This window comes from Zosterops lateralis, assembly GCF_965231275.1.
Source record: "Zosterops lateralis genome assembly, chromosome: 12".
Lineage (NCBI taxonomy): Eukaryota > Metazoa > Chordata > Aves > Passeriformes > Zosteropidae > Zosterops > Zosterops lateralis.
In genome coordinates this window covers 20856955-21001133 of record NC_139772.1, presented here as the reverse complement: position 1 = coordinate 21001133, position 144179 = coordinate 20856955, and the positions used below count along the sequence as shown (strand labels likewise).

The window sequence follows — 144179 nt, the reverse complement described above, 5'->3', positions numbered from 1 at the left end:
TTCTAACATCTTTCTTTTCTTATGCAGATATGTAGTTTTTAAATGGTGTATTTTTGGTATTTTGTTTTAAAATTGCTAGTCCACTGTAAAAGAAAAACTACTGCTAGTAGATTCAGGAGGGACCTTTTGAGAGAAATCCTTTAAAAAGAGAACACATGCCCAGTTTAAAATGAGTCTGAGTGTCTTAACTACACTGTAGTATCTCCTTTTCTATAGCAAGTTTAAGGTTTAACTCTGTCTGGCTCAAGCAAAATAATAATTCATTATGGAGTAATTTATCAGGATTTTGTTTCTTTTTTCTGTCAATAGCTGATGGAAAGATAGGCATATTATTGTTCCCTTAAATAGAAAACTGTGATGATTAAAAAAAAAAATAATCGGAGGTTTGGGTTGGGATTGGATTTAGGAGAGGTAAAAAAAATATTATTTGGATTAATCTCTGATATTCACCCATGAAAAATGCTTTGTATAAGGTTCTCTTAAGCACTCTAAATATCAGCATAATTAATATTTATTTCCTGCTGCTTACCAAAAAAGCATTTAAAAATCCTGAAGAAGGTGAAGCCTTAGTAAGTGTTAACATCTCTCTCTTGAAATCATTATGCTGATTTACACTTAAGGCCTAAACCACAGAAATCATATATTTTTGTAAAGAAAACAGTTTATACTTTAATTATCAAATCCATCTGCAATTCCACAGTGACAGATTTTTCTGGGAATGAAACAGCATCAGGCTGGAAGAACACTGGTGCCATGAGGAAGTAATACCTACTTCATAAATGTTTCCCAGCCCTAAGCATGAGATACAAAATTGAAAAGAGAAGTTAATATTTTGGTAGGAAAAATCCCAAACTGAAGGAAAAACATCTGCTCCATTTAGAAACTAATGGAAAATTTCAGTGCAATAAAAAGAAATAGTGCAATTAAAAGACAGGGAATTGCTGAGGAAATATAGTTGGTCGAAAATGTTTATCAACCTTGAACATCTATGAGGATTCTGTAGGCACTCCTCTTCAATCACCAGAAAAACATGTAATACTCCAGTACATGCAGTGATTTTTAAAGCAGATCTCACTAAATTTAACATTAAATGATAGAAACCATCACAACCTTGGTGTTACAGGACTTTTTCTCCTGGATTTTTCAGTAAATAGAAGAGGCAGATTCTATATTGATGTGGGAAAGTGCACGTTGTTCTTGTTCAAGAAAATATCCTCATGTTCTCTGAACCTAAAAAAAAAGTAATAATAATTTGTCTTCATATCCATAATATTTGTCTTCATATCCAACAACCACAAAACTATGACATTTTCTGAGTACATGGGCCAAAATCACAGGGTGCTCTTCCAAACTTTGCAGAATTCAGGAAGTTTTGTGTGCATGCACAGTCTGGTTTTCATTATAGGGGGATATAGGTTGGAAGAGAACTTGTCCCGTTTTTGATTGTATTACCCTGCATTCAGCTATAACTCCCCAGACTTCATGGAACAGAGGCTGCAGAGCTGGAAGACAAACAAGAGCTGAGGAGAACCCAGTCAGAAATGGATCTGAGCATTAACCCCACGTTTTCTGTAGTTGGATTGGAAGGCAGAGCTTGTGGCAGAGAGTTAAGGCTGCATTTAACCCCCCTGTCTTGTTTAACACTGAAAGTGCCCAGGACTGTGGTGATTCACTGGTCTGAGCCCAGCATTGCTCTGAGCTCCACCACAGGACTGCTCTGGACAGAAGAACCTAGTCCCTGAATTAGGATGCAGAGGGAATACCAAAACTCTCAGCTAAAATCTTGCATAGCTTGATGTTCTCAGTAAACATGTGGCCCTAAATGCAGATCATCTTAATTCTCATGGTTTAAGACTTGACTTCATTCAAGTCACTCATCAGTGACAAACCTGATGTTTGTGGACTTAAAACCTAACCCTGGCTGCCTCAAAGCAGGACTTGAAAATCAGCTGCAGAGCATATTGGACTCCCCTTAATCTAGGTTCTATAGGAAATAATAATCACACAGAACCCCAAAGTTTTCTAACAGACATAATTCAAAGCTGTCATGGTTTGAAAGCAAAACGAGTGAGAGGCTCTAAGTCAGAAATACAATTTAATAAGAAGAAAGGGTAAAAAGGTAAAAATAAAATAAAATAAATGCAATAACACAAAGGACCACTGACAGAGTCAGAATACAACCTAAGCAGGATGGTGGAAGCAGTCCAGATGAAGTGGTCTTCCTGAAGCAGTGATCCTGTAGAAAGGTCTGGTAGCTTTGGTCCTCTGCGAATCCAGTAGATAAGGGCTGCTTGTACTGTCCCAAATCCCAGCTTATATCCAGGTGAGAATGCTTGTCTCCTCCCCCTGGGCGGAGCATCTCACAATGTGATGATGAGTTGTGAAGTGGGTCCTTGATGGCCCATTAAACAGAGATAACTCCTGGAGGGAGTTATCTGTGAGTCATGGGCAAGGCATTGATGGGGCATTAGCAGAAGACAGCCCAAAGGCAGGGGCTTGGGAACACTAAAACACTGCCCCACTTGGTTTTCAACAGTTCATGAGGATGGTGATAGAATAAATACTTTGTGTACATCCTACACTGCAACCCCTGGACAAAGGCACATACCTGAATTTAAGAATTCTGTAGTAAATGGCAAAATATTTTGAGAGTGATAATATTGTGTGAGAATATTTGAACCTGATGGGAAATTTTAGCTGGATTTTTTTTCCTAAAGTAATGTGACATCAGATACCCTATTCAACCTTTGAATTTTACTAGGTAAGCATATTCCTTACCATTTCTGGTTCAAGAATTTGCCTAGTTAGCCATCTATTCTTTTATTTGTAAGACTTAGATTCCACTATTGATGTGTGATCAAACACAAATCAGAAAGTGCTAAGAACTGTAGACTTCAGCATGACTTGATGGGCAGGAGCATTGCCAATATATGCAATTTGAATGAATATTTAATAGAACTTATTTGCAGAGCTAGAAGAGAAGGATGTAGGAGCCCTGTCCTTGTCACCCGCTGATGTGTGATCCTGTGCATTTCCCTTTGCAGCTCAGAATTCCTAATACCAGCCAAAGTCCTGCATTCCCTCTTCTCTCCACTTTCCCCTTGTTCTGCCAGCTCTGGAAATCAGTTCCATTGCTGATCTCAAGCAGACACAAAGAGGGGGGTTTGAGTCCTGATGTTGGGCTCCCAGGGAGCTGGGTGACAATTGTCTAGTCCCAGGCTTGGACCTATAAAATGTGTTGCCTCAAACTGGGGTTCGAGGAAGTGCGACCTGGTAAAGCAGGAGACCACGGCGAACTTACAAACTGGCCGGACAGACCACACGTGACACCAATATGATGAACGGCGGAACGCGATTTATTTCCCGCGGGCACCCGCTTATATAACCGCGGTGCGCCCACGTGACTCTCTGAAATATGATGGACAGTAGGGTTGCGGGGTAACAGCATGGAGAGGAGGGGGACCCTATTCTCCTCGTACATCGCGTGATCTTCCGAGCGATTTATGCTAACTACAAAAATGTGATGCTTGAATTCCATTTTTAAATGCCCTACTGACTGACTAACCATGGAACCTGACTGTGTTCACATGAAGATAAATCTGGGGCTGCTCTCCTCGTTGCTGTTACGTTTATCACATTGTCTATCTGCCTATACTAAAACCAGATCTCCCTGGTGCAGTGTTGATGTTAAAAAAAGAGCTCACCAAAACCAGGAAAACTCAGATAATGCTCTATTTTCTTGCATGGTTAAGGTGATCCTATTATTTACCCTTCCTGAAAAGATGGGGATCTCGCAAGGAGCTGCTGGTGGTGCCAGATGGGCAAATTATTCTGTAGATTAGAGGTGCTGGAAGCCTTCTTCCAAAACAGTGTCTGGACTGCTGGAAAAGGGGAGCTCCACTGACTGGGAATCACAGCAGGCCTTGCAGGGACATGGTGATGGAGAACTCAGAACTGCAAAATGATTTTTTGGTTATGCAGAAAGCCTGTTCAGATTTCTTTTATGGGAAGATCAAAGGCTGTGGAGGAAAATGCAATTTGAACATAAATAGAAGGGAGTGTGCTGCTTTCAAAGCAATCATGATCTGGACTGGGGCGGGGGGGGGGCTTAATTTATAATTAATGATTAATGGCTCTGCTGTACATTGTGTTTTCAGAGGTCCCAGGTGCCACCAGACCTCAGTTCAGACACTGCTTTTTTTGGTTTCCTGAGTTCACTTTTTGAAGTTTAATCTCAGATCAAGAAAGGGGTGGGCATAAAATTAATGATACCTATGGAAACAATCAATTCATATGCTCAGTATTTTGGGTCTAAATTCATAATTCTAGGTGAAATTAGCCTTTCTGAAGAGCTGCCAGGAGCACTTATGTAGGGCACAGACTTTATGCTGGCCTGCACAGAAGAAAATTCTTATTTTCAATAGTGTTTTCTTGTTTGATTTATGTAGATCATGCAGCCAAATGCTTTATATTTTTTAGCTGACATGAAAAGACTTTCTCAATACAATGTGGTTTAGAAAAATCATTCAGTCAGGAAAAAAGGTTGTGATGACCCATTAAGGAGACATTCCTTAAACCCCAGCAGTTTAATTTTAAAATGTCTTGTTTCTTCAGTCTGTTAATCCTAAACAAGCCCGGGACACTTTTGAACTATGCAAGTAATCCTGAGAATGCTCACCCATGCAAATTGTTGCTTAGAATGAGAATAAAAGATTATGCTGTCAGGTTTCATATCTGGGATATGAAGGACTTCACATTTTAGATTATAGAAAAGTCACTAATCTTCTGAGGGAATGAAACACACTTTAACCTTGCCCAAGTACTTCTTTGCTGTCATTAAGGTAAACAAAATGAATATTAATAGGAGAATTTGGCCTGTTTAGGATGGAAGGCAGTATCTGTACCAAAAGGCAGTTCACAACACTGAAATTGTCCTACTTAGCTAAAAATCTTAAAATGCATTAACATCCTAAATGCCATAAGGAGCTCATGAGAGTTTTTAAAGGTATGAGGCTAAAACTTCTTCCAGCATGTTTGTCACTTGCAGAGTAGAGGATGCCTGCTGATGGAAGGGAGCAGGATTGATTTGCTAATAGATGTTTGTCCATTTACATCTATTCATCTTCCAGCCACAAGGTAGCAGACATGGTGGGAACTTCTGTTTGTTATGGGAAGAGGAGGAGACCATGAGTTCATAGCCCTGAATAATATGGCCATAGTAAATGATTCATTATTGTGATGTATATATAGTACCTGCCTTGGGTTACCTTCAGCAACATGAAACATGACAGGTTGTTTATTTATTTCTAATGATTAAATAGACAAAATGCCTGAGACAGCTTCTGTCTTCTATTTTTCCTTTTTTGGGATTTTTTTCTACCATTGTTTTCAACTTCCTGTATGTGCTCTTTATTTAAAATAATGAAAGAATGGGGAAAGAATGAAGAAAGAAGGAAACAAAAGCTTCTGACATGCCTTGACATTGCTTCTCTCATATAGATTTAAAATATGTATTTCAAAATTTCCCAACGCCCTTAAGGCATAAATAATTAATTCTCAGTATTACCATCAATCAGGTTAGAGGATCTATGACAGATACTGGTGGTAAAAGTTTCTTGTGCTGTTTGCTGCAGACCCCCTAAAGCACTCCAGTTTCTTGGAGAGCTTCTGAGGAGCTGCTGGCAGAGGGGGGGATGCTGATTAACGGTTCCCTGGGACCCTCTGACACCTCTGCCTGGATCAGAGAGATAAGAGACAGCCCAAGAGCAGCGCTTTGTACAAGACAGGCAAAGGTCAGCAGAGTGCAGGAATTCTTGTAAGGAGCAGGAGATAGGCAGCAACTCCCTCTGGGGTGGGATAATGGGCTGTTGAAGGGGAGCTAGAGAGTGAAGGAGCATTTTGTAGTACTCAGGCAAAAACAAGAGACAAGACAGATGAGGTGAGAGGGGTAGAAAAAAAAGTGTGTCAAGGTTTGGGGTTTTTTTAAAGTATGGTTTAATTTATCACCCGTAACAGAGGGCTCGTATCAGGAGGGTTTTGTTTATTTATTCCTTTTTTCTCCCAAAATGCACCATACTTTAGACAGCAGGTGAGGGAGGGGATTCTCCCCCTTTACTCTGCTATCCTGAGACCCCACCTGGGCTGGGGTGTGGTGCCACCTGTGAACAACTCTGGTACCCCAACATAAGATGGACATGGAACTATTGGAGCAAATCCAGGTGAGGCCTCAGAGATGCTGAGGGGACTGGAGCACCTCCCCTGTGGAGCCAGGCTGAGAGAGCTGGGGCTGCTCAGCCTGGAGAGGAGAAGGTTGTGTGGAGACCCCAGAGCTCCTTCCAGGAGAGGCTGAGAGGCTGCAGGGAAACCAGAGAGGGACAATTCCTCATTGACAGGACACGGGGCATGGTTCCCAGTGTCAGAGGGCAGGGATAGATGGGATATGAGGCAAGAAGTTTTCCCTGGCAGGGTAGGCAGACTCTGGCACAGGGTGCCCAGAGAAGCTGTGGCTGCCTCTGGATCCCTAGAAGTGTCCAAGGCCAGTTGGACATTGGGGCTTGGAGCAGCGTGGGGCAGTGGAAGGTGTCCCTGCCCATGGCAGGAGGTGGAATGAGATCAGCTTTAAGTCCCTTCCAACCCAAGTCGTTCTATGATTTTATAATTTGCCATCCCAAACGAAGTTCACTTCTCTATCCCAGCAGTGTCACCAATACATCCAGTACATCTAACAGTCCAGTATTTAGTTAAGATAGTCTTCACACTACAGAGGCACAGGAAAATTCAGACAGATTGTTTAGAGTAGCAAATGTGAGCTATTTGTGATAATTGGACTACTACTGTAACATCTAAACATGAAAACATCAAGTGTAACCAGACAGTTTCTGTGACCCAGGGACATTTCCATGTAATGCAGAATAGAGTGCAGGAATTTGCATTTCTCACTCATCCATTTATCCCAGTGCCATGCCATGTGAAGAGTACAGAAACACATGCTCCACAAAACTGAAAAATTACATTTTATGTTAACTTAATCTTCTCTTCCGACTGTCATTTGAATACCTGGTACAGAGCAAGTAGAGTTTTTTTTCAGTCAGTTTCCTACTTGAAGACATTGAAATACTTTTCTGGAGTAAAATGCCATCCTACAGATTGCCTTCCTGACCAGGCAGGAAACTTTGTTATTTACAGATCTAATTATCTGTAAATGTCCTGTATAGAAATAAAGGTGGCTTTAAACTTGGCAAATGTTATTTGCAAGGCAAGGCATGAGGCAGCCTTGGGAGAATTCTGTAAACAGGGGTTGGTTCACAGAACCTGGGAGTCATTGGAGGGGAAAAAATAAATTTGCTTTAATGAGCTTTGACTTATTATTCAAAGTAGGAAATTTTGACACATTTGGGAGTACTTTGCATTAGTGTGAATGAGCCAGGAGCACAAATCTTTGGAATGGGAATTATTTCATAATGATCATAGGCTGACATCACTGACTGGGTTTAACTGCATCCTTTTCAGTGGGAAAGTTAAGGGGAAGAGATCCTTCAGGGCATTACAGTATAAAGTTGTGCTTGGCCTGGAGTCTGGAGAAGGGAAATACCTACAACATGTCCTAGATGTGGGTGGGCAACACCTAAAAACCCAGCGGTGCTCTCTTCCATGGGAACCTCTATTAACTGGTGGCCATGGAGGGAGAACTGCAGGAAAATGGCAAAAATGTCAGAGATAGCATGCTTGGCATGGAGAAATGGTCACAAGTGAATATCACCTACAGGAATGCAAGGAAAAATTGTTTCTTTGGGTCAGGAAGAAAGATGTAGAAAGTTGCTCAAGGAGCTTTTACTCGGAGACTCATTTGGGGTGGCATTTTGAGGCTACAAGGACATACCATCCACTTTCTACAAGTGTGTTATTCCTGAGAGATCCCACACCACCCACTTATGCAGTCATTTCCTAAATGATAGCAGGAAGACAAACTTGGGAAGCAACAAAGCTTCATATGGAGTTGGTCTTTCTGGTGAGGATTAGTTATCATCTCTAATTGGAGACTAGAGGCAAACAGCAAAAAATAATATTGTATTTTTTCACTATAAGAAAATAATTTTTAACATTTTGGTGTCACATTATGTCCAGAGGGTACAATAATCTTATTTGCTGCTGGGCATAACTAGGAACTATAATTTGTGCCATGCTCACTTTCTTGTTACAATGCTTCTGAGAGGCAGCATTCTAATCTGAAAACACAGGATTTTGAAAAAGGCATTAAAGAAGTATATTTTTAAAGCAAATGGGCATTTTGGTGCCTATAGGTATTTTTTTAAATCCCACTAAATGCCCTACAACAGTGAATTAGATTAAGAATGAAGGTTTGTAATTCCTCAAGAAAGAGAAGGCACTTTTTTCTCCCCCAGGTCTGTGAGATCTGGACATGCCTTTCTCATGGACTTGGGCCTTTCAGTTCAGGGTTATTAGACCTGAAGAGCAACTCTGTGAGGAGACTTTTACTAGTTTAAAAATCTTAAAAGTATCATTTCACTAGGGAAGAGGTTTGGAAAAAAAGGGATAAGCTAATTATTTATAACTAGGTCAGACTGGGTAGGCTGATTGCCATAATTAACACAGACTAATGACTGGCTGGGGGGATTTTACTTGGATTTTACTCGGTTATACCAGGTGAAAACGGATCAAATGAATCTTGGTTCTGCTGTGCTGGTGTGAGAGCATTCCCAGCCCAGGCAGACTGGGAGCAGGGAGTGTGGGGGCCAGGGAAATAAATGTGGGTAACTCTGCTGGAGGCCCAATCTGGGTGCTCCTGGAGGGTTATATGGGCTGGAGAAACACTCTGAGTGAGAAGCAAGAGGCTGGGTGAAGGTTTAGGGAGCTGTGCATCGAAGCAAACAGCAACACTTGATTGGAAAGAGATCTCTAGAAGCTAGAGGAGTGTTTCCGCTGTTCAGGGAACTGGGAGCACGTTTCAGACTGGGCTAACCCGGGATGCACAGACTGTGCATGTAAATATTGCACACAGAGGATGGGTCAGGAACATTCCCTGTCCCACAGCCTCTTGCAGGGGAGGCTCAGAGAGCTCCAGGGGACGCACAGTGAGCCATGCTGGAGGCTGTGCCCAGCTGTGTGTGACATCCTCCAGCACAGCCTTCCCTGCTGCAGGCGCACTCTCTTCCCCTGGCCTGGCTGCTTTAATCCTCTCCATAACACAGAAAATGAGCCTGAACAACAGCCAAGTGCCTTTCAGAAATAATTGTTGTTATAAATGCAAAGGCAAATTTCAGGTTAATAAATGACAATTTATTAATAACAGAATATCGAGCACCTGAAAAAGAGAAAAACCACAATAATAGGAAATTGTCAGCGCGCGCTGGGTGGATAGAGGTCCGCACCGATGTACCAGACGCCCTAGTCCACGCCAGTGCAGCTCTCAGTCCACCGTTTTATAGGAATTTTCTGCCCTTAGGCAGCCCAGGTGTCCAAGGTGGGTTGAATAGTCCGGATTTCTTTTCGATGGCCCTCCCAGACCTCATCAAGTCTAGTTGTCTCATTCCGGGAAGGCTCCTTTCTTATGTCAATTCCAAGAGTCTGTCTTATGTTGATTTCATTCCGCTTGTGGCACCAGAAGGTTGAGGAAGGAATTTCTCCTTGCCTTGGCGAGGAAGTGATTCTTATCAGGGTTGGCCAGTGTCTTTTGTCTAAGTTGATGACCTTCGTCCTGTCTTTGCAACTGAGATTAGCAGGCTGAGAGAGAACGGTTACCCTTCTATTGGATTTTACAATTTTACTTTAGCTTTGTTTCATTATACATCGAATTATTATTTTATACACGAATTTTTACCCTATTTTTATCACAGTCCCCCACTTAATAATTCATCAAATTAAAAATTCGCTTTTCTCCCTTTATTGACCTCAATTTTAGTTTAAAAAGTCACATTCTTCCCAGTCCTTCTGGGAGGATTCATCACCTTGTTGGAGCTTCCGCTCCTCTTCGAATTCCTTTAGGGCCTCTGCAGCCCTTCTTTTACCTTTTTCTTCCTCAAGTTTCATTATTTTGGACACAGTTTTCCCTTGTGCTGCCTCTGGATCCATGGGAAGGGATGCTATTTGCATCCCTTGGACGACTGAATGTATCAGTCGAATGAAACAAGGGATCAGACACGGGAGGAAGACAATGCCTGCAATGGAGCACGTTATAAAGAATATTACCTTCTTCCACCATTCCCCCTGTCCGAACAGCTGGTCCCACCATGAAGCCTGAAGAATTGAATTCCACTTCTGGACTGGCACATGTGCCACCTTTTTGATTTCCTGTGCTAACCCTTTGATAGTCTCCCCATAGTCATCGATTTCGATGCAGCATTCTGATTCATTGAATCTGCCGCAGACCCCTCCTTCCTCTGCTAGCAGGTAGTCCAGGGCAAGCCGATTTTGATACACAAAAGCCCTCATTTGTGAATGCTGCTTTGCCAGGAGTTCCAAGGCCTCTGAGGTGTGGTTAGAAACCACTTCTACCACTGCTTGCAGCCGAATCAACCTATTCAGGAGATAAATAGGTGTTCGATATCCCCAACTGCCATCGTTAGCCCAGGTGGCTGGCCCATAATACTCAATGATTCTTTCAGCGGGCCACTCCTCCTCCCCCCATTTCTGGTTGCCTCCGGCTATGGGTAGCACCCGTCTTATCTCCCTTCTCTGTCGGTTTAATGTTTCGAACAGAGGAGCTCCTAACAAACTGCTTTCGGCTCTGGGCAAGGTGAAAAAGAAGGGTCTTATCATTCCTAGGGTACAGGACCCCTTCCATTTCCGGGGAAGTTCGCTATAGGCCTTCTTTCCACAAATCCAATATATCCCATCTGGAGCTTTCCAGCCTATATTGGTTCTACCCGGCTCGTCCCAGTACTCTCTCAGTCCCGCTAGTGCCTGAAATGGATTAGCCCCGGGACTTTTGTGCCAACAAAGTCCCATAGTCTCAAACCACTCACAATCTTTTTCTCGAATTTGGCTCCAATATCCGGAGGGTGGTTCAGGTTGCCAGACCCGTGTTTTGTCATTCACCGTTAGGGTATTTATGCAAGGAGTATAACCCACCAGGTCGGTGAACTCCTTCCCCTCCCAGCTGATGCAGATAGTTCCTACTATCCTTTTTTCCAAAATCCATCCCTCCGGTCTCTTTACTATTTTTGACAATTTAGAGCTTTCCCATTTTAGAAGTTGTTCCGGGGCTAATCCTTCTCCTTTCCAGGGCCACCTTTCGGCTGACTTTAATCCCCCACAAATCCAGCAATCCGTCAGCCCCAATTCAGTGGCTATCTCCTGCATTAGTTCTACAAAGAGGTTTTGGTTAGGGGCCGGAAATCCCCCATCCCCGTATTGCCTTTCCAATTGCTCGTACTGTTCACTGAGCGATTTCAACCTTTCCTGCTCAATTCTCCTTTTTCTGGCCTCAGCTTCCTTTTTCCTGAGTTCCAATGTTACCTGTTTCATTTTACTTTCAGGGTCCATCCCTTCCTCGTCCCTTGAAAAACAAAAAACTTGGTCAAACTGCAAACACAGACGCTTATCTCCCGGAGGTAATAACTTGAAAATGATGGGTTCTGAGTCCAAGAAACCCGTTTCCTCATGTTTGAGATTCCTCCCTTCCCAATACAATTTTCCACCCATATTACATATTTTTAGTTTCGCTTTGTCGTAGCACAGGGGGTTCACCTTATAGTAGGCAAGGAAGGTAGATTGCCTTTTTCCTCCCATCCATACAGTTTTGTTACATTGTTGACATGTTGGTACCAGATAAGGAGTTTCGAGTTCCCGCCTTCGTCTAACGAGTGAGTGAGCAGGATCCCTGAACAGCCCGCCCTTAGGACTTGCCCCTGAGCGTTGGCACCGGACCCTTCCTTCTAATTCACAAAGGTGAAATCGAGTGCCATTAGCCCAACAATCACCCAACTGCCTTTTTAGAGGACAATCCATTATCGGCCCGGTTTCTGGTGCTGTTAAGCACCATTCACACTTCGCGGGAGGATTCTCCCCCAGGAGCGCCCCTGGAAGGGCCCCCTTGGCCCAGCACACGGCTAGGCTCAGGACCGTCAGGATTCCCCACCGAAAAACCCCTCTGCCTTGCCCATCGCCCGTATGGGAACATACGGCAGGGTAAACCATCTTCTCGACAGCAAGGGTTTGCTTCAGGGGCCCGTGTGGTCCTGATGGCAAACCTTCTCTTATAGGTTGCCCACCGGGATAATTTGATTGTATCTCCTCGGCAAGGTACCTTGATGGTCCTCCGGCACTCAATTGCTAAGGGTTCTGCTTTAGCGTCCAATTTTCCCTTTATTCCCTTTTTGAAAATCTGATACCACTCAGGAGAATCTAATTCAAAAAGTCCGGCCCGAGTGGCAAGTACTAAGAGGCAGTCTGTGTTAACCTGCTCCTCGATTAGACAGTTAGTGCACAGACCTTTAGGTCGACTCCCTCTCCAACAATGGGTGACCCAAACCTGTTTACAGTACACGCATTCAAAGTGAATGACAGGAAAGCACTCACAACCTGGGGTATTACAACTTATCTGGTCGGTCCTCTAGGTTGACGCCTGAGTTTGATTTTGAGCTCTCCAGGAGGGGTGGTGACCTTCCAGTCCGAGGCTTTTGAGTCCTCGATCTTTTTCACCCTTGATGAATGAGTCCAACCCTTCTCAGCGGTTCGAACTGCGGTGTCAGTCGTGAGTAGTACCAGGAACGGTCCTTCCCACTGCGGGGCGAGAGGAATCACTTTCCAAGTCCTGATTAACACTTTATCTCCGGGCTGAATCTGATGAATCGCAAATCCGAGAGGGGCACTTTGGGGGATGAGTCCACGCCTTCTGAGCTCCTGTAAATTTTTGTTCACAGTGATGAGATAAGGTTGTAACTGCACATCCTCGACTCGGGGATGTCCCACAGGCATTCCGTGTTTGTATGGCATCCCATACAACATTTCAAAGGGGGACAGTCCCGTATCAGAATGAGGCATGGTTCTTATGTTCAACAAAGCAAGGGGAAGGCATTTTACCCAACACATCTTAGTTTCCAGCATGAGTTTTGCCAACTGAGTTTTTAAGGTCTGATTCATTCTTTCTACTTGCCCTGAACTTTGAGGGTGCCAGGGGGTGTGATATTGCCATCTGATTCCCAAGGCCTCGGTTAATTGTTTTATGATTTTCGAGGTAAAATGAGCCCCTTGATCTGAATCTATGCAATCCACGATTCCATACCTGGGGACTATTTCCTCTAATAATACTTTGGAAACCGTTTGAGCCGTGGCTTTTGCCCTTGGGTACGCCTCTACCCAATGTGTCAATTTGTCCACAATAACCAATAAGTACCTATACCTCCCGACCTTTGGTAATTCAGTGAAATCCACCTGGATCCTTTCAAATGGCCGGTATGAAAGAGGACGACCTCCCCAAGCCGCTTGTCTGGATCTGGATCGATTCACTTTCTGGCAAGTCACGCACCCCTGTACCTCTTGTTTTGCCAACTCAAAGATCCCCTTGCACCCAAAGAATTTCAGAAACTGGTCAGCCAATGCCCGTGTTCCCCAGTGGGTCTGTTCGTGCAGGCGTCTCAGGATCCCTCTGGCCACACCTTTCGGGACCAATTCCCTTCCATCCGGTAATTTCCATTTTCCCATCTCCAATGCCCCTCCCATCTCCTTAAATCCTTCAATGTCCCTTTCAGAGGGACATATTTGGATTCCGGAGTTTTCCTCCCCAATCACCTCAGGGATTCTTACTGTGAGTAATGCTGCCCTTTTTGCCTCTTGGTCAGCCAGGTTATTCCCACGCGTCTGAAATTGCAATCCGATCTGATGCCCTTTCACATGCACCACCGCAATCTCTTTTGGTTTCCTGATTGCCTCCAAGATTTGTCGAATCATTTCGCCGTGGACCAAACCTTTCCCTTTTGTGTTTATCAAGCCCCTTTCTTCCCAAATTTTCCCAAAAGTGTGAACCACCCCAAACGCATACCGAGAATCAGTGAATATGGTCCCCTTCTTTCCCTTTAACCCTTTGAGAGCTCTCAGCAGAGCATAAAGCTCACAAGCCTGGGCCGACCATTCGGGTCTTAGGGGACCCGATTCCACCACTCTTCCTGTTCTGCCATCCACCACTGCCTATCCTGATTTTCTTTTCCCCTCGACTACTCTTGCCGACCCATCCACAAACCATTTCTCTCCCCCCTCCAATTCCTGATCCTCCAAATCTGATCTTACTTTTGTCTGAAGTTCCACGATCTCAGCACAATCATGCAACAGTTCCTCAGAAAGGTCTCCAAACATGAACTGTGCAGGGTTTTGTGCCGAGGTGGTTTTCAACTCCAATCCTGGGGAGCTGATTAGGATGGCTTCATATTTCAGAAGCCTGGAATCGGTCAGCCACTTTTCCGCTTTTTGTTGCAGAATGTTTCTCACATTGTGAGGGGTGTAAACTACCAGAGAGGCTCCGAAGGTAATCTTTCTCGCCTCTTCCACCAGGAGTGCCACTGCAACTATAGCCTGCAAACACGTAGGCCAACCTCGACTCACAGGATCCAGGATTTTTGATAAAAATCCTATGGGTTTCTTTTTGTTGGCCCATTCCTGAGTCAGGACTCCCTGTGCAGTTTGCCCACTAACATCTACAAACAACTGGAATTCTTTATTCACATCTGGAAGGGTCAGTACTGGGGCTGTCATGAGAACCTCTTTTAATTTTTGAAAATCTAATTCATCCTGTTCGGTCCACTTCACCCTGTCGGTGTTTAATCTTTCATACAGAAATTTTACCTTTTCACTGAAACCCTCAATCCACTGCCTGCAGTATCCCAGGAGCCCTAATAATTGGCGTATTTGCCTTTTAGTTTTTGGCGCGGGCAATGCTATAATTCCCGCGACTCTCTCAGGGTCCAATTTCTTTTTCCCTTGGGACAGCCAATGCCCCAGGTACTTCACTTCGGGCTCCGTGAACTGCAGTTTGGATTTTGAAACTTTCAGACCCTTAGCTCCAATAAAGTTTAACAATTCCACTGTACATTCCCTCACCCGCTCCTTTGAAGATCCTGCTATTAGCAGATCATCCACATACTGCAACAATTTCGTCCCTGCCTTTGGGGTAAACTGAGTCAAGAGGTGCTCCAGGGCCTGCCCGAATAGATTAGGGGATTCTACAAATCCTTGCGGAAGCACCGTCCATCTCAACTGCTGTTTTCTGTTGGTATCGGGGTCCTCCCACTGAAAAGCAAAGTAATCCCTGCTTTTCTCATCCAAAGGGCAAGTCCAAAATGCATCCTTCAGGTCAATCACACTATACCACACATCCTCAGGCGTGAGCCGATTCAACAAAGTATACGGATTGGCCACTACCGGAAACCTGGTCCTGGTTCGGGCATTCACTGCCCTCAAATCCTGAACTAACTGATAGCTTCCATCTGCCTTCTTTACAGCCAGTATAGGGGTGTTATGGGGGGACATGCATGGCTCTATTGTTCCTCCCTTCAAGAGGTCATCGATAACCTGCTTCAATCCCTTTCTCCCTTCCAGGGGAATGGGATACTGTTTGACCCGTATAGGGTCCTCGGGGTTCTCGATTATAATATGAATAGGGTCTATTTCTAGCTTCCCCACCTCCCCTTTAGAGTGCCATACCTCTGGATTGATGTCTGCCTCATCCTTCTCAGTGAGTTTAAACATTTTCACCACAAGATCGGAACTTCTTACAACTATGCTAATTCCAAGAGCGATGATCATATCTCTCCCTAGCAAGTTGTAATCAGCTTCCTCTACCAACAACAAATTCCCTAGGCAGACTTTGTTTTCTGATTCAATCTCCACGCTTTCTATCACAGGTACTCTAAAGGGATCCCCTTTTGCACCCACCACCACAACTTTCTCCTTACCGACCGTGCACCCTATTGGTAGATTTTGTAAAGTGCTCCTTTCTGCCCCGGTATCCACCAGAAAAATGGTTTCTTGACGCTGGGGACCTACTTTTAGTTTTACCAGGGGCTCGTTAGATGTCCTGGTCCCCAAGGTGAAGAGCCCCTGACACCCCTAATCTTCCTGAAATACTTTTTCATCTTTCATTCTCTTTTTGTAGTCCCTCCGAAGGTGTCCTACCCTTTTGCAATAGTAGCACTTGGGCAGTTCCCTTCTTGTGTCTGGGGCTGCTTTTCGGGGGCCTTGAGACTTTCGGGGTAAGGTTTTATATTTCCCCGAAGCCTGTTCCTGTCTCTGGACCTCCTTCACCGCAGCTACCAAGACCTTAGCTTGTACTTTCTGTTTTTCATCCTCCCTCCTCATGTATATTTTCTGGGCTTCCCGCAACAATTCCTGCAAGCTTTTGTCCTGCCAACCCTCTATCTTTTCCAATTTTCTCCGAATGTCCTCCCATGACTTTGCCACAAACTGAGTTTTGAGCAGAACTTCCCCCACAGGGGAATTAGGGTCCGTCCCAGAATATATCTGTAGACTTCGCCTTAATCGCTCAATCCATTCAGTGGGGGACTCTTCTTTCCCTTGACATTCATTGAAAACCTTGCTAATGTTCTGACCCCTTGGGACAGCTTCCCGGATGCCCTGAATTATGATGTTCCTTAGATCTACCATGCTCCTTCTCCCGTCCTCTGTTTGTGCATTCCAGTTTGGGCTAGAGCTGGGCCACTTTTGATCCCCAGGTGTCCCCTGTGGGTTCCTCCGGTCCCAGTCTCTGATACCCGCCTGTTTTATCATCTCTCTTTCCTCACTGTTGAATAAAGACCTCAGGATTGCCATCAGGTCCTCATATGTATAAATGCTGCTCCCTAGGAACTCATCCAACCTGTCCGCCACACCAAAAGGATCATCCAACAATCGCCCCATTTCCTTTTTGAACGCCCTCACGTCTCCCGTGTTGAGAGGCACATTCACAAACCCAATGACCCCTGGGGCAGTTGGTACTTCCCTTAATGGAAGTAAACTATGTCCCACATTCTCATTCTCTCCCCATTCATCACTCATCCTCCTTGCTTTCAATCGGGTTCTGCTAGCAGGGGGAGAACTGGTAGCAGTGGGTTGTCTCCCTCTCCCGGACTGCGGGGGCGGGACTGCCGCCTGTGCAGCAGAGGGGGGTCTCTCCTCCGTTTGGAGCAACCCTGGTGGCGGTGGAAAAGGTGACCGAGAGTGCCCCCAAGCTGGCGCAGACGGGATCTCAGAGGGGGCTCCCGCAGCCATGGCATCTATCGGCGGGGGCGCCGCCGACGGACCCAGGCCAGACGGGAGAGGCAGGAGCGGGGGTGGCAGTGAGGGAGCTGCCAGTGGGGACAATGGAGGGGAGGCATGACTCCCCACCTGAGATGCCTGTGCCCCCAAAAGCTGGTTTGGAGGATCGGAGGGGGCTGTGGGCACCACTTGCTCTGGAGAGGGTGGGGAATTCAGCCCAATGTAGGGAGGTGGGAGGTGATCTAGGGGCTCCCAGGGCTCGGTCCCGGTTCCGGGCCGCCCTTTCTGTTTTATCGGGAACAAACCAGCTCGGGTGTTTAGCCAAAGCCGGGCATATTCCCTCTCCTCGGGGTCCGAGGGGCTCTTGTTTTTCACATAGCGATTTAACTTACTACATGTCCAGCTTTCAAATGATCCCATTACTGGCCACGTGAGGTGTTCCCCCAATTTCTCTCCACCCCACACATCCATGCAATAATAAATCATTCTTTCCTTAGATTTCTCTTTCCTCTGTGGACAATCTCCCCAATGCTCCAACATCCACCCCAAGGGACTATTTCGAGGGATTTTCATGGTTCCCTTTCCCTTACCAGTGGGGGGTCTTTCTGGGGTTTTTTTCTGGGGTTTACTCTTTCTCTGTCCCATGTTTCGCGAATTTCCTTACCAAATCTTCGAAATTCCCTGCAAGTCGACTTTTCTGCCTGTGCGTTGTGTCTTTGGTTGTTTCTCAGGGGATGGGGCTTTTTCGATCACTCCCCCTCCAGCGAGCTGTGCCGAGGGTTCCTGATCGGTTTTCAATCCTTTCGGATTTTCTTTGGACCCTTACCTTGGTCCGCTGGCAAAAAGGGTTTACCAATTCCCGAGCTCAACAGGACGTACCCTTCCCCTTTTTGCCCACTCCGTGATCGGTCCCCGAGACTTCCCTCGTCCCGGTTTTGACGAGCAATGCAAGAGAGTTTCACACGAAATCGCTTCCTTCGCGGCCGACCGCTCCCCTCGCGGGAAAAGACGGAACTGCGACCTTGAAGTCCACACTCGCTTCGTGATCAGATCACGTCTCACACACTCGCCCGATCACCCGCTCAACCAGCAGTACTTACAGCTCCTTTTCCTGCGTGGATGTCTTCGTGCACTTAGACGTTTTACGAGCAATTGCAAGTCGACTTTTCCAAAGGCCCTTTGCCTTCCCGAGCTCTCTTTGCCCCCGGATCCGTTCTTTCCCCTGTCCTATTTTTGTGGTTTTCTTGCTCCTAAATTTGGTTCGGAGGTTCGGGTGGAGCCGCGGGGTCTCCTCACTCACCAGGCCGCCGAAATCAGCGGGGGTACCCTCCTGGATCGCAGGTCCCTGCAGCTTCCTCCGAATCCGAGTCACGGCACCAAATCTGTTATAAATGCAAAGGCAAATTTCAGGTTAATAAATGACAATTTATTAATAACAGAATATCGAGCACCTGAAAAAGAGAAAAACCACAATAATAGGAAATTGTCAGCGCGCGCTGGGTGGATAGAGGTCCGCACCGATGTACCAGACGCCCTAGTCCATGCCAGTGCAGCTCTCAGTCCACCGTTTTATAGGAATTTTCTGCCCTTAGGCAGTCCAGGTGTCCAAGGTGGGTTGAATAGTCCGGATTTCTTTTCGATGGCCCTCCCAGACCTCATCAAGTCTAGTTGTCTCATTCCGGGAAGGCTCCTTTCTTATGTCAATTCCAAGAGTCTGTCTTATGTTGATTTCATTCCGCTTGTGGCACCAGAAGGTTGAGGAAGGAATTTCTCCTTGCCTTGGCGAGGAAGTGATTCTTATCAGGGTTGGCCAGTGTCTTTTGTCTAAGTTGATGACCTTCGTCCTGTCTTTGCAACTGAGATTAGCAGGCTGAGAGAGAACGGTTACCCTTCTATTGGATTTTACAATTTTACTTTAGTTTTGTTTCATTATACATCGAATTATTATTTTATACACGAATTTTTACCCTATTTTTATCACAATTGTTAATACAGCAAAGAGAATAGAAAACAAGCAGAGACTGAGCAGCTTCGAGACTGCTTCAGGAGAGCATCATACACACCTTGAAAGACAGAGAGTGTGAGCAAAAATCCTGATATGGCCCCGTGTAGCTTTTCCAAATCTGACTCAGAACTCCAGGCTGAATCCAGCCCTTCATGAGCAGTGTCACATCACTGTTGGAACTGACGCCAAGTTTAAAAGCTTTTAATGTAACTTTAGTCAGTTTTGCTCACCTTTGCGCTGTGGGAAGGGAAATGAAGTTTCTTTTCAGGGGACTATTCCACCAGGTGAGGTCTGATGAGCTGAACATCTCGAGCAACACAGAAGATACACAAAAGATAACGACCATCAATGACCATCCACTCCAAACATGACCTCTGGCACGGTCAGAAGAGAGAGAGAAGAATGGTCTGGGAAACAGAGAGAAGAAAGAGGACCTAATTTGTATTGCCGGATCTGTATTCAATAGGGAACCAAATACTAAGAACTGTGCAACTTGGGATCAATGAACATTGAACCATGAATTTCTATGTGTTTTGACTGTATAAAATATGTGGAAAATCTGGTAAAAATCATGTATCATGGAATGATTTTCTCTGCACAACCCAGGCTATGCGTGGATGAACTTATTTCTGTTGCACGCCCTGGCTGGAACAACATCCTGGCCAGAATAAAGTAATGCCTAACGCTAAAAAATATTTTGGTTTTCTAACTCTAAATATGTTGTTGGAGAGTTTTTGTTTTTCCTGCAGTTTTGGGGACACCATCAGTCCTCATTGTAGCACAGGAAAACATTCGCTCAGGTGCTTTGCTCATGAAATAGAAGTTGCCTGAGGAGATAAGACATAAAAATGACTGGTATGATTAATTTCATACATAGTAGGTGACAAGGCAGCTATTTCATGAGACCTTGTAGCTCAATAAAAAGATTCTTTTCCATGTCTACTGACGTCAGGCCCAAATGTTTTAAGATCTCCAGGTCTTTCATAGGTTTTGGTGAGATGATGAGGGAAAATGAATAGTCACAACTCCATTGCTCTGATCTGAGTAATGTTGGTGCCTCTCTGGTACCCCTTTAGAAATGTGGTTGGGTATGGGGGTCTCCACTCACAGTTAAAGTGACTGTTTGAGGAAAAAAAATGCTTAGAGGATCTGCAAGACCCACAGCTGTCAAATGCACAATGAAAACACAGATTACTGGGGCTGTGTGACAAATACAGACTCTTGACATTGATGGGCATTTTCCAATCACATATTGCTTTCGTTGAAATATTCATGCCCCCCCAAAAAGCCAAACACAATGCTTTACAAAAATCAAAACATTTAGTTTTGACAGATTTTAATCATATCTCCCTGCTCCTATTTGCATAAGATTTCATTTGGAAGTTTATTTCAAATTCAGGTAAACTTTCCCTTTGAACTGTATAAAAGTGTTGAAATACTGAAATCCAAAATGAAGTGTTCAGTGCAGATCAAAGTAAAGGCTTCAAATACATACTTGTCCACTCCCCAAACTTTAAAAAAATTGTTCTTACAAACCTAACTTTTCTTTCTGATTAAAGAAAAGCAAGGCAAAAACTTAATCTGGAGGCGGCATGGGCAACCTCCCGATCAAACTCAGCCAGAAGCTCCCAGTGCCACAGCATCGTATGAACATCTCTCACTAGAATTACTGTTAAAAATGACCTTGGAAATGCAAATTTTGGTTAATTCAGCTCAGTTAGGTGCTCGGAGGGCAGTTTTCCCTCTTGCTTCTCTGATGGTCGCTCCCCTCGGGCTGCCGTCAGCGCCTCATTTGTCAAAACCCCAATTATCCAGCGTGTTAAACGTTCCCATTCCTGCAAGACTGTGGGGTGCAGAGCTTTAATGGCATGACCCGGGACCCCAGGAACAATAACGCTGCAGTGTGTTACAGCCACAGGGTGCTTTAAAGAGGAGCATTGTACTCTGCACCCCCCAGGTAATGTCAGCCAGGAATTCTCCCTTGGAGCAGCCATCGGGGTAACTGGGACCGCAATGAATGAGTGCCATTGGAACCGGTGCTGAAAGAAAAGCGCTTGTAACCAAGGCTGTTCATTACGTATGTATATATGAAAAACAGCACCTCCACATTTTAAAATAATGATGACTTTTAGGCACTGTGTAATTACAGCACCGGTGGGAAGCCATATGTCAGCGAGCTTTCAAATGGAAAAGTTGTGCCTGCAAAATGAAGCCATATATTCCCATTAATTGAAGCAGTTGATTTCAAGTTACACAATATTAGTTTTAATGGTGGGACTCATAGAAAGCCCATGAATTTGGTTTTTTTTTGTTGTTGTTGTTGTTGCTATTGCTCTGTGGTGTTAAGGTGACACAATTTAAACTGAGCTGGGTGACATTGGTGCCAGCAGGGTTGTGAATATAAGTGACTTTCAGGGTGCTTGTCTGTGAGGTGACATCAGAATAACCTTGGAGGAATGTTCTGTCAGCATTGCACAGCCAGAGCAGAAAGGATTAGCAAGAGAAATTTTGATGAGGGTGTTTACTACTAATGACTGCCTTCAAAATTGCCTTTTATCTACAGCTTTTCAAAGCATTTTCCATTCATTAAGCCTTATAAAACCTTTGTAAAACTGGTAAAAGAAAGAGGAATGCAGATATCTGTGTGCCAAAGCACACAGTAATACATGACAGAAAAGGGCAGCAGTACCCACTGAACATTATTTAAAATAGGAATTGCACAATGTTACAGTGATGCTATCACTCTGTTAATTAGTTTGACCAGAACAGGGGAACAGTCCTGCTCTTATGAAAAATGGTGTGGAATAATCAGTAAATAGTCCTCAGGGCTTCTGTTCTGTGTAGTAGCAGTGAGGCAGATGTATGTTATGCAGTGATATATATATATAAAAAAATTAAGAATATGAATGGCACCTGTTCTTTTATTGTAATGAAATCTGCCTCCCAAACTGCCATCCCCAAGAGATAAAAGCAGTGAGTCAGACCTACTAACTGCTGAGCTGAAAATTTTAAAAGAGAATTTAAAAATATTAAATGTAGGGCCTTTTTTAAAAGAGCCTTTAGAGTAAGTTTTCCTTTTCTCTGTGGCCTCGAAAGAAAGAAAGAACAAGAGAAAGCTGAAAACATATCCACAAAGATGTTCAGTCTGGTGGTGTTCAAGAGAGGCCAGAACCAGTGATGTAGGTGATTCAGAACGTGAGGGCTGGGAAGAGAGATTGGTATTTGGAGACTGTTATGGCAGTCATGAAAAACAAAGATTTAGATATAGGGATTTTGGTCCTTCCTTCCTTCCTTCCTTCCTTCCTTCCTTCCTTCCTTCCTTCCTTCCTTCCTTCCTTCCTTCCTTCCTTCCTTCCTTCCTTCCTTCCTTCCTTCCTTCCTTCCTTCCTTCCTTCCTTCCTTCCTTCCTTCCTTCCTTCCTTCCTTCCTTCCTTCCTTCCTTCCTTCCTTCCTTCCTTCCTTCCTTCCTTCCTTCCTTCCTTCCTTCCTTCCTCCCTCCCTCCCTCCCTCCCTCCCTCCCTCCCTCCCTTCCCTCCCTCTCTCTCTTTCTCTCCACATAAATTCAAACTTTTTCAATAACAGGTTAATTCTCACCATTGCTGCTTAAATTCCTCCTTCCTTGGAGTACCCCGAAAATTCAGCAGTTGCTATAGGAGCAATGTTTAAGGGCTCTCAATACCATTACTCTATCCTATAAAAACACAAGCAGTTTAATAGCTGAAGGCTGCCAAAAGATGCAATAATCTGTGGGAAACAGTTACAGTTCTGTGCACATGTGTCAGAGTGAGTCAATGTACATTAAATAAATTAAAAAAAGCAAAATTTTTACTTGGAAATGACTTGTGGAAGGAATCTCACAGAATCTCAGAATATTTTTAAAGGGAAAGACATAACAGATAATGCACAGGATGACTTGCAGATTCAGCCATGCCTGCTCTGAGGGCTGCAGGAATTCTGTGCGTCACTGAGTGGCAGTTCCTCCCTGCAGGGCTCAGAAGATGTGGTAAGAATGAAGGGTCATCGTCACAGTGAGTAAAATGTTGCATCGAGCTTGGTTGACTTCCAGAAAATTCTCTTATTTAGTTCTTTTGCTTATTGCTTTACCATTTCTGCTTATTAAACCAGCCAGAGTGAAGCTCAATTTACAAATAAATAAGTAAATAAATAAATAGATAAATATTCAATGATACAGAAGAAGGCTGGATAAGAGCTGGCACACTGAGAGCTGAGGAGAAGGGTGCAAGAAGGCTCTTTGCAGCCCTCCCCCATAGCTTTTCTAATGGTTGGTAGAGGGAACCTTTGGAAATTTGCTTTTTGATTTTTGGACAGTGTGAAAATCCCCACAAAACTTGTGTAAAGCCCTGACTGTGTCAATAATGGCTGTAATAAGATTGCTATTAAAAAAAAAAAATCAGTGAAGGGTTTTTAAGGTAAGTCAGTCTGTAAGCTTAGGAAGAAGTCAGGTTTTTTTTGGTGGTGTTTTTTTTTTTTTTTTTTTTTTTTTTTTGGTATGTTTCTCAGGGCTGTAAAGCTGCAGAATTGTTGATTAAGGTATCACTTGGTGGGTGAGAAGTACCCTCATTCCCGAGTGCAGTTCAGTTTGGTCATCCTGATTAAAATATTCTTGTCCTGTAGTGTTAAACTACTATTTAGTAGCCTGGCCTTTGGCCATTGGAATTTACTGTAGGATTTTTTTTCACCCAGTTTATTTCACATCATTTTAGATTATTTAGGCAAAAAACAAACAACCATGCAAATACAAAATTGCTTCATTTCACAAGAAGATGGAAACTTTCAGAAAGGTCCACAGAGCACAGATCCTTTTCCAAGGAGAATCTCAGGAAATGCTTTGGATAAAAAGGACACCAGATTCAGGATCTTTTGAAGCCTTCACTAGGCACCAAAGACATTTGAAGACTTTTAAATGGTTCTTTTATAAGTCATTGGCACCAAGCTCAGTTAAAGCACTCAGCTAATTTTTAATGAGATATATAAAAAAGCATAGAATAAGAATGTGGATTTCTTTTCTGAGGCTTGTTGGCTAGAGTAGTGCTGGTAAAAAGGCAGTTCCATTTCAGTGCTTAATGTGCCTTAATATTGCATGACTACAAACCATTAGGTTCTTCATCTCATAGGTGATTAATTTCCAGGGAACATATGTTAAGAGAATAACATATATCCCCAGACTTGCTCCCCAAAATGTTCTCACCAAGAAATATCAGTGTTTTGTATTTACTGACACAAAAATGAAAAAAGACGTGAGATAAAAAATCAGAAGAATAAATTTTTTAGCAAAACTAGTTTAGTTCATTAGAGAGAAAACAAATATTTTTCAAATTTCTGGGAACTTCTGAGAAATAATATGGTGGCGATCGGGAAAAAATATTGAGCTAACTTAATGTGAGCATGAATTGCATCATCACTTTCCCTGACCTGAAACTGGGTAATATAAGTTCATAAAATTACTATAAGTTCTTGGGAGAATACCCTATTTAATCTCCTTTCAAATAAGCAGAAAAGTCATTATGTTGCCTCTTTTCTGCTTTAAACAGAGAGCTGAGTGCTCAGGCTCCTCTGTGGGGGCTGATGCTGAGCCTGGGAAGGACAGGGGCAGGATGGGAAAATTGTCTGCCCAGACTCTTGAGAGAATTTGGCTGCCAAGTGCTAACAGGTCTTTACTGACCATCTGTAAACTGAGTTTTATTCCCCTCCTCCCCACCCAGGCTTAGGTGTCTTCTACAGTGAGATAGGTTTTCTTAGAGCAGGATCAGTGATGAATGGACATGGTTATACAGGATCCTGCCAGCCCCCACAGCCCAGCCCCTGAGCAATGCTGACATTCCACAACAAAACTATTGCTAGGATTCTCTTCATATTAGCTCTACCTTTTCACTGAAACTTTTCACCTGCTTTATTCCTCCAGAACTTGATGGTTTTTTAACTAAACCAGGAAAAAATTAGTCTAAATAGTTTATATTTGACAATTTATGAATGCCTCTGTGTGTATCTAAGGCAGATCTTCAGTGTGAGGTTCCAGCACTGTCTCCAGTTATTGTTTTAGGACAAGCCAACAGTGTTTTCAAGTTATTGTCAGTGCAATTGTTTGAAAAATTATGTACAGCTAAATTCGTCTTTAAAACTTTCTATTTATTGTGTAAACTTTCAACATATGGGCCTAAATATTAGTATTGAAGTCAACTATTTCACCTATCTCATTAGAGAATTATATTTAAGAGCCATAAGAATGCAAGGGTTATATAAAATTGTATCCACTATTTATGTATTATTGTCTCCAACACATATGTCCTTTCCATATGGGATGTTCTCACTGTACAGAACATGGTCACTTCCAAGTATAACTCAACAGAAGCACTCAACCTTTGATTTTAAAACTGTGATCATCCCCACTTCAACCGCCCACGTTGGGAGGAGATTACAGATTGTGGGGGGAGGGGGGGAAATGGCTGCCAATCTGAATGAGAAGGAATGTTGTCAGATGGCAGGAAAGTATTTGTACGAGTTGTATTAACAGAAGCACTGACCTTTACACACTCCAAAACAAGCCAGATGGGCCTTGGAACACAGTACCTGTTTGTCAAGAAAAACTCCTGAATCATCTCAGGCAGTGTTCAAATACAGCCAGGAGATGCCTGAACACAATGATCTCCTCTAAAATACAGCCCTGAAGCAGTAAAGTCGCACTAGGTTTTGAGGTAACTGCTATTCAAACCTTCAAATTCTAGGCAATATTTTGTTGCATAAATTTTGGTCTCTGGATTGGGATGGAAAACAGGTGGTCTGCAGTTTAGCTTTGCAGTAAGAATCCAAATTTAATTCTCTGGCTTGTTCTTAAGAGAGTTAATGAAAATTGAATAATATGCACTGGCAGCCCCTAAAACCCTCTCTGGTTTTTCTGTTGCTGATGTTGGAGACAAGAATGTGACAGCACACACCAAGATCACGCAGCAACAGCTGAGGTTTTATTGTTGGGCGCTCCCTTTTTTAGGGGTTTCAAATTTCCCATGCTTACATAGTGATTGGTTAAGGGTCTTTACTCCACCCAGCTCAGTGGCCAATGATAGGGGCACATTCATGGTTCAAAGGGCTTGGTTGGGGTCCCCTGTTTGAGTTGAATCCAACTTATCATTAATGTACCCAAGGATTTGTTTACTTCTGTTCCCTAAGGAGCCAGGCTGGTTGAGTTGGTGTCTGTTACGACCAAATTATCTGTGCAGCTTCAGACCAGCTGAAGCTGTCACAACTTTCTTTCTCTTTTCCTTGGCAGGGCAAGGCTATTCTGTATTAAATTTGTGTATGGCCACTTTTCTCCTTAGAATAACTCCAGTGATTCATCTGACCATATTTCTGGTGGATATGGGCCCTAAACTTCAGGAACTTTGCCTTCACATACAATCCACATGCTTCTTGCAGCTCCTGCAAGTGAACCAGAGGAACCTGCAGAAGTGAGCAATGATTTAGTATTTACCCTGTATATTCATTAAACTGGTGACGGTGATATTCTGCTCCTCCATGACAACACTGATCTTTAACTGAAACAAATTAAACTTTTTTAAGGGAGAGAATACACTGAATTGTGGATGTTTGTGGCAGGGATATTAATAGAGTGCTCAGGGTGGCAAACAGAACAGATTTTAAATGGAATCTAAAAGAGATCAAGAAAGAAAACACCAACTTTCAGGGAAAAAAAAAAAAAAGAAAAAAAAAAGAAAAAAAGAAAAAAAAAACCACAAAAAAACCCAAAAAAACCCAAAAAAAAAAAAAAAAAAAAAAAAAAAAAAAAAAAAACACCAAAAAAAACAAACACAGACAAATTGTGTATGTAACCTTTGCTGTGAGTAGCATGAGTAGACCAAAAAATGTACATTGGGTTCTGCTTGGAGAACCTGGAGGAAAGGAAGAGCTCATGTGTCAGAACTCAAACTCAGAAGGTTGCAAGGTTTGTGTTGTTTTCTTAGCTGTAAGTGATGATGGGATTCAGCCTGACAGACTAATTTTGAACTTTCTGAGACAGGTGGAAACTCTTTGCCAGATAAATAATTCTGAATTTGGCCCATTAGGAACAAGAGCCTTCTTCCAGCTGGATGCTGCTTCCCTGTCATTCCACTGTGACCACGGAAGCTTATCTGAAAGAAGGACTGCAAGGATTTATCCTGCGTTCTGTTGTCTGACCTGCCTGACTCCCTGCTCAAACAACAGCAATGTGCTGAGCCCATAGGGAGCTCCAGAGCACAAGAGGTTGGGAAGGAACCCAGCAGAGAGGGGATGAGAGTTTTCAGGGGTCTGTCACTCTTCATAAAGATCAATGGGCTCATGAAGGGAACGGGATTTTAAGAGCTGCAAGGTAACATTTGAAGTCAGCAGGGATCTAGATTCTTTCAAATGTTGCACCCTCAACAGACCTGCAGGGCCTGTCAATGGAGCTGGTCCCACTTACCAGGGTGTAGAGGGACTCTTTCCTGTGGGACAGAAACCAACCTGCTCCCCACAGCTGTGTGTCCCCTGGGCTGTGCTCTGGAGCTGGGTCTCCATCATGGCCATGCAATCAAAGTGGTGGCTGAGTTGAGCATAGAGGCCTGAGACCTTCTCACTCCCTCACACACATTCAATCTCACTTGCCTTGTTGGCTTTGATTTCTCGCTCCATAGGACATTGAGCCAATCAGACCAAAAGCACTTTGCCTGAATCTTTTCTCTCCCACTCTTCTCTGAAAGAGTTTTCAAGACAAAGAGTAAAGGTCAGTGAGACCAGAATGGTTTAAGGTGAGCTCCTCCTCCTTCCCCCTGCTATCTGGCATTTCCAGGCAGGCTCCCTTCCTTAGAGATGCTTCTATCTCCCTGTTTCCTGACTCCCCACACTAAAATATGTTTTTTTCTGGCTGAAAGGTGGTGGTTTTGGTGGTGTGGTCACAGCACATCATTCTCTGAGCAGATGCAGCTCTGCATTGGCTCACGTCCACTGCTGCCAGGGGAGCCCATATATCCTGTCCACTGGGCAGTGAGCCCTGAATCTCTCATCCATCAGTGGCTATTCCAGTTTGTGCCTCCCAGGAATGTTTCATCAATTTTGCCCCCCCGAGTGTGCAGCCAGCACAAAGTGAGAGCAGAGGACGATGACACCTGCAGGGTGTCAGGGAGGTCACAGGAAAGGACCCAGCCCAGGCTGGTGGAGACAGGAGATTCCAGCAACCTCCACAGCACCAAAAAAAAGAGCAGCCGACTTCTCCTGGGCCTGGCTCACCTCTGAAACATGTGGTGGGAAGGAGCCATGTCTGCAGTGAATCACTGGCACGTGGCTTCCTACACTGCATGAAAAGGGTTGGTTTAGGCTCTGAGTTTTATAGGTGCACTAGGAGTCTAATGCTCTTTTATTAGCACAACTCCATGCTGACCTCTATGCTAAAAAAAAAGAAGGGACTTTCATTTCATCTCATAATCCACCAAGGGCAAATAAACAGTCAGAAATTCCACTCTTTATTTTTCCACAACTCTCATTAAAACTGTGGTCTCTGTTATTACTATGCAGATGTTTTGCTCTCATTTTTATTACCGTCAAGTACAGATGCCCTTTTTATTTTGAGGCAGAGTTAATAGCAAAGCTTTTTTTGCTGAAGTTTCTGATAATCTGCTGTGGCTGAGAGCACTTTGCCAGCAATAGTCTCCTTGGAATATTCAGGGTTATGCACGGCTTTTAATTCTTTAAAGAGTTTTGCGGTAAATAGCTTGTGTACACTGTGATCTCACTTGAAAGGCAGCCATCAGACTTCTGAACGTGCCTGTCCACTTCTTCCAGCACCCAGTCACTGGTTCAGCGTCAGGAACCAGAAGCTGCATAAAGTTACATCATTCATTTAATTTAGGGGATTTTACAGTGAGCCATTGGGTACAGCACAAACCATGCCCTGTGTCCATGCTTTTGGTGCTGTGGTGGCTCTGTGCTCTGTAGGATGACTCTGGGCTCTGCAGGATGGCTCTATGCTCTGTAGGATACCTCTGTGTGCTGCAGGATGGCTCTGTGTCCTGTAAGAGAGTGCTGGCCTTGCTGCTCTCACTTGGAGGTGGCATAGGAAAGGGGAGGAGAGGGTAGCAAGGAAGAAAAAGAGCTGCAGTTCTGAGCTGTGTGCTGGAAGTGTGCAGGGCCAGGCTGGGCAGGGGCTATGAGCAACCTGGTGTGGTGAAATGTGTCCCTGGCCACAGCATGGGGTGGGAACTGCACGATCCTCAAGGCCGCCTCCAATTATTCTGTGATACTTTGATACAGTGGCTAGACAGTGGAGGCTGACCTTGCTGGAGATTTACAGTGTCTCTCAATAAAACAAATTTCTGCTGATTTTTTCTTTCTTTTTCAAAATATTGTAAAGCAGCTTCTATGTCTTTTGTTTGTTTGTTTGTTTGTTTGTTTGTTTGTTTGTTTTTACCCTTACTACAGTTGTGTATTTTTACTTTAGTGAGTGAAACAGTCACTTCTCTTTGGGTGGCCATGACAAAAAATCTACCTTTCTAACTGTTCTTAGTGAGGGACTTAGGTGTTATTGGAGGAATTTTCCTCATGAGAGGAATGGTTTGTGACACCTGGCACTCCAGAGTAGTCTGCCATGCAGTGGCAGCCTGGGTGAGCACACAGAGTGTCCATATTGCTTCATTTAATGATGTTTAAACACAGTGTGTCACAGCAGCCTCCAGGAGTGTGGGAGCACTTGGATTCCAGCAGTGCTACCTTATTACCCTGACTGTTCTGAGTACTACCATTTACTCGCAATAGTAAACACCATCCTAGAGTGTGTACACAGGATCCAGGCTTTACAAAATGATACCATTATGAGAACTGAACAATGCTGAGAGACTATGCTTGGGGAAAATGATTTACTGGAGCATTGTGTAAAGCCACAGAAATGGGCAGTTCTTGGTAGTCAGGAGCCTTTCTGAGGCTTTTTACCCAGATAAAGTTCTGATAAAAATTAAATGTCTGAGATTAACTTTGATTCTTTAGTGAACAAAACTGCAGAACTTGGGGCAGTGAGCCATTCTGTACTTGAGCTCCTCTAAGACTCTTAGCAAGGGTGATGGATGGCTGGATGAAGACTGCTTTTGAAGTGTAGGTTTCTGCTAAATCAATGGACAAGATTTATCAAATTTCCAGTCATTTTCCAGAGCTTCTGCCAGCCCCCACAAACAGGTACTCTTTCATTCATTCTGTGCTAGAGCCACATAACAGGAGAGAAAATTGCATTCTCTGAGGTTTTATACTTTAAGGCATCACACTTTCCATTTTAGAAAGCAAAGAATGTAACAACAGTTTTGTTTCTATGTCTGTCCCTAGAACGTACAGCAGGTCCAGAATCAATATGAGAAAATGTTCCTGAAAGGCCCAGCAGGCCTCAAAGGATAATGTGGATTGGCCATTAACAGTAAGTCATTATGGAACTTATTAAGTGAAGCCTTGGGACTGTCATAGACCCTAAAGGTTGACATAAATTTTTCATACACATTGAATTCTGCTAAATGTGCTTGCATTTGATTAATGACAACTTTCTCCAGTGTGCTAATAATAAGAAGGAAAATGTGCGCTGGGGCTGCAGCAGGGAGAATAGGCTCCTGGAAGGAAGGGCAGTGTTGGCAGCAGAACAATGGGGCTTTCTAGAGATGCACTGCCAAGCAGGAGGGAGCTTATTACTCCCTGAAAAACTGCTCCTTACCACCCAGACACAAGGCACTGAGCACAGCATGAAAGCCAGTTTTGTAATTGTGGAAGTAAAAATATCATAGCTCCAAAACACTGGTGGAAAAAGCCACTTTCCAGCCCCCTAAAGCACTCATATATCCCAAAGGGCAACCAAAAACCCACCCTCAGCCCCTTAAGTCCTCCACATATCACAGAGAACAATACAGAAGAGCTTCATATTCAGCAAGAGAGAGGAGTGGTGTATCTGCAAGTCCTGCTGGAGACAGAGCTGCAGGAAATTTGCCTTGGCAGCCAATGCAGTGAGTCATGGGCTCATGGAATGATTTAGGTTGGAAAAGAAGACAACAACAACAAAACAAAGCCTTCACTTGCAGCTAGGTCTGGACAACAGCATATTGATTTATTCAGTTAAAATAAACATGTTTTTCCCTTGTTTGGAGGTAGACCAAAAAGGGAAAGCAATCAGCAACCTCAGTTCCAAAGCAGTCACAAGGTCCAAGATTCTTTCACTAACCCCCAAAAATGCAAGGCATGCCCTAAAATTCAATCAAAATTGAATTATTAAAAAAACTACTGGGTAGGTTTTTTTGTTTTTTTCCACTTCATAGTTTAAAGTTGCTAGAGGTCAAACTTTTAAGCTTTTATTTTGTTTTATTTTAAAAGAGTACCCCTTTAAACAAGAGTCTGCCAAACAGCCATAGCAAAGACGACTCAACAGAAAATCGTCTCTTAGCTTAGAGAGCTAAGCAATCAGGTATTGGTCCTGATTTTACAAACAAAAAAGGAAGAAGAAATACAGAAAACAAGAGATGTGGCTATTCAATCTCCTGGCAGTGTGGAGTAGAAGACAATGATTGATTCCCCATCACCACTAGCTATAAATTTGCCACTCCAGAGCAGTTTTCCCCCAGCCATGGAATGGCTTGTGGAACCCACAAGCCTGGTTGGTGTTTCAGCTGTTCCTGTTCTTGATGCAGTTCTGAACTGCTGCAAATGGACTAAACAAGTACAGAAAACAAAAAGGGGCAAAAAGTATCAGGTTTTGAGTTTGGCAGTTAGAAAACTCACAAGGACTTTGAAAATCTCAGGTTCGATTCACTGCTCTGGATAATATTTATTTATAAAACACAAACTGGCTTCACTGGAAAGTCTGAAATACTCTTGAGAAAGACCTTTGCCTGACCTGGAAGGAGTTCTGAGAGTTACCCCCAGTCCAAGCAAATCTCTCCCTGTTTGTGTTGGGTGTTTTCTTTCCACGAGGAAGCATGAAGTGTTCCATATACCCCCTGCCATACACCCCAGCCATGGATCAGGAGCTGTCCCTGACATGTACATCCCCCTGGCAGAAGAAACAGGTCTGGGGCATCAGCAGAGACCCCTGTGTGTGGAAACACATGGAGTGCTCTGCGGGACAGGGCAGGACACCCACTGTGAACACAGGATTTTCAACTCATTAAGGGAAGGATTAACAGAGATCTAGAGCTGATGAACAGGCAAGGCCGAAGATTTCAAGCAGAAATACAATAAAAAAAGTTTTTCAAATGACTATGAATCCATGAATTGGAATGGGCTAAAATTGTTTTATGACTTGGTTAATTGTAGCCAGTCCAGCTCAGTCAGGTTTGAAAGAGCCTTTCTTATCAAACACAGAGATCAGTGATAATAAATAATGCACTTGCACACTGGGAATGGAACTGGGTCAAGATGGTTGATCCCCAATCTCAACCTGAAAGAGTGAAAACCATAGTACAGCTCCAGAGACCTGCAGCTCACTCCCTGAAAAGCTCACTCAGTCCCTTTCACAAGCCATTCTTTTTGCTTTTCTCTCTCATCCCTTTTCCTTTTCCTTTTCCTTTTCCTTTTCCTTTTCCTTTTCCTTTTCCTTTTCCTTTTCCTTTTCCTTTTCCTTTTCCTTTTCCTTTTTTTCTCCCTTGATATGGAATGTGATTCTGATGCCAGTTAATCAATTTTGGTTACAGTAACTCAGTACTTAGATCAAAGGCCAAAGGGAAAACTTGCACAAGTCCTACCTGGAGTTTTGCTTACTCACTCTTTCATTAAAAAAGTAATTCTGACAGGGAAGCTAGATGGGGAAGACATACAAGAATTCCTTGCTTTTGGGTCCCTAAGATTGTCCCTTCATGAGCCTTATTTAAATTCCTACTATTTTCTTTTTCTATGAGCTTACCAGCAGCAACATGGTAAACTTCAGCATTTTATTTTGCCAGTCAGTCAACAGCATGGAGCCAACAGAACCTGCAACCTCTTTAAAAAGCTTTTTTTCGTCTGAGTTGTAGCAGTCTCTGGGGCAGGATCTAGCCCAAGATCACAGAAATGCTGGTGGTGAGCTTGCAAATTTGTACCTCTTGACATGGTATCAAAGACTGCTTGACATCATGACAGGAACATGGCAGAGGTGATCTGAGAATTCCCGAACCAACCCTCCCCTTCCCTATCAGTGCAAGTTGGAAGAGCTCTCTTAGCAACCAGCCCTGCACTTGCTTCCCTAATTGCTTCTTGCCAGGAGGAGGAATGGTGTTCTGAGGCACTGCAGAGACATGGGAGGAGCGGTACCTCAGCCTCCTGCTCTCCTGGTGACACCCAGCTAGACCTGGAGCTGAGAAGCTCTGCCAGCTGGAGCTCAGTGATTCATGATGCCAGAATTCACTCAGCTCACAAAAAAATCCCTCTGGTAAGGTCAGGTTGTCTGTTACTGATAGGAGTTTGGAAGGGCGTTGTTGTAGCCCCTCAAATGATCATCATGAGGGACTTACAATAAGGAAAACTGGCCAAAGCATCCTCTGCACTTGCCACCATCCCCTGCCTTACCTGGCTCAGCCATGGTGATCCTCCTTGTGATTAGGGTTTTCTCCAGACCCATTGAGGTTGGAATTAACCTTTTAGTTTCCTTCCGTGGATATGAGGCTCTGTCCTTGGGGAAGGCAGAGCAACTGCGCTAAAGTAAGTGGAGTGGGTGAATCCCTTCCCAGGTGGCTCAAATCTTCTGGGATGCTGCAACAACCTATGGCCCACAGCCTTCTCAGATGTGCCAGGACCAACCTGGAGCTGCTGTGTTGGGCTGGGTTTTACCAAGCTCAGATTAAGGACCTGAGGCTTCCGCAAGTGCTGTGGGGAAGTTCAACGCAAAGCAATGTCCTGTTGTGGTCCCAAAACGCGCTGCTTGTCCAAGGTGCTGCCAACAGTCTGGAGTGAGGATAACTCCAGCATTTCAGGGCTGGTCTTGGCTGAGATTAGCAAGCCTAACTTAGAAAAGCACTACCATAATTGCATGTTCACTGGGAAGAGGAAAAATAATCAAATGAAAAAGGACAAAACCAGCAGGGAAAGAAAATTTATTTCCAAGCATCTATGAGAGTGCTACAAACAATAGAGACTAAAACTCAAACCATTTGAAACTATTAAAAAATGACAATGTCCTTCTTAAGAATTAAACATAAAAATGTAGAAAATGCAATTATTAATTCTAAAACTTGCTCAAAAGAGAAATAAATTCAGATAGCATCAATGAGGATGGAGTCCTACAAATTACCTTTTTTTTAACTTTATTTCAATTTGTTAATCTGTAAAGTGATACTAATTTATTTTCTTTTTTTTTAAATGTTTATTTAAATTTATAATGGAGAAATGTGCAAATCTAGCAAAATATTCTTTGGATTATAAACAGAGAAAAATCAACAACCAAAGAAATTTGAACCAAGTTAATAATAAACTGTAAAATTAAATAGAATGGATACATCTATAATAAAGTGAAATATTACAATAAACACTGTAGAGCAAATCTGCTGATTTAGCAAGGTCTGCCTTATAAAACATGGGGGTAGAATGGGGCAAGTGACTACCTTATGGATATAGAGCTGAAACATCAGTTATCATTTTAAGGAGTTAAATTTTAACCTAACTACATATATGGGGGGTCTTCAGAAAAGCAACACACCAACAAATCAGATCTTCTCTCAGATCAAGCAGTTTAGTACCTGACTGGAAATGAAGGAGAGGGTCTGTAAAATGAATGTAGGAAAATGCAGATAATTTCTATTTATTGCCTCTTCCCATATTGCAACTGCTGATCTCTGACCCTAAACAGCCAACTATATTAAATTCAGCAGAGGTACAGCTGTACATAGATTCAGAAAATGTTGATGTGCAGAATATATCTCAATCCCTTGCTCCTTCTGAACCAATATTTAAAAAAAAAAAAGAAAAAAGAAAAAAAAAGTTATAGATCCCTTTTTGGATTAAAAACATGCATTACAAAGAACAACTCTGAAAGCACTCTGTATTTCTGTTGTCACCAATTAAAAAATCTCCCTATCCGCAGATGATGCTATTCTACTGGAAACTTAAAAAAAATAAATAAATAAAAAGGGAATTAAGTGCTGGAATCTTAATTACTACTCAGGTAAGGTAATTGTCAGGTAGAACAGTCCTTAGGGAAGTCACAGCTAAACTGGGTCAGATTTCAGTCTCTAGAACCCGCAGAAGCTCAGCACAGATATGGAAACTCACAAGACTGGAGTAAAGTGTAAGTACAGAGTACTTCCGTCCACTCACAAAGTCACTCCTGAAACCTCGGGAATCTTTAAGATATAAGATAAATGCATATTACATGGGAAATATTAAAAAGTATTACACTTAATTTAATCCAGGAAACACAGTAGGACTATATGATGATCCTTACTGTGTTCTGGGAGCAGCCACAAGCTGTAGATAGAGAGGGTACAAAATGTTCACCAGAAATTACATTTGTCTTAATCTAAAAAACATTTGTAAAATGTACTTGATTTTTAAATAATCACTTAACAAGGCAACAAACCAACTACAAACACATAATAAATAAGGCTATTAAAAGGTCACAATTGTAGTAAATTAGTCAGAACTATAAATGGGACATTAGAAACACTATGTTTTTCCTTATATGCTTAATAACCAGAACAAGAATTAAAAAAAGAATCAGTTTATTTCAAAGTCTGCTTCTTATATTGAAGCACATATTAAAGCAACAGTACAATGTTCATAAAATATAAGTGTGATGCTGTAACATTTCTTACATGTCAGAATACTGATATTTGTATGTATACTAAAATAAGAATTTTAAAATTGTACAAATAGATACATTAAAAATGACATAGAAATAGGGCGCCTCCCACCTCAACAAGACAGAGTTTTTATATCTGGCACGTATTAGTTCAAGATGAAAGAATAAGCAAAAAGATTTACAAGAATCAGCAGTAACAAGTTTGATGCTCAAGAGACAGAATAATTGTACATTGTACTGTACATACATCATATGGGTTTAAGCTGGCTGAATATTATATATTTCAAGTTTAAAAATGCACTACCATATAGAGTGTCCATAGTTTAAGGCGAAATTACAGCTCAGAACTGTTATCTTTTCTAATTTGTGGAAGCTTCTTTGACATAAAAGATTTAGATGTTCATAATACATAAAAGATTTCCCTTATTTGTAGGTTCGCTTTTAGCATTTTCCTTCATTTAAATATTTTGCATTTCTTAAGTGGGTTTTTTCCTTTAGTGAAGCTGGCAGCCAACTTCCAGATTTGACTTTTGTAGGAAAAGGTACTTCACAGTATTTACCACTTTCATGTCCTTTTTTATCAAAGGAATCCTTTCTGACAAATGTTTAAATGAGATTTTTAAAAAAATACCTGCTTACATTTCCTCTGGATTCTTCAGAACTTCAGACACAGTTCTTAAGGCCAAATCTTAAACTTTATTGTTAAGAATCATCATCGAAAGTGTCTTTGGAGCCATACAAGTCTGCAAGTTTCTTAAATCGAGGTCCCCAGTTTTGTAGATAGTCATAGTCCAAGTCAGAATCTGTTGTTGCTGACTCCAAGGAGCTGAGGGACCCAGCCACAGAGCCCCTGCCCTCGTAGCCATAGATCTGGATGGAGTCATAGGGAGGGGCAGTGGGGTCGTTGTCAGCCTCCTGTATCCTGGTGTTGATGAAATCATCTACGTCCACGCTGTTGGGCGCGGGCCGCAGCCCTGGCCTGGGCAGGTACTGGTACTCGGGCTTGATGTCCTTGCGGGGGATGAAGCCGTTGATGCCATCGGGGTTCTGCAGTGTGGCGATGTCAAACGCCTCCGTGTCCTCCTCGCCCCCGCCCTCGTCATCGTATGTGATGATGTTTTCCCTCACGTCTTCCTCCTCAAACACGATCAGGGGTTCTTTCTTCTGCCTCTTCAGGGTTACAAACAGCACCACAATGACTGGGGAAAACAAAACATGGGTTAGACTGCACTGTTGAACAGCAGCTCCTTTGTAAGTAATTATTGCACTCCCGAGCCCTCAGCTTTTCTGCTGGATTGTTGCAAACTTTTGCATTTTTAGTGCTCCTTACTAGGTAAAAGCAGTTATGTTTGTACAAAGAACTGAACACACTGATCTGAGGCTTTCCATCTGGGCTGCATGCCATTGCTCTTACTAATTGCTCATTACTGCAACACTAATTCAAGGGAAGTGTTTGTAGGGCCCCCAGTGCTGCAGAACACTGTTACACTGCCTTTGAGCTGCCCAAGCACATGAATATCTGCAACAAAACAAAGATGAATCTTTATCCTCTCCTGTATGCCCAAAGCTTAACTCTGATTCCAAGTGCCATTTCCAATAAAATAGAATTTTTTTAAGCAACACCTCCAAAGATGTTTTTGTTTTTGCATTCTCACTTAAAATTTCTATAAAATAAAGTATATGAGCGAAGAAACACTATAAAATACTACAGGGAAATTAGAAAATATATATTTTTTTAAATTATCAGGAAACACTTTGCAGCACTTTCTTAAAAGCAGGTCTTCTAAGCCACTCATCTGTCTTCAATACCAGATGGGTTTGAGGGAAATAGCTGGCAGGGGCCATTAATCCTGGCTGACCTCAATAAGGAACTTGTCATCCAGGGAAGATCACAAAACTTAGAACTGTATGTCATGACCATTAAGCAGTGTCCCTGGTTAACTGGCATTAGGCCACAGGAGGACATTGTCCAACTCATCTACACAAATTCACTGGTGTTTGCTATTGAAGATATCACAGAATCCCAGAATGGTTTAGGATGGAAGAGACCATAAAGCTGACCTCATTCCACCCCTACCATGGCAGGGACACCTTGTGCTGTCCTAGGATGCTCCAAGCCCCAGTGTCCAACCTGGCCTTGGACACTGCCAGGGATCCAGGAGCAGCCACAGCTTCTCTGGGCACCCTGTGCCAGGGCCTGCCCACCCTGCCAGGGAACAATTCCTTCCCAGTATCCCATCCATCTCTGCCCTCTGGCACTGGGAGCCATTCCCTGTGTCCTGTCCCTCCAGCCCTTGGCAATTATCTCTCTCCATCTTTCCTGCAGCTCCTTCAGGCCCTGCAAGGCCACACTGAGATCACTCCAAACCTTCTCACAGCCAGGCAGATCAGTACTCCCTATAAAAATAAAAGCTAAAAAATTAAGATTAATTTCTTCATCTTGGAGCTGAGGGACTGGATTGCTTTTTTAAACATAAGTCTAGACAAGCAGCAAGGAAAGAACATTTTTTACCTAAGAGGATGACAATGCAGGCTAGGATGGCGATGAGAGCGCCGGTGCTGAGCCCCGCATTGAGGACGTAGGCCTCGGCGTTGCAGGAGAGCAGGGAGCCGCCGCTGTCGCAGCCACACACGCGGATGGTCAGAGTGTTGGTGCTGCTCAGCGGGGGCACGCCACCGTCACTGATCACGATGGGAAGGAGGTACAGATCCTGTTTCTGGCGACTGAACCCTTCCCGTCTGACCAGCACGCTCGCTGTGTTATCTGTGTGAAGAAGAGAGACAATCATTGTTAACTCTTCCACAGAGTCGTCCTTTTAGCCACTATTGAAAAGGGAATTATCTTGCTGTAATGGCTCTCAATTTTCAGGGTCTTTAGCATTATTTCTACAATAAACCATTAGAAAGTCTTTCTAATGACCCAAGAGCAATTACAGGATTTTATTTAATTCATACAGCACCACACTCAGTTTTAATTCTTTAATTAATGCAAGCAACACAGATAATCTTTGTCTGATAGCACTTTTAGTACCTGTAGCTTTCTGAGAAAGTCGCAATATTTTTAAAACTACCCAAATGGCTGGAGCTTCTTATTGCTGTCTTATCTGCTTTTTAGTGTCTCTCCAGAATTAAAGCTTTCAATGGAGGGGTAAAACCCGTATCTCCCTTGTGTGTTCTTGAAGTCACATCTAAAAGCATGGTAGACAGTGATCTATCCCCAAAAGGGCTCTGATAATGAGAGCCTCACCAAAACAAAAGCCAATATTTGCTGTGTGTGAGCAAATTTGAGCCTCGTTGTTTCAGTAAGAAATCCTGAAGGTAACTGGTTAATCAGAACATGGTTTTCACCCAAACTTCCAAAGCCAGAATTAAGAGAGCTTGATTACACATGTGCAATAGGTCTGGGCACATTTTGAATTACATGGATGTAAGGAAGAGCTAAGTCACAGAATCAAAAATAGCCTGCGTTGGAAGGGACCACAGGGATCCATGAGTCCAATTCCTGGCAGTATTTCTGTAACTCTATTCCCATTGTCCTCATAACAGGTGACCTGCCATGATGCAGAGGACAGAAAATGAGCTGCTATCTCAGCACGGGACATTTTGGATGGTTCTGCACACTTCCTCTGGCTAAAACATTGGAAAGGGGATGGTGTGAGATGCCACTGTTCCCTCACTGGGCTGAGGCAGCCTGTGCTACCCCCTCCCAGGGGAACACCAGCAGAGGTCCCTTGTTGTCTCTCCTCTCTCTCTCTCTCAGCTCAGCCTGAACCTAAGTTTACAACAGTTGTAAACATCTCAAAGTAAATAAAGTGAAGCAATCATATCTGCGGTTTTCAGACCTTCAAAAGCCAGTTTATATTGAAGATTTATTCCTCACAATCTTTCCTGGCTTGACATGTTCTTTATTTTTCACTATATAACAGAAAAGAGGAAAAAAAGAGCAGTTCTTTTATCTACTCAGGGAGGGCTGTTCACCTGTGAAGGTACCCACTTTACTGCTGCCTCAGGCTTCTGCAGATTAATTGTTTTCCTGTTGAAGAGTCAGCATAAATCCCAGAATTTAATAATGCAAACCATAAAATCTCTCCTAATGATCTAATCACTGTGATTTCCATGGAAGTCTGTGAATAAAATATACCCAAAGAGAAGTGTTCTTGCCTTGCATTAACCACCCTTGCAGGTAGTGCCCCTGATGTAGGACAAGATATGAAACTGACCCCATATTTGGTGAATCTATGGGATAAGAAGGATGTTTACACTGCTTGACTCTCCCAGGAACTTCACCAGAAAGTGACTATTTTAGGTAAGAGCTGTTTGTTACACACCAAATGAGTCCAACCTCCATATCTACCTCTGTCTTACCAACTCACACCACAACCTGGGCATGACACAACTGTTGCTTTTTGGTGTTGAGTCACAAAAACAACAACTGGGTAGAAACAACTTAACTTCTCCTTTGAACAATGTCACATTTGCTACGGACAGAGACTCTGATAAAGATCTGATTGTTTTATTACTTGTGGCTCTTGGAGGTGCTCTTTGTCTCTCTCAGAGTTCTTCTAATCTCCTGAATGTTTACATGTACCATCTAAACTTTGAGGAACAATTTTTTACAGGACCTTAGTGATATCAATGTCTATGTGACAGGAGCCTTATTTTAGGACTTTAAATTAATGGCCTTGTAACAATTTGGTACAAATAGGAATACGACATCTAATATCTATTAACCTATCAGCTAACTTGAACTAATACATTGATCCAAAATTAAACTATTCCACGGAGTCCCCTAAAACACACTTAGTAATTAATTTCCTCAATGAAAGGACCAAGATCTGTTCCATTAAATGAAATATCACAACAGGGCAGATTATTCTTGTGGAAAAAAAAAAAAAAAAAAAAAAGAACATTAACAGGGGGCTGAGCTACAACTGCCTTGTGGCTGAAAATGCACTATATAAGGAATGACAAATGCCATACATTAGTATATTTACTCTTTGGCCATGCATTTTTTTTATCATAGATTTTATTTTTCTTGCCTTTTGTCAGCTGAAATGGTATTTCTATTTAGAAATAAGAAAAGGATGGCAAATTGTTCAATTGTTATACAGACTGGCCTGGTCCACTGCAGTCACTTGCACTACACAAAGCTGATTTTGATCCAATGGCTGATTTATCTGTTTCAATGCGAAGTGATTTTTAGTTTAACATAAATTTTTTAAATGAAAAATCCAATCAATATGCCTGGCTAAATTTTAAAATACATCAAGCCTAAAAGGTCATTTTTTAATCTTTTCCTTTTACTGTTTATGTTCACTTCTCACATTTAGAAGGAACATAATATCCATAAGAGGAAAAAAAACCCTCTTACCTAGATAAAAGATAACATATAATCCTAGCTAATATTCTCATCCTTGCTTTTTTATTATTTTCAAGACCCAGGAGTAGAACTGTAATCCTGGTAAAATGGCATTTTTTAAGCCAACCAAAGTTAAATGTCAATACCAGCTTAAAACTATTACTTAACACATATGGGAACTACTTGACTGTCAGTCCTAATGAACACAATGGGGGTTAACACAAGAAAGAAAAGAACAGTAATCTCAAGGCCATTCCCAAAATTTCACATTTTCCCATCTATTATTGCCTTGACTATCCAGTATCCAAAGGTGTTGCAAATGAAGATTCCCTGTATTGTCCATGAAATCTTCACAATTAGAAGCTAAAATTGCATTATTTCTTGGTGATCCTTATACTGATCTCCCTGACCTTTGATTTTTGTCTTTTTCTCTGGTGATTTTATTGGTGATTTCCAATATTTTCTGTGTGAATAAGCAAATGTAGCTTAGTTTTGGGGGGCTTGTGAACACATAGATTGTATAAGGACAATTCTAGATTACACTTCAGAGTGAACTTTAACACCTATATCAGGTATGAGTGCTAATTCAGCCAGAAGACGGAACAATTTCAGGGGTCCAGCTATCTAAAATCCCCACCTTACCAGGAGTGGCAATTGCTGTGGATAATCCATGGTAAAATCCTGTGACTTGATAGCTTGTGTGTTTCAAAATTTTCGTGTTGAAAAAGTGTGAAGCACATGTTTGAGTTTAAAAAGCAGACTTTAGTCACTGATTTTTGGGGGTTCACAACTTTAATTTCAGGTTCTGGAAAGCTCTATTTGGTGAATTTGGGACTGCAGCCCTTCCAGCAATGCCAGGCTGAAGGAGCCCAATGATACAGTTTAACGGGGATCAGAGTTTTATAAGCCATGTGTAAATGTATCAATCTCTGAGGGTCCAGCCCTTGCAGATTGGTTTAAAATAATTTCAGCAAGATTGCTCTTCAGAGGTGTTTTGTAAAGTAAAAGGTTTAGAAAATGAAAAATAACAAAATAACAAATGTTACAGAAAACAAAAGAAAAGCCATGCAGACGAGTCTGAGAAATCTCTGACACCCTGCTAGAAACACTTCAAAAAGCCTCTTACTTCCTTTGGGCTCCTTCCTAAATACTGAATCTTTTAGGAGGCACAATCTGGCTTGCTGCCAGTAAGGAGAGATACACGATTTGAAGAACAGGGAAAAGGCTCAATAGATGTTTTTCTCTTGGCACTGAGCCAAGCACTGTCAAAAGGGTATCGAAGTTTCTGGGTTCTTTTCCTTAAAAGAAATGCAAGGGGTGACTCAAACTTTTCCCTATATGGAAAACACTTGCTGGGTGTGGGAAATGCATTTCTACAGCCCAAGAAAAGGGCATCTCAGCACAGGACCCAACAGGGTTAAAAGTAAGAAATACATTTACTCAAAATTTGTCTCTCTGCTGTGAAGTGCCACAAGCCTCTGCTGGTCTTTGAAGACCTGACTTCAGTGGGAGCAGAATTAAGAAGAGTCCGGGCAGACAGTGCTGTTTGTTTATGAGCTATAATATAAGGAAACAGTGCAAAAGTAATTCTGTGTTTTATCCCAGCGTGGGCTAAGCCATTATCTGATGTTTTCTATGGGAGATGGGCTCAGCTGAAGACTTGATAACACAGTGGGCTATTAGTAGGATGTAGAACGTGATTATGCTTTTTTGGATTACTGTAATATGTGATTACTTTCAGGAGCTGATAAAAAGAAACTCTATTAAATGATAATTATGGGACTGTATTCACTTTAAAGTTCTGTAATAGGCCAAAACACTGGAGTTTTCATTAACTGTTTTCCACAGTTAATAAAGCCATTTTTCTCGGAAAGTAGCAATTCCCTCTGAAAGCTATGGCATTGCTTATAGAATACTCAGACTAAAAACTCAAACAACTTTCAATGACCACAAACATTATTTGACTTGCGAATGGTATCACACTTTCTCTAAGATTTTTTAATATGGGAATACACAGAATTTTAACTTTTTTACTTTACTCTAGTATAACTTAAAAAACCCTACAAGAAATGTGTTAATTAACAACACCATTGCACTGAGGATTGAAGAAAATAAGGGAAAGAAAGGATGGAAATGAATGAATTTCCTCAGACTATTCATTTCTCAAGAAGAAAATTATATGGGAAGATTCAATCCCTTAATTCTGTCTTCTTGAAATAATCTTTTGCAGTATTCTCAGGTAGAAACATTACATTCAATTGACATCGTAATTTAACTACAACACATTTTTATCCGGGTTAATTTTGTCAGTAAAGTATTTGCTGCATATGGAAATGAAGGATGAGTGGGATTGGCTAGAGTCAGTAACCATAATATGACTCAGAGTATCTCCACTCTGATCTACACTTCTTCTGATAGATTATAAAATCCAATCTATTTTCAGTTTGATGTGGTGACCATAAAATGTATTTTATAGTGAAATTTGGCCTCTGCGTCTCAAGCAAAGAATACATGCTTATTTACTCCTCTCTAAAAATACACCCATGAATTTTTCAAAACTTGTGTTTTACTACTTTAAAGAGAATAAATATATGCCCTGCACTGGCTCCTTTATGAATTACTTATGTATGTACAAGTGTCAAGCACTAGGCAACAGCATTACTTTGATCAGTCAGGAATAACAGAGATTCTGTTTGGGAACTCTGATGATAATTACCCTCACTTCAGATGTGGAGAGAGATATAAAGTGTGCCTCAACAGAACACTTTTTACTGAAATCATGTATCTGGATTGTGTTGCCTTTTGTACTTCTGGTACTCTTGGATTCATTATTTAAACCAGTTCAACAGGGTTTTACTTTTCAGAAAACAGTCAAGTTTCCTTCAAACATTAAAGCTTTCTAATCAAAACCAATTCCTTAGAAGCTAAAGCAGTTTTTGCCCTGTGAAGGGAAATAAAAAATGAAGATTGAATCAGAATATAATGAAATAAATTGAGTAAATATGTATAATGGCCAAACCTGTCTTTTTTTTTTTCCCAGTTTACTCACCTCCTCTGGCTCTCTCAGCCTCTGGCAAGCTCAGGTCACTGGTATTATTATGTTGTGATCAATTGAATTTTGACACTCATCCAGGCCTGAGGTTTTTTGCTTACAAATTTCTTACATCTCGCCATCAATCTGAATGCAAAGCTCTACTTTATTTCATGAATACCAAACTGGCAAATGGATCAGGATATCCAGACCCTGAGACAGCCAACACAGGTATGTTTCACAGCATAGATCCCCGTTGCATTTCCTGCACCAAGCAGTGATTTGATTCCATTGGGAATCTAACCCACCTCTCTTGTGTTCCATAATTTACAAAAGCTGGCAGGCACAGTGGTGAACAAATAAAAGCAGCCTAATAATTTATGCTGTCTCAGCTAATTTTAGGTTTCTCTAAATCAAGAAGATCTGCCAATTTAATTTACTGAGTGTTTGGCAGTGGTTTTATCCTCTTTCTAGGAGATAAAATGGCAGTGGATTCTTCTTGTCACGTATTATCGTGTAATTTAAAATATGCATTCAAGAAAATTCAAGTGAGTAACAAACATCCCACTTTCCCAAGAACATCCTTGCATCTCAGCTGTATGCTTTTGCCTTCCTTCTCTAAGTCTTGGAGAAAGACACTCTGCTGAAGTTAATGATAATGCTGTTGCATGACATTACATTGGCCATTAGTTCTACTTTGTCATTTCTTTGGATTCTGGTAGAGTGGGAATGTTCACACAAACCTCTGTTGTCTCTGAGTGTAAAATTTGGATTATGAATAATTTCAGGTGGTAAACTGAAGATGAATCTTGGTCCATTGGCTGAATCATCCTTGTCATCAGCACTAATTGTAATAAATTGCTGTAAAAGAAAAGCACTCTGTAAACAAACAGCTCCTTCTGAGTACATCACATACAGGCAGCATTCTGAGACAGCCCTTGAATAAGAATTGTAGAATATCAGAACACCCCTCAAAAACAAATATATGCAATCACAAACACAGAGCCTACTCAAAACTACAATAGGCAATCTTTAATTACTATTGCATTAACCATCCCAGAGTTACAGCTGTAAAAACACACACCTTCAGAGCAAGGTGGTTAAGAACAAGGAAGGTGGCAGGTACAGGACAGGGTGGGCACAGGAGGGGGTGGGCTCAGGAAGGGGTGGGCACAGGAGGAGTGGGCACAGGAAGGAGTGGGCATGGGAAGGAGTGGGTACAGAGAGGGGTGGGCACAGGAAGGAGTGGGCACAGAGAGGTTGGCACAGGAAGGTGTGGGCACAGAGAGGGGTGGGCAGGCCATACCTGGTTGCTTCGGGCATTCTCACACACAAAGGCTTCATAGGCTGCTGCAAACTTGGGAGCGTTGTCATTGATGTCAATAACCTTGATTGCAATGGGTACTTTGGCTTCCTGGTGCTGTTTGTCTGTGGGAGAGGCAACACTGAGATAAGACAGAAGTAAGAAAACCCCTCAAAACAAACAAATTCCCTGCTGCATCCAAGGAAAGATCAAATATGCTGAGGTATTTCTGCTGAGATTTCTTGCAGCTTATCAAACTGAGACAATTGGAGGATTACAGGATTCGTATCACTGATTCTAAAACACCTCAGTGAAATACTCACGGACTTCAACTGCAAAGACAGAGATATTATGCCATGCCATTTCTTCCCTATCCAAAGCCTTTATTGTCTTGATATTGCCATCTTCTGCATTAATAAAAAAATATCTTTCAAGGTCGGTGTGTCGATCAATTGAATATCTAAAGAAGATTGAAAGTCAGTAATTAGAGAAAAGAAGGACTAAGGAGTTTCATGCATCCAGATTTGTTCTAGATAATTATTATTTCTAAATAATTGTAAGTAATACACCTATTGTTGCCTTCAACAGCATTGTCAAAAGGATGATATGTGTTCTTTTAAAAGAAGAATCACCTGGTTGGTTTCTACACTTAGAAAAACAGTACATCAGAATGTTTGTAATAAGTGAAAATTGCTGGTCTTTGAAGTCTCTATATCAAAGCCCTAATACACTCTTTATTTTCTTCTCTTATAAAACTTGATAAAATATCTACTGAGATATTTTTTCTCATCTGTTTCATATTAATCATGGTGATCTTTTAAGTCTTCCAATCTTTGGTTTACTCTGAATATTAATTGATCATACCAATTTATGAAATATTATCCACTCTCTGCACATTTGTACAGCTTTATACAGACCTGACTTTTATAACTTCATGTTGAAATTCTTTGAAAGGTTAAGTATACCCACAAAAGAGGTCTTCATAACTTAAGTTATACTGAGAACATGACAAATAAAATTAAACTATAATAGAAGGCTATTATAATATAAAATTGTTCACTATGAGGATGGTGAGCCCCTGGCACAGGGTGCCCAGAGAAGCTGTGGCTGCCCCTGGATCCCTGGCAGTGTCCAAGGCCAGGTTGGACATTGGGGCTTGGAGCAGCCTGGGACAGTGGAAGGTGCCCCTGCCCACAGAAGGGGGTGGGAACAGATGAACCTTACGGTCCTTCCAGCTCAAACCATTCCATGATTCTGTGATTCCAAGAAGATCAAATATAACAGCAGAAAGTAGGGGTCTGTATGGGCTGGCTTGTGTTTAAAAAATAATATTTAACAATTACCGAGCTCAAACTCTAATCTACATCTTAGACTTTGATATTTTGAAAAAAAATCCATGCTGTGACAAAAGCACAAGATATGTGTGGAAATTTCAATTTAGAATAGAGTCTACCAAAGATGCCCGTAAGTATATTTTAATTTGACTTGGCTATAATATGATACAGAGTTTAAGAAACTGGCAGTTTATGGAATGAAGGCACAAAACCAATGCTGGATGGTTAAAGTTTCAATATTCTGAGTGTCTGTAGATCTGTCACACTGTCTTCAGAACTTGCCTAACAATTCCAAAAGCTAGTGCTCAGAAGGAAACGGGAAATGCAGCAAACCTTATAGCACTGTTGGCAGCATCCGGGTCTTTGGCATGCACTTTTCCAACCACAGTACCAGATGCTGCATTTTCCTGTACTTCAAAAATGTAACTTGGTTTCAGAAACACTGGTGGCTCATCAGCATCTTCCACCACTATTTTCACTGTCACTGTGTCCTTGAAGGGCCCGTTGCTAATGAACTTGGGGTCAATGTGGACATTGGCTGCCTCCACCTTCAGGCTGTAGGACTTTTTGGTTTCATAATCTAAGGTCTGTGAGAAACAAGAAGACAGTGCGTTCTAGGGTCAGAGAAACCAGGCTGTAAGAGCAGCAGGCAGCACCCTAGTATTCAACATCAAACAAATGTGAGCATCTGTCAACAAGCTTGGACTGAAATGTGTGTATTTAAAAACATAAAGACTCAAATGGAAGGAGCTACATTCCATGTATGAAGCAGCATAGAAAGGCACTCAAAATATCACCACAGTCCTGGTCTTGCTCTTTGCTTGCTGTGTCACTGAGGAAATTCCCATCTGTGCTGGGAAAATTAACCTTGTCTCCATGCAGCCTTCCAGGGAGCACAAAAGTGCAAGGGATGGGAAAGGGGTTCCCGCAAGAGGCCTGGCTTTATCCAGGCTGGCAGGCATTCCACGTGGATGTGGTCTGAAGTGCTCCTGGTGCACCATGAGGTAGCACACAGATAAGTTAAATTATTTAGGTAGTGGGGAAAGTACGATGGTTTGCAGTGCTTTCATTCCTGCAGCTCTCTTCAGCCACAGAATTCATAACAGTTTCCAAAGGGGAGGTGGAATAATGCCCCATGGGACAAGCCCCTTTGGGAGCCTGATCAAAGCCACAGTACCTCTGCACCTGCATTGGCATGTAGTGGCTGCAGGATTGCACCTCAGAATGATCACCCAGGTGACAACCACAATTCACAAAGTATGTTAACACCAGAGACTGAGTGGAGTGACAGCTCAGCCATGTTTCAAAACACATGAAAATCCACTCCCACCTCTAGAACAGAGACAGAAATAGAATAAGGGCAGTTTTGAGCAGAGGAGACCTCTGGCTCCCTTCCTGAGGGACTGCCCCAAAGGACAGGGCAGGGCTGACCAGAAGTTGCCCAGGCCTTCTCCTTTGAGTTCTGATTTCTCCAAGAAAGAGAAATAGCTCTAAAGATACAAAGAGCAAAATGATAATGCTTCCATAATAATAAGATTTATATTCTGCAATTTGTAATTTAAAATTAATTTGATAATGCTTTCAAAGCTTCTGCTGATGGGCTGTGTGTGAAATCCTCTCTGCTGCTTTTCCCATAGCCTGTGACTCCTTCAGAACACTATTGTGGACAATGTACAGCTGAAGAATTCAAACTATAGGGCATGACTGAACATAAAGCAACAGTGAATGTCTGCTACTTATCAGCACTAGGCAAAACTTCATTAACAATGAAGCTGATGGCATCATATTTTACCGTGACTTTTTATTATGAATTCATTTAGTTTGTGCAATTAATCCACTGTACAGTATTTATGTAACTCTTCTTGGTTATTTTCTTCCATTCCAATTCAGCTAATGGGGAAATGGAATATTAAGAATTAATCACACCTTGAGAAATGAACTAAGTGAAATTTGCATTTACTAATATTTTAGTTTAGGTGGTAATCCATTATTACCAAATATTCTGTCAGCAGCAAAGAACACTACATAATAGGGATCACTCACCTTCTTAAGCTTCACAACCCCTTCCTGAGTCTCATAATCTGTGGTGATTTCAAACATGTCCATGCCATCTCCATCAATGATGCTGTAAGCCACCAAGCCATTCTCCCCAATGTCCGGATCTTTGGCCTTCACTCTTCCCACTTCTTCTCCTGGGACAGCCGCTTCCGACACCGACATCTGGTACACACCTGGAGCAGGGAGAATGGAGAGAACAGGCATGTGCCCCAAATGAGCAGGCTGTTCCCCACTTGTGAGCTTACCCTTTGAACTTGGGAGTTCCAGATAAACACAGTGATTTTTGGCATTTTCAACTCCCCTGAAAGAACATTGTGTTCTGTTCTGTTCTGTTCTGTTCTAAAGAGTTTGAGCAGCAAGTCAGCTGTGAAACCTTAACCCACATGGCTAACGCATAGAACATGACTCCCTCCCTGTTACTCTTCTGCACAGGCAAGGGCTGAAAAGAAGAACCAATCACCCAGAATGCAGAAATCGTTGTGGCATCAAGGTTACCATTGATAGCAGAGATGTTCTTACAAGAATGGAAGGAAAACACTCTCTCACATAGCTCATGGTAAAACCTGCACCTCTGTTTCTCATTTCTGCCCATTCATTCAAGAGGCATAAATTATTTATAGTGAATTGGATAAATCCTGTCTGCCATGTTGGCTAAAGTATAAATCTGCTGCTTTCTATGGCTTGAATTTGGAGTGTGAATGTAGAACAACAATGATTATTAAAATTTCACACCACAGAGATGTATGTATGTACACAGTATGTGCCAATTTGTATGAGATTTCACTCCAAACAAAAAATGGCTTTCCCACGGCAAGCTCCAGTAGGAAAACCATCCCCAGACATCCCACAGGTGTTTCCCTGGGTATTCAGGGACACCAGAGGAGAGCAATACTGTTCCTGGATAAATCTTTCTCCAATGGTTTTCTTTTAGGCAGTATTGATTCCAGAACTTTCCAAATCCCCTCCAGAGTTCACATAACATAACCTGATCCTAAATATATAAATCTATGTCAGCATTTTCTGTCACATCATCAACAGTAATAAATTGGGGAGAAGAAAAAAGGGGATGATAAAATAAAATAATCTAATTTATTTCCCTTTGTAATTGCTCTTTTTTGCTCCATGGGCACCCTAGGAACATCAGGAGACTTACACCAGGCAGAGACTTGGCTCATTACCCATAAAAACAATTACCACATGTCATTGAAATAAGTCATTAATTCCAGTCACAAAGAATCCAAAATTTAAGCACAAAACTCATTAACAGCTTGAGCAATGAACATTAAAAACAAACAAAAAAAAAACACCACCACCAAAAAATGGAAAATAAGAATAAAAATATCAATCATTTGGCTGTTGATACAGACAGTTAAACCCTGGTTTTGAGTTACAAAGTATTCCCAATTCATATTTAACCTGGGAGTGAATGATTAAGCACAGGAACTGCTTTTGGGCAATTCTGATAATTTAAAATGTTCTTGCAAAACACTCAGTAAAGCGGCTTGAATTCATAGAGAAAAATCCATCATTTCACAGAGTTAACAAAATATTGTATCCTAGTGTCCCAGGTTATGATATGGAGTGAAAAGGCTTGTTTGTAAGGTACATAAAACCTGATTTTTTAGGATTTAATCCTTTTCTTTTTGAAGGGTAGATAATGCTAACACAGATTTTTACATTCAACTGTTGCATGAGAGGCCAGGGAACTGCAGCACTGGAAGAAGAGCTGTTAGAGGGATGGTCATGGCCAGATGTGTCAAGGTCAGAAGTGCTGCTCAGAGGAGAAACACAGTGGGCTGAGACGGTGTCTGCATGGCACTCACAAAACCACAGACCCAAACAGAGATAAGATGCAGAACAGATGTGTGGGCCCATTAATGTACTTCTACCCAGCTGTGAAGGCTGAGTCTGGTAATGTCAGCACTGATTCATTTTATATGTGAAAAGTAAATTGCTCAGGTATAAAAAAATTGCTGTATTTGACCTCCATTAATGCACTTTAACAATTAAAAAATGTAATTGTGCTAAATTTAGTTTGCTTTGCCATGGTAAATATGTGTCTTGAAGAATATATATATATGTCTGTCTGCTCATATAAATTATACAGCATGGCCCAGTAGCTTCAAAAATGAAGTGGAGGGTCAGGAAACTTTGCAGTTTAATCCTGGCCCTAAAAATGTTTCACTTTGCAACTCAAAATAAATAATCCAGACATTAAAGTTCCATATGTTACCAGCAAAAAATTAGCAATTAGTACATCTTTATTCACGTGTGCTGCAATAATCCATCCATTATTGCCTGCTCAAGCTGTGGGTGTGTCTGATACTTCACAAGCATGGGTCTTGGTAGGAGGTGTGAGAAGGATTTTGTTGGTACTCACTCTGTGGGAACTTTGGTGGATTGTCATTGACATCTGTAAGTGTAATTGTCACTTTGGTTGTCCCTGAGAGGCCTCCCATGTGTCCTCCCATGTCCTTGGCCTGTATCACCACATGGTACTCCTCCTTGGCTTCTCTGTCCATGTTGGGGAGGGCAGTTCGGATGATTCCTACAGGCACAAAGGAAGGTGGCACACAGAGACTTAATGAAAACCTGGCTGGTGCACTTGAAGTGCAGTAAACACAGCAATATTTGCAGTGATGGTGGAGGTTCTGCCCTTCCTTGTGCATTGCTGTGAGGAAAGCAGCCCTAATATTCCACACAGAGGACAGGCCTGGAGGACTAGAGCTGTGCACAGAAACAGCATTTCAATCATCACAGAATACAGAACACACAGAAATAGCAGCAACTTTCTGGTGTAGAAGCTCCAGCAAATGCCAGGAGATCAACCTGCAGCAAATGCCAGGAGACCAACCAAAGCAGGAAGCTTTGCTCAGACACATCAGCAGCTGCACCCAGTCAGTACATTTAGTTCCCTTGATGCACTGTGGTCATAAGGTGCCAGTCAAAGAAATAGTTTAATAATACCTGTTTGAGCCTCCACTGAGAAGTAGGGCTGACCTTCAAGGATACTGTAAACCAATTTGGCACTGTTCCCATAGGTAGGGTCATCAGCATCTGAAGCTGTTACCTGAATAACCGATGTACCTAAAAAAGGAGGACAAACACAGGAAGGAGAGTCAGAGGCAAACATATCTGTAAGGATCATGCGGAGATGCTTTCAGTCACACAGCAGAGCTATTCCTAAGTTTTTTTATTTCTACATTTGGTAAATTAAAATCAAAATTACTTGACAGTTTCTAGATGACAAAATAGACTTGAACTATCCAAAAAGATCCGTCACCAGCTGTGATGTGGATTAATGTTCTAACCAGCGAAGATTTAAAAGTCAGCAGTCACTCTGCACCATTATGGTTTTTTCCCCTCAGTAGTTTAAGCCTTATATGGCTTTTGTCATTAGACAGCCAATCAATAGAGTTTTCCTTTACATTTTTCTCAGTAAGTTTCAGACAAATCATTCCTGTAGAAATCTCAGACAAACACAAGCTCAAACAGGAGATGAAAATGGAATAGATGGTGAGGCAGTAACTTCCCAGCTTTATTACACAGCTCTGTCAAAGGAATGATCTTCATGTTTATCCCAGAGGATTCACACTTCATAAATTCCAGGGGACTTCTATGTTCCTTTCTAGGAAGAAAAATAGTTCTATTCTAGGAACGTCTCCCAGTTAGGAGTTGTGAAGGGTTTGATTTGGGCAGCAGATTAAATGCATCAAGTGAATCACTGGCTGAACACTAAGTAAATTTTACTTCTCCAAATCCTTGACAATAAGAATGAAATAAAGCCAACATCTCCTGACAGTGCAGCATCTTCCACAAGGGCAGTGCCTTTCTGAGTACTCACCTACATTTGATCTCTCGGGCACATTGGCATGGTAGTTTTCATGGAGAAACTCAGGTGGGTTGTCATTTATGTCTTGAACTTTGACAATGAATTCAGAAGGGGGTTCCAAAGGTCTGTTTGTGTTCCTATCCACAGCCTGAGCTGTCAGGGTGTACTGAGCTCTCTCCTCCCGATCCAGTGTCTTGGTTGCATGGATGTTCCCTGATTTGTCATCAATAACAAAAATAATTCCTGCTCCTTCACCTGAGAGGATGTATTTAATGTTTCCATCTCCAGAATCAATATCTGAATGAAGCTACAAAAAGAGAAACAGACACACTTTAACAAGGGGGCACACATTTCTTGGATGTGCTTATGAAACAAAGAAATGCAGGAAATTGCTATCATTTCAGTTTTCAACAACAGTGGCTTCCACCAGGCAATAATCCACACTCAGGGACATGCTGTGACCACATGTACCCTGCATCCAGGGCATTGCCAGCCCAGATGTGCCTCCTGCCACATGCAGGGTGCTGAAAACCCAACATATCAGATCTAAGGAAGAGAATACATGAGAAGATACTTATAGCAGGTTCTGCATTTGCATGAAGTTGGCAGGAGGAGTAATTTTTACAAAGATTTTGTACACTTCAATGAATCATGTTCTACTGAGTTGCATGTAAAAAGCTGTTAAATGACAAATGGGATGAGTTAAGTGAAAAATGAGTGAGCTCAGCTGTTCCCAGGTGTGCAAGAAAGCCAAGGGCACCCTGGCTTGTAGCAAGTACAATGTGGCCAGCAGGACCAGGGCAGTGACTGTCCCCAGTACTGGGGCCACACCTCGAGGGCTGTGTCCAGTTTTGGGCCTCCCTGTTCAGGAAGGACATGGAGGGGTTGGAGCATGTCCAGGACAGGGAATGGTGCTGAGAAAGGGCTGGAGCCCCAGGAGGGGCTGAGGGGGCTGGGAAAGGGGCTCAGCCTGGAGAAAAGAAGGCTCAGGGGGGACCCTGTGGCTCTGCACAACTCCCTGACAGGAGGGGACAGGCAGGGGGGGTCGGGTTCTGCCCCCAGGGAACAGGGACAGGACGAGAGGGGAGGCTCAGGTTGGAATCAGGAGGAATTTCTGCATGGAAAGGGTGGTCAGGCCTTAGGTGGGCCTGCGCAGGGACGTTTGGAGTGCCCATCCCTGGAGGTGGCACTCAGTGCTCTGGGCTGGGGACAAGGTGGGGATGGGGGCACAGCTGGGACTGGATGGACTGGGAGGGCTTCTCCAACCTAAATGATTCTGTGTGATTCTGTGACTGCTAACTCGTTTTTAATTACACTCTCTCAAATATAAAAGAAGCAACAAATGCTTACTAAACATTCTTAATCCCACAACCAGTGCACACTTCAGTTTGATGAATGAGAGGAACATTGAGCCAAATTACAGATTTATTGATTTTATATTGACAGCTAAAAATTGCATAATTTTAAGCCAGAATACCCAACATGGTATTTGCTGGCATTGATCCTGTTTCTTCACTCTTTTTGTGCTAGGGTTAAGTCAACACCATTCTGCTGCCCATTTAGAAACTGGTAAATATACTGCTTTATTTATCTGCTTGTATTTCACTAGTTAGACAGTAGCAGAATAAAAAAAATCAGTCCAGGATGTGTGTATATACATATGTGCACACAGATATTTACCTCCCTCTATACATAGCCCTCAATATATTTAATTTTACTGATAATCTAAAATGAGAGCATAAAAAGATACCTATTTTACTGAGACATTCAATTTTTAATTGCTGTTTTTAAAGACCTGAGAATGATGTTCTTGAGACATATTTTTGCTCAGGTTGTTGGTGTGGTTCTTGTTGTTTTGCTGAGTAACAGCCTGCAAACTTTCATTCAAGGACTGCTGAGGTCAGTGGAAATATTTGTATTGACTTAGGTAGTATTTTGCTTAGCACCTAAACTGAGCTACCAGAAAATGAACAAGCAGCTTATACAGCACAAAGGCAACAGCAAAAAAACCCACAAAACCCCCCACAAAACCGCCTGAAAAAAATTAAGAATATTAATCAAAGGCAGAAAAAGGAACTCTTTCTTACCCTTCCTACCAGCACAGGATCTGGTCCTGTGTACTCCTCTATAACAAAGAACTGGTTCCACACCCAGCCTCTTTTGGAACGGTGCAGGACTTGTCCCTCCTTGCCCTTCTCGTGGTGCCCGTGCAGCGAGGGCCGGGAGTGGTTGAGCCTCTCTGTGCCCAGGGCCTGGCTGCAGCACAGGACCCCCAGGCAGAGGAGAGCAGCGTGTAAACAATGGTCCTCCTTCATTTTTGGTTTTGTGTAGGCACAGGAGTATCTGAGAATCTACCCCTTCCACCTTGGAAGTCAGAACGTCTGGGGCCACTGAGGAGTTTCAGACCAACCGTTGTGCACATAGGATGCCACCATGCATTAAATACATCACCTTAATGCTCTGCAGCTTCCCAGCTCAGTTCCTGGAAGAAGAGAAAATGGAAAAATCATCAGTTCTTTGAGGATGTAGTAGGGCTTTTTATTTAGCAAAACAAAACTGGGACTTTCTTGTTAAATATCAAGATAAGAAGATTAAAATAAATACATCAATACTGATGAAATCCAGAGTAATGAGCAGATTTGGTGTTTTGCTACATGGAGCTTCCACCTTGCAGAATCTCCTGGCTGCCTGGTTTGACCACTCAGTGACTGGAGTTGAAAAATACATAGGGAATCATATTTTCTCATGATTCTTTCAAATAGATTTAGCCCAAGATACAAGGTAACTGTAGAAATACCTAATTTAGACCTAATCCCTCTTTGGAGCTTAGATATAAGCCTTAGATATAAGCTGCTAAGGCAGATGTCCAGATATAAGGGCGATCCCAAGACTTATCAGGAATGCACTATTTCTCCAACAGCCCTTTCATGATAAGCAGGTCCTTGTGCTGAACGTAACTACCTCTGTTTTTTCTGGGCAGGAGCAGAAGCTGGCAGAGCTCCAAGAAGCTCCAGTTTGGATTTAGACCCTGGAAGCACCTCTGAGGATCAAGGCAGCATCAGTACTGATTGCCAGTGTGCTGCTCTGGGCTGGGCACAATAAATGTAACAAATCAATAAAAATGCATTCATATATTTCCCTGGGTGTCAAATTACCATGACTACATTGATATCCTACTTTCTAATACTTCTTAAAACATGAGGTCAGATTTAATATTCAAGGGAGAAATTGCATAATAAAGTGAAACCCAAACTAAGCAGCCCTCAATCCATCACAAAGGCCACTTTCACTTATCCCTAGGGTTTCAAACATATTCTCCTTGAATCTTTACACAACAACAAATTTTACAAGATGCCTACAATGTTTGGTTTAGCTTTTGGTGTGATTCACTTTAGTCTTGTGCAAGATACTGATAAAATCTTGACATTATATTTACACAGGGAAATGTATAAATACGCGCTACCATCAGCTGTAAAACAGAATGATTTCTAAATGAGAAATAAGAAGATCTTAGTGGTATTTTCAGCAGAGTAAATGTGAATATAGGCAAAAAGCTTGAAGCTACAGCACATTCTGTATCTCTACAGACAAACAGCTCACTAGTCCCAAACTCACTCATTTGGGTTTGTCTTTCTCATGTCCTAAGCAGTCATGACTTCCTTCCACATCCCTTTTACAGTTAGATAAAAATACATTGGCTGACAGGGGTTCATGAATAAGAAATGAAATATTTGGGTTTATTTCCTCAAAAAAGATCAGCTTTCAATTTTATTTTACTGAAAACTGAAATCACCTCAATCACAGCACCAAACTAGCTCCAGCATAGTAAGTGAAATGACATTCTCACACATAGATGCAAATATAGTCTGGCTTTCCCAAGCATAATTATTAAATAGCTTTGTTGTATCCATTTTACTTTTTCCTATTGTTACATGATGACACATTACAGATTACTGAGACCAGCATGGAAGACATAAAAAGGAAACAATTCCTATGATTTTGCTCAGGAAAATGCTTTTTATTTTTTATTTTTTATTTTATGTATGTGTGTGAAATGTGGAGCATTAGGTCTGTGGTTTCTATTTCATGTTTCCATCTTGTGGAGAGGTAAAAGCAATATAAGACTTGAGGTTGTGAAAACTGAGATTTCACCTATTTTGAACACTTGTTTTGCACCTGGCTTTGCATAGGAGAAAAAAAAAAAAAAAAAAAAAAAAAAAAAAAAAAAAAAAAGCTTTGGGATTTGTGTGTAGGGATCACTCATTTGCAGCAGTTAAAAGGCACTGGGCTCCTGGAATGTTATAAAAAACCCACATATTCCAAACATGGAATAAGAAGGTATTCCTGGACAGCTCTGCATTTCTAAACTGTTGTGAAAATAAATAAATAAACCAACAAAAAAACCCCCAACAAACTGTAAATAAACTTATGTTAATAGATTTGGGGTGCATTTGAAAAACTCACCAATAGTCATTCATCATTAGCATCACAGAATGATCTTAGCTACAGAGATAAGTAAAGAAATCCCCCCACCCTGCCCCAAGTCCTCAATACTGTTATGTAAACGAGTAAACACTTTATAAAGCTGCTTAACCAGAATGGCAGAGCCAAGCTGATAGACACACTGTTTATTATCAGCTATTCAAGTGTGAAGTGCTGGAAACAAAATATTAATCACAGATCCATGCTTATTTACTAACAAGGATTTAAAGCAAAATTGTTTGTTATCTTTTGTTTTATACTCTACATGTCCTTGTACAGAGATGAAGCAATAAGGCTCCGTGTCTTCAGGCTAAAGAAAACTCTTCTCTCTCATCCACCACTTGAGAGAATACCAGAATCTCCACATGTTTGGGCTGGAATGGACCACAAAACTCATCTCATTCCACCCCTGCCATGGCAGGGACACCTTCCACTGTCCCAGGCTGCTCCAAGCCCCAGTGTCCAACCTGGCCTTGGACACTGCCAGGGATCCAGGGGCAGCCAGGGCTTCTCTGGGCACCCTGTGCCAGGGCCTGCCCACCCTGCCAGGGAACAATTCCTTCCCAATATCCTATCTACCTCTGTCCCTGTGTCCTGTGCCTCCAGCCCTTGGCAATTGTCTCTCTCCATCTTTCCTGCAGCTCCCTCAGGCCCTGCAAGGCCACACTGAGATCATCCCAAAGCTTCTCCTCTCCAGGTGAACAATCCCAGCTCTCCCAGTGTTTCCTCTCAGCAGAGCTGCTCCATCCCTCTGCTCATGCTGGTGCCTCCTCTGGGCTCTCTCCAACAGCTCCAGGTCCTTGCTGTGCTGGCTCAGGGCTGGGGCAGCTCTGCAGGTGGGGTCTCACCTGAGTGGGGCAGAGGGGCAGAATCCCCCTCCCCTGATGCCCATGCTGGGTCTCAGCCCAGGGCAGGGGGGTTCTGGCTGAGTGAGGTCCACTTGGGCTAAAAACAAGTCCCTAAGGCTGTTTGTAGCAATTCTTCTGGTTTGGGTTATAAAAGTAAAGGCCTCCGTGCTAGCAGCAGTTCCAAACTGGCTCTTTAGGAAGTGACCCCAGGTAAGACAGGCTGCCAGGAGAGCTGGAGCTGCAATAATGTGTCCCTGGCCTCCTCGTGCCCCTTCTCCCCTCCTGGAGTTCATAAACACATGTATTGTGTTCACTCCAGCAATAAAACCTCTGACTCTTATCCTCAGAAAACCTAAAATAGCATAAATAAACAGGCTTCCACTGAAGTCTGTGAAACTACTTAAATTCAAACCAGCTACAGTCTGGATTTTCATGAACTACTTGTATTCTAAAAGACAAGGTGTACAAGATGCTCTTAAGTTAAAGCTAAAATAAACTTCATTAAATAATGAAGCAGTAGCATTAGCCAAAAAAAAACAAAAAAAAAAAAAAAAACACAAAAAAAAAAAAAAAAAAAAAACAAAAAACAAACAAAAAAAAAACACCACACCCAAATATTTATTTTTCCCTTCTTTTGTTTTCAAATAATCTACTTAAAACATTTCAAATATTTCAATATTAACTCAGCTGCTGAAAGCATACAGTTTCCTTCTACTTCAAGCAAAAACATGGAAAAATAGCTAAACATTTTTTTAAAAAATTCCTTTTTCTCTTGGGGAAAAATACCTCATAATCCTGAGAATCTGGAATGCAGATGTGAAGATGGCAATTGTTGCAGCTGCTGGGCTGCTGCTCCAGTGAGCATCTGAAAATTCTGTGTGTAGCACTTGGATCCAGGCACTGCACAGATCTGTCAGACTGATTTGCCATGAATGGTCACAGCCTTTTTTAAAAAGTCACAATCTTTGAGGCATTTGGGTATCTCTGCCTGTAGATTATAATCTCCAACTGCAGCAAAGCCTGTCTTAGTGAGCAGTTGACCCAACTGCAGCACTGTGCTGCTTTTTTCTTGATAGCATAGGGTTAAAATGATTTCTGAAGTAGCGAGGCCCGAGAACAGGACATCGGCTCCACTGTAACCAGGATATTATTCCATGCTATTGTTTTAACCAAATCAAGTATAACTTTGCTCAGGTGGTGGGGGGAGAAAGGGGGGGGATGCTGCTGATTCTGGATAGAGCACATAGGCCTTAAGAATAAAGTTAGGTCAGGAGGATCTGTGCCTGTACAATCATCAGTACGATATATGATAGTATTATCAATTGTGATATTAGTTTGGTAACTAAATATGATTTTCTCAAACCAGAATCTTAAGCAAGAATCATGAAGACCATTGTTACTTAGGGTAGAATCAACAGAACAATGGAGTTTAATGATTAACATGAATCCTTATGTAACAAGAAAGGTATAAAACTGTATCCATTTCAGATGTCCGACCCAGTCGAGATCTGGGTTTCCGGACCCCTGGCTCCCACAGCTCTGAATAAAGCACTGCACGCAATTTTGTGATTGTGTGTTCTTTCCTATGCTAACATTCTGGGATGGAGTTAATCTTCCTCCTGGTAGCTGCTCCAGTGGCATGTTTTGGATTTAGGAAGAGAATGATGCTGATAACACACTGAAGTTTGGGTTGGTGCTGAGCAGTTTTTACAGATTCAAAGACTTTTCAGCAGGCTGCAGGGGAAGCACTGAGGGCTGGGAATGGACACAGCTGGGATAACTGACCCAACCTGGCCAGAGGAGTGTTCCAGATCATTCCACTGTGCCCAGCACAAAACCTGAGAGAGCCCAGGGGTCTCTCAGGAGCTGGCTGGGCAGAAGCCTGAGAGTGGTGAGCAACTGCAGTGTGTATCACTTGTTTTGTATATTCCAATTTCTCACAGTTGTTATCACTGTTTTCTTCCTTTTCTGTCCTATTAAAGTGCCTTTATCTCAAACCACAAGTTTTCTCACTTTAACTCTCTGAAATCTCTGTCCCATCCCTGGGGAGGAGCAGTGAATGAGCACTAGCTATGTGGTGCTCAACTGCTGACTGGGGTTAATCCACCACAAACATACTGATTTTTTTAAAAAATATATTTTTTTTACATTATTATTTAGAATTGTGCAATGTATCATTTTGAAATCCCAAATTTTCCTAACAAATCTGTAAGAAAAGTTGTTTCCCACTTCCTTGAACATAGTGGATTCCAAGTTTCATAGAAACAGAATATCCTGAGTGGCAAGGGACCCACAGGCATCATTGATCCAGCTCCTGCATAGACACCCCAACAATCCCCCCTGTGCATCCCTGGCAGCGCTGTCCAAAGGCTCCTGGAGCTCTGGCAGTGTCGGGGCTATGCTCATTCCCTGGGGAACCTGGGCAGTACCTGAACTTTCTGGGGGAAGAACCTTTCCCTTCTCTGCAGCCTGAGCCTGTCCTGGACCAGCTCCAGCCACTCCCTGGGTGCTGTCCCTGGCCCAGAGTAGAGCTTGGAGCTGCCCCTGGAGAGGAAATCTCAGACTTCTCTGGCTGAATTAAGATGGAGTTTGTCTTGGGTTTTGTAACCAAAATAATGTTTATTCTATTCCATCTGTTGAAACCTGGTTGTGGAGATATTTCTTTATCTGTTGTAACTCCATAAGGGAGGGGATAACTGCCTTCTCTGATAACAAGCCAGCTGTTAAAACTGGATGGAGCAGTGTTTCTTATCTCTATTCACTCTTCCACTACTCCCACGGGAATATCTTCTGTTAATGGACCATTAAAGCTCAACAATGACATGACACATTCCATCATCCCATTGTGAGACGCTCCACCCAAGGGAGAAGGAGCCAAACAATTTTCCACCTACATAAAAAGGAGCCACAAATGTCACTGGACATCCAGTGTTCCCACGGGACTCCCAAAGGAAGATTGGACCCTTCTCTAGACGCTTGGCTCCACAGGATCAACTCTTCTTCCAACAGGACACATCTGCCACTCCAGGAGGGCTGACTTTTGGACTGTTTTCAACACCCTGACCAACAGGGAGTCAGGTTATATTTCTGACTCTGTCAGGGTTCTCTAGGATTTCTTGTTTGTTTATTTGCTTATTCTTTTGTACTACAACATTTGTATTTTTAATATCCCTAGTAAAGAACTGCTATACCTATTCCCAAGATCTTTGACTGACAGCCTTTTAATTGCACATTTATAATAATTTGGAAAGGAGGAGGGGCGGGACTTACATTCCAAGTCTTCCCTGGCAGATACCTGTCTATCTAAACCAAGACAGACTTGTACTCAAAAGTATAAATTCCATTAATAACTTTTAACTGTATACAAATGAATGTTAGCAATTTTGGTATTGAAAAACAGCATTATCGGGGTAAAGGGTGAACAAGAGTTAATCAGCCACCACACGTCTGATCTCATCAGCAAGGCACATGAACACAGTGAAATTCCTGAATATCATTTGAGGCATGCAGGACAGAGAAATATGGTAAAAGTCTAGTCCACACTCTGAAAAACAACCTGCATGGGGAGGTGTATATTAAAATGTCTGCATGGAAATAAAGTATGTCCCTAAATAACTATGAGAACAGGCCTGCTGGGCATTTCTAGCTGCACAGACAGCATGGCTGTGCTTGTAGTTGTTAATGCAAACCTCACCAGTTTCAGTTTTATCATAAGAAAAGTCTGTTCTTTGACCATTAGAAAATAACATCCATTGATATTCCTAATGGAAATATGCTGTTCATTTAACAATTCAATCAAAAACACATCATAACACCTTGTCCTGGGTTGACAGTGCTCTCTATCCCATAATCCCATATCGTGGACACCCTTGTTATGTCTAAGAGAGGTGTTCCGTCCCCTTTAGGGGGGGGCGGGCACTGGCCTGCTGGCTGGCTCCACTTTGGCTTTTGGCTTCCCTGCTTCTAGTCGCTTCTAGTCGCTCGCTGTATCGCAAATTTTTCTGCTAGTTTCTCGCCCTTTCGTTCTTTTGTTTTTTTCTTCCTTTCTTTCTACCGCCTCTGTGCTCTGTTTGTTTTTTTCCCTTTTCCTCTTCTCCCCCCCCCCCCCCCCCCCCCCCCCCTTTAAGATTTAGGACCGGCACCCGGAGCTGATCTGGCTGGAGGAGTCCGAGGAGGATCGCCGGGGCTTGTAAAAGACGCTGCGCGCCCCTCCCCTCACAGTAACCTGAGCTTTTTTTTCTGTTCTTTTTTTTTTTTTTTTTTCCCTTGTGTCGGGGGGTGTTTATTCATTTGTTAATAAACCGGTTTTTTCCACTTTGTGCTCAAGAGATTCCTTCCCAAACCCAGGGTTGGGGGGAGGGGTGGTAGAGGTTTTGTTATTAGGGGATTCCTTGAAGGTTTTCCCCTAATTCAACCCAAACCAGAACACACCTGAAAAATAATATATCCATGTACATGTGGAAACCACTGGAAGCAACCACTGTGCATAGTCAGTGTGCACACAGCTTCACACAGGTCTGAATGACTGCTCCAAGATATCAACAGCAAAAAATGAAGAGGCAGCAGAGATGATTTCAATGACAAGTAGAGTGGCGGAAGTATTCTAGCCAACTTTAAATTCCTTTCATTATTTTTATAGCAACAATAATCCCCAGCATTCATGAGGATTTCCTGTGTGCTATTAAATGACCATATGCCAAATTTTAATAGACTAAACAATTTTTTCTGATTTGTCTAGGCCATAACTTCTGGATGATGCATTAAAATAGCAATTGTTCTCAGGAATACACTTGGCAGAAGGCAGCCAAGATCACAGTGTTGCAATATAATAATGGATGATTATGTTCTGAAATGTTTTGCAAAAGTATCAAATAAATATAGGAAACTCCCAGACAAAGTAAGATTTTAGTTGTAATTAGTTGAAAAGATGAAGGATTTATTCTACTATAATTTTATCATGAGACAAGGAAATGAACAGCTTTTTAATGTCAGAATAAATATTGGATCATATTAGTTCTGGAGTTGAGAGTGCCTCAGTTTTGGGCAGAGGGGTGGAGGTGGGGCACAGCTGGAGGAGCCCTGGGAGGCAGAGAGGGACCTGCAGTGGCAGGTCCTGTTCTGAGCAGCCCCATGGCTCCCACTGCAGTTTAACCTCAGTTCTCAGCACAGTGTGTCCCTTCCCCAAACACTGCAAGTTCCATGGGCTCATGGAAAATGAGTAGCTCCCAGGTGGGGAACAGATCTCCAGATCCCATAATCAGTCAAGTCCCACTGGTTAGTCTTTAGGGCATATCACAAATGGGAGTTTTTAATAAAACACACAAGGTGAAGAATGTGGAAGGGTTCTGTGCACAAGGGTTTCATTCCTCCTGTGCATCGATGAGTGTGGGAGGAGTTCGGTCTGCCACAGATCTTTATCCTCCTGCAGATTGCTCCATGCAAATTCCTACCAATTTTCAAGAAATTTGGTGTACATTAATAATAAAAGGTTTTTGAAGGATACAAGTTCTTGTTGCAGAAAGCTACTCAGCCCTAACCAATCAGTCCCCCACATAAAATATTTTATTTTTTCCTCTTTAACAAAATGTTGTTCTCTTCCTTGACTGATTTCAAGAAAATGACATTAAAAAGTAAATTGATAGCCTGTTTCTTATTGTTTATGGAACAAGAAAAAACACCAGGAATCAGTACCTTGCACACTTAAGTTAAATCTCTCAATTACTTTTTGATTTTAAACTGTTCTGCATTATCAGACCAATCTTTGAATAGTTTTTAGCTTGGACTTCATGACAAACTTGTCCAAAAGAGAGCCTCTCACTTTATTTACACAAAATAATATTATGATATCAAGATCTGCTTTGCAGTACATTCAGTTACATGACACAAATGGCAAAACCAATTCTTCAAATAATCGGTTTAGTCCGAAAATGGCTGAAATTTTAAATTCAAGTTGTGCTAAATTTGGGCAAGACTCAAATTAGGGTTATTACATTTTTCCACTGGAATAGAAACCACACTGAATTTACCTTGAAGCAGAATTAAGGGAGGTGCAACACTGGTGTGTCAAAATTTGCAAGGCCTCCTTTAAAAGAACAGCTGAACTGGGATATGAGACATCACCTTTCAGCTGTATCCCAGCAGTTTAGGGCTTCCTGTGCATTTCCAGTCAGGAAATCACTGGGAGATGGAATTTTAATTCCTCAAATGAACCTCTTCTCCCAGGGCAGCACTGCGACACAGCATCAGCACAGTTCCCTCACTCAGGGCCAGCACCATGGGCCTCACTCATCCCATGTGAAATAGGAGAATTAAGAACTGAAGGATTCCCTTTGCATCAGACTCCATGCTTGTGAGCCATCCCAGAGTCTGGTCGTGTGGTTACTGGGAATCAGGCACCAGGAGTGTGGAATGACAGGACAACTGACAGAGAGAAGGTTTAGATAAGATATTAGGAAAAAAAGATTGTTCCCTGGGAGAGTGGGCAGGCCCTGACACAGGGTGCCCAGAGAAGCTGTGGCTGCCCCTGGATCCCTGGCAGTGTCCAAGGCCAGGTTGGGGCTTGGAGCAGCCTGGGACAGTGGAAGGTGTCCCTGTCCATGGCAGGGATGGCACTGGATGAGCATTAAAGTCCCTTACAGCACAAAGCATCCTGGATTTTTTTTAATAAAGGCAAATGTGCACTGGTCTCATTAAAATGTTTTGTTTAGATGACAAGAGCTCTGAACTCTATACATTGCTGTTGTATATGTAACTGGTAAATCTCATTTTTCCCAGTGTGTTATTCCAAAGCAGACCAGCAGCCAGTAACTCCCTGTGAGCTCCTCTGTAGCTCAGGGTCCCTCTTGCTTGAGCACATACCAGGCCCCACTGGAGAGAACAGCAAACAACACTCATCTGAATGCAAATTGATATAAAGTTTGCTGTATCATTCACAAAACATAATTAGTCTTATGAGACAAAAGTATTTAGTCCAGAAAAGGAAATTTTTCATATTTAAAGACACTTGGGGAAAAAAAAATCTCTTAGTTATTGCACTGAATAATGAGAACCTCACAATCCCCCAGTTCATGTTCTGTATTTTGCATGGGAGAACTTTACACTGCAATGTAAAGGATTAGAATTTGAGGCTGCATATATATATATATATATATATATATATGTGTGTGTGTGTGTGTGTGTGTGTATATATAAACTTAATATATAACTTTATATTTATTGAGCAAATAGCCAAGATTCTAGAGGTGTCCTACCACAGAGGAATTGAGGAATTCTAGGTCATGGCAAGATTTGTATGTACTAAATACAGAAGTGAAATCTTTACAGAGCTGGTGATTTTCATCTTGACAATAGAAGTCACTTCAAAAACGCTAAGCAAGTTTTGTAGAATCCTATTCTGAGTTCTGTAGAATCCTATGAAAGGAAATCTTAATCCTTTGCATTTTTAAATTATGTTTTATAGCATTGTATTGGATTACTGAGCTGTTTAAAGCAAATAATCCCCAGCTGCTCTAAAGAAAAGTTTTTGAAATGTAGCCACATTTTTCTGTAGCAGCTTTGAGTTTCAGTATTATGAAACCATAGACAACACCAGAAAATGATGGCCCTTTGAAAACAGAAGTCATTGTGCAGGGAAGAGGAAGAGAAATAACCCCCTGAATAGTGTGATGTGCTGTCTGCATCGACCTCTGAATTCATCATGGAAGGAAGGCAAGCTTTGGTTTAATTTGTGCTCATTGGGGAAGGGTGAGATTACTGCTTGCTGTACCTGATATAAAGCAGGGGAAAGCAGGAAGACAGCTTATTACATTATCGAGTGAATATAAGAAATAAGCCTGAGAGAGTGATATTAAAAGGCCTGGGAAATGAAAAATGCCTGTAAACAGAGTTTTACATTTACTTGCTGCACTGGGGAGATCCACTTAAGATAAATGTGACAGAGATTGTCTGGTTTTAAGAATAAACTCTACAGGAAAACAACCAGCATAAGAAAGGTAGTCTTATTAAAGAACATGGTGATTGATAGAGTCATTTCAAGTAATGAATAAGCTTTTGGTAGAGTTTATTTTAAATAGTAATTGTGTTCTTGTGCTTCTCAGACAAACTGGAATTCTCATAATTCCCTGGTTGCTCCAAGGCCAGTGAGGCTGCAGCCCAGGCCATGCTGTGCTCAGTCATTTTGCTATTATGTCAGTGGCTATCAGTGACACCCTGAGGAGGACACAAATGACAACTAAAGTCAACTTACTTGCAACTACTAATGCTGCATTTACATGCTAAGCTGACACTGAATACTTTTTCCCCTAAGAATTGATATATATGAGTATCGGAATAATGCTTGTGCTGTGACTGATGGTCTCTTTGTTTGTGGTTTGTGTCAGAAATGAGACAGAAATGTGCCAGAAATGAGACAGAAAGTCAAGATTAAAGAGTGAAAACCTATCAAAAACTAATGATTGCAGGCAGGTCTATTGAGCTCCCAAACTAAGGCAGACAGAATTCCAGTCAGCAAACCATTTCTGCTCAGATCCATAACCTCTTGCTGAAGGGCTGGCAGCCTCCACATGAGCAGAAATCTAAATTCAGTCTGTGGTTCTACACTTAGAGTTTTATTTCCAGAGGCAGCTTCAACAGTGCTGCCCAAATGCCAGACTGCTAAAACATCTTGGGTGGTCTTTGTGTGGCCACAGTATTCCTCTATAAAACATTCTTCCCCTTTGAATTTAATCCTACTGGACTCCTCAATCCCCATGTCCTCCTCAAGCAGGAAAGTTCCTGATGAAAGACTTCCACATCATGATTCTTTTAGAGAGGTTCCCATTGCAGCCCCTGGAACATTTATCTTTATAAAACTTGACAAGTTAGGGAATTACCGAGAGTCCCCTTTATAAATACATTTGCTAAAGAGAGAAGATGAGAGCTAAACTACCAATCAAAAGCCTTCTCCTTTCCTCAGCTCTCTTGAAGGTGCAGAAGGATGAGCTCAGATCCTTCAGCCGTGCCCATGGAACGTTCTTTTTTTGATAGCTTGCTTAACTACTCCAGTTTAAGTGCAAATTTCTTCCATGAAGAGCATAAAAGCCACTTTGAGATTTCTGAATGAAAAATTGAATCAATAATTAATTTTTGCCTAGGCAAAGATTGTCCGTGAGGAAACCAATTTTGGCTCAAAAGCATGAGATAACAACCTCAGAATATTCAAACACATTCCTAAAGCAGCATCAGTGGCACTAATAAAGGAGACCATCACTATTTAAATACCTAATGGCAGGCTACAGCTGAAAAGACCAAATCTTCACCTTTCTATTATTATCTGCAACCCATTAAATCACAAGATTATAATTAAAACCAATATTTGCATGAGTCTTTTCTGAGATGTCTTGTTGTAATTAGTCACCATAGAGTATTTCCATTTAATCTAAACCCCCCCAAGTACACAAACACAAAGAAAACATCACCTTCATTAAAACAACTTCCTTTTGGCTTCCTAATCTGCTCTGAGCACAAATCAGAGCAATTATATGGATTTTTAGTGTTCACAGGTTGTAAGGACTAAGGCTTATTTCCCAACTTTATATTGCAAACCCAAAAATCCAGGAACAGGTGCTAGGATGATGCAAAGAGATGCTAAGCATACAAATAAATGCAATAATAGCACAGAAAAGACAGGCTGGTGTCAGCTTGCAATTAAAATTTGTTTTTCATACGACTGATCTATTAAGAAAAAAGGGCAAATTATTCAGCATATTTTTCATGAGCATAACTCATTTTGAGTTAAACATGTTCATCATGTCCTTCTAACTGATCACATGAACAACAAACACATCCCAGACCTGGCTTGGCACTGTTTCTGACCTGTAATTACAGATGATGGTGACAAAACGTTCCATTTCTGTTCTTGTGAGACAGCCAGTAACGTCAAGATATTTCAGGCAGTGCCTTGCTACAGCTGGGATGATGTTTGGTGTCATTGTTATCATGCAGAAAATGCAAATTTTAAATACCTTGAGCTGATGTTTCACAGAGAGTTTGTCATGGGAAATTGGCCAAAAATGTGCATTTTAAAAATTAGATTTGTGATATTCATAGCTAAATCTATCAATCAGCTTTACTAGATGTATTTTGGAAGTGCATTAGCAGTTTTGAGGCTATAAACACCGTTTACCACCTTTACTCTGGTGCCAAGGGCGAGTCTTGGCCTTAAGAGTGCAATAATCAGATCTGGTGGGGTGTATCTGCGTGTCCTGGAACACCAACCTCATTTCTGCATCTTGCATTAGCAATGTCTTTGTTAACCAGCAGGACAATATAAAAGTACTGGAGTGTGAAAGAACCTGTGTCCACTAAGGTAAAACTTCACCTTCCACATCGATAGCAATTTTCTCATTAATGAAAATCCCTGAAATGCCCTTAAAATGAGTTTCGGAAAAAGAGGAAAACCTAACATTTGATAGGACTGCTAGATTGAGAACAGTTTAATTTTTTGATTAAATGACCTTAATGTGAGCCAAGTAGAAGGGGAAAATTTGCATTTATAGAAGGGAAATAAATCAAACCCCCAATAATTTAAAAAATACCATATATGTACAAATATACACATAAAAATACTGAAGGCTCCATTCACCAGAACAAGATTAAGCATTTTTTTCTCCACATTAAACATGCCCTTACATTTAGCATATTTTCTACCAAAATGTTCTTTTCAAAATGTTGCCAGGGTGATATCACTATTTCAGTCCAACCAACTTCCTTTGAAATCTCCCATAACAATAATTAAATAAATTGCTCTTGGAGTAATTATGGGTTTTTTTCTGGAAAACGAACTATTAGGCTAAAGAGAGATGAGAGAGTCTGTCACCAAACACAAACTTTCTAGAAACGTTAGTGCTTGCTATATTTATTGGAAGAAAGATGGAATGCTTAAAAACTTTGGACCTTTTTAGCTTTTGTAAAGAAAATGTCGACTTCCCAGCTGAAATAAGCACCAACCTCAAATGACTGCTGACAGTCCTGAGAGTGCAGAAGGAAAGAAAATGGAAGTTGTGTCAATAGAAAGCTTTTAAATTCTATGTATTAAGCCCAAGAGGGCTGCTGAGAACTGGAAGGCCAAACTGCAGTGTTAAAGCAAGTGGATGGTGAACAAGATGAAGGGGATGGAGAGCCCAGGACTGACGATCCAGTGGAGGGCACAAAATGAAACAGTCCATAAATCCATAGTGTTGGGGGCCTTGGAGATTGGGCTGCTGCAGTTAAGGAGGTTCCGTGTGTGGCCATCCATCAGCTCCAATGCCTCCCTTCTTTGCTCTAGGAATTTGATCAGCCCTGATAGAGGTAAATGAGGCTTTCACAGCTCCATGGAGTTTCCAAATGTGTAACTTTATGTTCCATCTGTACTTTGGCTTTGGCTTCAACTCAGGCTAAAACTGTTAGATGCAGCATGTTGAGCATCCCATGAGTTTTTGGTGTTTTTTTCCCAGATTAAGTTCTTTTACTTTTGCTAAGGATTCCCCTTTATTTGTAGGGTTTTGCCATTCACCTGCTAAACAGCACTGATTTAACCCTCAGAACAAGCTTAGTTAACCCTCACCTTATTCTCTGGCTTAGTATGCTACCTCAGACTTCACAGAATTTAAGTTCTGGTGCTTGTTGGTATTGTTCATATTGCAAAGAATATGGAGATTTCCATTTAAAGATTTTATTTTCATTCCTTGTCTATGTTTTTCTTTATGTGTGATGCTCAAACTCTCATCCTCCTTTTCCTTTAAATCTCTCTGGTATTTGAGATAATGTTACGTAAGAGTAACCCATGTGGATCAGTATCGGAATTTCTTTATGGAGTCTTTATGATATCCCACCCAAGGACAGTGACATAATGCTTGTCTGCAAAGCTAACCCTCTGTTTTTCTCACCACTTTGAAGACCCAAAGACAGTGTTTTCAACTTAAAAACTCATAAAGGTAAGCAAAAGGACAATAAAAAATAGCTTCCTGGAAATCCAGTGGTCAGAGGGAATAAAGCACCAGACAGGCACCAGCTGGAGAAACTGGATCTGGGGATTCATCCAAGAACAGGGAACATCTTTCTGAGCAGACAGACATATTTCTTGTTCCAATGGATGGCTGACAGGGTAAACATTGCTATAAAAAACTTTACATGATTTTTTTTTTTAAACTCTGTGCAAATTTTGTGAATCCCTTCTGGCTTAAGCTTCAGACTCTGAGCTTAGAATCAGACACAAGGAATGGCAAATCCATATTATAAGCAGGAAGAATAATTATCAAGGTCACACACAAGAACTTGTATTATGTTTGTAAACACAGCTTTAACTAAACCCAGCTATAAAACATGATGATGTGTATAATATGAATGATGGTGTAAAAATTAGATTGCCAATAGGAATGTTTACTAAATGCTCATTTAATAACAGGGCTTAAATAAATAGTGTAAAAAAAATTTCCACGAGTAAAGGTGAACTCATTAAAATTTCAGTGCCTTAGGACAGCGACACCACTGCCTGTGACATGCCCAAGCTGGAGCGAGCTGCCAGCACGCCCAGCAGGACCCAACTGGATTCTTAGGCAGCATCAGCACCACTTTTGGCCTGCCCAGGCCTTGGGTTTGGTTAATTCATTTGGCTGTAACGAGTTATTTAAGGACCAAGGGGCCATTGCCTGATTTTCTTGATTCTCTTTGCTCAGGATGACTCTGTGTTGTAAAACAAGTGGGTTTATGTATATGTTTGAAACTAAGGGCTACAAATAACAATGCACAAATAACAATGTTTATACACAGTGAACTACCTGTGCAGCCAGGAGACAGCGCAGGAGGAGAGAGGAGATCTGAAAGTCAGGGAAAGGAGGGTGGTGGGGCTGGAAACTGTTGCCCAGGGCTCAGCCATGGAACCATTGCAGGCAGGGAACTGCACAGAACTCAGAGACCACTCAGGGAGCAGAGGGTGCTGTTCAACACCCAGAAAATCACCTTTCACAGCAACACAGGCAGGCATGTGCCCTACAGAACCGAGGGGAAAGTGCAGCCTGAGAAGCAGGTTTGCAAACATAACAGCGGCTCTAGAAAAATAACGTTATTAGAAACATAACAATGACTCTGGGTGCACGGAGAAGGATCCATCCCTGCATTCTTTGGGATCGAGTCCAACACCACCTTCCCTCAGGACCTATGCCTGAGGCAGCTGATGGCTCCTTTCCATCAAGCAAAGGCAGAGACTGGGAAGCTCTGTGCACCACTTTTAACTGTACATAACTTGCATAAGAGCTCAGTGTGGCTGAACTGATAAATTTCTGGTTAGACACTAGAATTTAGGCAGACAGAACATTCTTGGCTTTTAATTTCAGTTCTTTTGGGTTAGATGAGCTCAGTAAGCTGCAGCAGATTAAACTGGTGGAGACTTTAAAGAATCTGGACTGAGACCTGGATGTTATTCCATAACTGCTCAGAGGCAAAGCACTCAGGTGGACAAAGTGCAATGTGTCAGCCTTGTGTGAGATGTGCAGAGGAAACAAAAGGAACAGCACATGGGGAGCAGAGGCAGCCTGGATAACCCTAAGTCAACAGAGCATCAGCCCCGGCTTGGGAGAGTGGTTTTGACAGTTATTAAAAAGCCATTACTGCTCTAGTCTTTGCTGGGAAGTCTTCCCACTTAAACCATTAATTATTTCTGTTTTTGTTAAATATAAAGCAAATCTAATGACTACAGACCTACAAGGAGAAAAGTGGTCATTCCATTTGTTGCATGTACAACTTTGGTGTCATTCTGCTGATGCTGGGAGCAGCAGAGGGGTAATAAGCAGTGGACCAGTGGCTTTACTGGGACACAGCACAGCACAGTCTTTGTTGAGCTGTCCTTGGGGTGAGCCTGTTCCTGGGATGGGGCTGTTTTCTCCTAGGTCTCACACATGGCAGAGGGGCATAGGAGACACAGGTGGCACCTTTGGGCTCACAAACAGACAGCAGAGCAGTGAAGGCTGCAGCTGGCTCCTGGCCTTGGGATGAACAGCTCATTAGTGAGTGCTAAATGTTTGTGTGAGCACATTCCTTGGAATAAATAGGGAATATCTTCTCCCCAGTGTGCTGCAACTCACATGTTGCCTGCAGTAAGAAAGTATGAGAACAGCTTGGGAGGTCAAGACAGAGCCTTTGGGTTGGTTGGTTATTTTTGCTTCAGTGCAGCCCGGATTCACAAAATATAGCTGATGGCACGAACCCGAGCCAGGACAGCCAGGAGGCCTCTCACAGTGGCCAGGCTGTGCAGGTTACGTAATCTGTTTTTCTATTCTTGGGGGAGAGAGAAAGGAGAATTGGAGGCCAAATGGCCAAGTTCTCCTGTAAAAGTGGGGATAAAGCTTTGGATATAGCTTTTGGATATTTAGTATTTTAGCCTGTTGTTTCCAAAAGAAGATCGTGTTCATAAACAGAACCGGAAAATACCCTTCAGGGTCAGTCCTGCTTTTGATTCCAAATGTGATGTTGGCTCAGGCTTCCCCTTTCCTGGCCTCTCCCATTATCCCATTGAATTCACTTGGAGGTTGTGGTTACTGGCCAAAATAAACGAGTAATGCATCCCAGAGCCCATATTCGTTGAAATATCTTCTAAAACAGGAATTTATAGCATCAATATAATGAAACTCAGATTACAGCATTAAAGTCTAAGCCTGTCTGCTTGCCACACATACCAGAATTATACAGAAAATCTGAGCCATGGGACCTTGAGCAAATTGGGGAAAATATGCATGCCCATCTAGAGGGAGGCTATAGGACTTTCGTTGCACCTTTAAGAGCAGCCTCAAGCAAGAGATAAATCAGACATGATGCTACACAGGTAGCAGCAGCAGATCTGAAAGAACTGCCATGGAATCACAAATACTTTGGCTTTGGCACACTGAATTTTGCAAATTTAGCCTGGTTTAGAGCAGTTTCTACCTTAAGTAAGAAAAAATAGGATCAAGTCCTGACTCAATCCTCATTTTGTCCCTCCTGTCCCTGACCAGCCCTGACAAGGGTTATTTTTTTTTTTTTTTGCTTTAATGTATCTGTTAAGTGTGTTGTGTTCTATGCCATTCTCTTTGATGTTATGTTTATTATTATTATGCAAAGATTACCAAATGGATGCTTTCTATCCCAAAAATCCTCATTACTCTTGTGCACCAATTACAAGTATTGCTTTAATAGATCAGAAACTAGACAGCTTTTTCCTGTAAAGGAACAGAAGGAGAGACTTCACCTAAAACTTTGGAACAAACCTTCATTTATGAGACAAGAGAATCATTTTTATTCCACTGCATGAATTCAGTGGGCTGCCACAGGCCAGTCATAATCTGTTATTGTTTCCCTACAACCTTGTACTATTAATTTTTCTTTTTAATGATCTGTCCAGACTAGTTTAGCTGTGGGAACTATGATGGAGCTGCAATAGAAATGGTTTATGTTATGCCTTTGTCAAAAAGCTTTCCCCTACAGCAGCAGAATGTAATTGAAAAGCCATTTTAAAATAAAAGTAACTTGAGTGGTTGCAAATGCAGGTTGTCAGGAATGGAGAGGGAAAAACCTATGCATTATATTAGATTTTACCAATTATTACCTGTGTGTCTTTATTAGTGTTTATACATATGAGGAAAGCCACATAAATTGCATCTGCTGCATCGTTATATCAGCAAGTGTTCCTGCAAGATACATTTTTAAGTTTTTCTTCAACTGTGACTAACAATGTAGTAATTGGCTGGGTTAATCACCTCAAAATAAATAAATATATTAAATTTTGATTTATTTTATGGCATACAAAATATGCCCATTTTTGAGACAGTAAACTAACATCTGAGTAGAATTCAAATAGCTTTTATTGCAAATGAAACCTTGAAAGGCTGAGTGCACAACCATCTTTTAATATGTAATATATATGTGAAAGGCACACTATTTAGTTTTCTCTTGGGTTTTCTTTTTTTCTGAGCCCTGGCTGTATTTTTTCTTGAAGACATTATAGTGTAAGTTTTAAATATGCTATTATTCTCCTCCTCGCCATCATTATCATTATAAAAACACAAAGTGAGCAACTATATATATATATATACACACAAACACACATATGGTATATATAGGTATATATGTGTGTGTATATTTATACACACTGTATATTTATGTATTTATTGTTAAAGCTGACAACAATTTTCTCCATAAATTCCCATTAAAATTGTTTCAGGAATACTCCAATTTAGCTTTTAATTCCCACTTTTCACCTTTGAAGTAACTGTGGAACTTTTGCCAAAAGTTGATTTTATTGGAGCACAACTATTTGAGGTTAATTCAACCCAGAAGTGATTGGAATTTTGGGGAGTTTTTCAGTCAATGGATCAATATTTTAATGCTCTTTCTCCTCTGCTGGCCAATTTCTGCAGCCCGTGCAGTGCAGATTCCTTAGGGAATCTCATCCTGGCAGAGATTTCATAAGTTTCCCATTCCGTAGCCCAGCCAGGCTGCTCCAGATCCTTCTCCAGAGCTCCATCCTGCAGCCCAGACAGGGCTGGGATTCCCGAGAAAGCTGGGAAATGCAGAGGTGAGTCTCTGATGACTCAGTTGCTTCAGGATTCAACCTGGAACAAACTTTTTGCCATGAAAAGCTGAATTTCAGCTCAGGTACAATTTCGTTGTTTCCAAAAACAAATCACTCATTCCAACATTCTTCTACATTCAAGATTCTTTCAAGGCAACATGGAAATAATTTTCTATGAAAAAGCAGATAGGAAAACCTGAAATGTCCATGTAAGAAGTACTGAGACCATAAGAGACAGGACAGTGTCAATATATTTCCTCACTTTGAAGTCTTTGTAATTTCTAACAAAATAATAACTTTTCTTTGATATCTGTTTGACTAGAATATGTCTTATATTTATCCTAACAATGTTTCCAAAGGTTTTTTCAGCTCAAGCAAGGTCTTGAACAGAACCAAAAAGGCAGAAGTAATAAATTCAGACTCCATCTCATTGCACAGACTATGTGAAATGACACTTACTCTTCTTAATGGTTCACTATCAAGCCTTTAAGAGCCACCATGGGATTTCCTGTACTTTGGAGTTTCATCCTACTAAAATCTAAGCTTTTGCCCTCACATGTGAGCCTACTTCATTAAGATTACTAATATCCATCCTAAAATACATGGAATGAGCTAATCCTGCAGGTACACTGAGTGTCTGTTCTGTGGGTTGTGTAGTGGTTTCATGTTTGCTGAATTCTGTTTTGCCTAATTTAGTGTAGTGCTTTGAGTGTTTACTCTTTTTTACTTCTGGAAGATAGGATTTGGGGAGAAAAGCCAAAACAGGCCTTAACTTGAGGTAAACAGATAGTTTTCTTTCCACATGGCATCTGTGCAAAAACAAAACTATAGAGAAATTTCCTTCCAAGATCTGCTCTGTACATCAGGAACAACCTGGTTTTCCCATTATGGTCTTTCTATGTAAGAATTAAATGTTATATATGCAAGAGGCAAAGTATGCAATATACAGCACTAAGTTATATATTCAGGAAGTGAACTTCAATTCCTCATCCTCTGATGAACTCATCACAGCCTTCCAGGATCTGAGAGGGCTGCAGGGAACCTCAGGAGGGGCTCTGCATCAGGAGCTGCAGTGCCAGGGCAAGGGGTTCACACTGAAAGAGGGGAAATTCAGGTCAAATATTGGGAAGGAATTGTTCCCTGGGAGGGTGGGCAGGACCTGGCACAGGGTGCCCAGAGAAGCTGTGGCAGCCTCTGGATTCCTCGCAGTCTCCAAGGCCAGGCTGGACACTGGGGCTTGGAGCAGCCTGGGACAGTGCCCATGGCAGGGGGTGACACTAGATGAAAAGAATAAAATTTTAAAAATTCCCGAGTATATGTTAGGAGTCTAGAGTGCTAAAGCCCTTGGTTGTTGTATACTAAGTGTATTAATGTTTTGAATAATTTGTGATTGTGAATTCCTGTAGTGTAGCAATTAAAAGCCACCTCCATAGTCCCCCTGGAGAGGCGGGGGGGGGGGGGGGGGGGGCGGGCTATTTGATCGCTGAGTGCCAGCAGCCGCCCCCCCCCCCCCCCCCCGAGCCGCCGGAGGAACCGGGGGTCCCACACCAGGGCCAGCTCCCTCCCCCCCCCTCCCCCCCGAGCTGGCCCTGAGCCGCCCATCGCCGCTGCTCCCGAAGTCGCGGCGCGGAAAAACCCATCGCTCCCCGCCACTGCCGACCGCCCCGAGTCGCCCGAAGAACCGGCAATCCCCGGCGGCCGCTGCCGTGCGCCAACCCCCGCTGCCGCGGAGCGGCCTGGACCTGTGCTCCCACCGCGGGGCGGCTGCCGGCGTGGGTCTGCCCCGGGCTGCCCGGGCCGGCCCCGTGCCCGCGTGGCTACCGCCGCCAAACCCCAGCCGCTCCCGCTGCCGCCGGGGCGCCACTGAGCCCCTCCCCCCCCCCATCCCCCGCTGGAACCCCAGCCGTGGCACGGCAAGCCGCAGAAAACCGCTGCCATGAGACCGCCGTGCCAGAGTCGTCTCTCATCCCCCCCGGCGACCCCGTACCACCAACGTGTAAATTAGAAACCCCAGTGTAAACTGGGACACTTTTAAAACCAAAAGTCCCCTGCCAAAACAAACCAATGTGAAATTTGGACCAACAGTGGACAGTACTGAACTGTGTATACCCTAAAGTGTTGATAAATGTGATAAATTTGGTGTAAAAATTCGTGTATAAAATAATAATCCAATGTATAAAAAGAATGATGTTAATAAAATGTAAAGTCTAGTAGGTAGCAGTCTGCATCCCCAGCCTGCACTGCTTCAGTTGCGAAACAGGAGAAGGACCATCAGACCAAACAAAGACGCTAGCCAGCCCCGATAAGAATCGCACCCTTTCCAATGCAAGGAGAATTCCTTCTTGACGACGATGCAGATTTCATCAACGCCCTGGCACGATGTGCACACTGAAATCAACATAAGACTGACTGGTACAATTGGCATAAGAAAAGACCTTCCCAGAATGGATCAACGGGACTTGGCAAGATCCGGGAAGGCCATCGAAAAGAAATTTGGACTATTTGGCCCACCCTGGACACCTGGACTGCCTCAGGGCAGAAAAATCCTATAAAGTGGTGGACTGAGGGCCGTTTGGTGTGGATTTGGGCGTTTGGTGTGGATTTGGGCGTCCTGTACCCTGGCGTGCAGACTCCTATCCACCCGGCGCGGCGCTGGCAATTTCCTATTTTGTGGTTTTCTCTTTTATTGGTGATTGATATCGTGTTATTAATAAATTGTTTCTTTGTTAATCCGATATTTGCCATTGCATTTATAACAATAAACTTTTTTTTTTGTAACTTACAGTAACCTAAAAGTACCCGAGAGGAGGCAGACCACCAGAACAGTCAACTCCTACCACCCCGGCGAGGGCGGGGCTCCCGACTCTGCGGTAGCCTGAGACTGCAAAGCCGAACTGATCCTCCTCAAGGTTTACCAAGAAGTGCTGAACCTCCCTCGAGCCACCCTTTTGAGAGCTGATTAATAAAGGCATTTTAAGGAGAAAAATACTATCTACGCCCATTTTTAACACTAGATGGGCTTTAAAGTCCCAACCCAAACCATTCTGTGGTTTTATGATTCTATGAGAGTACTCTTTTTTGGGGTCCTGAGGACCAGTTATTCACGTGGGATGCTTTACAAATTAATAAAATCATAGGGAAGTGTATCTGTTGTGCAGATACAACTTGGGGGTTGGGTTTCTTTCTTTTTTTACTTGTAGATTTTTTTTTCTCATAATTTGCTAGGAAATTAACGACTGGGTACTTATGGGTACTTAAGAAAAAACAAAAGAAGTGGCTGAAGTCAGGAGAGGAGTGTGGCACTGGGCTACACTTCTTTTGTCTCTGGGAGTTTCTCTCGAGGGGAAAGATACCGTGAGTTTCGGGGGGGACAGGTAAAAAGGACAGGGCTGGGGGCAGCTGCTCTCTCATTCTCGGCATCAGAAGGACCATGGTCAAGCTGTTGCATACTGCAGGGAGAATTCACTGTCACCACTGGAGTCCAGTCCTAGGGACCATCTGCTCGTGTGCCCAGGAATCCTGAACTCGCCTTCTTTTTGCTGCCCTGCTGGGAGCTGGGCTGCTGCCGTCCTGCCCCCGGCGCTTTCTTCAGCCCTGCTCTGGATCTTTCTGCGCTATAGCCCCACACCCCCAGCCCTGCCAGGACGTCCTGCAGTTCCAGCTACCACCACAGCGCTTCTGGTACATCTCATCCACCAGCCCAGGATTTCTGCTTGTTCCTACCGTTCCAGCGTAGTGGTCCTCAGAGGCCTGCAGGGTCACCGGGGTCAGACTGCCTCAGGGTTTTGTGGAACAAAGCCTCTCCTCCATCCCTTCCCATCTCAGCCGAGAAGGCTGGCACAAGGTTCCTAGTTCTGTTTTTGTTGTCAATGCCATAGTTATTGTTGTTTGTTTGCCTTGTTATACATACCAGTAAATAACTGTTATTCCTATCCTCATATCTTTGCCTGAGAGCCCCTTAATTTCAAAATTGTAATAATTCGGAGGGAGGAGGTTTGCATTCTCCATTCCAAGGGAGGTTCCTGCCCTCCTTAGCAGACCCTTATCTTTCCAAACCAAGACATGTGCTTACCCTCAGTCTCTTTTGAAATTCAGTTTAGAAAATTCAGGCAGCAGAAGAAGGAAATGTCCAGTCAGGATATTCCCAGTTCCTGAAGCTCCTGGTCACCTTCTGTAGTGACTGAGCCAAGGCTGTGTCACAGCCCTCAGCAGCTCAGCAGAGCCTTGGTGTCTGCTCCACTGCTCTTTGTTCCATGGACAATAGTTAAACACGAATATTTTACCTTCTCAACTCTTGTCATTATCCAGACACTGTAACAGGAAATTTGCATTCGTCAATAGGCACAGCTGGAAGTAATTTAAGAAAGATCCTTCAAAAGAAGGGAAGAGACTTTAAGGAAGCATATGGAGTCACAGGTTTACATGATAATCAACAAAAGCAGCTCTTGTTGCTCCTCTTTTGCAGGGAGACACTTCACACTCCAAACAGAGTGAAGATTCCACAGTCTCTCTGCAGGATGCTTTCTTTTACAAATTATCTGCTTTAACTCTGAAATGCAAAGAAGTCTATGAAAAGAAAATCAGATAAAACTGGGATAGGGACCCAGTTCAAATTCACTTATCTCATATACTAGTGAGAGTGATGGGCTGTTTCCCTTAAAGCTTATTCCTCACAGTCCTTTAATTTCTGAAAATTAAGTCTGTTTGGTAGTAGCTCTGAATTCAAGAACAAGCAGAGTAGAAAGGAGCCTGAACTAAACCATGAACTGGGATATTAGAAAATGCCAAATGAGGCCAAACAGTGGTGAGAAAATTCATGTAAGTCTGTATGGAACAGAGACATGCAGAACTAATTTCAGATATTTTCTCTATGTCTTCTTGATACCCAGGAATGAATTTGAAATCTAGTCAGCTAGTCTTCAAACCAAACCCTTTTAGAATCGTTCCATTGAGAAACTGGATCTGAGTAAGAGCTGAGCACTGTTTGCAAAATGTGGCTTTTGTATCCTGACAGGACAAGAACCTGCCATGCTGAGCTCTGCCCTTGCTAAGGAGTTAATTAAACCCAGTGTCACCCAGCCTGGCTGCTGCAGTCCCCTCCCCAAATCTGAGGACACCACACACAGATCCCATAGAGCTGCTCACAAAGATGTTGAAGTGCTAGTCCATTTGGCTGCCAGAAATAAGATAATTGTAATTCAAAGACATTTTCACAGAAACTAAGCATCTGTCAAGCAGGACCTGAGTGAATTGAATGTAGAAACTGTGAATGAGTCAGCAAGACAAAGAGCTTTAATATCCTGGCATTGTATTTTTTATCCCACACAATTCAGGTGGGCTCCTGCTTTGGATTCTGTAAAAATGACAGTGTTTATGTATTTATTATCTATTACACCTAATCTGTTTCTGTGTTAAACTTTAAAATGAACAATGGACACTCCTGTAAGTGAGCAATTCTCACCTCTGTGGAATTGCAGCAACGGCACTGCGAAAGTCAGAGGATTTAAAAAATTAAACTGCATCAAAGCAGCAGATCCAACTATTTTAAAGGTCTAGTTTCCCATACTCTCTACTTTCCACCTTCTCTGAAGCCTAAGGATCACCACGAAGTTCCTTTCCCAACCCAAGTCTGAGCAGTTACATTAAGTTCAATGGTATTGCACAAAATATCAGAAAAAGAGTCCAAACATGGAATTAATCACTTATTCACTTGAATAAGGAAAGTATGAACCTGTTTGACTGATCACTTCCAGCTGTAAACCTAAATATCAGAAAAATTCTTACATTCCTGTTCTTCAGTGCTCCACTGTTGTGAATTTTCAAGTGATACTCTGATGTTTTAAACGAGAAATTCAACAGAAGGGATTCAAAACGTGTCCCTTATCAAACTGTGCTGTAGAGAGGTAGAAGGATGGTCTGCGTCCTACAGCTGAGAGCTCTCACGAGCTCTGGTTAAACTCTGAGGGATCAGTGCCTGCAGAAGTGTTCCCTATATTGCACAAACATTTTAAACACTACAGAAACAAGGCCCCAGCCATGAATCCCTGACATCCCTCAGGAGATCACAGGGTTGGATGTAGGACTTACCTTCACCCAGTGGAAACCTGCTGCCAGTTGATGTAGCATATTCCACCCATCTGAAATACCACTTCAGGAAGCTGTGACACCTGTTAGCCCTCTGCTGCCACTCAGCCACTACTTCAGTTCTGGCTGCAAAGAAGTAAAAAGGCCATTTGAAATCCAAAACAGTGGTGGGACCACAATAAAAGGAAACTGAAGTCTGGCCTACAAACTACCACAGAAGCCTAAAGAGAGTCTAAAGGCAAGCAATTAAATACTACTTATAATTAATAAATAGCCTTTACCTAGAATCACAGAAGACCAGGTTTAGAAATGACCTTAAAGATAACCCAGTGCCACCCCTGCCATGGGCAGGGACACCTGCCACCATACCAGCCCTGTCCAACCTGGAACATTTAACAGACTCACTTTTGCTATGGTGTTCCCATAACTAAAATGCTTGAGGCCGTATCAAAATTCTTTCACATTTCTTTTGTGTTATCTATGGAAAAAATCTGTTCTGGAAACATTGTCCAAGACAAGACACACTGTAGTGAAAAAAGGAACAGCTGCAGATGCCACTAACCTGCAAGATGTGCTTTGAACATTTTTAAATGCTCTAAAGGGATATTAGAAAATTAGTGGGTTTATCATTATGATGGAAAAGGGAGAAGATTATTTTAGGAAGTAGAACTGCCATTACAGTAGTGAAAAAATATGTAAGATTTTTTACATCTGAAACAAAAAAAAAAACCCAAACAAGTAAGAGGTGCCTCTGCCTGTAAGAAGTTAGCTATTTCAGTGGTTACAATTCTTTCATAAATGGGGGAGAAAGTTGAGTCAGTCTGGACAAAGGGAGCAGAAACAAAAAGAAACCTGCTGAATCATTTTTCATGACAATTCCTGAATTAAAATTGGTAAGTTAAGGATGGTCACAATTTCACAGAACAGTCATCCTCACACCTCATCATTTCACATCTCATCAACCCAGGTGTTTCTGAAACTGTCCCCACGGAAATGAAATACAGATAAAATATAATTAATGTGACTGAATGCAAAGGAAATACTCAGTGTGATTTGTTGTTACCTACTGGTGCAGACACTGCATTTCTGAGGTTTGAGACCTTGATGGACACTTAAACAGCCCTAACTGAATTCTAGGACTAAGATCCATTCCAGCCAAGGAAATCAGGCTAGATTTCCCAGTACCTCTAAATTTAGTAACTGAAAATTTCTAGACCTAATTATTAAAAAATAGCTTTTGTAGTTCGGGCTGATAGATCCAAGTCAGTAATTTTCTGTAGTGTTTAATTGTTAAAGATACCTCATCCTCTATCCATGCTTCATTTTATACCCACTTTTCACCTCCATTAAACCAATTAAGTTATAATTGCAAAAAAAACAGTTCAGTAGCAGAGGCTGAATTTCAAAGTTCCCAGCACAAATGTTGAAAAAGAAACAGGCATTGACTGACTATTTTATATTCAATATTGCACAAACATATTACACTCTTGCTCCATCAAAGGAAGAAATAAAGTTATGTGGCTTCTGTAGCCCCTCACAACTGCAAATACATCGAGTCTCTTTTAAAAATTTGGGATACAGTGCCAGAAAAGCAGATTCCTAAAAAGTGGATTTTGCTAAGGTTAAGCACTGTGGAGTGATGATTTGTGTGATGACTGAGCCACTAATATAAAAGCACTTGGTTTGTAAAAGCACTCCACATTCCTGCTATGAAGTACCTATTGCACTTTGAAATATATTCAATATATTGCAAGTAATTTTTTTCATAAAGGACCCTTTTGAACTAATTCACAATTCATATGAATGACTGAAACTGACTAAACTCCCTCATTTTGATAATTTGTTCAATATCTTTACAGAAAACAACATTTTTATGAATGACATTGCAGCTCAAGATTCCTTTATTCCTGAGACATTTGAATTTGATTGGATACGGACTTCTCAAAATATCCTCTGAAATATTCCTACCATCCATTTTTTAAGCTCTTCTTTTGCTTTTAAAAGCTTCAGAGATTTGATAACAGACGCTGCCAGTCTCCACCTGACCTGCAGTTCCATCAGCTTCTCCCTGTGCATCCACCTGGCCACCAGCAAAGGGACCAATCATGGAACTACAGAGTAGGCTGGAAGTATTTTAAATAATAATATATAAATAATAATTTCGCTGCCAATTACAGCCTCTATTCTTCAGTCACACTGCATTTCAACAAATATCAGGGGTTACCAACTGCTTTTTTTTTTTTTTTTTTTTTTTTTTTTTGTAGCATTAACCATTATAAGTTAATAAATCTTCATATTAACATCAAGCAAGGAGAAACTCCTCCACAAGTTAGTTTCCATTAAAAACAGGATTTGAGATTATTTCCATCCTTGTGACTGTACACAGAACAGTTCAGCTGAGTAATTGATAGTTAGGTACCAGATACCTATTTACTTCCTATTACCATATCATTTATCAGATGCCTATTATTTACTGTATAACATTTTTATTTTCCTATTTTTTCTGCAGCTGAATATACCTTCAGTAGTTCTAATAACTTTATAATTCTTACAAAAGGGCGAAAAGCCAAACTCCTCCCAACTGCTGTATTTACAGAAGGCTGTTTCAAAGCCCAATTACAATTACAAGAAGACTTTAAAAAAAAAAATCCATTAAACAGTTCCAATGCTCCAAACAGATTTGCCACGGTGGCTCGTTAAACCACACGGCCTAACAAGACTTTTTGGGGCAAAAGAAGCCGTGGCTTCAGAGCTGGTTTATGCAAAGTGACAAGTGGAGCAGTTTGGAAATGTGGCCGAGGAGAGGGGAAGGAGCCCCCGGCCCATTGTCACTATGGTAATTATTGCACAATGCCTGATGTGAAACGGGCCGAGGCAGCAGCTGAATCCGGCATTGTCCTCGCACGATAAAAAGATTTGGGAGTCTGAAAAGCAGAGGAACGGAATCTCACAGCTTCTTAGAGTCCCCTCTGAAAGGGCCATTGTAACATCATCATAAATCCTGGGATCCCCAGGCACTTGACAACTAAAGCAGTGGACAATAGAATTCTTGTCTTGGACAAAACACTCCTTGTCTGCCAAGAGGCTTATCTGCTTCATTTACAAATGTCTTTTATTGTACCCAAATAATTCCCTATTAGAAAAACTATTAGGATCAGCACTAAATAAATATTCACAGCTTTGTGGGTTGTTTGGCAAAGTGAATAAACCAATACAATCGAGGTGCACACAAAATATGAGTTTTACACTGAGGAAACCCAAAACAACACCAAATCTCTTTTTTATTTTCCTTTTCCCTTTTCCTGATGAACTGAACACATTTTTGTCCCTCTAAAAAACACCCAGGTACATTATTCTCATCAAAAGAAATGAAAAATATTAGAAATCCAAAATAATCTCAGATTGGAGAAAAATTGTTTGCACTGTGCCCCTAAAATTAAATATTTCCAGAAGAACAGTTCCAGAAATAAACTTGGGAGCATATCTGAGAGTTTAATGGAATAAATTGCTCACAATCATGAAAGGATTTAAACTTTGGGTTTAGGTCCCATATTTTTAGGTCCCACTTACTGAAATCTCCAAAAGCATCAGGGATGAGTTTCTGAAACAAAGTGGTGCCAGATTTTTGCAAGTCTTTTCAAGCCCATTGAAAATTCTGGTAAATATCACAGAAATTACTAAAAGAGACTAAAATATTCCACATATACAACATTTCAAAAAGCATTTTTAGCACAGTCAGAACTCCATTGCCTCAGGTTTCCACATAAATGGTTATTTGATTACACTTTACTGGAGAAGTGCCTATGGAAACACAACTGACAGCACACACAATGATTAAAGAAAAACCCTAATGATCTAAATTATCGCTCAAGCAAAGAGGTCTGATCATATTCAAAGTGCCAGAGACATCTGTATAGCTGAATTAAAACCTGGAAAAGTCAAAACTTCTTGACTAAATTACTGATCATAAGCTACTTATTCAAATCCAGTACAGGAACAAAGTTTTTACACAGCCCAGGCCAATGGACTGAGTGGCTGAAAAGCTTTTCCCCCCTCGTGATTAATTATTACAAGCCTGCAAAAAATGCAGGTATTCATAACCTGCATACTAAACAGATTACTCATCTTAAATATTCAGAATGCATGCAATAACAACAATAATGATAAGATTTAAAAAAAAAAAAAAAAGAAAGGAAGCTAACGTAATTTAAAATAAAAATTATGCAGGTTTGAGCTCACAAAGGTTTAGGAATATGTGAGCTTTCCATGGTTCTATCATGAATTTGCAGTTTGGCCCTGACACACATCCCTTAACCTTGGAGCCATTGCTGAAAGTGAGTAAAGGCACACAATAAAAATTTCACGTCTGAAAATGCACTAATCCATATAGAACTCAGAGGAAAGAGGCTGGAACTCAGAGCTCCCACACGCCGGCTGAGGATCTCTGCTGTTTGGGTGCAGAGCTTCCCCATTTCTTCTCTCACTTCTCTCCTCACTGAATAATTAACTGTTCCAAGATGTAGGTATAAATTCTTCTTAAGATAAAGTTTAAACTTGACTTCCTCAATACCATTTTTGGTGCTTGCTGTTCTGTGCTATGCACTGCCCAAACTTTCTTTTCTCCAGAAGCTGGATCATCTGTATAAATATAATTTGCATGAAGTTATTCTGATCATTTCTGCAATTTACATTTCAGGAGCACAGCTTCAACAAAATCTGTTTCCTGCCAGCTCTTGGAGTTTTATTCTAGTCCCTACTATACGCGACAGTACAACACCATATTTTTATAGAGAGTAATCTCCGTTTAGGTATAAAAAAAATGGATCTGCAATGAGGTTTAAATCTCAGTGTACAACAGGGATTATTTAACCCTTCTGGAGAACATGGATCTGAGGGCCTTGACCAGGATGAGCATCTTTGGCTGTGTGAAAATTGTTCCCGCTAGCCATTATCTTAGCAACAAAATAAGCTCATGCTTGGAATCACCTTGCAGGAAACTCTGTCTTTTCCCTCTTATTCCAGGGAGCTGAGCCAAGCCATGGGAATCCCACAGTCAGCAACCAATAGAGCAGCCCAGGACAGCCCAACCATAATTCAAGTGGGAAGGGACTCTGGAGGTCACCTAATACAACTGCTCCACTGAAAGCAGCTCCAAATTCAAAGTTTATTTAGGTTATCAAGGCTTTCACTTAATTAATGTCCATAGCTGACACCAGCAGCACGACCAAGGTCTCTGTGTGGACATGGACACATTAGGATTTGTCACCTTGTGCTGAAAAATGGTCAGGTGCAAAGGGATGGAACAAAGCAAAGTGCAAGAACTTCCTCAGAAGGGATAAAAGAGCAATTTGGATAATCTGCTTTCCCCACACACACCCAGTGACAGAGTCTGTTGGCAGGTCAGGATCAATAACTCTGATTTCATAGCGGGGGGTGTTTTCCCTGCCCTGTGTTCACTCCTGAGCACCTGGAGTCCTGCAGCATACTGGGGTGTGCTCATATTGAGCAGCAGGGACAGGAGCACACACTGTCCCATTACTGCCCTGCACCATCACAACACTGCAGCACCTAAGATCAGCTCTGCTGCCTTCTGCTTCCAAGGCAGGGAAGTGTTAATGCCTATGTCCACAGCAGCATTCAGTCCTGGAGGAGCAGTTCTCAACCCAAGAAGCCTGACATAAAATGAGGCTAGAAAACAGAATCTGACTCAAAAAGTTGTAGAGTCCTGTGCCTTTATCCAGAAGGAAAGGACCTCTCCGTTGAAGGGTAATGTCTTGTGCAGGACACATGAGAGAAGGACAAAAGGCAAGAGCTGCAGAGAAGGTTTCACACAAGGTTCTGTTCTAAGCAGGTTAATAGCCTGTTTTACTTTCTTATGAACTATTCTGACTTTATGCTCTGCCCAAATATTTCCCCTGGTGTTCCCATCCCTTGTCCACCCACACTGCTGAATGCAGTGGCACAGGCAGGGAGAGTGGAGCTGCTCTGCCAAACCCTGCACTCCAAACCCCATCTACCACCCCAACACCCAGCTGGGAGAGCACAAACCAGGGCAGGAAGGAAACTCAGGGGCAGAATAGCTGTGTGCTCTCATGAGAGACAAAACCACATCTAAGTGCTTTTGCAGAATGTTAACAGTCTGCATAAAGCCCCATCTCACCTGTCTGAGGCCAAATTACCCAGCAGGACAGAAAAGGTTCATGTGGGCTCACAAGGAACAAATTAACTTCCCTCCAAAAGCCCTCTGCAAGTCACTTGAGTGCTCAGTCCTGTGCTCACCCAGTACAATATGACTCTATCAGCTATTTCTTGCTTTTGGGTCACAGGGCCTGGAGGCAGATGATGGGCCCTGCAGGATGAAGTCTGTATTAATTATCCTCATGCTGCTGCAGCCCTCTCCTATCCAGGTACCAGGAATACAAGTGGATTGGGAGGCCTGCAGGCAGGTGTGTTCTGTCATTTTAAATATCATAAATCAAGCCCTCTGTTTCCATGTTTCCAACTTCCCTGAGCTTTCTCTAAAATCTAAATTTGGAAGCATTTTGGATCCATGGCAAGCAGCTACAGACTTTTTGTGTGCATACACACTTATATCCATGTATATGCATGTAAATAAATATGAATTAAAAATTATACAAATTTTCATGCTTAAATAAATGTTTCTATGTACCACACTGTATATAATTCAAACTGCCTACATGTGGGAAAAGCACTTCATTTGTACTCTAAAACTTGACTTTTTATTTTTGTTGTCTAGCAGATTATCTTAAAGCTTTGTTCTTGAGCCACTACCAATAAAAGGCTCGTATATATTCTCTTGGAAAAGCAAATTCTACATGCAGAGCATACCAAATCAGTTCCTGCCAGTGCAGGAGGCACACAGAGCTGCTCTGAAGCCTTCTGAGTCATGCTGAAGCTCAGCTTCCACCAGCAGCAGATGTGAGACACCATGGATTGGGAGCTTGTCAGCACTGAAAGATTTTTATGGCAAATTTACCCTACAGTTTTGGTTTTTTTTTTTTCTGGTTTGCTTCCTCCCCTTGCCATTTTCCTATTCTTTGGTGCTTTTCTTCCACAAAACATGAATGGCCAGATCCTTCCTCTAGAGCAAATCCACAGCAGAGTCTGTCTTCACTAGCATTTGGTGCTCTATTTATATTACCCTTCAGGAGGCTGTTCTCTATTTCTTTCCTCTGGCTTTCTTCTGCTCTCTTTTATCAATCCCTTCTAGTGACCTGAAAAGAAAGCCTAAAAATTGAGAGCCACTGAAGTATATGCTCAATGCCCCCATTAGTCAAGCTGTAGGGGACACTCAGCACAGAAAATAAATTCAACTAACCTTTGGAAAAATCTTTATATAAATGTTCTACAAAGTCATCCTGCTGGTTCCAGGTCCACTGGAGACACCCAAGGAAGAATAATTCTGGGACATCAGAGATACCATAAAGGGGAATAGCTCAGAATCTGTCCTAGAGACTGAAGAGAGAAAGAATTCTTTGGTCTCAGGGACTTTTTTTTCTACCTTCTTCATTTTATTAATAAATAAAGAAAAGAAGAGTTGTTCAAAGCCACCTTAGAGATCTGATGTTTCTCAGTTTCTGTGAGCCTCATTCAACTCACTGAATATCTCTGTCAGCCCAGGAAGATTCATAATTCATTCTGGGAAGCCTATTGCAACCCTGCAATAACTCTTCAAACATTTGTAAGGCTTTTAAAAAACTTTCATTCAATCTTATTTCTAAACCAAATATATCCCTTTACCTATTCCTATTCCATTCTCCTTCCAGAGTCCCAGAGGTCATGGCTTGTCTAGATCTAGGGAGAGTGGCAGGAAGGGAAAATGGATTGTAAATTCACTTTAGGTCACCCAGAAGCCATTCTGTCTCTGTCCTTTCTCGCTGGCTTTTCCTCATTTCCTTTTGTGTTTCCTCAAAGAACATTACACACTTGGCTTCTCAATCAAGAACAAGACAATGTCAAGCACATTAATTTGTCTATGAAGCAGTCTTTAAATGTTGACAAAAGAAAGCCTAAGGAAATGCAGACAGACAAGATAAACATTACTGATTCAAAGCAAAAGACAACCCCAAATCCTCTTTAATCTGGTAATTTAGGTTTTCAAGACTGAATTGTACTGAGCAACTGATATTTTGATACTGTCAAAATATACTATATTTGTGTATATATTATATATACACACATGTATATTTTATGTGTATTATATGTATGTATATATATATAATTTTTAAGAAATGACCATTAAAAACAGAGCCAAATATTAGTGAGTAAGAACTTGGGAGATGAAGAAGGACTAGGAACATTTCTTGACCCCTGCTCTGCAGTTTCTACTCACAACTAATAGAGTTTTGCAGAATTTCAGCAATTTTTATAGCAAGAATGACATGATTTTCCATAACCTACCATTTCAGGATATCACTCAAAAAATTACAATACACTTGTATTTTTTATGGAGTTACTTTGGCCTTCCTGTCTATTGTTGGAGCTGTAACTTGAGCACATATCTGTATTTCAGCTGCAGCAGGTAATGAAATGTTCATAACACTGAAGTTCATGGCCAAAATGAACCAGAAGAGTTGACAATATTAATATTTAACATTTGTCTTTATTATGCTGCCCAATTAACACCGCTTTAATTTTCTGTGGGGTAATTATTACAAGCTACAAGCAAGTGCATTAGGAGGTTTCTTCCAAACAATGGTTGCGAAGTAGAAATACAAAGAACCAAACAATAACAGAGCAAATGCTCTGCATATTCCAGAGAAACTGCACAATTAGGGAAGAATTCCTGCTGGTATCTGTCAGTGATACTGCTTGGTGGAGATAGTACTAGGTGCTGTAGGCAGTTCTTTAAATAACAATAAATGAGCTCCAAGGTACCACTGGCAATCTTGTGGTAAACTCATATTCAACCAAGAGCATGTACTTAGGAAAATAAAGGGATCATATTAAAAAAAAACCCAAACCAACCAAACAAAAAACCGCACCCCACAAAACAACACTAACAAAGCAACAAACCCTCACTGGTCGAAAGCTGAGAATCTGTCTCCACTATTTCACCAGATTCTAGAAGCACAGCTACTCTCTAAGCTTCAGTGGCTTTTTTTGGTACTGAGCAAGGAGTGCTCAGTGTTAACATCCCTAGAAAAAAAGGAAGACTGCATGGAAATTACCTCACTGGGAGCTGGGAAAGGGGCTCAGCCTGGAGAAAAGGAGGCTCAGGGGGGACCCTGTGGTTCTGCACAACTCCCTGACAGGAGGAGACAGCCGAGGGGCGGGGGGCGGTCGGGCTCTGCTCCCAGGGAACAGGGATAGGATGAGAGGGAACGGCTTCAGGCTGGGCCAGGGGAGGCTCAGGTTGGAATCAGGAGGAATTTCTGCACGGAAAGGGTGGTCAGGCCTTGGCAGGGGCTGCCCAGGGAGGTTTAAAGTGCCCATCCCTGGAGGTGTCCAAGGAATTCGTAGATGTGGCACTCGGTGCTGTGGGCTGGGGACAAGGTGGGTTTTGGGGACAGATGGGACTCCATGGGCTTGGAGGACTTTTCCAGCATTAAAGATTTTATGATTTCATTATTCTAATTACTAATAAAAATCAAAGATAGCTTTATAATAATCAAATAATCAAATAAGTCACTTCACCAGCTCTGCAGAAATCTGTCTCTCCCCAAAAGCACAGAACAGTCTGTTTGGCAAAAGCTTATCTTAAAAAGATAAGTGCAATCATTTTCATATAGCAGCAACATTTTTCCTTTTCAGCAGAATTGTACAGGAGTGGAAGAATGTTCCAGGCCATAACTGAAGCCTTCTGGGTGGCCTTGGGCAGCTTTGTTGGGAGTATCTACATGGTGCATTGCTGGCAGATGTGAGCTCCTCCTGCCCAAGCTCCATAAATAAAGCTGAATAAATGCGGTTAGCACAGCACAGTGTGCCCAGCCTGCTGGGCCCTAGGTGAGTCGAGACAGAGGGCTGGTGATGAGAGCTGCTCATTCAGCCCTGGCATGGGGATGAACATGATGGGGATGAGCTGGGCTGAGGTGCCACCTGCCAACAGCAGGCTTTGTCAACATGGCCTCTGCTCCTCAGCTGCAGGAGCTGGAGACGGCAATTAATGCCTGGATCTGGGAACAGCCCAGGAAGGTGAGGTAATTTACTCTCACAACCAACTCTGAGATGCTCTGAACCCAGAATGAGATGGCTATATAATTATTTCTTCAGGGAGCCAACCTTTTTCCATATGTGTGCTGTGGAACGGAGCCAAACTGAGGCTGTCTGCACACTTAATGTTCAATTTGGTGAGCTCTCCACTTGGAGAATATAAACATACATTTGTGTCTGTGCTATCAGCTTTGAGTTCGTGAGACTTATGAGTACTTGACAGCTCAACGTGGCTAAACAAACCTGTTATTTAGTTTTCAGATAGTGTCAACCTGAGTTATACGGAAACAAGCCCCCCTAAGGAGTTTACTTGAAAGTGGACAACTCAGCTTCAACACCTCGCTGGTTTTCCAGTCACAGAATTGATAATTGCACTCCAGCCCTTTCTAACAGACAGCATACTGCATGCTAAATTATGGCTGAACACTTAACAAAGTTCATTTGAGTGGTTTCAAACAGCAAAAGTAAGCTTCCCCACTCCCCTTCAAAAAAAGAAATCTAATTATTCATTCTGTCAATCTCATGCAAGATGTTGTTTTTACATTATTGCTTTCTTATTACTGTAACTGCAGTGCCCAGAGAAAAAGAGAGCATGAGGAATAAATCACAGAAACTCCACTAATTGTTGGATTTTTCCTTTTATAGTTTGCATTTTATTCAAATCCTGGGTTTATGATCTTATTTTTCAGGGCACAGAAACTGCCCCAACCACACTGGAGAAAACAAACCTCACCAGTCCCCTACATCAAGACAGAATAATTTTATGAACAGTTACATAAATTACCTTCCAAAATACTTTGTGAAGAAATATCTTGTGGTATTGAGAAACACCCACTGCTGTAACTCAGAAGGTCAAGATTTCAGGGTTTAAAGCACTGCACATCCACAGATACAGTACAATGGACTGAGACAAAAATGACCAGAAGTCACAACTTGCAGAGCAAGATTTGGTGTTTCATCAGAGAAAGAGATCTGGATGACTACCCAAGGCACAGTCACACACTGCTCTTCCTTCTCTATGTGACAATCCACAATTTCACCTAGCTGGCCTGGGGCAGCCTCTGAGACACACAACCCTGCAGAACTGGACTTATGGACACAGATGTCCCCAAGTGCCTTAGGAACAGGGAGGAAAAATGCACATTATCAGGAAGATGGAGCAGGAGCAGCTGGAAGTTGAGCTGGTTTTTTATCTTTCTGGTTGCTTTGTGCCCTGGAGATTTCCAGGACTGGAGTTACCTCAGTGCAGCACAGGAATTTTTCAGTTAATTAAAAATAATAATCGGAGAAAATTACATTTACGGGGAAGAAGAAAACTGATTCAAGGCATCAAAGATTTTTTTTGAGCACAAATTCTATTGGAAGTCTAATGGTTTTGTACAACTAAATCACTTTGACTTGGAAAAAAACTTGAGATCCTGTACATTTGAAAATCTTCTCCCATATCAGCAAACTCCAAAACCTTTAGTTAAGTAGTAATAAATCCATATCTGCAGTGAAACTTAAGTGCAAGTATTCAGCACCATTCAGCAAATGTCATTTATTTTAATTGTCAAAACCAGAGCCAGCACTGCTGTTTTCTCTGCTCTTCAGAGAAAACTTTGTCAGCTACTCAAGCTCCTGTATGTACAGAGCTGCCTGAATATCCTTTGGGACATCCCCAGCTCAGAGCCACCACATCTCACCCTCCCTGGATTTCCCCATCTGCCACTTTTAGGAACCTGTGGGCTCTCCCATGGCACAGTGGGAGCTGTACAGGACCCTGGGCACCCTAAACTCAGCTCTGAGCAGAACAGAGCAACTCGGCAAACAGAAAGACAAGTTTAGCTGTCTCAAGGAATTAAAAAAAAAAACAAAAAACCCCAAAAAAACCCCCCCCAAAAAACCCAAAAAAAACCAAAAACAAACAAACAAACAAACAAAAAAAAAAAAACTCAGAATGAAGCCAGCAATCTTGGAAGAGCCAGCAGGCTCCCATGTCAGCCATATGCCTTCATATGTCTGTTCTGGGGGAGTGTTACAGCTCCTGCTGTTCCATTCTTCACTTTTTAAAGGAAATGTTACAAGGCCACAAGGACTCACAAACATTTGTTGACATTTCTTCTGGGTCAGCCTTAGGAGGCCTGCAAGAATTTAAACATATGGCAGTATTTAGCTGCGTGAGGGAATGGGTTGTTTCAAAGAAAAGCAGTATTTAGTTGCAAAACAGTTTAATCCACCATAAAAAAGTTTCAAATTTTTGGCCCAAATCCAAACTTTTTCTCATCATAGTTTTCACATATTTTTAAAGCAACAGCAGCTTACACGCTGAACAGGTATTGAGAAATACTGAGATACTTCACAATGTTTTCTACTGCCCTCCACAGAAATAATATCTTGATCTGGGATTGGAGATCAAACAGTTTTTTTATATGTGTTTAGATTTAAAGAGGGGGAGAAAAGAAGAGATAATTTGAGCACTGAAATGAAGGTTATTGCCCACACTTAAAGGACGTGGAACCTTTGCATTTTGAACCACATGATGAAATTGATTGGGTTTTCAGCATGTGTCAGTGGCAGTACATTTGCATTCACACGGCAGAAAAGTGGGATTTGCAAGGCTTTGTCTTGTTCTTCAGCTCCCTTTGCTCTCAGTCACCTGCTAACAAATGCACAGTGGCTCTCTGGCTGACACTCCTTAGGTCTTGCTGGTAAAAGAAACACATTGCACATCAGGAGTTGAGCTGAGGTTTGTCTCAAATAATGTAAAAAGGGCAGCACAATATTAAACTTCTTCAAAACCACACTGGGAGCACACCTGACCCAGCTGCGGGGCAGGGAAGGACCAAGGCAAGGTGCAGCCTCTTTTTCCTTCACTGCTGGTTTCCTCCAATACGAAGCTGAAGGAGGGCAGGTTTAGAGCAGATATGAGAGAGAAGTTCTTCCTCCCTGGCAGGGTGGGCAGGCCCTGGCACAGGGTGCCCAGAGAAGCTGTGGCTGCCCCTGGATACCAGGCAGTGTCCAAGGCCAGGTTGGACACGGGGGCTTGGAGCAGCCTGGGACAGTGGAAGGTGTCCCTGCCCATGGCAGAAGTGGCACTGGGTGATTTTTAGGGTCCAAAATCCATTTCTAAACCATTCTGGGATTCTGTGATTGCAGCTCACAATGAAAAGAGCTCCTGCCACTCTTCCCTTCCACAATCTTCTCTGTTAATTGTATAGCACAATATTTAAAATGAACACTTTAAGCAGTTGAAATGGAAGATCTAATGCAGAAAACAAGGTTGCAAGACCCACTCCCTGTTTATAATTTTCCCCAAAAACTATAGAGCAGACATGGTTTTTAAAATGAAGAGCAGATTCAGAAATTATGCTCCTCCTAAAATGTCCCGTTAATTAATATGTACTCAAATACATAAACTAACATGAACAGAGGGGACAAACCTCTCTGGTTTTGAACAACAGTTTGGAGCCTCAGAAGGAACCCAAGATTATTTTGCTGAAAACATTTGTAACAAATTAATATATAAGTGACTGAGATGGATACAGAAATTTTGTAGGAATTATGAGAGAAAAGCAAAAATGTCTAATTTTGACAAATAAATTGCACAAATAATTTAAACCTCTGGATGAGGAAGTTCAAAAGAGAGAGGTAGCACTTCCTTGGTGGTTCATCAGCTAGCAGCAAGCAGGCTTTTGGTGCATCACCTGTACTGTCAACCAGATGAAGGAAAGTTCCTTGTAGGTCTTATTTTAATTCAATTATAGGCTGGAAAATCACCAAACACTCTGAAACTTAAAATTAGTCAGAGGACAAACTTCTGTCATTACAAATCTGTGTGGATATAATAATGAAATGAATAAAAAATTGAAGGTCAAGTTACTTTTATCCAACTTGCATAGTCTGAACCAAACTATCACCCAACTTTGGTCAGAGAGGTCACTGTCCAAAATGCTGAAGACTGTGCAGTCCTTAAGAAACAGAGCACGTCCCATCCTCTAAAGTTACCCACTTACATTTAACCTTTATCTAAAATTACCTTTTATTCTAAACTCTTCAATAATAAAATGCATGAGGCATTAAGGGAAGGTAAAAGCTGAATTTCAGAATCCAGTTATCAGCAGTGATCACAACCAGGAAAATGAGGGTTACTCTGAGAAAGTTCCAATAACTCCAGAGGAAACAAAACAAAAAACTCTGTGATTTTTAGTCACCACATAATAAATATTAAAACTTAGGAGAATTTGTACTTAAAAGCTGAATTGGACAATGATGAAAGGTCCTTACTACAGAAGATATTGAAGGGTATGAAAGATCTGGTGACCTTGACAGAAACAACTGGAAAGTATTAATTAAATGCTCATGTGATTAAGTAAATAAAAATTAGAATGTGAAAACAAACAGTCTAAGGCTGTAGTGCTTAACCTTGCAGCTGAATTCCAAGCTTAAGAATGTGTGAGCCAGGTAGATCAAAAGATGTATCAGCAGCATAGGAAAAATAACAAAACAATGAATAAAAGGCACTGTATGACTCATTGAGATGTCAGAGAGAAAATGGCATCAGAGACCTGAAAGCATCAGCTTGCAACATTAAATAAAAGGTTAAAAATAAGAGTTATCTGGTGCCTTCAATGGCAAGGGTGGACAGCTTTAATCAAAGGCTGGGAATTCTGAAGAAATTTTTATAATGATTTTTTTCTACACGCACTTGGTGTTAAATCCACGTTTTCTCAACTTCATGATAGAAGGCAAGACTCACAAGTCCATTTTCACCTTTGGGTGAGGGAAACAATGGAAGTGTTTTAAGTGCCCTACTGTGATGGAAAAAAGGCTTGTTAGATTCTTGAGTCCATTGACAATTTTTAAGTAGGGAAAAATAAAGATGGATTCAGTTCTGCATCTGTAGACAACACAGACATAAAAAAACCTGAGAGCATGGAACAGCAAGTCTGGGTGGGGGATCCTATAGGAGTGACAGTTTCTGGGGGGATGCTGAGGGTTTTCTCACAGTGATGACATGGTGGTGGCACTGGTTGAGCTTGATGATTTTAAAGAACTCCAAACTTACTAGGTTTGTGATTTTATGACTAAAAGCAGAACTGTGGATTTCACTGCTCTGCCTTACAGAGAGGAGCAGCTGTGCTTTGGACTCTTGGACACAATTCAGCCATCAGTTGTGATGAAAACCTCATTCCAACCCCCTGGAAGCAGAGGGGTTTGTCTGTATTTAGCTGCTTACCCCAATTAATTCATTCTTTTTCCCCAATAAGAAAATAAAATTAGTGTGATGCACCTATGAGCCATTATAAAAGCTATGCAAATATTGCCAAAGCACTATAAATATTCATTTCAGATTAAAACATTTTGATCAAATTCACACACTTTCAGATCCTATATCTGAAAATGCTTTCCTGAATCCAGATTATCAAGTGCATTTGCTGAAACAGCGTATTTTGTGTAGCTAGCTATTCACAGCAGCCTTTCATGTTGTCATTGCTAATATTCCTGTCAGGATCCAAACTCCATGAACTACACATCCATTTAAGAAACTGAAGGTTATCACACATCACTTGTACATCACATAAGCCCAGCTCAAAATGCACCAAACAGGCCACAAAACCCCCCAAATAAACACAATTCCACCAACAACACATGTCAGTGACCTTGAGCAAATGGTTAAGTGAAGTGAGAAAAGTGGATGACATGCTTAAATCTTTTCTGAGTATTTTGGTGACATACCTAATTTTCAATTACTATATTAGTATGTAATTATTGCACAACATAGTGCAAATGGAAAAGCAGGATGACCTTCATTAAATGAATTCTTGTAACAAAGTTAAGTAATGCTATTAAATTACTGTATGTTCCTAATTACACCAAATCAACATATTTTTCTTAGAGTCATGGAATCACAGAATGGTTTGGGTTGGAAGGGACCTTAAAGCCCATCCAGTGCCACCCCTGCCATGGGCAGGGACACCTTCCACTGTCCCAGGCTGCTCCAAGCCCCAATGTCCAACCCGGCCTTGGACACTGCCGGGGATCAAGGGGCAGCCACAGCTTCTCTGGGCACCCTGTGCCAGAGCCTGCCCAACCTGCAAGGGAACAATTCCTTCCCAATATCCCATCCATCCCTGCTCTCTGGCACTGGGAGCCATTCCCTGTGTCCGTCACATCCACCTGTCTAATTTTAACATATAAATTCTAGGGAGGGAGAGCGCATGACCATGGTTTTAAGGCAAGGTAGGAGCATCTGTTTGGATAAACTATAATAATCACAGTTCGAATTTCTCATTAGCTTCAACCAGTTGAACACCCAACACTTCTGCTGTCAAATCCAAACTAATTATATCCCAATTTACAGCAATCATTAGCTCCAATTAGCAAACATGATGGCTGCCTCAATCACAAACAGCACAGTGAGGTTTTGTAACTCCCTCCAACTTGGGCTGAAATGCAGGTTTGGTCAAGATTACTTCCACTGATATGAAGCCTAATAAGATATATCTGCTTAAGCACTATTTTTATTATCCAACAATATAAATGTCTTTGCTGCACTAAAACAACAAACATCATGAGAGACAATCAGGTGACTTCTCATTTATACTCAGATTTTAGGCCCACAAATTAGGGAAAAGGAGACAAGCTGAGCATGACTTCAGCTCATTAGAAGTATTACTAAGAGCTGAAGCCAAGCTGGTGTATTATTCTGCACTCCTGGTAAGATATGAGCAGAAGCTCAGGCTGCTATAGGAGCATCTCTGCAGTATTTAGCAAGCCCTCCATCCTCTTTCATCACCATTTAGTACCTCTCCAAATAAACAGCACACAGCTAAAGAGGAAAATCCTCCTCCTTGGGAAGGAAGAACTCCAATTCAATAAAGTGATGTTAACTTTTTTTCTTCCTTACATTAAATACCAGTTTTCAGTATCAGCTTCAGGTCAGATTTTTAGCTAGAGGTAAAACATCCTGTAACTGCTTCCAGTTTAAGCAGGGCTCAGGATGAACCAGCTCTAGCCGGAGGGAAGGCAGGATGGGGTTTACAGTGTCTTTAGGAAGAGCACAGCTTCCTCTGGATGGCCAAAATGCCATTACCAGGATCTCCTCAGTACAGCTGCCAAGGCATCACTTGCCTTTCACCCCAAACTCAGCAAGTTTTAAATGCCTTAAAATGCTCATTCTCTTTTAATTTTCACAGCCTTAAGTATCTTCTGTGCATCTACACTGGTAACTCTTTTGTTTTGGCCTAACTCGCTTTCAAAGTCCTAAATCCCGAAAACAACCAGTTTTGCTTAACTCATATGACTTTTGTATATAGAGAAGGTGACAAAACTAATAAAATCCAAAGCAGTCAATGAAATACAGAGCAGTAAAAAAAAAAAAGAAAGGAACATAAAATATTGAGTCAGAACTCTCTCCTATATGCATAACGTAGAAACCAAAACTGCAACCCATTTTCATTAAATGTAACTTTTGGAGAAAGGACAAACAAGCAGAGCAGAACAGAAAAGCGTGGTAAAGACAATATTGCCAAAAGAGTATATATTAGTATATATACTACACAGTAATATATACAATACATTAGGATATAAATGATGCATTTTTCAAGCACTTTTCTCAATCTATCAGCAAAGAAATGATCGGGTGCCAGCTGATCCTCACCCTGTATTTGTACATCACCCCCACAGTATAAACTTACAGTTTCATTGCTTACAAACCAAAAATGCTGAAAAGGAAATAACCCCACAAAGGTTCCCATGGAATGGCACACTCCTGACATTTGCATCTCCCATCCCTTGCACCTCTTCTCCCCTTGGTGTCTCTTCTCTCCTCAGCAGCTTGAGCCTGTCCTAACCTACAGCAGCAGTCACAGCTCTGACCTAAGGACAAACCAGGCAGCTGAGTCTGAAAGGAGAAGCACCTGGCCCTGGCAGTTCCCTCAGTTATCAGCAATAATGAAGGGCTTTCTGCACAGCTGAGAGAGGCTCAAGAGCCACATGTACTGCTGGGAAATTTTTTGGTGGGCAAGAAGCAGGACAGTGTAGCAGTATTCTTTGTGTAAGTGCTGTGGGCAGACACAGACACATACCTGGGACAGAGGTTTGAGAACTTGCATTGCTTATTTTTTGTCCTACCTCTCCATAAACACTCCTGTCTTCAGAAAAACACCACAGGCCTGGAGTAAATACATTCTGTGCTTATTAGCTTATTCAGAGGAAAATGGAAATGGTGCTTTGCACTGAGGATTGCATTGCACTGTTCATAAATGACACATTTTTCACCAGCAATGGATTAGCATTTCCAAGCTAAGAAGTGCTTAATTTTGCTAATTTAATTATTTAATTTACTTATGATGTGAGCCACAGCTTCTGCAAGTTCTGAAGGGCACTGTTGGTCACTGTTACATCCACAGGTTTTTGGGTTAGCACATGGCTTTTATGTAAGAAAAGTCTTCATCTGTTTTAGATTACTTAGATTGGAAACTCTTCCTGGTTTGACAGAAGGACCTATCTCTCTAAAACCTCTCGATTTCTAAAAGCATGTGCAAACGTATTCCAAGGGATGGGCACAGCCACTTGGGGTGGTGTAAAGAGACGAATGGCCTGGATAAAGGCCATAAAACAAGCCACTGAAAGAATCCACAGCGGTAGGAAAAGAACCCACATTTTTTACTCAGATGTCTCCAGATTAGCAAATGTGACATTAAGCATATAGTCTATCAATCTTTTCTGTCAGTTTTTACAAGACCTTAAATCCCTTTGCACTCACACCTCTCCATGTTGGTGATAACAGTGTTTCTTTAAAATTGTGACTCTAGAAATAATGTCTAAAAAATAACCAAAACTTTAGAGATGTCTAAATTAGCAATGTCTCACTTTCTCTGGCTCCCTGAAAATTTGGGTCCAGCCTACATCAGAGATGCCTCAGCCATTCATGATAGCGTAAGACAAAAACCTGAGAAGTTTTTCAGCTGGCAGAAGCCAAGTCAGTTCTGCCATATGAGTTTTATCCATGAACCGATAAAAGCATTTTTTTGCCAGCACACGCTGTGCTTAAAATAAGGAGCGTTGTTGACACAGCTATCCTGGCAGAACTCTATCAGCAAACACTTTCTGCTGCAGAACAGGACCCAAAACATAACTTCTTCATGAGAATTTTTTTTAAAGTTTGAACCACAAAAAACCTCCAAACTTGGAGCAGATGGTTTGGTGAGATTACATTTCTTTAAGAGATAACATATCCATTTGAAGAGAGTTCTGTTTCCTGCCACTGTCCTGACCTAAAACTAATTACAAATAGTAATATTATAAAAAGGAATCATTTCACACCTCTGGCCTGTGAAGTCCTCCTCTATTCCTTAGCTCCATGAGTCTGTGCTAGTGGATTTTCCCTGTTCCCACCCCTCTGAACAGAGCTACTACTGCTGTTACACCAAGCAAAGGCTCTCCCACCAACTGCATGCACATTTCCGTGTGCCTTCCAAGATATCCACATATTCTCCTACAGAGAAACAAGAGGCAGACAAAGAAATAAATTTGCAAGTGGTGTCAGCTGAGTCCAACTGACACCATGTGGGCGTCAGGAGTTCCTCTGAAGTTCAATCTTATGTCTTATCCAAAGACAGATTTGCTGGTGCCTGAAAACTGTTACATGAGTCATTTACTAAGAATACTGAGAGATGGAATTAATTTTCCTCTGAATTAAAAATTCAAGGGTTTTTTTCTTCTAGGAAATAAGTACCTAAAATTACAGCAAGTCTGTCACTTTATGATTTTTGCCTGTTTTAGCATCTGAGAAACCATCCACAAAGTACAAGTAAATGTCCTTTCTTTTCTGCATAAAGGATTGCAACTATTGGATTTATGAGTGAAATAGATACCTGACAACATTATCCTAAAAGAAGCTGGAGAAATAATAACAGTTCAAGGATAAGAAAAATAAATATTGGAATTCTATACCGTAATAGCTGAAGAAAATACTTGAAATAAATTACTACTCTGTATTAATTTAATGTTCTTTCTTTTGAAAACCTCAGCAGTTCCTTGAGATATTTTTACAGTTTTATCTGAATTTTGTCTCATTCTCTGGTACTCTCACAGCTCTTCAAGGAACATTTTACTGCAGGATTAAAATCTTTACATTTCCTCTATTTAAAATTAAGAAACAATCAGAACTGAAATAGTCATATTGAAGCAGTCGGAAAAGAACAAATGAAACACAGGGAACATCTTGTGAACTGATACACTTTGAAGAATTTTTACGAAGTTTATTTTTAAATGGCAAGGACAAGACTATGGATTTCACTACAGGTCCATAAATCCAATATACACCCCTTGGTTTTCCCAGGATCTGTGAGAATTTAACAAATGTTCAATATTTAATTTGAAAGAGCACAATGGATATTTTATACAGAAAAAACACTGCAAATACAATTTGCCTTCTCTGATCCAAAAGATGGTAAATAAATCTGAAAAAGGTAATTATAAAAAACTAATTCCACTCTTTATTTTCTTTTATCAGAACTTTTAAGACAAGTTTTGGTATTCCTTCACTCAAAGGTCCCCATTCCCGTGGTGTTTCCTCAAAGTGACTTAGAAGGAACAGCTCACCCAGGATGTTATTTTGGGGTGGGGCTCAGTACAGCCTGGTTTGGAGGGGTCAAGAGCAGGTTCAGGTAATGAAAGCTAGTGCAGCTGAGCTGGGAGGGCTGTGGCAACTTCATTTTGATCATTCCTCAGGAGAAACTGGAGAAACTCTTCTGACGAGCACTTGGGCTGGTGCCACCTGAGGGTTGTGGCAGCAGAAACCCAACACCCCTCACTCAGCTGCCTTGAGCAATGCACAGCCTCTTCAAAAGCCTGCTGACCCCATTTGGTTCTGAGGATTTAAACTGGCTGGTTTAGTGTTTTGCACAACATTTAGGACTCTCAAAATATTGACATATGTAATTATACTTGAAATAATTAGAATCACAGTAAAAAAAAAAAAATAAAAGTAATGCACACTCAACAACAAAAGGAGAGCAAAAGGGGGATCCCTGTGGATCCCTGTAGTAAGTGTGCTAGAAAACCTGAACTGAGGTTGGGAATCCACTGCATATGGCACTGTGAACCCTCAGACCTGAGCCAGCTCAGTGAGAAGAATCACACGGAGTTGAAGGAGGTCAAGAATGTGAAAAGGGAATCCATGATATGAGGATATTGAAATACATGCAGTAGAGACATAGGTTAAAAGATCTAGGCACTGAAAAGGTGAAAGATGAAGCAATATTAGGGTGAAAATTAATAAATAAGAATTAATTTTATATCTGTCTTTCATCCAACTGAGCACATATGGAGAAAAGAGGATCTGTGTTCTTCTTGCCTCTGGCACTCAGTCTATTTCATATTTATACTTCCTGCAGGGTTAAACTTTACATGAAACAAAGATTTTAGTTACACCACCTCCATGATCTCTGCCTTTGCCTACATTTAACCCTATTAACTATCTTTAGAAGTTCTGATGCCTTCCACACAAGTATGTGCCGGGATTCCTTCAATATCCAAGAATATTCAAAGTCACTTATAATCCCCTATATCCCACTGCTGTAACCTGCCAAAAATTCGGTGAAAGCATTTCAGAAAAGAAAAACAAGGAACAGGTATTGGTTATACCCCTTCATGAATCGTATTTGGAATGAAGAGTCTTTTTCCCCACAAATCATAAGAAATTCTTGGGAAATTTCTGGAAGGAGCAGTGATGCACACACTGTGCTCAGTGCCACAGAGCAGAGCCGAGAGATAATTACCCTGTGAGCACGGAGTCAGTGCGGTGTAAAAAAGGTGCCAAAAATCCCAGTGCTGTCATTAACAGATGCTGGCTGCTTGTCAGCTGCAAGGGGAGCACAGCCCTGCACTGCTGATGGGCAGATGAGAACACACCTGAACACGGCAGGATATTTATAAAATCTAATCATGCAGGGGAAAAAAATACAGCCATTGCTTCACAAAGACTTGTAGCACTTATTTCAAGTACAAGACATCTCATTTTTCCTCTCAAGCCAGCAGTGTCATATTGCTGATCTTTCCCTGATTAAAAACTAAGTTTCCAAAAACCTATTAAATAACTTTTAATAGGTCTAAGCCTACTAGATTTTTTGTATAGTCCCTGAATTGAAACAGGATCAAGGAGAGAAAGAACCATTAGTGAAATATTTTGTCTATTTGCAGCAGATCTATTTCCTTTGAAAGCCATAAACAGCAATGTTTAAAGTGTCTCAAAGCACCCTATAAATAATGGCACTTAAAACAAGGGGTTTCTACTTTCACTTCTGTTTTATCATGTAAATTATCAAAGAAAGTGTCTCTACACACAATTGAATAAAAAAGAAACACCAGGAATTTCTAGACTTCGACTCAGGCAGGCAAAGAAGGATACTGAAAAGGTGCAGCTCCTAAAACACCATCACATGTAAGCAACATACAGGTTTGAATGTAGGAAAGTCCAGATGTGCACTAGAAGATGAAAAATCCAAAGTGCCATAGGAACAGAGCTTGAGAAATCAGGAACAAGTTCTGGAAGAGGAACATGTTTGCAGTGTAAAAGCCCTGGATGATAATATTAAAAAAAAAAAAAAAAAAAAAAAAAAAAAAAAAAAAAAAAGGGCAAAACCCATTCCATGTTCCAAAAGAAGAAGAGTACAATCTGAAAAACAACGCCAGTGAGTGACCCAAGCCTGCGTAAGTCTTGTCCAAACCACAACATCTGAGTGAAAGATGAACCATCCCCTTGTTCTCCTGCCTGAGTGCCAAACTCTCCCCCTACCCGGGGTTAGAAAGGTCTTTTAATTACCCTAATGTAGGCACTTCTCTAACTGGACTAGCTATAGCGTTTTACAAAGATAAAAGTGGTCCTGTTTAGTTGTGAATAACAGCATTTACAACAAATAGCTGCTATTTCAACCAATTCATGTACATTTTATTTTAGCGGCTGCCCAAGTTCTGTAGCCATTTCAAGAGACAACATGCTAAACTTGTAAAGCATTTTAACTTTATCTGATTTCACTTTCATCTCTCACACTGAGTGTAAAACACATTCTTCTTATTCACAAAGAGTGCCACAGACAGAGATTTGGGCTGGAGCCTGATCTACATGACAGCTGCTGAAGCCATGGACAAGAAAAACTGTATCTGAAATTGCAGGGAGCAGGCTGGGAATGATAGCAACTGCAGCAGCCAGGAGCTGCTGAGCTGGATTGAGATATATTGCCCTGACTATTGCATTTTGTTCTTACGGCAGTAGCAGACCGAGTGCACTGCTCGGACTTCAGCAGCTTTGATTGCCCTAGAAAGCAGCAGGACAGAGCCAGTTCAGAGGTGCTGCTCCAGACTGAGATTCCCCAAGCTGACCTGGCTGGTTTAATTCCCTGTGTTAGCACAAATATAGGGCTGCTCGTGGTTCCCCCAGGTTCAATTCCCTGTGTTAATATAAATACAGGGCTGCTCCTGGTTTCTCCAGCTGCAGCTCCCCAGAGAGGGCACATCCTTGGATGGGATGAACTGGTATTGCCCCTAATATAGCTTCACGTATTTCAACTTTTCCTGGTTTTTCTTGGCCTTTTGGGAACAGCCATTTTCACCTGGACAGCCTGGCTCTCCACAGGTGACTGGGAGGAGCTCTGGGGACACTTCCATTTCTGGGTGTTTTTTCAGCTGGTGCTTTATCACCAGCAAGATGTGCTGTTGCTTGAGCAAATTCCAGAACCTGGTGTGGCTCAAGAGAGATTTCAATTTGACAAGAATATTCTGCAAGGCTCCTGAGATCAGGCTGGAGTGCCTGTAGCTGTCCACAGTGGGTATGGAGGGGGAACAATTAAAATAGCTGTATACATTCCCTCAGCCCCACCTCTAATGCTCATCTAGGAGCACTCTAAGGACATGAATCCTGAGCACACACAATGTTTATCCCTGAGAATTTGGCTGGGCAAAGAGACTGACTTGCCCTCTCTCTGTAAACCTTGGTAGATCCTTTCAGATTTTTAAACAGTACTTAATGGACATGAAGAAATGGTAGGAAAATAAGTAAGCAAATAAAAAGATGGAAAATAGGCAAGAGAGGCCTTGCTAGAGGAGCTGGGCAGCAGAGGGAGATGGCATTTTCAAAGACTGTGCAGCACATACAGCAACTTCTGTGAAAAGCTGGGAAAAAAGTGACCACTGTTAGGGCTTGAGGATGTTACAGCTTAATCACCTTAATAGGATGTTTTAGTGGTGAGCCCAGTGCAAAATGAGCCTCCCCTTTCCTGGGATTTTCTTTCTTTCAAAGGCTATTTGGCTTTACATTTGTCTTCTGCACCTCTCTAAACCAACTGAGCAACCCTCTCTCTAAGCATTACTCTTAAAACTTTGGTAATGTGAACTCAGAGTGCTCCCTCTTCTTTTCCGGTGTGCAGTTGCTGCATCCACAGTGGCAGAACTCTGTTTAAAAGCTTTTTGGCATACATTGGGTGCCAACAGCCTTGTCAAAGTTTTACTCCAGTTTCAAGCAGAGATTGAAAGATTCACAAATGTCAGATTTGTGTCTGCTCCTCTCCTTACATAACTTGCAAACACAAGTCATCATGCATGTACTACACCCACAGCCCCTTTTCTTAGCTAAAATAATACAATGCACTTTGGGAGTTTTAAACTCTTCACCTCAGATGAGGGATTTAAGGATGTGTTAATAAAATTATCTGTTTGAATTTTTCTAAAAGGACTGAAACACCTCTCCATGTACTGTCTTACAAAGAACGTGACTGTCAACATCTAAAGATGTTCTGAATTTCTATCAGGAACTTTGCTTTGATCAAAGGTAGATAAATCTTGTACTACGTGAATTTCTGTTCATATTAGTGCATAGAAGATATTTGTTTATACTGTTGGATTGTAAGATAGCTGGATAAAATAAAAATAAGTGTAAATTCCTACATTTTAGTCTGACAATCCTTGGGCAGCAAAAGAGAGAATAAAACTGTGCTACATCCAAAACTCACCAACTGAAGATCTAAATGATAAATCTTATGCTCTGAGAGGCTCCATGAAAGGTCTGGCTATCCAAACCACAGGATGCATTATTACATCCCTCATTTAGATAATATTTTTAGCGCCTACATTTTTTTTTCTCTATGTGCTAAAATATATTGATCTTCTATTAAAAAAAAAAAAAAAAAAAATTGTGCTAAGCACTTCATTTTCATAAAGCAAATGTTGGCCTTGGCAGACAACAGTCTATGATGGAGGTTTTCATTTACAGTACCTTAATTGCTTAATGGCTTTTTAGTCCCTAACTTAGTCCTGAAAATTTTCACAGAAAGAGTCTATGTAGGAATTTCCATTAACAAACATAAAAGGCACCTTTCCATCATCCTCTGAATGTTTACCTTCACTCTACAGCAACAGCAACAATAGGTTTATATCAGCTTTCTCCCTAAATCAGGAAACACAGCCCAGTTTCAAGGATTTCCCTGAGCCCTTCTCATCTTTCACTATGATATTTAATCCACTTTTTAATTTTTTATAGGGATAATTCTCCCCACTAAATATTCCAAGGGACTCAAAATCTTGTGTAATTGAATTACCAGGTTTATAGGTAGTCAGTTATAGACGAAATTGCCAAGGTGGGTGTGGGGAAAGAAGGAACATTTCAGCAAGATGTGGCCCATTATGCAAATTTGTCACCACATGCCATACATAATGAATAAACCTTGTGCTCTTAACACTTTGATTATAGTCTATACAGACAATGCAAATTAAAATTCCTGCTGCTGCATAAACGAAATGAGAGGAAATTATGTAAATTCTAACACATTAGATTGATTTGGTTGAAACAAAACCTGCTCCACTTGATGTTTTAGAGGAAGAGCCACAATTACAATGATTGAGAAAGTGCAGTGTTAATGAAGTGTGTTATTGCTAATCAGTTCCTCCTCCTCTGATAATGGCATGGCCAAGAGCTTTGCCACTGCATCATCCACTACCCACGGAGCCTCTGAGCTCTGGGGCAAACACTGAGGCTGCCAGAAACTCTTGTTTGTACCAGGAGCTCACAGGAATTCTGTGACTGACACCCGAGAGGGGTGTGTGTTCTCATACAGGATCATGGAGTGGTTTGGGGTGGAAAGGATCCTAAAAATCACCCTCTGCCACATGCAGGGACACCTTCCACAAGATCAGGTTGTTCCAAATCCCCGCCAACCTGGCATGGAAAACTTTTTGGCAATCCTGTCTGGCTGTCTTGGATGCTACTGGAAATCCTATCCAAGCAACTCCCCCTTGAGCGAAATAACCACCTTTCTGTGCCTGACTTCTCAGAAAATAAAGAATAAGATTTTCACCTGGTAATAAACTGACCATGTTTAGTTCATGGAAATTAAAGGCAAGGTCTTTTGGGCTTAAAAGTTCCCTGTCCAAATTAAAGAAACTGAAAAATGGGACTGAACAGTTTTAAAAGTTTTAAGTGAAACATTCTTCCAATAACAGTTGCCTGGGTTTGTTGTAGGAATTCAGAATGTCTCTAAAATGGGGATCATTTGATTAAATTCTGTGATCTGTAGGGAACTGATATGCACAGAGCTGACAGAGCTGTTCTATAGTTAATCAATAGATGAAGGTTACACCTTCTTTACACCACGAAGAGTAACATCTCTCCAAGCAGCCTCTCACCATTTTAAACAAAATTCTTTGTGGAGCTCCTCAACAGTGAGCTGCAGAATACTGCATTGCTATCTTAATTATCACTGTGTTGTATAAAATAATTAAGTAGCTTATTTATCATATTTTGCATTTTGCAGCCCTTCCTCTAAAATATTTCCATTGCATTTTAAAATTTTGCTATTTAGATAACTTTTATATCTCAGAAACATCTATCACTGCACGTAGTGACTTGCATTTGTTTCCTCTCTCTGCTGATTTGTGTCCCACTAATTTATTTTGGCTCCTGCTGAGACATGAGGAAGCACAGAGACATCTCAGTGCCTTCAGAGCAGCTTTACACACAGGACTGGTGCAGGCTGAGAATAAAATGCATCCAAAACCGCATCCTAAACCAGGGCAGCACAGGCAAGGAGACAGCTATTATGCAGAAATGACGTAACACATAAACACACAACACACACACCGAGGCTGGCACTTACCAGAAGAAATTCTAATATTTTGTGTTTGCTCCATGAACAAGGAAACAACAGGGGTCAGGCCCCAGCTGCGAAAGAAAATTTGGCAAACCGAGAAAAGAGAATGTAAAAATGAAAAGAGAAGGGAAAGATAGAAAGGAATTCATCTCTCCTAGAAATAAAGCGACATTTAGTTTTGCGGGCAGAGGATCCATTCTGGTGGCAGCACACGCTTCTCTGCTACGGTTGGGGTTTTAAAAATGCCAATCCATTTTTGCCTCATTAACTGGGAACTATCGCTGCCGCTGTGAGAGGCGCAGGGAGCTCGGACTGAGCTCCGATCCCTCCCCTCCCGGCATTTATCCCGGCTTTTGGCCGGGATGCTGCGGGAGCCGCCGCCCCCGCACAACGGTGCCCAGTCTAATTGCACCGTGCTAATTACAATCTCAAAGCGTGACGTCGTCAAAGAGCCATTCAGAGCTTGGCACAGACAGATTTGCAACCCAAAATGCGAAACATCGCCTAAAACCGAGGAACAGGGAAAACAACGGCAACTAAGTGGCTGTACAGGAGCGGGAGCTGAGCATTTCAGCGTGGGACAGATGTTTTCTTATATAAACCAGACACAAAGAATCACAGCGGTAAATATCTCACCCCACAGGAATCATCTTAATTTCCAGCTCACAAAGACCTTAGAGAACAGAGTCTCTCCACATTAGCTTTTACTTGAATTCTTTGACTTCCCACTGCTTTGCTTATAGGAACAAGCTCTCTTTGATGTTGGAACATTAGAAGGAGTGAAACAATAAATTTCCCATATTCTAATATCCAGGCATCCCGAGCTTGTTCAAGGACCCCTTGATTCATGAAGGCAAATAATTAAATTACCTGAGCTTTAATCAAGGAGTCTCTGCAGTCCCTTTTTGATGTCGATTGTGGCCATTTGAAGCTCCACACAGATAACTGGCCCACATGGGGTTTAACCCTTTTGGCACCAGCAGCAGACTGCAGGCAGTGTTCTGGCCTTCCCAAATGAGCCCCACAGCATTATTTGGGAATGCTGCTCCAGAAGGAGCACAGGAGGCATGGCAGGTCCAGGAGGAGGGTCCCTGTACCATACTGGATGGGATGTTCATTGAAAGACTGAACCTCTTTCTTCTAAACTAGCTGAAATTATTTCTCAGTCAAGTCAACCTGTCTTAAAAGCATTTTTTGGGAGCTGCTTTTTAGATGGCAGGACACAGGTATTAAAATACTGCTGTGAAGCAAAGGGGTTTGCCTTGGCAGTACAAGAGATTTCATTGTGCTTCCCAACTTTGTCCATGCTTCCCAACTATTTCCCCCAAAAGAAATGGGAGTGGGAACAGACTCCTCTAGTCAGGCGGAAGAACACTCTTCAAATAGGAAAATCAAGTAAATTTAAGCTTTCCCTCTCCTCAAATGCAAGCACCTGGATGAATTAATCTGTGCCATGACTAAGTCAAAGCCCTGGTCGTGCTGCCTGCAGAAAAACAGAAACTAAAGTCAATGCAGACACTGTGCTCTCAGCTGATTTGCCGTTCTGAATATGATTACTGAGAGAATTCCTCTGCATAAATGAGGAATTAGGCTCCTCTTCATTCATTCTAAGATTCTTTTGGGACATGAGGAGGGTTCTAAAAGGACATAATTAGAAGGCATAATTAATATATAGCAATCTCTCACTCAGTTCCCTACAGAGCTCCAACAACACAGCCATGGATACACCCCTAATTTTAGCAGCAGTTCCATGGATTATGGAAATGACCTCACCAGACTACTGAGATGTGGCAAAAACAGTTCTGCAACAGGACTTTTTCTAGTCTCATCTACAGCAGAAAGGCATCTATCCTGCATAGCACAGCTGTCATGCAGAGTGACATCTCAATTCACAGGCTGCAAAAAGCATAATGAGCATGCCTGCCTTCCCCTAGATAACAGGCAAATTATTTTGGGGCATGAGGATGTAGATGGAAATTCATGTATTTACATTAAGATGCTTGATAAGTTATTAAAAAGTTGGGATGTTTCTGATTTGTTGGAAAATAAAACTTGAGGCCTTCTGTAAAGCCCAGAGGAGAAATGTGTATAATGAATTGGTAAGAATGAGAAAAGAAGTCAATGTACACACAATTATATTCATTTTCCATAAAGCCAAAGGAGCTGCACATATAACTAACACGAGAAATTGGAAACCTTCCTCTTTGAGCAAACACTCCTGGTAAACCAGTGAAAAGTGTTAAAGGAGGAGCTGCTGATCTTGAATTCAACAAGCAATTATCATTCATTGACTCAAAGTAATAAAATGCCCAAGGCACTTATGGGTTAAATATAGTATACTTTAAAGAACATGGAAATAGTTAAAACAAAAGCTTTACTCCAATTTATTTTGAATTATTTCATTCCTAGTAAAACTGGATGTGATTTCCAGATGGGAGATACCTCTAGGCAAAACATTCTCCTTCTTGCCTCCAGTAGGCAAAATGACTAAATATGAATGGAACAATCTTTTGTAGATAAGATTAATTTAATTTACATTATTTTCTTAATAAAGTATCAATGACCTTCTGTAAATCTGGGGGGAAAACAAAAGTAAATAGAAGTTAAAAGTCCTGAGTTTTGATAGCTCTCTTATAAGATACAGCTTCCAAGAAATTACTTGCTGGTTCCTAATTTCTGAAGGGAAATACCATAAAGACTGAGCTGTTCCCCAGACTCTTTGTGGGAATAGTCAGGAGCAGGATTTCACAGCTCTGTGAGCAAAATATAGAATTGTACCAAGTGCATTAGTGATGGGAGATGTGCAGAGTCTGGTCAGAGCCCTCAGAATGCCAGGAAGGCAGAAATTCCAGGGGCACTCTCCTTGATCTCCAGCTCATCCTGAGAAAGCCAAGGTCACGACAACAAGCAACTGCAAATCTTGGTAAATCTTGGTAAATCTGAGAGCTGGCACTTCCTCTGCAGACTTGGTTATTTCAGCCCAACTCATTTCACATTCAACTTGATTGGATAATTAAATACATATTAGTGCAATTTCATCCATTTGATGGAGCACTGTCAACATTCCTAACACTGGCTGAGCCCTGGGATTTAGATTCCATCTAAACTCAAACACAATCTCAGTTTAACTACCAAACTACATGAAATGCCACATCAAGGGTGCTGCTCAATAATCCCAGTGTCACTGAATAAACCCATGGACTCCAGCACCACTTCTCTGCTTTAGATCAGGTTCACCAGTCTGAATTTAGCCAGGAAAGTGCAAATATCAAATAAATAGCCTTAACTCACCTGCTCACAGTAATAATTTAAAAAGGCTGTTAACCACAATAACGAAGTTCTGAAATGTGTTAACCAAAGTGGATATTCCTTGTGCCTTCCAAAAGTACAAATACACACTGAAGGGCACAAAAAGTTGGAACTTGATGTCAAGTCCATGCCATGAGGAAAAAAACCAGCAACTTTACTTTTGGCTTTTGATTTTCCTCATGTGTTTTGACTGCTCCTTTAAAGCCCAAGCCAGCAGCCACTTGGTAATTTGTGATGCTCCAGAATGACAGCACATCACTGCAGCCTGGAGTGAATCCTCGTGCTACCTTTTCCATGGAGCTTGTCATGTCCTAGTTCCATGTGACAGCTCATATTGCACTTCTCTACTGAGGCAGCAGGGCTGGTTCCCACTTCCTCTCTCAAGAGAGAGCTGAGGTATTTCTCAGATCACACTCTTGCCTCATTTAAATATGTAGGGTTTTCTTTGTCAGAAAGTAAATAATTATTGAAGTAATTGAATGTACTGAGAATTAATTTTAGCTGCTCCCAGCACTTTGACATCCACTGAGACAAATACACAGACAAATGAGCTTTTGCTGTTGGAACCAAAAAGTGAAATAATGTCCGCAGAAGGCCACTGGACATCAGCTCCAAGCTCATAGTGAGGGGTGTGATTGACCTGCAGGCTGGACATGGAAACCTTGCTTAATTCAGGGAGTAGGAAGACTCAGAGGAGAAGGCAAATGTTGGAAACCTGAGCCAAGGGAGCTGAAAAGAATGTCTTTGCTTTTGAACACAAGTGGAGCTGGCTGAGTAAAGGAGAAATATGAAAATAAAAAAAGAAAGATCAGAAGAGGCCACTTACCTGCTAAAGGTGAGCTTATGGGAGGGCAGAGAAAAGTTTGCTTTGCAAAGTGAGAAGGTCTGGGGGTGAAACGTTCACTGAATATTAGATTTGGAGCTGCACAGGGAGAGCAGGATCTGACAAACTTAGGGGCAAGGAATCTTATCCTCACCTCAGCAAGGTGAGAGAACTCCAGCTGAAAGTGCAGGAACCTGAGACCCAGAGCCAAGCCCAGGAGCATAGGCAGGACTCCAAGGGCACAGAGACATCAACTTCAGCTGTTGTACATGGTTTGTTGTGAGCCAGATCGTGCAGATACCCCAATTAGCTCTGAGTGCTCCAAATCGGCTTTGTTTGTCCAGGGCAGTGGACTGTGACCTGCAGCACAGGGTTGGGAAGCACTGAGGAAGGGATCGGCTAAAACCAGTTTCACTTACAGGGCTGTAGCCGAAGCACCACAGAAAACCAGAGATCTCTAAGAGGATTTGTAACTCAATACCTAAATTCATAATATTCAATATTTAATATTCAATATATTTTATTCAAATAATAAAATTAATAATTTTAAGGACAGAAAGAACAATTATGACCATCCTGTCTGACCTACAGCCACATGTATTGCTACCTAATCAGCCCGTTTGTATGCAAATGACAAATCGTTTGCATGCAAATGCCACTGCCTGCTCTGTTTTCTTCTTGCCTTAGAAAAAGAAATGCTATGGAAATTGCCACCATGCTAAAAAGAATTGAAATGCATACTAATCAGCCGTATTCTCCCAGCTATACCAGCTATAATTGGAACAGTAACAAATAAAAAAGCAACAATCAGCCCTGGACAAAATTTTCTATTTGAATCAGAGTCCCAAGTAAAATTATTATTCAGCTGCTTTTCAAAATTTTGGAACTTCTTATGTCTGGAGAAATTGGGTTTGAAACTGTGAATGAACAGTGACTTTTCACTAATGTGGAATATTGAAGATCTCTGGAATTTCGATTGCAAGAAAAATATCCTGAAAGAGAATGGGAAGGAGTCATTATCATAAAAAATACCTGTTCTCTATGTGCCCTGGATAAATGCTAGAGTGATTCTCAGTTCCACCAGGCTGCTGATCCCTGTGGCTCATGCAATATAGAACAGGAGGGTTTGATCAGTGCTCTGGATGTGCTGAATTAACCTGTCAGCTTTCAGCTGCTCTAATATTGCTCCTTCCTGGAAAAGAGTTCACAGCCATTCCTGCCTGACCAGGAAGTGCCCTGAAAGCAAGAAATGCACTAAAACCTTGTCTTGAATGGTGATCTACCGTGAGATGAATGATGCTGAGGAATCCTTAACCACACCAGTGTGTGTGGCCAGGTCTCTAAAGGGAGCACTGTGCTGAGGAGGCTGAGATTGAATCTTAGAATTGAATCCAAACATTTCAACTGTGTTTTCTATTCTAATGAGACTTTTCATAATTTCTACATGTCCTTCAAAGTCCTGTATTTGCCTCTGGATCACTCTTTATTAAATTAAACTATGTCCAAAAATTAAGAATAAACTTTTTGAATGGCATTTTCCTTCAGCAATATAAAGGTTGCAATTTTTACTGTCGCTTCCATCAAAGTTTTCCAGTCACTTCTATAAATGAGTGTACAAAATGCACATAAAATGCAGGCAGGTCTGTGACTAAAAAGGTCTGGCAACCCTTCTTTGGGGGCTGGCATAGTTACAGGTATTTTGCTTGGGCAATGAAAATATGTTATTTTTGCTTCAAATGACAGCCAACTTTGCACAAGCTCAATTTCTTTTGTTTGCCTTTCAATGTCTATACAGACCAAAAAAAAAAAAAAAAAAAAACCCAAAAAACAACAACCCAACAAACCAACCAACCAAACAAAAAAAGAACTTGAAAAAACTTAGTTGATAAAAGATGAAAGGAAAAACATTCAGCAGTGAAGATCTGTGAGATAATTACTTTAAATCAAGAAGGGGCAGACCATTTAAATTTATGACTTAATGCCGACACATGCATGTATTAATAAAACAGTTAGCATTAATGGAAATAGGGTTTAGTCTTCTGATTCCAATAGAGCCATCATTTCTGCTTTCCACTGAACTAATGACTTAGCCTTGGCAGAATGATATGTATGCATGTATTTAACTATTTAACTTAACCACTGAGACCAATTAATGTGTTTCTGAAGTTAGATTTTATTTAAAAGTATATATCAGCAGCCTCACTGGGATCAAAATTATGTTGAACCAGAGTTTATATGGCAGCAGTTTAACCTTAGCCGTGACTCTCTCCCTTGGAATATTCGATGTAAAAGGAAGAGCATTAAAATGTGGGGCAGAAGAATCAGCCTTTAAATGGGATTGGCAGTAAGTTAAGGAAGTTTTGGGCTTCCCAGGCTAGCACAGACTGTGTGATTAGGGGCTCACGTGGAAGGGAGTGGGGGCTGTGAGAGGGCACAGCACTGATTCACTGCCTGTCCTAGTTTGGAGGACAGGATCAAGGGACAAACCTGACCCAGCCAGGCTGAGCTTGAGCTGGGCTTGCTCATAGGGCAAGAAAACCTGCACCAGGTGCACCATACAAGGACAGGAGAGTTAAATGCTCAGTGCTCTACAGCCCACAAACACAACTCTGTTTTCAAGGGTTTTTGAATAAAATTCCTCCTGCTCATCTCTCCAGTGTTCCCTGCACAGGCCAGTGTCGTCTCAGTATCACTGGAGATTCATGGCAACAGTGTCAGTCTGGACCAAGATCATTTAATGAAACCCTAATTGTAATTACTGTCTAGACAGGTATTTCCTACAGCTGACATTCACATATCAAAGTCCTGCCCACTTTTGTTTGCATTATCCTGTCCATGATCCACAATTTCTGTTAGTGTATCTATAATGTGGCTACAGTCTACCTGTTGATGAACAATTAAACATCATTATAATAATGAATTAGATTTGGAAACCTCTTGCTGCACTGTTCACCAATCACTCTGGAAAATCCTGGCTCCTTTTTTACAATCGGTTACTTGCGCCTTTTCTTTTAATCCATTTACATTGATTTCTACTACTCCAACTCTGCCTGCTATAGCATTCCAATTAAGAATTCTGATGAACTCTTGCTGATTCAGAAGGGAGAAGGCTCTCACTCATTGCCAAACCTTGGAGGAAAAAAACCCCAACCAAACAAAAACCAACCGCACACACAACCCTCCCTTAGAATTCGCTTAAGCCATCACTTCAAAACCGTCGAGCTGAGTTACGGCTGATGGAGCCAGCAGAGCTGGGACGGGGATGCGTGGGAGCCACAGCACCACCCAAGCCTGATGGAAGGAGCCCCGATGCCTTTGTCAGGCAAAAAGAGCCTTAATGTCCCCTTTCCCCCGGGCACTGCTCAGCAGCACGGCTGCCGGCTCCACACTCGTCTCTGAATTCCTGCTGCCTCGCGAGGCACAGCTGATGTCCCTGCTGATGTCCCAGGCGTGCCAGATCTTCTCGGGAGGGCCTTGAGCAGCACTGGCAGCTCGAAGTTTCCCTCCCAGTCTGAGCACACGGAGCAGCCGAAGGGCTGTTCCCTGCCCTACAGCACAGGATAGGCACCGACAGGTCTCCTGTGCCCTTTCCCTGTGCAGGAGCCACTGATGCTCTCACCAAGGGTTGTTCCTCCAAGATAATTCTTAATTAACAGCCTCTCAGGCCATGGACAGAAAACAGTTACAGCATGATGGAGCTGTGGTGCCTGGGTTTGGCATCAGTTGTAGACAAGAACTTGGATTAGGTGCTTGAATGAACTTCTCTGGCTGCATCCAGTGGATGTTCTGCAATATTGTAGAGTTCTGCTATGTTATTTATAGTATATCCTTCTTATACACATGAATGTGGTTAGTCTGAGTCAAATCAAAGATCCAGTCTATAGGAACACCCCAAAGGTGATGTCTAGAAGAACATCAGAAGAAGGCAGCCGGAATAGGCCTCTTTCTATATGCCTGCAACCATTTTAAATCTATATGATCATATATGTCCTTGCTGGTCAGCATCCAGCATGGATGGGCTTTGGAGCAGCCTGGGATAGTGGAAAGTGTCCTTGCCCATGGTAGGGGATGGAAGGAAAAATGAGCTTTAAGGTCCGTTCCAACCCAAACCATTCTGTGATTCTGTGGGTGGTAGCAACGTCTTTTGTATTCCAGGGTGCTGCAGGATATATGGAAGTGATCTGAACCATCTTGCCTTTCTCAGTCCTTCAGCTGTAAGCTCCACTGACCTGGATGCGTACAGATAAAACTAGTCCGATTTGGCCTAATACGTCTTTTTCTTCTTTATTCTCTCCTATCAACGATATCTTTACAAGATCCCTCAAACCTGATAACATATCAGAAAGAAATAAATTTTGTTTTGCTGTATCATTTTTTTCTGACTTTAAACTCTTGGCATGGCATGAACCGACACTGCCTTTGAAAAGGGACCAAAGAGCGAGCAAAAACCCTCCCGAGAGAGGCCCGCACTGTTATTCCACACCCAGCCTTCAGCTGTGGAGTCAGCTTGTCTGCGGACAAGCCGCACTTCCAGTATCCCAAAACTCCTCCGCCAGCGCCAAGACGGTGCCGCGCGGCCGCGGGTGAGGCGGTGCAGCGGCTGGAGGGCTTGCTAAACCCCGGGGAGCGCGGGGCGTGACCCCGCGGGATGCTGCCGGTGCGGAAACAGAACCGGAAACACGCGGCGGGTCCGGCCCCGCATCCCGCGGGCGCTCTCGATGCGGGAACAGAACCGGGAACAGCCGAAGAGGCTCCGGGGACACGCGGCGGGTCCGGCCCCGCATCCCCCGGGCGCTCCTGGCGCGGGGACGGCCGGAGCTCCGGGAACACGCGGGGCAGCACTGCCCCCTGCCGTCCGCCCGCCGCAGCGCAGCCCCCGGGATAACGCACTCCGCGGACCGGTTATCTCGGCCCGAGCCCTCGGCGTCAAAACCCGACACAGGGCTGCTACATTCCCTCCTAAAATACAGGGTTTTACTCCCCGTCCAGCATGTATCAAAGCGGATGGGTAGAGTGCTCCTTAACCCGTAAGAGATAATGTATCTGATGTACGAAGATATAGATGCTATAAAATGACCATAAAGTCCTCTTAGTTCACCCAGACAAAGCGCCCAACCCCATCTCCATTTAAATCAATGGCCACCTCGTCATTTCTGTCTCCAAGCCTTGGGTTGGCCCCAACAAAGAAACAATGAAAACTGAAGTGCCATTAAAAACATAAAAATTTGTATGGCAGAGGAAATTATACACAGATTTTAGCTTAAAATGCTGCCAGAAGAACTCAGACACGCACATACACAAAGTCCAGGAAGTATGTTGCTAAACTGTTTCAAATTAATTGATTCCAGATGAGACCTCTGCTTCTCACACACTGAAGATACTTTGCTAAACATCCAGCTCATAAAATGGATTTAAAATTCAGTTAGAGGGTTCACCAAAAAGAAGAGACGCCAGTTTTAAGTGTGAGATGACTTGAAATTCCTATGATGTCTGAGCTAGAAATAGCTTCTATTGTGGAATTCTTATCACTCAAAGGTTTGTCAAGTTATGCTGTTATGTTACAGCAGTTGCAGAAAATAGGAATGATAGTCTCAGTCTACTGTAACTCTGAACTTCACATATGTTCCTTACACTAAATTAAATATGTCAGATGTTGTCAGAATAGCATATTAATTGAAGCTGAAATCACATGATACACTTTAAAGCATTTTATCAGATAAATTACAGAAATCACTCCAATCTTTGCAGTTTCCCCATATTTTCATGCAGAATAAAAATTAATTTAGCTGCCCTATCTCTCAATCAACCATTTCTATACATATTTTCCTCTGAAATTGCTGTTGATAAATTGCAATGACTTATCCCCTGGCATGTCCTATTGTAGCAGTGTTTCTGCTAATGAAGCAATCTAGTTCCTGCTGATTTCTTTGGACAGGCAACACTTACAATTGTAGCAAAGTTAAAGCTGATGTGGAGAAGCCTATAAATAGCATTCTCTGTCCATGCTCATTCTGTGATGTGCAAGGCTGACGTGAAAAAGAAAAAAAAAAAAAAAAAAAAAAAAAAAACAAACAAAAAAAACCTATTTCAGGGCCTAAGAACAAGAGCCTGTCAAAGAAAGATGACCTTTAGGTAAAATTTTCCAAAAGGATTTCCAATTCTTTTAGTGAATATCTTGTTCTTAATTCTGTAACTTTATTTTGTTCTTCTGCAAGAGGCAGGAGAACTGCTTTTGAACTGCAGCCAGGAACTTCTGTTTTCTAGAGCACAGACTCTTCTAGACTCAGAAACGTGCTCCAAGAATGTCTCGTGTGTTAAGGCATGAAGCCTCAGACCAGACCTCCTGCTCCCAATTTCCCTCTGCTCTCACTGCCCCTCTCCCAGCCACAGGAATTGTGCAGCTCTGCAAGGGATCTGCTGTTCCTGAGCAAACATCTGCAGCTCCCCTGCCATGGACTCGCGCATATCTCTGCTTATAAAACCAGCCGGAGGACTGAACACAAGCATCTATTTGTGTTCTAAACCTCGGCAGACAGACCTGGTTGAGGCAGATGTCAGGTTAATTATTGCAGGACTTCTACACTGAAAGGCAATTTATTCATTGGGATCCGTTAGCTAGCGTGGGAAAAGAGAGCAAAGTGTTTACCTGGAGAATCACACAGACTTTGGAAACACTGAGCCAGACGGCAGAGCAAGGGAGGGGGAAAGGAGACGGACATCCAGCAGCGCCTGAGTGTGTACTTCCCTGCTCCTGAGCCCGGCGGTGCCTCTTGTTCAACAGTTCCATCATTAAATAATTCAAAACATTAATTTCTTAATAGAGAGGCACGGAGTCTGTGAAAACCTTATCGTGTCGCCACAAATCAACAGGAAGAAAGTCTTTCCCAGGGAGTTGCTAGTAATTGGAACGTGAAAAAGCAATGAGCATTCTCCTCATAAAGGGCCAATTTCTGAATTAGTGACCTCATTTGCTAAAGAGGTTCCTTTGTCACAGATATCTGTGTAGGTAAATACTGTCTTATACAGCCACTCTGTCCTTTGTAGCAGCGGTACAAAGAAGCTCTCCCAGCTTATACTGGTTCTCTCCTCACCAAATGAATATTTAAAAGAGTAGACAATAAAGGGGGACTTCTATAGGAGGTGAAGGCATCTTTATCATGATGTCAGACTGCTATATGTGTTCCCGAAGGGCTGCACAGGAAGCACTTTTATTCTAAACTTAATGGTATTTATGGGGACCCGCAGCCTGATCTATTTTACCTTCCTTGGGGATGTGCTTATGCATGCATCACCCAGGAGTCTAATGCTTTTTGGACTAGCCCGTGTTAGAGACAGATACCATTTTGGTACCTTGTGAATAGTAATGTGTTTGAAAGCTAGCAAAATAAATAAATAAATAAATAAACGGGGGGGGGGGGGGGGGGGGGGGAGGGGGGAGGGGGGAAGGGTATAAATCAAAGTCTTTGCCTTTTTCATTCTGACTAGACTATCCTGCATTTCATGCACTCGTAATTCCTGCATATCCATTTCGTGCCTGGGAGCTACGGCGCAAGTAAAAGATTTTCAGTTCGGGGCTTTCGGCATCTGCTTCTCTGGAGGAGCAATTTAAAACGGCCAAACGCTCGCCCCCCTCCTCCTCGCCCCTGAGCAAGAACTAAAGGGAGGGAAAAAATAATAATTAAAAAAAAAAAAAAAAAAAAAAGAGCGTCTGCCAGAGCGTTTTCCTTCTCCCTCCGGAGGGCCGAGAGCCCCAGGGGCCCCGCGGCCGCCGCGGCGCCCGCACCGCGCCCGGCCCCGCTCGGCTCCGCTCCGCACGCCTGCCCGGCCCCGCCAACTTCTGGGGCCCGCGAGCATCCCCCCTTTCCTTTCCGAGCTGCCCACACGCTCAGCCCCCGCCGCTGCCCTTCCCTGCGCTGTCCCCTTCCCCGCACCGCGCTGCCCCCGCCGCTCCCCGGGCTCCCCTCGCTCACCTGCGAGTCCGGCGGGGCTGGCCGCGTCCCTCGGCCGCCTGCGGAGCGGGGACACCAGGCAAGTCCCATTCACAAGTGGCCGCGGAGCGGGCTCGGCAGCATCTTCAGCCTATAACACTCCAGCGGCAGCGGCTGCTGAATGAGGCTCCGAGCTAGTGGCAGGAATTAGAAAGAGGGAGGGAGGGGAAAAGGGAGAGGGAGGGAGAGGGAGCAAGGGGAGTGAAGCAAGATTAGAGGAAGGGAAAAGCTGGAGGCTGTTGCTTCGTCTCGATTTTCCTGTCCCTTCCCCCCAGCCCAGGGGGAGCGCAGCCCCCGGCCCTGCCCTCCCGCAGGGCCCCGCTCCTGGCGCTCAGCTGCTGCCCGCGGGGACAGCCTGGGGCTGGAGGGGCGAAACGAGCGGGGAAAGGAGCGCGGGGCAGCCTGTCCCTGTCCCTGTGCCGGGGCGGGTGTCCCCTCCCCACGGGTCGCTCCGCACCCTCTCGGTCACGCAGGCACCCACGGGCACGGCTGCGAGGGGGCCGAGGGGGACCCCCATGCTGCGGCGCTGGTGGTCTGTCGCTGTGTGTCCCCTCCCTGTCGCCTCTCTGCAGGCTGCCCAGGGCCACCCCACGGCGCCGCGGCTGCCGGAGCTCCGTGCGTGGGGACACAGACACGGGGCTCGGCTGGGCGGCACGGACAGCGCCAGCATTTTATACTCAATCCAGTCGTGTTTCCTGTCAGCAGACATTTGTCCAGGAATAAAAAAAGACGGGAAAAAGAAAAAAAAAAAAAAAAAAAAAAAAAGAAAAAAAAAAAAGGGGGGGGGGGCGGCAAAGACAAAGTTCCTCAAGCGTTTCTGGTTGTGGAAAAATCTTGGTCTCTCAACAGCTCACAGAGACTGAGGCCAGGCCTGGAAGTGGAGGGAGACTCTCCTTCTTAACCACGGCTGCCCCACGGCTGCCCCATTCTCCTCACCTAAAGTAAGGCTGAGCTCTGTGAACGAAGGGAGCAGGATCCCGTGCACCCATCCACACCCAGAGGCAGGTCACAGCCCCCTCACGCCTACACAGGCACAGGTGACCCTGCAAATCCCCTCTTATCCACCAGCATCTATCGAGTTCCACCCGTGTGAGCCTGTGAGCACAGCCAGTGCCATTCATGTGGCTGTGGAGCAGGGCAAGGAAGGATGCAACACGTTGGCCCCTCCAGAATAAGGATTGCATTCACTGCTGGAATAAACCTGGTACCTCTTTGTGAAGACATTCACAAATGTCACCCACAGGCAGCCCATCCCTTTGCTCATTCCCCAGGCCCCAGGGCAGCACTGCTGCTGCTCTGGGACCAAACCACCCGCCCTGAAGAACAAGGCTTTTATATTCTGTGGTTAATTAGCTCTGCCAATAACCCCAGGCAAAGGAAAAAAAAATTGGCACAAAACTGCCACTGTACAAACAAAGAATTTGGAGGGAGGAAAGCTGATATACAATGCATCTTCAGAAGTCTGAGGGACACTGAATGTAGTGCAGTGGAGTCTATGGAATCATAGAATTGTTTAGGTTGGAAAAGCCCTGTAAGATCATCAAGTCCAACCACTCTCCCAGCACCGCCATTTTCACCACTAAACCCTGTCCCCAACTGCCATATCCACATGTCTTTGAGTGCTTGAGTCACCACTTCCCTGGACAGGTCCTTGAAAATCCTTTCAGTGAAGAAATTTTCTCCAATAGGCAATCTAAACCTCCCTTGGTGCAGCCCGAGGCCATTTTTCCTTGTCCTGTTTCTTGGTACTTGGTACTTGGTGAGTCTGACCCTCACCTGGCTATGACCTCCTGTCAGGCGATTGTAGAGAGCTTTAAGGAGAGGGAGCCTCCTTTTCTCCAGGCTAAATAACCCCAACCCTGCCTGATGGCAGCCCCCGGCAAACAGCAGGAGCCTTCTGGCTGCAGAGCTAGGGCTTGGAGAATTAAGGACAAAAACTGCTTCAGAGTGTGGTTGAGAGTCGACAGTTTCAGTTCAGAAAGGCCCAGGGACAGGCTTGGGTGTGCCATGAAGGGGGAGGATGGGACTGGAGCACGGACAAAGCCTCAGTGCCACACTTGGGGACCCAGGTGGCTGAACAGGGTGAGAATGAAGGGCACTGGCCATGGTTGGGACAGCCAGGGACAAACCCAGAAACATCCCAGGGACTGAGCTGAAAGCATGAGATAACAGCACAGCAGAGGAATTAGTGCTGAAGTTCTAAGGGCTTTAATTTTATAGGAATAGGGCTCTGGATTAAGACTACGAGTTTTAAGAGTGGGTTTTGGGAGAGAATTCAAGGAGCAATAAAGGCCATCAAGAAATGAAACAGGGAAAGGATCCCTTGAGAATGCTTTAAGGAGATGTGGATGAGGAAGGAGGGTAGCACAGATTAATTTGGAACCATTTTGTCAAGGAATTGGTTTTGGACAGAAAATAAGAAAGTCAAGACTGTCTCAAAATTGATTATATAGACCCAGTCCAAACCTGTTGCCTTCAATGGACACCTGTCAATCTCCTGGTGAAAGAACTACCATTTGATTTTGTCATGGGTACACTGCAGTACTAGTGAGCTCTGCCATAACTGCCACCAGGTCTCAAGACCTGAGAGCTGGCTGAGGAGCTTTTCCCTTTTTCCCTTCTCTTGCTGACTCTAGCACCAAGGCAGAGGGGATGACTTTTGTAATTCCCTTTTTTAAACTGCTGAGATCAGATTTTTTTGAATATAAAGGAAATGTGAAAGCAATTTCAATCTAATTAAGCATATACAATAGGTACCCATAACATTCTCTAGTCAAAGAGCATATTGATCTATAATGAAAGGTTTCATTAATTCCATTCAAGGATGCACGTTAACAAATGAGTGCAGTAACATCTGATCTGGAGAGAGCCTTGTATCTTCCCTTCCTTCTGCATTGAAATCTCAGCATAAAGTAATCAGATTCTGCTATTATTTTTCTCATTTGTTCATCTTCCCATAGGATCTATGGATAGATGGTCCTTATCTGCAAACAAAATTGAAGCAAAACTCCTGCTGGAATCTGTGTTTGCACCTCTGGCTAAGTCCCAAGGCTGATTACCTCAATAACCACTGCGGAATTAATTTCACCTACCTTAAGCCATTTTAAAATTGAGTCTCTAACAGGCTGTCTGTAGAAAAAGTTCAGTTAATGGCAATAAACAGTCCCTCTAACTGGGACAGGCCATTAGGTAGAGATTCCTCTCTGTATCCCAAAGACAACTTCCTCACTAAGAATCTACCTACAGCTGCCTGCCAGCCAGAGGAGATGAGGCAGGACCTGCTTTTTCTGTTGGACACAGAAAAGTAGAAGTGTTCAAGCCAAAATCAGCCCATGATGCTGATAAATGGCAACATTTGGAATATTCCCTTCAGCCACTGCAGTTCCCATTCCAGCAGCTCCAACCTGCCCTGTCATCCTTCCAGGAGAGCAATGCACAGAAAATGACAGCAGGTCACTCAAAGGAGGCGTGGGCAGGGAGGAAAGGCAGCCTAGAGTGGCTGCAGAGCTGCCCCACTGTTTTCTGCCAGTGCTTGTGAGTTCACAGCCTGCCCAGGCCACACGTTGATCTTTCCAGCACACACAGAGACAGGGAAAAGAGGATTTTCCTCTCCCCATTTCTGTCTTGGGTGACTCCTCACCTCCACAGCCCTGGGCTAGTGGTCACTCTATAAATGGCACGTTGAACCAAGCTAAATTCAGTGTCACATTCACTGCTGGGAGAGCTTTCTTAATACAATGGTCAGATCTCTTCACAAAATGTTAGATGCATCCCCAAAACCCAGGCTTATCTCTCCTGCTGCCAAGGAAGGCATGGGAAGCAGCAGGGGAGCACACTGAGCCTTGGAGTTAGCATTTCCAGCTGCTTGAAACCTGGAGTTAGAATGAAATCAGTGTCAGACATAAATAAAGGAAGTTTATACATATTTTAAACAGTATTTGTTTTTGCATATCCATATATTTAGGTTAAGAACATCTGTGATAACAAATCTGCGAAACCAAAAAAAAAGGTTTCTTTTCTACTGTGGGTTTACAAAATTTGTAGTTTTTTGAAAATTATGCTTATTGCTGGGTAAATTAACCCATTTTTTTTGTTTGAAAAGATGCTGGCTTCTTTGTTTTCTAAGCATCTGAAGGGATACATGCAGTTCTACTAATTGAATCATTGTTCTAGGAAATTGTGAGTTTATAAAATAAGGGTAAGAAAGTTGCAAGTTTAAGTTGGACATTTGCATTTGCATGAAAAAGCTTGAACTGTGAACTTCAGGAGCTGAACTGCAAAATGCCTTTAGCAATTCAAAAGAATTTATCAGTACCCCGTTTCCTCACCAGCTTGGGCACATTTGCACAAGGAGTAGGAAAGGAGAAACTTCTTTCCATCTTTTAACCCTGTTTTTTTCTCCACCCCAGCCCTGTTTGGCTTTTCCAACACATGCTCTTCCCTCTCAGCTCCCTTTAACAGACCTGCAATTTCCTTCACTTTTTTTCTCACCTGGAAAATGTTAGAGATGTAAGGAGCACATGAGTAGCATATTGCTATCTGCAGGAGCTGGGAGCTCAGGAAGGAGCAGGAGAAGCATAGATTTATAGGAAAAGATATTCCACTGAGTCAGAACAAAGTTTTTCAAAATGCCCTTCAATTTCAGTGTCATTTTGCTAATGAATCAAAGCACAACTTGAATCTTATGTGGAAACATGAAAAGTGCCTAGGATTGAAGGACAGAAAACCCCTTGCTCTTAATAATGACAAACCCAGGAAAATTAAAGCTACAATGCCAGCCCAGTGAGAAGACAAGTGTGTAAAAAGAGTATAACTAATAAAAGTGTTTTTCTTGTGGTGAGGAAGCAAGGCTTTTACACCATAAATAATGAACAGCTCAAAGCAACTGCTACCTAAAGCCATTTCTTCTAATAACAAATGTCTTCCTTGTAGAAGTATAAGAATACAACAATATGTGTTTACTTGAAAAGGTTAAAACAAAGGCAAAACCACTGAGGTTAAAACAAATATACACAAAACAACTGATACAGAATCTCTGCAAAGTTAGCAATGCAAACATTTTCTGGGGGTTAGACTTGAAGCATTGAAACCTGGAGGGAAAAGGAAGTTTTGAAGTGGAAAGAGGATCACAGTAAAAACAAACTGAACTCTGGAAATACTACAGTCATAAACAAAGGATTTGGGGTGGTTTTATATTCCAGATGTGCACATGGAGCTTCTTGTAAGGGCACAGGCTCCACTGATAAACCATCATCTGAAAACACCTATCCCAAGTGGAACAGCTATTCCATGGAGATGAAAATCCCTCTTGTCAACAAAACCCAGGCATCCAGGCTCAGGCCACAGAACCAGCACCTTCCTGCCCACAAAATACAACAGAATGGAGTCCAGTTTCATTTAGGCTGCACCAGAACAAAGGGATTTTTTCCTCCAGTGTTCAGAGACCTTTTAAAGCTGAGTCTGTTTGTGTTGAGGCTTTGGTGGGAGAGCTTCCCTCATGACGTTGTTTTATAAAATCCGAGGATGTTTGGCAATGTATGGACACTGAAACATTGCTGTCACTGAACTTTGAGATCATCTTACCCTCATACAATCCTCTGAATCTTTTGAGCCTATTTTATTCGGCCTATTTATGATGTGGTAAGTTGTCACCTCTTAGAGGGGTCACACGTTACAACGTGGGTATGGACCTTCCCAGAGGACAAGCAGGCAGCAGCAGGGTCAAACATGGAAGGTCTCTTTATTTTTCTGTTTTCATTACTTATATACACTTTTTACAGATTGGCCCAAGAAGGTTACAATTTAATGACCTGATTGTCACTTTTATTTTCAATCAAGTTTCCTTCTCAGGGAAGAACTATGCAAAACACATAGATAATTTTAAAAAATACATATAGTTTACATTAAAGCAATGTGAGAATCAGGTTGCAAAGATTCAAACACTTGAAAGCAAGAAAATCAGGGGCGACAGTAAGTGACTGTTGTGAATGCAGCAGCATTCGGGCCATCATCCTGATAAAAATGAAAATTAGAAATGTTAAAGATTTGAAGAGTTGAAACCCTTGATTGTCATAGAATAAGTGTATTAATATTTTAAATGTAATAATCTTAAATTGTAATGTAACAGTAAAGAGCCACCTCCGTGGTTCCTCCTCCTGGAGGGGGTGGAGGCAGTGAAGGGGGGGCTGCCTGGTCGCTGGAAGCCGCCCGCAGGCCCTCCCCCTCCGACCCCGGAGTGGACTGCTCGCTGCCTTGAAAGAGCTGCACCCCCCCAGACCCCGGACCACCTTAAGAAAAACCTACACAGACCCCGGAGCGGCCTATCCCAGCCCCAAGCCCCGCAGCCGCCGCAGCCCGCCCCCACCCTGGCCCGCACCAAAAAGGGCCCGGCTCCCCAGAGCCCACAAAACCGCCACCACGTAACACAAGCAGCGAAACCAGCTCGAGCCCGGCGCAAAAAGCCCCCGTGGCTCCAGCCGCAGCCGCCAGACAGCCGCCGCCGTGGCATGTCTCTGCCAACGGGATGGCCCGGCCTGCCCCAGCCTGGCCCACTCCAAACAGAACCGCTCTCCGAACCACGGCGGATAGCCGCCGAGGTGCCGCCACAGGCACCTCTTCCTCCCTCGCCACCATCGAGCCCACAGGACCTCTGAGACGCCTGCTCCCCAAATGCAGCCAGCTCACCGATACCTGTTGCGAAATAACACGAGGCTGCTGCAGGCTGCTGCAGCCCCTGCCTCAGACCCCGTAGAATATGCAGATTAGAAATCCCAAATGCATTCTGGAACCCTTTTTAACACCAAAACCCCCCTATAAAGATAAATCTAAGTATGATTTTGTCCTGGGTTGCAGTGTAGGATGTACACAAAGTATTTATTCTATCACCATCTTCATGAACTGTTCAAACCAGGTGGGCTAGTGTTTTCCCAAGCCCCCTGCTTTTTCTGCTAATGGCCCATTAACGCCTTTGGGGGTGTCTTCTGCTAATGACCCATGAGTCACAGGTAACTCCCTCCAGGAGTTATCTCTGTTAATGGGCCATCAAGGACCCATTTCACACTTCTCATGCTATTGTGAGATGCTCTGCCCAGGGGGAGGAGCCAAGCATTCTCACCTGGATATAAGCTGGTATGTGGGACAGTGCAAGGGCACTTATCCACTGGATTCCCAGAGGAGCAGAGCTACCAGACCTTTCTACAGGATCACTGCTTCAGCAAGAGCACCTCACTTGGACTGCTTCCACCATCCTGCTCAGGTTGTATTCTGACTCTGTCAGTGATCCTTTGTGTTATTGTATTTATTTTATTTTACTTTTACCTTTTTACCTTTCTTCTTATTAAATTATATCTCTGACTTGGAGCCTCTCATTCATTTTGCTTTCAAACCACAACAGATTTAAACCCACAAAAACCAATACTAAGCTGTATATACCCTAGAGCATCAATAGAGCTAATTAATCCAATTTTTGTAACTCGCTGTAACCTAAAAGTACCAAACAAAAGGTGAGACCCCAAGGCAAACAAACAGGAATCAGAACTCCAAGGAGACTCCTGGCGAGGACAGAGTTCTCCAGCTTTGCAAGAACATCCGGCTGCAAAGCTGACCAGGACCCTCCTCCTCAAGGGCGAACCGGGCTGCAAAAACCCCTCGAGCCACCATTGTAAGAGCTGATTAATAAAGGCATTTTAAGGAGAAAAATATTATCTCCGCCCATTTTTAACAATCCCATTTCCTCAACTGTGCTGGGAGGCAGTGGAGGCCAGGCAAGACTGGGCTAGTCCTGGTCAGCTTTTCTGTCCTGAGGGGTTCTCTCAAGCACGGGAGGTCTTTAGAAGCACCGGACACTTTCGGCTGCCTTGAGTTATACACTTGGCCCACGCAGGGATCAAGCCTCAGCTGGGTGATTTTGACCACACTGAAGTAGATTACCACAGAGAACATTATTTGTAAGGACCATAATTCAAAAATGCTTTCTACAAAAGGGTCTGCTGACCAATGTAGATTCACAACTATGGACTATTTATAGCCTCAACCCAGTATCCAAAAATTACAGCACAAAGAATCCAAGGGGATAAAGGCCTGCATGGGTGAGTCAGACCAACCTCATAAAATTTTTAATGTATCAATGTCTTCTGCTAATAAGTTCTTTAGAAATGAAAATAATAAAATTATATTTGTCATTTAGATGAGTTATTATTTAGTTAGGAACTTGAGGCTCCTTTATTTCTCATGCTGCGCATTAAAAGAAAGAAATACATTTTTTATGTGTATGAACACACAATAAGGGACAGGCTGGGAATGAGTGGCTGGGGAGAAACCATGAGAAGGGACCTGGGGGTCCTGGTGGATGGCCAGGTGGATCTGAGTCAGCAGTGGAGGGACAAATGATCCTTGTAGGTCCCTTCCAACCCAGAATATTCCATAATTCCATGGTTCTGTAATTCCAACCATGTGTAAGGCACTGTCTGCACAGGCTGCCAAACAGGATAACACCTCCAAATATATTCCTCTAATGCAGTCAACTGATAGCTTATTAATTTATCTTGTTAGAAAACAAGTTAAAAAAAAAAAATCACTGCATCTTCCTAGAGAGCATGCACAGCTTCTACACACATCATCTGGCAGTAAGATATAGCACAGCTAAATAGCTGCTAATAATGTCTTTTCATTCCAGATCTGAATGTCAGTTATTTTGTGCAGGATGTGCTGTACAATTAATGATCGACTATTTCTTCCAAAATCTGAGAAAAAATATAACATCTTCACAATGTTTCATTTTAATCCATTTTCCTGTTTTGTCTGGAGAAATCGGGTTTGATTTGTTAGCATGTACTTCTGCAGAATATTCTCTCCATGTGTATGGGGCGCACCAACCATCAGCTTGTGAACTGATGTGCCCAGGAAGATTTAAAGGACAGTTTTGTCCCTGGAATCTCCCTGCTCACCCTCCTGTGCTGATGAACACCAGGCAGTCATGCTTATCTAGCACAAAGATCTTTCTTAATTTAATGCCGCAGCTTGAGATAGTCAATCTCGCCCAGCATGTGCCTCAAGTATTTCAGATTGTTCCTGGTGATTTCTGTCCATGTCCCCTTGCTATTCCAGGCACCAGGAGCTAGGAGCTACTTATCTCTCCAGACAAGGCCATAATCAAAGGCATTTTCACATCTATACATGAATAGCCATGATCCAAGAGACCAACCAATCTCGAGTTCAGTAAACAGCTATAAATTGTGCATAGACTAGCAAAATAATGGCAAAATTATAAAGCTTTATCTCTAAATCACGTGCTGTCACTCTTTTCACATCTATCTTCTACTGGAAAAAACATGGTGGCTTTAATGGAGTAACAAAGTTACAAAAAATATATGTTCACTTCGATATTTAAAGTCTCTGAGAATATAATTTTTTATTATTGATTTTATCAGGAGATAAAAATATAACAGACTTTGGAGTTTGTTAGATGAGTCACAACTGAAAACATCAGATGATTCACACAAGAATCAATCATAAAACAAGATAACAATCTCAGTTACTAAATTTATTTAAAAAAAATGAAATGGCACCTCTTTACTATAAATCTGCCACAGAGTTTAAAATCTCATTGATCATACAGTGCAATCTTTTTAAAATCCTGTGTATAATATGGTATAATTTTGCTCGAGCCCAGATAATTATTTGGAGAGTCTGCTGATTTTTTTTTCTCTATTTCCCAATAATATAAATGAAATAATGAACAGCATTTTTAGTTCCATGTACAAGCAAATCAGGGGTCATAAATTCCACTCAGAGAAAGGGATGTCTGAAAATGACAGGCAGGAAGCTCAGCCATCTATTTGCCTTTAATTCTCACCTAGGTAGACCATCTAACAAGCTTCTGTGGAAAAACGTGGTGTCCTTTAGGCATCTATAAGAAATCATGAGAATGCCTTTCTGTTGCTTGGTCATTTGCTGATTTTGGTTATTTGTTCTGTGTATGTGGTGATGTTTCTTAGTTTTCAAAGGAAAAAAAAAAAAACCCTACAAATCTTCTGTTGATTCCACAGAAGAGATGTGTTGCTGTTGCCTTCCATTTTTCAAAATCAGGAGGTATATTAACACAGATGCTTAAAGTATCAAACAATGTCAGGGGTTTTTCCAAGTGAAATATTGCGGGTGCTAAGAAATCGTGAAAAACATTCCCAAACTGTGCTGCCACACTGTGAAATTCAACCAGAAGACAAACACGTTCCATCTGAGAATCCAATGCGCTCTTCCTAATTTAATCAACAAAGGAAACAAAACCACATATTTAAAAAAGAAACAAATGGGAATTTCCACATGGACTAGGCCTCTTCAGCCTCTGTTCAGGTTATACAACACAAAGCAATGCTTCACAGAAGCATTTCATACAGTTTAACACAGCTGAATGGCTCTTTCCTAGGAGTATTGGAGAAAATTACATATGTTCTGGATCTGCAGAGCCCTTAATCCATGGAAAATGCTTTCATTTCCATAAGACCTACTCAGAGAAAGCCTCATCTTTCTCCATTTTCCACCACTGCTGTGCAGGAATGTGCAAGGAGCCCTCACTAAACTGTTTAGCATCTAGATGAACTCATTTCCATGGAAAGCAGCACCTGCAATTCTCTCCCATGCAGAAACCTCTAAGAGGTTCTCTGTAGTTGCTTCTGCTTTTAGCGATGTATTGATTACTCTGACTCTCCGTAGCTTTCGCAAGCATCTTCTCGGCAAAGGGTGATCTCCTGCAGCTTTTCAGAATCGAGTGGATACTCTCTGCCATTGCTGCCTGCTCAGTGTTCCACACCAGGCACTGAGACCTGTCCTGAAGGGACCGAGATACTGTCCCAATTTCAAGAACATACCCACAAGATGCTAAAATGAGCCAACACCTACTTTCCTAAGCTTTTAAAAGTCAGTTATTTCAACGTATTCCCATCTGGACTTCTGCAACAGTCATGGATCTGGCAGTGTGCCCTGGGCTGAGCCCTGTGGTGGTGCTTGAATTCAATTCCAGTTGGGTTTTCACTGCTCCAGTTTGGTTTTATAAGTTGTGTTTTATAATTGTTTTGGAAAATTGTAATTATTACTATTGTTTAAGATGGCCTCTCCTTCCCTCAGACTTTCCCGCCAAACCTTGGTTGTCCCGGTTACCCCATCCCATAATAGTTGTTTACCAGTTTTCTGTTATATGTCAATCTTTAAGTTATATAACTTCCCCACCCCCTCATCATGCATTCCTCCTCCCCAAGTTACTTATTATTGGTTCAAAAGTTGTTCATTCCCTTGTTACAAGTTGGCAAATGGTTATGATTGGTCCCACTCAATCCCACCCCTGTAACCCACTCAATAAAGAGCCGTGTCATCCCAAGGTCAGCGTCTCTCCGGAGCACTGCCTTGGGGACCACGCACCCCCTTGGTTGCAAATCCTGAGAGTCCCGCCTTTCTATTCTGCGCACTATCCGCACCGTGGTCAGGTTTGCTCACTCCTCTGGCAAAGTGGCCCCCGAGTTGTGGTGGCGGCAGGGCTGGCCGGAGCTGCACCCTTGGTAGCCGACCACTGCAGAGCCCCAGCATGGGCAGCAGGGGAGGGGAATTCTGCCCCTCTGCCCTCTCAGGTGAGACCCCACCTGCAGAGCTGCCCCAGCCCTGGGCCCAGGAGCTGCTCTCTCCTGGAGCTGCTGAAGAGAGCCCAGAGGAGGCACCAGCATGAGCAGAGGAATGGAGCAGCTCTGCTGAGAGGAAACACTGGGAGAGTTGGGATTGTTCACCTGGAGAGGAGAAGCTTTAGGGTGATCTCAGTGTGGCCTTGCAGGGCCTGAGAGAGCTGCAGGAAAGATGGAGAGAGACAATTGGCAAGAGCTGGAGGGACAGGACACAGGGAATGGCTCCCAGGGCCAGAGGGCAGGGCTGGATGGGATATTGGGAAGGAATTGTTCCCTGGGAGGGTGGGCAGGCCCTGGCACAGTCCTGGCAGTGTCCAAGGCCAGGTTGGACACTGGGGCTTGGAGCATCCTGGGACAGTGGATGGTGTCTCTCTCTGTGGCAGGGGTGGGACTGGATGAGCTTTAAGGTCCTTTCAGCCCAAACCATTCTACCACACTGTGTTTTTTATGGTGTCATAATAAAGTACACAGAACTATATTATAGGCCTACATGTTTTCTTTTTTGCTTCGATAATGCAGTTTGGCATTGTTTTGAAGATGTAACTGGACTGCACTACATGTGGTAGAACATAGTATTTGAAAGTTTGACTTAAAAATACCAGAAACAGAATTTAAATACAATATTGATAAACAAATCCCCCTATGTCCCCAGGAGTTACACATATTAATACATTTAAAGCCTGGATCTAGGGACATGTTTGACTTTTAATTGCAATATTAAAATTAGTAATAAGGATGGTTACAGTAGTCCAACAAAACCAAGGTAAGAAAAATATGCCTGCATGTTTGAAGCTCCTGATCATGGAGTGAAAAGAGTGATTAATTTTCTTTCATTGCAGTGATTCATGCAATTAAATTAATACTGTTCTCATACCATTTCAGCCTCTGTTCTGTTGAAAAGGTAACTGAAAAAGACTCTATAGGAAAATTGCAAAATAAAGAGGCAAAAGAAAAAGAGACAAAGAAGTTAGAGAACATGATTGATTGATTATTAATGTCACAAGTCTTCAGGTCAAGCTCAAAAAAAGAAAACAAATCTTCTGGCTGGTGAGGATGAAGAAAAAAGAGCACAGGATTCAGGAACTTTCCCACTTGCTCCCAAAGTGAGCTAAAACCTAAAGAAGCCATGGCCATGCCAGATTCTGTTATCATGCCATAAATCCAAAATGACACCATTGGCTTACTTAGATTTTCCATTGACTTCAGGATAGTTACTTTGAATTTACATCACTGTAGGATCAGGATCAAACTGCTGAGAGGATATTAAAAGGAGATTAAACATGATCTTAAACAGCGATTTCCCAGGAGATCCAAGGATTTTCAATTTGCAAGATTTTACAACTGTCTGAGAGTTGGATAAATTTCAAATGCAGTTGCTGATAAGAGCACTTGCAGCTGCCAAAAGAACCTGTTTTAAGGGCCTGGAAGTTGGCAGAGAAGCTGAATGTCCTGAGAGTAACAGAACAAGGGAGGCCATGAAGGAAGGGAGATCTAAGAGCATGTCCGGGAGCACAGAGGTGATCCTGGATTAACTCTACTCAGATATTGGATGGGTTTATGCTCCGGTCACTTATTCAGTAAAACTGTGAGTCTAGGTATAAAGCACTGATATCAGATTTTGATATAATTCAGCTGCCTGTCTCCTGTTCATGACAGACTTGTGATGAAAGAACTCAGAAAACTTTTAAATACTTAGGTCTGAGTTGTTTTGCTTTTTTCAAGGCACAAGACTAATATTCATAATTTCCATGTCTGAATGTTGATTTCAAGCTTGATGCCTCATCTAGTTTTTCCTTCATTCATTAAACAGTATTTCTACAGAATTTAATGGAAAAAACCTAATTTTTGTCTGGAAGCCTGTGCTCTTGGGTATCTGCAGGTGCAATTTGCAAGGAGCTCTCAGAGCATCAGTGAGAGGACGGCAACAATCCAATCTGTAATTTTTGAACAGAGGGTGAGTTTCATTTCAGTCAAATTAATTTCTCATCTGCCATAACAGGATACTATATCCATCTTCTGATACTTTGAAAGTCATAGGCTCAGTTGATAAATTTTCTTGGATAAATGAGAACCCCAAAGAACTGATAAACAAAGAGTAAAGCCTGGTTTGATGCTGGTCTATGGGTAAGAGATATAAGAAGAAATTAATCCTCCACTCTCAAATTATGTGTGCAGTTCTGAGCATTGTGTGTCCTTTAAATTTCCTTATGCACCCATGCACAAGCTGAGCAGAAATCAAGTTGAGCAGATCTACAGATGCTTTTTTGAGTCCAACTTTAATAGTTCTGTACACCAAAGAATTGAATAAAATGCACACAAAGCAGACATACAAATTTTTTTGTACCTTTAACCCTGAAAATCAAGCATGGTAAATCATTCTCTTCAGGGATGTGCTGTATTAACTAAAGTATGCAGATTTTAAAGATACCAAGAGAATAATTTTAAATATTCTAAACTACATACAGAAATGATACATTAAACATGAAACATTATATAATGGGCTAATTTGAAGAAGTCCCTGAATTCTACCTCCTTTAAATTTGGCTGAAGAAAATCCTTAAAGAAAGCATCTTCTCTTATTCACAAATTATTTTTTTATTGTTTGTGTTTTATGATGCAACAGTGACCTTGATCAAATTTTATACAATTATGTAGTACTTTTTCAGGAATAAAATGGAACTGAAATACACATACAAGTAAAATAGTTTAATTTTATTGCCCAGAGCAATTACAGCATGAAGTCAGACAAAAAGAGGGCAGAGCCTGCTGTAAAAGGCCAGAGAAAGTATTCGGATGTCAATCTAACTTCATTCTTTAGAAACAAATCTGCTGCTAGGAAATAGAAAATGGAATTTTACATTCATTATAATAAAAATTCCAACAAGAGTATGGCAGGTACTGAAGCATGTCTCACCTGACATTCCTGAGTACTCCATTAAATGTCACTATTTCTGCATTATTTGCAGTTATGTCCATGGCCTCCATGCATTTCACCTTCTTGTCCTAAATCAAAGAGCCCTTGTGGCACCCAGCATCTCACCTCTCTAAGCATTTGGCACTTCAGCTTTTCTAATTAAAACTCCAATTAACAACAGGGATGTTTCTTTTCAACAGAAAATTTTCAGTGCCTTGTGCAATTTGGGCCTGAATTTGCATGTCCTTTTATCGGCCTCTGTTTCAATTGTTCATTTCCATAATATTTTTACTTGAATTTTTTTTTTATTTTATTTTATTTTATTTTTTTTGTTGTTGTTGTTGTTGTTGCTAGTCAAAATATTAAGCTGAAATTTTAGCAACAAATTATTGGTTAATTGACATTAAAATCGAGTTTGCAAATGGGATTGAGACAAATGGAGAAGGGAAATATTTTAGACAAGTCAAAACATTGTTTTAATACATTTTAAACAAAATCTGTGAAAATGTTATTTATAAATGAAAATCAAAATGAAATGTAACTAAATTTCTCAAACCTAAATGTTTAAAATTGTCTTTGAGCAGATTAGAACATTTAGTTCAACAGTAAATACATTTTGGGAGTTTCATTAAAAAAAAAAAAAAAAAAAAAAAAAAGTTTAAATTGTTTAATTGAGTTACCTAAGTGGAAAAACACATTTCTCAGTTAAAATAAGGTTTATAGGAACACCTATAAATGTTGGTAACAAGTAAAATGATAATGACATGCACAGAAATATTCCACTGAACTTGTAAATTATGAAGTTCATTGGTTTGATAAAAAAGTATTTCCATGACCTTTGTTCCCTAGGATCATAAGGATAGATTCTCATGTTAATACACCCAGTATAAATATATTTTTATAATTTACATACTCCCAGGAAAAAGAAAAAAACAGCCTATTTTTTTCCTATTTCCATGCATATTAAACAACTAGAAGGCAATGAAATGTGAAAAGGCAGCAGCTAAAATGTGTAAAACCAAACATTTATAAATATATGATCAAGACTGAGTGCAAATGTCACCCTATTCATGTTGTGGATTACAAGGCACCTGAGGATTGATGGAGACAGCAAAGTGAGGGTCTATCAAAAGCAGTGCCTTGTTCAAGATAACAAGGTCATCACTCCACGGTGCATTTTTGGGATGGAATTAATAGAAAAACTCATTGAGGGTCAACATGCTGTATTGCAATCAAAGTCCTTGAAAGGAGCTCTTTAGGAACCTGTACATGCAAATGGCAAAGAGAGGAGGTTAGATAATCCATTTTTATAAAATGCTATATAAAAAGCAAATTAAAGAAATGCATAAGAAAAAAGAGGAAATTACAGTATTAAGTGTTGTTCATAAGTACACAGTATGGTTCTTCGACAGAAAACAAAAGCATTGCATTTGTTTGTAATATCCATGAGCTGCACTCAGAAAAAAAAAAAAAAAAAAAAAAAAAATTGGTTCATTAGTCCAAAATAGAGCTTTCCCCAATGACAGAAATAGGCATTTCTTGGGAAAACCCAGAACAGCCATTAAATACAGGATGACCTGAGTGTGCTGGAGTGTGTGGATGGTGACTGAAATCTGGGAAGAGACAACATTTCAGTGCATTGAAGAGAAACTGAAAGAGGGGAACTTTAGATTGGATCTTGGAAGGAATTGTTCCCTGGGAGGGTGGGCAGGCCCTGGCACAGGGTGCCCAGAGAAGCTGTGGCTGCCCCTGGATCCCTGGCAGTGTCCAAGGCCAGGTTGGACACTGGGGCTTGGAGCGTCCTGGGACAGTGGAAGGTGCCCCTGCCCATGGCAAGGGGTGGCACTGGATCGGCTTTGAGGTCCCTTCAAACTCAAATCATTCTGTGCTTCTCTAAGAGTTACATATCTTCTTTCTAGAGATGAAGACTTTCTTTGTCCAAAGATAGAAATGTTTCCAAAGTATTTTCGGAAATAATTTGGAATATTAGCAGTGGCAAGTGGAAAGAAAACTTGCAAGTCAATCAAATTCCCAGCCATTTTAATCTACAGAATGATGATTGACATCAAGGAAATGGAAGAATGACTAATTAAAATTAAATTTAATCTAATGAAGCTACAGGCTTGCCAATGTATTGAAAACTTATGCGCTGCCACCTCAACAAACAAAGTGCCATAACTCCTTTAGAAAAAAGCTAAAACTTGCCCTTGAAAACAAGGCAGTTCTAATGAAACTTGTCATTCACCCCCTTCACAGGAGGCGTGATTCGTGATTCATTACGTTTGTAAAACACTTTGAAACCCTGAGATGAGGGGTGCCAAAGACATGCAAAACATCACCATGATGATCCAGAGGGGTGTTATCATTGCCATCAAGCATGGTGCCTCAGGAAAGGCCACTTTCCGCAGCAATTCATTTGGGATTTTAATCCTCACTTATTCCAGCAGGAAGCCACTGCTGCCATCAGATCCAAACCTGCATCCAGGGAGGAAAACTGTCAGGAATAAATCCTTCACTCCCAGCCCCAACACTGCTAAATAGAAAATTGGATCTGAATTAGAGCTTAGCAGGGTGCAGAATCAGTTCAGCATCCACCTCCATGGGCAGCAGCTCCAGCTCTGGAGCTCCTCTCTGCCAGGACACAAGGCAGACAATTCCAGAGCTCCACTCCTGTTGGATACAGGGCAGACAGTTCCAGAGCTCTTCTCCTTCAGGACACAGGGCAGACTGACCATTCCAGAGCTCCTCTCCTCCAGGTCATTGGGCAAATCATCTGCCTCTTTTGAGTTCTGGCAAATGCTGTTCTAAAGAATACTGCACAGAGAGTGCCAAAATAAAAATATATGCAAATGCATAATATGCAAAAGGGAAAGTTAATTTCTTTCAAATTTTTATTATTATAATAAATTATAATTTTTATTTTAACGTCCCCCTTGTGATAAATGTGACATTGGGGTAAAAATTAATGAAAAATATAGAAATATATGTTAGATTGGTGTTAATATAAAAATGTGAAAAGGTATAGTCTGTTTTAAAAATTCTTCCCGAGTCAGGCGGCTGCCCATACAGCAACCACTTCTCAGCCTGAGACAAAGAGCAGGACAGGGACCATCAGGATGGACAAAGAAACTGGCCAACCCAGATAAGAATTGGCATCATACCCAGATGGAGAAATTCCTCTCCAAACGAAGAGGAATTCCTCGCCAGAGACTACACATCAATGTAACCATGGACCGGCGAGCCCGATCCGCATGTGAAAAGAACCTTCCCAGAATACAATTTGCAAAATTCGATGGATCCGGGAAACCCATTCAAAGATATATTTGGACTATTTCTTGGACTATGCCCCACACCTGTTTTGCCTCGAGATACACAAAACCCTATAAAACCCCAAGCTGCAGTCCGCTCCGTGTGGATTTGGAGAATCTGTACCTTAGGGTGCAGATCCCTGTCCACCCAGCACTGTGCTGCCCGTCCTATTTGTGCCTTTTCTCTTTGTCAGTGATTGGGATCATTCTTCTAATAAATTGTTTCTTTATTAATCTGATTTTTGCCATTGCATTTATAACACCCTGAATACAGCAAGTAGTTTAACTTCACAGTTACACTGAATACCTCCAAAATTTTTTCAGTATTAGCTGAGATTGGGGATGTTTTTTTGCCATTCTAGGCCACAACACAGGCTCACTTTGACATCTGTGTCATTAAAATAACAGGGCTGTGCTGCTATTAAAGGAGAGATTGTGGTTCCATACATCAACACCAAATCATCCCCCATGACACAGCAGCAGGATTTCCACATCCAGCATCTGCCCAGGCAAAGGAATTTGTGGGAAGCTTTGCAGGAGCCCCCATGTGCCCAAGCTCTGCCTTTTGCCACTGCTGTTTCTGCTGATGAAATGTTAATGATTCTTGATAACGAGGTTCAGCTATGCTATGCTGGTAATCTGTCACTTTTACTCACTTATCCATAAATAAGCAAATGACATCAACGGTTAAAAGGTTGTATTTTTTATTGGTCTTAAGCCACAATCTGACGAATGTTACTTTCTTTCCATAGGTGCTGTTTTTGGCAGCACACCTCAGCAGAATTGTCTTGAAATTAAATTCTTGCTTTGGTTCATTAGAATATTCAACAGGTGAATACATTTATAAATCATAATTAACTTATCCTTTCTGTTTTGTTTCTCTCTTGAATTGCTTTGCATTTGTTTGTTACAGTTTGGGGCAGAGAGAAAATATGTCCATTAAAGATTTTGGAAGTCTCCTGGAAAAAAATTAACTTTTATTGATTGCTGCTGAAGGAAATTGTTCTTGCTTGGAGAGGATCCAGCTGTCCTTGTCTTTCTCCAGTAAAACACAAACCAGTATGCAAACTTCTTCAGCTGACCAGTCACGTATGGGGCCTGTCCCAAATTACACCTCTGGCTCTTAGTTCTGCTGTTAACTCACAGAACAATTTTGAAGTTAATGGAGCTGTGCCAGTTTTCATGTGCAGAATGTTCTGCCCATTATTTCTGACATCACACAATTACAGAACAGTTCTACCAGCCTCCTTGTTTTTATCAATAAATAGTTCATTTAAATCAAGTGTATTGTATTGTACCATTCTTTTAAAAAGGCTTAAAAAGCCAAGGGAGTAGAAAGAGTAGATTACTGTATTACTTACAATAGGGGGGTGGAAGAGCTTCATTTTGATGTAAATTCCTCTAAAGAATGATGGGTTAATTTTGCCTTGATAATGTTCAAGGTGTCAGTAGTTCTTTGTGGAAACAACATATCAGATATACAGAGAAGCTTTCCATAAGAGTACACTGGAAACCAACACGTTTGTTACTTTTAATAGACTAACAGAGTAGTTTGGGAGCAATTTTTTTTCCTTTTGCTTTTTTTCTGATGGTTTGGGAAACAATGATCACCATTCTCATGTCTCAGCAGAGGATGGTTTGGGGTAATCAAAGGACACATAAGCCGTGAACAAAGGGTGGGGGGCTGCTCTTCCTCCTGACCCTGCCCCACCAGCAGAGCAAACAGGACAGAGCTGCTCATCATCCTGAGGGATGATCAGCATGGTGCTAATCCTGTCTGCTAAGTGGTGATCATTGTGCTAAACCCCTCCGATGGGGGAAATCAAGGATTATGCTCCTGGGGTCGTTCAGTTCCACTGCTCCACACTGCAGATATGCACCTGTCTGCCACAATCTGCCTCTGCTGGCCTGCTGAAGGGTCTGCTGACAGGAAAGCACTGGTTTAAAGCCTTCCAAACATGATTCCCCAACACAATGCAAAAATTTAAACACGCCTAAAATCGATTTATGCCCCGCCTCCCTCAAATCAGAGCAAATCAGGGAATAGATCCATCTCCAGCCCTGCAGTGCAAACTCTGCTCCCTTCCCACGAGACCAGTGCACAACACCTGGAACACACTCAACAGCTCAGAGGAGACCACACCACCAGTTTTGGGAAGCTCGGCCAGAGGTGCCAACTCGACAACTGCTTGTGATTCCCATCTTTGTAACCAGGAGTAAGAACCACAGTGGGCTCTTGGCTTGCAGAGAGCCTCACCAGCTCTCTCTGAAAAGGCCACAGAGTCCACAGGGAAAATAATGTGGCCTAGAGCACAATTTGCTCTCTTTGACTACTCATTTGGATCATTCCCCTGGTTCAAAACACAGTTTCTCTTCCTGTGCTGCTATTCTTCAAATCACCACTTAACTCATTTGCATTTTTGCCCTAGCAAAGAGAAATGTTCTGGTTCTTTCTGTATTGATCCTTGTCCCTTTCCAGTTCACAACATGAACATAAAAAAATCAGTCTAAATAAGTGTTGATCCTCCAATAAAACTTCATCTGAAACACTGTCCAGGAAAGACCAAGAAAACAATATAAAGTGAAAGGAAATGTAGAGGGGGAAGCTGCATATCGCTGCTTCTGTTCAAAGCCCAGACTGCCTGAAAGAATCCGGCGTGAATATAACATTGAAGTGGCCTACAGAAACCATAAACACTTTATGTTTGAATCACAAAAGCGAAGAAACCTAGGTAAGACATCAAATACAGTAAAAAACAGCAGAGAATAATAGCTACAAGGCAATGTACAAAGGTGAAAGAAGAGAGATATTACAAAAATCCGAAAACAAAAAGGTGCTAATTGCCATTCATCTTAAAGTAGGCAATTTTCCAAGGCACTGTAACTAGCCCTCGTCTTCCTGTTAGATGAAAGAATAATATTTCAGGTAGAACACTTCAAATACAAAGCAAAATCACCCACCTCAAACCTCAAGTAAGGGAAAAAATTCCCCAGAATAGTCTGTGTAAATTGCACCAAAACTTACTGGATTTGTAAAAGCAAAACATGAGAACCCAGTTCAGTGTTTAATCATTGCAGCATCCTGTCAGTAATAACTCAGTGAGCAGGTTAATGTGATTATTTGTATCATTAAGCACAACCGTCTGGAGATACAGAAAATATTGTTTAAAGACTCCCAGAGCCTGTTCTGTTCTGATTCACCTTAAACTATCACTTTGAAACAGAAAAGTTTGCTTTTAAACTAGGGTTTATATTTAATGTTAAATTACATCAGAATGCACTTTCTGCTTGATTTTTAGATATCATGTTCATTTAGCCAACAGAAATTTGCAGGAATTTATATTTCCAGCTGTTTACATTCCAGCCATGGAAATATGGAGCATGTGGAAGATTTGGAGTTCTTCCTCTACCCTTAGAGCCCTGACTGAGTGGCTGAAATTGCTCCTTTGTCTCAGAAAACAATAGCTAGAGTTCACTCTTGGTGGCTCCTTGGGGAAGGTTTTGGGGGGCTGTGGAGCAGAAGTAACTCAACCCCACTGGGTTCTTCCCAGTGTTCACACACTCCAACCTCTTCTGGCAGGAGAACTGGCCCTGCTTTCCCCCATGGATGCTTTGAACATGGCAAGAGTACATTTGGATAATGTTCAAAGTCAAATATTCCAATGGGTCAAGGCCAGCAGAATTAATGATCTGAATTAGTAAATCACACAATCATGTCTGTGCTGTTTTTCTCTACATAGAGAACAAAAGCACTGTGGTGTGGAATGCAGAAATAAACACCAGATCCTTCTAGCATTTTTTTCTGTCAGTGTTTCACAGGATTTTGGGGATAAATTCTTACACAGCCATTACTCCTTTTGTTCTAGCCTTTACTGAGCTCTGCATAGTGCAGAAGGTGGGGTTACTGGGCTCTGTTTTGGCTTTTCCACCTGATCTTCCTGCTTTAGGAATACTGAAGGAACTGATCTTCACCTTGAAATGTCAATCCCATCTGGGCTTATTCTGAAAAACTTATTTCGAACCAGATAATTTTAAGTTACTTATTCAGGGTTACAGAATTCCTTTTTTCCTCTATCCTTCTGGCCAGGCTCTGCTGGGACCTAAATTACTCACAACCTGTGAAGCTGGAAAAGCTGTGCCATGGCTACTCTCCTTCTTTGAATTCTCTTGTATAAAAGGACTTGTTTATGAGAATAAACAGGCTCACAAGTCATGATTCAAACCTTCTACATCATCTTGAGGGTTTGTATTTGCTGAAGTCTTAGCACAGATTCCCCAGAGGAAGCCAAAAACTCCTCAAACATTTGACTATGGGATTTATAAGGACTAAAATATCCACCAGAATACACTCAGACATCCAGTGAAGGAATGTTTGGTTTAACATTCTGATTAAAATCTCCTGTCAGTCAGTTTGTGTTGACTTGCTCACCACAATACAGCAACCCAACCCCAAACCATCCACAGGTTACACATTTGGGACTTCTGCTCGATGGGACAATGCTTCCATCTAGGAAAATTCACCGGGAATAACAGCAATGGAAATGCTATGAAAAAATGAAATGTTTCCATTTTGTTATGCCTTGAAAGAAGAATACAATAGAGAAATAAGTTGGATTGCACATTGTAGATGCAGAACTGGCTGTGAGAGGAGAGAAAAAGCTGTTCCAGTCACAGGAGATAATTATGGACAATGATAGGATATCTCATAAAGTCTCCTGGGGAAAAAAATTGACCCAGGATATCAATGAAATAATTCCACTTTATCTTTTCATCTTTGTCTCAGCTTCTTTTCTTTCTTTCTTTCTTTCTTTCTTTCTTTCTTTCTTTCTTTCTTTCTTTCTTTCTTTCTTTCTTTCTTTCTTTCTTTCTTTCTTTCTTTCCACTTTACTACTACTCTTATTTAACCTTCAGCTCATCATTAAAGTAACCACTGAGCAGCAGCAATAATTTTCTAGTGAGCTCTATAATCTTCTTGCTTTTGGCATTAATCTCAGGAGGTTTTCTTCTTTTTAACATTACTTCTTAATGTTTCCAGCATGATAAGGATGTATTCTCTGCTATCTGAATTGCTTTCTATTGGTATTAATTATTTCCTTAAATTTTAAAAACACTTCAGTGCCAGGCAGTGGGACCCTCAGCTTAATTCCATCTTCCTGCCAAAGCCTTATTTGGATATATGCAGAACTCTAGACCTGGTTGCATGACAGCAACTCTTCAGTCCACTGTATCCTTTGACAAATAAATAAGAATTTCATAAAAGTCCTTGGGCCTCTCACTGATAAGGTGACACAAAAGTACCAGAACACTGCTGCTGATGTAGTCCTGCCAAAGAGGGGAACAAGTACAAGCTTAAATTAAAAAATAACACACTTACTTCTCAGTTTTGTTGTAATTCTGGATATCCTATTATATTACCTATTACCAGATACTTTTATGATTTCAGTTCTGCAGAGTATAAACATCACCTTAACAGAATTAATAACTCTAAGTATTATGGTTGCTATGAAAGTACCAGCAAAAACGCCGGAAAGCATTAAAGGTATTAACATTAACATTTACAACAAGCTGCAGAGAAATCAAACTGAAATTAAATAAGACTCTTTCTGCTGGCTCTTCATTTTAAGGAAATCCATGAATTTCACTTGCAGGAATGCTATTAGGAAATTAAATTAAGCTGACTGTGCTTGCTGAAGACAGTGTGAGCCCCAGCAGATGAGACAGCACAAAGAGGTGACATGGGAAACTTTATCCTGACCAGCCCCTGCACAAAGACAGGGAAACATGGGAGCAATACTGGAATTTAGGAGTTGGTTTGTTGCTAGAACTGCACCAACCAACTGTTCTTCATGTCCCAGTGACAATAGGGACTTCCCGTGACAACTGGAGGATGTGACAGAACAAATGCTATTTTTTGCAGTGTAAATTCTCTGGCAAACATGGTGAGCTCACAGACAGAAAACTTTCCTAGGGAAATCCTAAACATACCTGGCACAAACCTGGCTGAAATCAGACAA

The 144179-nt window shown here is 42.0% G+C and overlaps 1 protein-coding gene across 1 annotated transcript; it reads right to left on the bottom strand.

Annotated features, from left to right (window-relative positions):
* Window positions 1–35869: 35869 nt before the first annotated feature.
* CDH11 (cadherin 11) lies at window positions 35870–120436 on the bottom strand. The gene is made up of 13 exons (XM_083869981.1): window positions 120260–120436; window positions 80862–80984; window positions 54971–55365; window positions 52896–53190; window positions 52019–52138; window positions 51432–51599; window positions 49037–49224; window positions 47327–47580; window positions 45983–46119; window positions 45663–45784; window positions 45100–45217; window positions 38479–38730; window positions 35870–37165 (listed from the first exon to the last, which is right to left on the bottom strand). Exons 3-13 carry the CDS (start codon window positions 55196–55198, stop codon window positions 36669–36671), a joined length of 2379 nt encoding a protein of 792 aa, XP_083726107.1. The 5' UTR covers window positions 55199–55365; window positions 80862–80984; window positions 120260–120436; the 3' UTR covers window positions 35870–36668.
* Window positions 120437–144179: the final 23743 nt, after the last annotated feature.

What these genes read in the sequence shown, in the direction of transcription:
- CDH11 (XM_083869981.1), bottom strand. Translation starts at nt 55,198, where the DNA reads ATGAAGGAGGACCATTGTTTACACGCTGCTCTCCTCTGCCTGGGGGTC. An exon ending in ATCCTGTGCTGGTAGGAAGG is followed by an intron (nt 53,191 to 54,970) that starts GTAAGAAAGAGT and finishes CTCTTTTTGTAG; the next exon opens with CTTCATTCAGATATTGATTC. An exon ending in AGAATGCCCGAAGCAACCAG is followed by an intron (nt 45,218 to 45,662) that starts GTATGGCCTGCC and finishes TTTCTTTTACAG; the next exon opens with CAATTTATTACAATTAGTGC.